Source organism: Sinohyriopsis cumingii, chromosome 1 (assembly GCF_028554795.1).
Source record: "Sinohyriopsis cumingii isolate HCF-2022 chromosome 1, ASM2855479v2, whole genome shotgun sequence".
NCBI classification, from domain to species: domain Eukaryota; kingdom Metazoa; phylum Mollusca; class Bivalvia; order Unionida; family Unionidae; genus Sinohyriopsis; species Sinohyriopsis cumingii.
The window spans coordinates 99,146,543-99,290,721 of NC_142961.1; the positions used below are offsets into that span (position 1 = coordinate 99,146,543).

The 144,179-nt window shown below is 37.1% G+C and overlaps 1 protein-coding gene across 1 annotated transcript; it reads right to left on the reverse strand.

Annotated features, from left to right (window-relative positions):
* Positions 1-2,438: 2,438 nt before the first annotated feature.
* Positions 2,439-100,118, reverse strand: LOC149807432 (uncharacterized). The gene is made up of 17 exons (XM_089955237.1): positions 100,022-100,118; positions 90,962-91,771; positions 88,445-88,539; positions 69,656-69,734; positions 61,881-61,964; positions 52,863-52,951; positions 42,829-42,910; positions 38,989-39,255; positions 29,857-30,444; positions 29,143-29,360; positions 27,557-27,805; positions 25,895-26,016; positions 22,540-22,703; positions 14,806-14,933; positions 10,869-11,438; positions 8,533-8,551; positions 2,439-5,339 (listed from the first exon to the last, which is right to left on the reverse strand). Exons 1-17 carry the CDS (start codon positions 100,116-100,118, stop codon positions 4,681-4,683), a joined length of 4,320 nt encoding a protein of 1,439 aa, XP_089811363.1. The 3' UTR covers positions 2,439-4,680.
* Positions 100,119-144,179: the final 44,061 nt, after the last annotated feature.

A 144,179-nucleotide genomic window follows, 5' to 3' on the forward strand; every position in this document is an offset into this window, starting at 1 on the left:
GCCGAGGGATGGAAGCAATGAGTGGGTAATATCTTTAATGTGACGCCATTCATTTAAAACCCTCCATCTTCCTTCACATGCCCTCAGGGTGGGGGATCTACTAGCTGTTGCCATTCTCTCCACAACTATAGTTTTGAACTTCTTTTAACAACAAGAAAACCCCATACATCACAAGAGCCAATCATGGCGGTGATTTCTGCTTCTGGATGGAATAGTAGTGACCTGGCCTGATTCAGCAGTGTAGCAGACTTTCCTGGGTAGGTCTCTTGCCAGGGCAATCAAATCATTGATCCAGATGTGCCCCATTATATAAGGGTGATTATACTCATCTGACAGTTCAACCCTTCACTTTGTGAACTATCTTTGGCATCAGGACGGATGGAAGGAATGTGTTGGCCCATATTCCCCCCCCCCCCCAGCTGAAAGATAGACCATTGATGGTATACACTTCTGTGGTGTGTTCCAGGAAAGGGGAAACAAAGTCGAACAATCTGGTGTTCCACCACAGTTCACAAATATCAATTATTGGATAGCCCCATAAGGCATAAACTTTACTGAATGTGAAAGAATGGAGACCTTTTTCTATGAAGTTGCCCTCCATTACAATGAACTGAACTATCCTGTTATCAGGTTGACCTGAATATTTATTTTGGAATTGGGTACACCACTGAAGCACTAAAGATAATCCAATACCATGATGCATAGTTATGTGATGTTGTCCCCTTCTGTATGAGGTGGTACGTGTGAAGTCTACATTGAGCTTGAATGTACATTTGCAATGGACACATGTAAAGGTGGCCAAGGAGTAATAAATATGCTGCCACATTGATAGGCTGAAGAGTTGAAGAAACTCTTTTGCTGGGACAAACATTATGTTTGAAATACTCTCTGATGCATGAATGTTTTGATTTTGGATGAAATTTTGACATGTGAGAAGGATCAATTTATCGTTGTTTATTATTCACCACAGACTGCACAGATTTTGAATGATGTCGAAAGTGGAGAAGGCTTGACACATGAGATTCTGAGGCCCTCCAACACAACTTGGATCAATCTTTTTTGAGAATATGTTTACAGCATTTCATCAGAAATGAAAAACTGACTAAGCCCTTAAGCGTAATACCAAATGACCCATTACTGAAAAGAAATATTGCTGATTCTGTCCCCCTTAATTTGTTAAGTGACCCATTTATATGTATACTATTTCACATATGGACATTAATCATATTACCAAAGAGTCCAAAGAAATTAAATGGTTAATGTGGGTGGGGGAAATAACTAGTGGGAAAGAAATAGCTAGCATTGGCAAGAATCAGCTACCCAATTTTTACCCATGGAAACTTTTATGAAGGGAGGGGGACGGAATGGCTGTTACATCAGCAATAACAGCATCCACCTTGCAGGATGAAGTGGGATTTAACCATTTGAGTTGATTCCCTTTGTCCATATACTATTCAGAAAGACTATATTTCCTCCTGGGAAGACTGGATTAGAATGGAGCAAAGAAATTTGTAATGTGATTATGTATTTGACGGTGAAACATTTCTACAGTTTACTCCAAGTACGAACTATCCACGAAGATGGGTAAATACAGAAGCTGGAGAACTCAAGTTGTTGTGCAGAAACCATTTTTTCAGTCACAGTGACCATGTGATTTACGTTTTAGAGTTCAATATTGACAGATGTTTCCTTACTCAAAGTACATGTTATCCACAACTTGTATTAATTGGAAATGAAGGACAACTCAAGTTACCATGTGGAAACAAATCAATATCATGGATACTGTAGAAACTAAATTAATAACATACAGATACTTTGTGGAAACCAAATTAGTAACACGGGTTCTGCTTGGACACCAAAATTAATAGCATATGCATAATGTGTGTAAAACTAAATTATTAACATATAGATATTATATGGAAACCAAATTAATTACAAATACTCTGTGGAAACCGAATTAAAAACCTAGATACTGTGGGGTAAAGATAATAACATACGAATGCTGGATGGAAGCCAATATTAATACAATATGGTTGGGTAGATGGATGATTGTTGTTTTTGTTGTGGGGTTTAACGCCATTTTCAGCACACGACAGGCCATACATGGCGGCCAGTATTAATGGTGGAGGAAGAACCCGGGAAAACCTCGGAAAGAACCACCGACCCACGAGAAGCTACTGGCAAGCTTTCTCACATCCCCACATTGGCTGAATCGGAGACTCGAACCTGCGCAGACAGAGGTGAGATGGCAGTGATCCATAACGGAGAGCGCTTTAGACCACTCGGCCACTCGGGGCCTCCGGTAGATGGATGAACAGACGTAGATTGAAACACTATTGTTACCAAATTAATTTCGGATGGATTGACAGATGAATGGACATGCATCATACAAAAAAGGAGAAAATTATTTAAATTCAAAATAAGACATGTAAACACTGTTGGAATTTTAATTAGAAGCTGATTTATTAAAATGTTGGTCAAGGCATGCCTATTCTAACACAGAATTAGTGTCAGTATAATGCATGAACATGTTTATTTTATTACAACAACAACAACAGAATCAATACACATGGATGTTTATTTATTTACAACTAATAATGTGTTAAGTGATCATTACTGATATAACCACATTTTGTATTTTACATTATTTATAGTTAAAAGAAAAAAAAAAACATTCAATTATGTCCCAACTTTGTGAGAAGAATCAAACAAATTTTCAAGTCGACATTCAAAGAAACAAAATGTTTGGGTCTTGTCATTATTATTCCACTCTCTGCCTGAATCATACTCTAGTTGTTAGTAGTGACAGTTTGCCAGAACATTAATCCCAGCATCCTGGATATTTGATACCAGAGACTGTCAAAAGTTTCAGTTCCGTTGTTTATCTTCCCATTGCTAACTGAGCCTGGACCAGTCCATGCCTGTGGATAAGGCACACACGTTTAATTCAAATCCCTTATCTATAGCTCCTACTAAAGCAAGAGCAGAGTGGGAGAGCAGGTAGTTATGGGCTTGATACAATAAGCAACACTGGTTTATAGTTTTTGTGAAAATTTTAGCTTTATTTTACATAAAGTTGTAGGGCACTTACAAATGAATAAGTTAATCAACTTAATAACTGCAGTACAGATTATATCAGCTTGCTTGCAAATGCATGGAAATGAAGTTTGATAAAATCGTTTACTGGGACGCATAAATCGGTTTGTGTCCTTGGACCCCGAATGCAACATGCGGTCAAATAAGCACATTGTAAGCATTAATGAGCTGTTAGTGTATAAAAAGACTATTCACTTCACAGAAATAAACTATTAGGATCTAAGAAAAAAGAACTGTTTTGTGTCAAGTAATACACTTTTATGACTACAGATATATTCATAAAAGTATATATATAAAATGTAAAACACCTTAAATTCATTCGTTCCAATTCTCATGGATTTTGTGTGTGAGCTAGACAAAGAATTTAAAGTCACAACAAAATATCTACCAAGCCAACATTCACCATCTGACCCCTTCCCCTCCTGTTTCAAATGCAATGGAATAGCATTACCGGCTTCTTTCTTATTTTTAATACGTTATGTATCTAATGTCATGAGAATGTGAATGATACACAAGCAACGGAACAGCAATGCGGAAAAGTTGGAACTAATTGATTGCAAATTATTTCAAATGCAAGATTCCATCGATATGAAAACACTTATAAGATTGTAAAGTAATAAATGCAGATTTAGTCACTGTTCGTGTCCTTCATTTCCCAAAGCACATTTTATTCTAATTTATATATACATTTTGCACATATCAGAAAACTGTTAAATGAAAAATTCAATAGAATAGTCCCATTTTCTCAAAGCTCATTTCAATCAGGTCTTGGTGCTACGTTGTCATGTGTGCAGATAAGCCACTTAGGATGAATTGACTTATGGGTAGATGTTTTCAAGTCCACAAGACTTGACAGTATATTTCTCCACTGACCTCATCTTTGTAGTGTATGTTTTGCGTATTTTGCAACAACTCTTTCAGCACTGACCACCACAATATGTGTATTAATAACATTGGCATTCACTGAAACTTTGCATATCGAATTTCGCCCCATGAAGTCAAGGTCAGCCAGCAACAAAGGGTTCCCACGGGGCAATTTTGGCAGGATTGTTTTGAATCCTTAATTGTAGAGAACTTTATGCCTTTATAATGGTCCTTAAGAGCACATGCAAACATAATTATTCAATATTACAATATTGGTAGACGTGTGGAAAAACGAAGTAGGCAATTTTTGTAAGATCTCCACATTTATCACAGATGTTAGCGATGAATAAGTTAATCAACTTAATAACTGCAGTACAGATTACATCAGTTTGCTTGCTAATGCGTGGAAATGAAGTCTGATATAATCGTTTACTGAGACGCATAAAGCGGTTTGGTTATATGGGAGATCCATGCAATTTGATACCCATTAATATGTACTTTTTACTCAACCACGAACTTTGATAATAAATAGTCTCATAGTATAGTGCTGAAATGCTTGTTTCAATTAAGAGCAATTCCACATTTACATTTCTGAAATGCTCAACACTGTATTATTACAAGAACATGTCTGTTTATGTCTCATTTTCAAATTGTTATTTTGAGTACATATTGTTAACGGCACATGTTCCAACTGTTTCTTCAACTCAAGCATATGTTTCTCTATGCATCACTTTTAGGAGACCTTTCCTTTGATTCTAAAGCTTCAAGTCTTATTTTCATATTCTGCAATTCGTCTTCAAATGTTTCTATTCGGTTGAACCAAGTTTTGAGTATATTGAGATATGTTCCGGCAGGAATAGTCGTAACTTCAATGCGCTGAATCTCCGACAATATTTGATTCTCAAAATTAGGGTCACCACACTGTTTACTTAGGTTCATCAGTGTAGAAGTGACACTGTTCCAACAGGCCTGATACTCACTGATATTCATCTTGCAAGAACTGGCATGTGCATAAATTTCGTTTCTGTCTTCTCTCAAAGATTGTATCATTTTCTTCTCCTTCTTACTCAGTGGACGAACAATATTTTGAAACAGTGCTGACAAAAGAGTAATATCATACTCCTTCAGGTTGGTACTTCCTCCACCTGGTGGAAACATGATGTCCATCTGTGACTGGTTGAGTATGTTCCTATTGTAAAGCCTATCAATAGAGGTTCTGTTACTGGCAAGGTATTGATCCAGAGTACAGGTAGGAGTGACTGTGTGATGGTGAAAAAGTTGTCTCAGGACCTGTGATCCAACATCAACTAAGAGATATGCCATGCGCATGAACATGTCAGTGTCACTGGTTGGTGGGGATGACAGGGGACCAGCAGCAGCTGAAAGACAGGAAAAATTGTATAAAGACCTGAATATATACATGTATAATTTGAAGTTGTTAGCATACACTTTTGAAATTATAATAACTAATTTATCTTATTATGCACAAGTGTATAATGGGTTTTATAATATGCAGGCACTATTAAAATGCTGAAACAAATACTTGAATATACCTTTTAGTATTTGAATAGTCACACACCGTATTCAGTTACTATTAGATTATTCATTGTGATGCCATAAAATATTTACTGTCATCACTACCGACTCGTGATGAATCAGAAAACACAAAGTCAGAATTTCTAAACAATTGTACAAATAATTGCAACCCATCTATCTTGTACATAAACCTGTCTTTTTGAACAAGAAGCTGAATTACTATGCTACATAACCATCCTATAATGCAAAAACAGAGTGGTGAGATTTAAAAGAAATACAAAATCTAAAGAGGTTACTTTGGCTGTAATATGAACTTGTGCATTCCCACGGAAGCCATCACTGTTTCATCTGCACAATTATTGACAGCCATTGAATATGGAAAATGTATAGATAGGACAACTACAGCTATCTGAGATACTTTAACAACTATTTTCTTGCATCAATGAAACAATGACATTGCCTCTCTATGGCCTGGCACTACTTTCATAAAACTTCTCTATTTCAATACTGACTTGTCTACTCAGCTAGCGTTTGTATCTCTATAACATATCATGATCATACAAGTCATGGATAATTGGTTTTAAAATGGGGCTGTTCTAAGTTTTTCTGTTGGAATTCCAAAATAAAGGCTTATAGTTCAAAGAAACACTTTTCTGACACAGACCCTGCGCAAGTCACTTCAAAATAATCACTAGCCCTGACTCAAATTTCAATAAACCTGTCTCCAAATCCCATATGCCCAAAAAAGGCCCAAGTATTATTTGAACACAAAACTGAAATAACAAAACAAAACGAAATAGGAACTCCTATTGTCAAAAGATTGCTCATCTGTTATTGAATTGTGTATCTTCACACATATCTGATAACATTGATATAATATGGTTACAATTTTTAAATGCTTTTAAAACTAGAAAATTTCTGTCAGAACTGGTCCATTTCTACACAGAAATTATTCTGAGGAGTCATTGTAAAATTTTATTATCTTTTCTTTTAGTGACAGCAGGCAAATTGGACTTTAAAAGTGTATTGTTTTGTAAACGAAATTGTACTGACTTTTAAACCAGGATGCATTCTGCCAAATTGAGTCAAATTCTTGTCAGTACTCTTTGCAATGTATTTTCCATGTTTCCATTTTAAATTGGTATATACATCAATATTGGAGGGCATGTGATTACTATTTACATCAACTTGTAAGACATTTATGCTAGCATGCTCTGTAAAATGCAAATTTTGTTGAGGAATGTTTGCATGCAAATCTTTAATACTAATTTTTCTACTATTTTTATGAACAACATAATTTTAACAGCTATGAATGATAATGAATCAGTATGATTGTAATTACAGGAATTCAAGATAAGATCATTTCTTTGTAATAACTAATACGCATTGAAACTGTCTGACATTCTTCAGCAATATCAAATATGATCCTGTCGTGGATACACTGGATGTCAGATTAGCAGGATTGTAATGTAGGATAAAGGATACATCATTATAAATCTTTTGGTGAAAACTCCATGTCATAATATTCATTAATAGGGGGAAGTAGCAAAAACAATATTTTATTATAAATCTACTGGTGTAACACCATGTTATAATGATCATCCATTTACGGAATGAAGAGAACACAAGAGTTTATTATAAATCTATCGATGAAACCCCATGTTATAATGATCATCCATTCGAGCGAAATAGTGAAAACAAAATTTTGTTATAAATATGTCGATGAAACCACATGTCATAATGATCATCCAATCAGGGGAAGTAGTGAAAACAAGATTTTACTGTAAGAAGGCTGTTGGTGAAAACCCAATGTTGAGACAGTCATCCCATGGGAAAGAGCAGAGATAATATCTTCAAGTTAACCACAATGGTGGCCATATTAAGGGATAGTGATTTTTAGTTAGGATAAAGTAGATACCATAGTAACTCTTTTAATGAAAACCCCATATCAAAATGACTTTCATTTTAAAAGGATCCGATCAACATCATTTTAATTTAAGAACAAAATGATATTATACAAGTCTTTTAATGAAACCCCATCATGATATAGCCATTCGTTCAGAAGTAGTGAAAACAAGATTTTCGAGCTGGCCACTGTGGCAGCCACATCAAACCCCAGATCAGCACCATTTTCATTCAGAAGCAAGCAGATGTAAGAAGTCGTTTGGCGAAAACCCCAGATCAGCACGATTTTCATTCAGAAGCAAGTAGATATAAGAAGTCCTTTGGTGAAAACCCCATGTCAGTAGGACTTTCCAATCAGGAGGAGTAGCAAATGCAATATTTGTATATGGTTGTTGTGGTGGTCTTATATGATTTCATAATAGCACCATTTTCATCTTGGACTAAGTAGACATCATAAGTCACTTAGTAAAAACACTAGTAGTAGTGATAAAAAGATTTCAAAATGACCAATGCAGTGACAGCATTAGACCCCATAATAGCATTGTCTTCATTTAGTACTAACTAGACATCACATTAAACCATTAAATGAAAAATCCATGTTGATCTGACCATCCATTCAGAAGGACTAGCAATAACAGGAGGTTCAAAATGGGACAAATTAGACATCAGCTTGACACAGTTTTCATTTAGGACCAACTAGACATCATAGAAAGTCTTTAAGCGAAAACCCCATCTTGATATGACCATCCATTCAGGAGGAATAGTGATACCATAATTTTCATTTTCACTGCTGTCACTGGTAACCATATTGTGTGTGCAAACAGCACCATTTTCATCTAGGAAAAACTAAGCACATGATGAATAAATATGTTGCATCCTAAGACTTATAGTGTAATAGTGATGTGACCATTGAGGACGATGAGTAACATGATTGACAGATGACAGTCAACTCATGAACTAAAGAGAGTTACAGTGCTTGGCCTTATGACAAGATCAACTGGAAGAAATGAAAAGAACAGAATAAACGAACTTTAGAAGAAATTTAATGCAAAAAGTGAATGATGATTCTGAAAGGGAATCTTGTAAATTATTGACTGGTAAAAGTATATAATGAGAAAAGTATATACTTACATCCATCAGCAGACTGTTCCTGAAAAGTAAAGGAAATAACAGTTTAAATTGTATTATTCATTGCTGTTTTCATGCCACCATATCTAAAACTGTCACCCTTACTAATGTAGGAACAGGAATTACCAAACACGGATGATATGATATAAATGCAGAGATTATGGTAAAAGGAATCTGCCATATTCTTTAAACATTGCAGATATCGGACAAATCCAACATACTAAGCAACAGATGTTACAGTATGTAAGGACAACATTGACATGGGGAAATAAACATGCATTTGTTATCCTTCTTGAATTATATTAAACACTGCTATAAAGTGAAGTGAATGGATATATCAATGAGTTTAAAATGCATACATTCTAATCTATCATATATATTAGTGTATAAGGCATACAGTCTAACCTATCCTATAGATTAGTTTATAAGGCATCTATTCTAACCTGTCATATCGATTAGTTTGTCAGGCATATATTCTAACATATCAAATAGATTATAATATAACAAGAGTCCTTTGAATGATCTGATGCTCTAATGGGCAAAGAGAAATTGTAGGAATTCAAGGTACATGTAAGACTATGTCTTAATTTTAACTGTTGAGTGTTGAAACCATCTCTGATATGCTTTAACAAAATGAACATTTTTATATTATCTGTTACACATACATGTCAGCTTGGCACTCTGTCCATTAGAATAAAGTAGACATCATAAGAACTATTCTGGTGAAAACCCCATGTCATCATGATCATCAATACAGGAACACTGACAATACCATATTTAATACAGTCATTATGGCTGCCATACTGGATGTATAACTGGCACAATTTTCATTTAGGGCTTGGTGAAAATCTCATGTTATCATGAATCAGGGAAACTAGTGACAAGAAGATATTTAAGACAGTCATTAAAGCAGCCATATTGGGTGTAGACTGGCACCATTCTCATTTATGACTGATAGAATCCCCATGTTGAAATAATCATCCAGGTTGAAGAAGAGTATATATCACAGTATTTTCTAGACGTGACTCGCCTTTCAGAAGAAATACAAAGATGTATAAGTTGCAGTGCCCAGAGTGAATATCAGATTATCATTAAATGGACATCATGTCAAAAAGACTTCCTGCTCAAGAAGAGGTGTGATAACACGATTTTTAAGATTAATGCCATAGCAACCATATTAGATGTCAGACTGGCATCACTTTTATTTGTAACTAGATAAACACTGCAAGAGATCTTTATTAAATTCTTCCCGCTGATAAGACCATGCATGTATAATGAATAACAATAATACGATTTTAATAATGACCACTGTGGCAGCCATACTGGACATCAGATCGGTATGATTTTCACTAAGGATCAACCAAATACCAGAAGACGACTTTTAGTTAAAACCCCATATTGATATGACCATACATGCAGGAGGAGTAACTATAATAAGAGTTTGAAAATGGCTGCCATAGCATACGTATTCTACATCAAATTGGCACTATTTTTGTTCAGGACCAACAGCACATCACAAGAAGTCTTTGAATGAAATGCCAATTTTAATATGACCATCAATTCAGTAGGAGAGGCAATAATGAGATTGTACAGATGGTTGTCATATCCTGTCAGATCAGCACTATTTACATTTAGAACCAACTAAATATTATAAATAGTATTTTCATGACAGCTTCATGTTGATATAACCATACACTCAGGAAAGTAGTGACAACAGGATTTTCAAGATGGATGTCAGAGCAGAACCATCTTCAATTAGGTTCAACTTAAACCTGGGATGAATGTGTGTGCACAGTTTCATGGCAAACTTTCAAATAATTTAGGAGGAACAGAGATAACAAACTTGTGCTAATAAATAAACAGACAACGGATTACATATGATGAATGAATGATGGATGAAGGACAACAGATCATCCATTGAGCTCTTATTGTCTATGACCAGCTGAGTTAAATATCAGTATATAACAAATTACAGTTTAGCAAAAAGTCCACAATGAGACGTTTCTGCATATCTAACCTGAATGATTTCCAGTCATTATTGACGTAACATTCATACATGTATCTATACGTGTTGTTTTAAACATATAAACTCTCAGTCAGTGCACATCCCGTGAATTTTCAACTTTAGCGTCACAATAAGAAATGTATTGTCTGCAAGCATTAAAAACAATTCAGATATATTAATGGATTTCCTACAATTTAGTGTGTTACAATATCAGAGATTTTAAGGTACATGTTTTCCTCTAATAAAGTATCAGGGTATAAAATCAGATTAAACTTAAATTATACCATGTTCTGTCTGAAATTAGCAAGCAAAAATCCAAAGAACTCTTACTCACCTCTTCCTGAAACCAGAACTTCAGTACATCATGGGAAATAATCACATGGCTCTTGTCATGGAAATGGCAGGGAACATCTGCATTCCCCTGCAGAGTGGCAACAGGGATCTGATAGTCTACACTGTATCTGTCAGACTGAGGACACTGTATAGACAACTCAAATTGCAGACTCTGTCCTAGACATCCAATGATACTGGACAGAGTCCTGGTGAGGAACTCTCGAACCTTGATACACAGTTTGTAAGATGGGGTGTTCTCAATGATCCCTGTTATTGTGACTCGTGCAAATATACCATGTTCCCTGAAAAGCAAGGTCAATCTATGATGAAGGTCAAGGTCAAAGAGACAACAGCCACAGAAGATTAGATTTTCCATCTTCTGTCTGGCAATGGGCCACTGAGCCACACATGCTGCAAGAAGCCTGTGGAAGACAGGCGTGGGTAAAAACTTCCCCGTAAATACAAAGCAAATGACTGATGTATTTCCCTGCTGAGAATTCGGTCCGAGGGAGATGAGATCTTTTGGTGTTGCCTGGCGCAGCATGCATGGAGCAAGGAAGTAACCCTCCACCTGAAAGACAAAATATTTGAACATCTTCTTAACTTAAACTTATACAGAGTTCTCGACTTCATAACAAATACTCAAATGTACTTTGAAGTTGTGAATATTTGTATATATGAGTTAAACTCTGCCTTGCAATATAGGACAATTTGTATGCATGAATGTGTGTATTATGTGTATGAATGTAGGTGTGTATTATTTGTGTGCATGAAGGTGTGATGTGTGTATGCATAAAGGTGTGTATTATGCAGATGCATGGAGTATTATTTGTGTGCATGAAGGAGTATTATGTGTATGCATGAAAGTGTGCATTATGTGTATGCATGAAGGTGTATTATGTGTGTGCATGAAAGTATGTATTATGTGTATACATGAAGGTATGTATTATGTGTAGGTATTAAGGTGTTGTATGTGTATGCATGAATGTTTATTATGTGTATGCATGAAAGTGTGTATTTTCTATATGCACAACGGGTGTATTATCTGTATGCATGAAGATGTGTATTACTTGTATGCATGAAGGTCTGTATTATGTGTAGGTATTAAGGTGTTGTATGTGTATGCATTAAGGTGTATTACGTGAATGCATGAAGGTGTATTATGTGTATGTAGAAAGGTGTGTATTATGTATATGCATGAAGGTGTGTTATGTGTATGTAGGAAGGTGTGTATTATGTATATGCATGAAGGTGTGTATTATGCATATGCATGAAGGTGTTGATATATATATGCAATAAGGTGTTTTATGTGTGCATGGAGGGTTTTTATGTGTACGCATGAAGGTGTGTATTATGTGTATGCATTAAGGTTTCATGTGTATGCATGAAGATGTGTATTATTTGTATGCATGACGGTGTGTATCTTTGTATGCATAAATGTGTATTATTTGCATGCATAAAGGTGTTTATGTGTATGTATGAAGACGTGCTTTACATGTATGCATTAAGGTGTTTTATGTGTATGCATGAAGGTGTATTATGTGTATGCATGAAAGTATATTATGTGTATGCATGATGTGTACTATCTGTATGCATGAAGGTGTGTATTACTTGGATGCATGAAGGTCTGTATTACTTGTATGCATGAAGGTATGTATTATGTGTATGCATGAAGGTGTTTTATGTGTATGCATGAAGGTGTTTATTATTTTTATGCATGAAGGTGTGCATTAGTTGCATGTATGAACATGTGTATTATTTGTATGCATGAAGGTGTGTCTTATGTGGATGTATGAAGGTGTGTATATTTTGTATACATGATTGTGTGTATTATGTGTGTGCATAAAGGACACAGTACTAATGATATGGGAAAATGGGAACCAGCCTGGAAATGGGTGAACTTAAAATAGAGTATTTATGGGTTTGGCTGACCTGGATTGGTTAGTAATATAAGTTATGTTTTTGGAAAAAGAAAATTTTGCAAGTGAAAAAAAGTAGAGACATTGTTTTACTGATGGAATTTCAGTTCTTTAGCTGTCTCGAGCTTGGAACACTCATTATTTAAATTAGCACCCAAATCTTGGTGTGAAATTGAAAGCATGTTTCAAACACAGGCAGGTCCAGGAAAAAAAAAAACGTAGCTCATATTTTTTCCTGTACACAGAAGCTGACATCCAGGTTTCATCTATGCTGATCAATATAGGTTTGATCATAAGCACTCAGAAATTTGAAGTTCTTGAATTTTTAATAATATGGTGTTTGCATAGGTTTACTATGGGAACTGAATTAGTACTGCGAGTCCTATAGACAGCCACAGCAATACACAGTGACTCCACATATGCAAGTGCAGTTAACTTTACTATAAATGCAATCATATGGTTTTATTTGTGGATAACAAGCAAAATTAATACCATTTGTAAACCACAGAGTGACTTTCACTGGGATATTAAACGCATATTCAGAAATATCAACTGTTGCCAAGGGGGGAGGGGGAACAGTGCGTAGATTTGACTATGTTAGGTGGAGTGTTTTGCACTTTGGATTATATCTAAGCTATACATATATAAAATTTAAACAATTTACCATTTATAGAGTAATTATAATAAGCAATATGGTATTTCCTAGCTGTGTTTTGAAACAATGCTTCAGATATGATCACTTAGGTCTCTTCCACAAAGCTTAATGGTGATGACCTCTCGTTATTTTTCATCCCACCAATTTCTTTCAGTGAATGTTTTGAAAGTTCATATTTTGCATTTTAATGGATTTATGTCTACCTTACTTTAGTGTTAAATTGTATGTCTTCTGGAAGGAACTTTAGATAATTTGTGTCATTTAAATCTCCTTTTCTGTAATAATACATGTACACACAAATGGTCATCTTAACCTTTTACTCATTAATTATATAATATGACAAGGCTGTTGAGATATTTCAGTATTAAATTGAAGAGTGATAAATGGTGATATTACAATAGATGATTCTTATTAGACAGCTTTATTTTAATATTTTTTTCTGATTTTCTTAAATAAAGCTCAAATATTTAAATGTTGCCTGAAATGCACCATTGCTCTTTAGGTGAACATGAACTTGCAATATAATTTAATATTCATTAATGTAATGTTTGACAAGCAGAACTATGCACATTATTTACTTATGTACTGAACTACTATTCCTAGGGCTGTCAAGAAAATCAAGGGTGAATATAGGACACACGATACTAATGATATGGAGAAATGGGAACCAGCCTGGAAAGGGGTGAACATAAAATAGAGTATCTATGGGTTTGGCTGACCTGGATTGGTTAATAATATAAGTTATGTTTTAGAAAAAAGAATATTTTGAGAGCTTATCCTGGTTGTAAGTGAATAAAAATTAGATATTGTTTTATTGATGGAATTTTAGTTCTTTTAGAGTCTTGCGTTTGGAACACTCATTACTAAAATTAACACCTGACTCTTTGGGACGGATTTGAAGGCACATGTTTCAAACACAAGCAGGTCCAGAAAATGCTGCAGCTCATATCCTTTCCTCTAATGAGAAGCTGACATCCAGGTTTCATCTATACTGATAAATATAGGTTTGATCATGAGCACTCAGAAATTTTAAGTTATTGAATTTTTTATATCATGGTGTTTGCATTGGTTTACTATAGGAACTGAATTAATACTGCAAGTTCTGAAGGTGTATAACATCTGTATACATGATGGTGTGTATTATAAGTGTGCACAAGCTAAAACCTAGCCTTGCAGGGTCCTTTCCAAGACTATTGCTTGATCAATAACTCTGAAAAGTCCCTAAAGAGTCCTTTCCAAGAATCTGTCAATAACATTATTAAGTCACAAGAAAGTCCTTTCCAAGACCATTGCTTGCTTTATAACTTTAATAAACCAGTGGTGAAAATAGAGCTCATAAAACATACTATTTTATATTAACTGACCTTGACTTCTTCTGCATCCAGGTTGTACAACCTTGGTCTGGCCACAATGTTCAACTTTTCCATAAGTTGTAAAATAATCTCCTTGTTTTGATGGAATTCTGGGTGTTTCTCTTTTGTCCAAATGGCATCTAAAAAGAGATAGTGTTTTATAAAGATATTCAATCAAAAAAAAAAAAAAACACTGTGTTTGTTGGTATATGGTGCATTTTATGCTTCATGTATATTTGTGTATTGTGTATTTTGTTTATGTGTGTGTATTGTTATGATGGAAATCTGGGTTTTTCTCTCTTGTCCCAATGGCCTCTAGCAAGAGATGTTGTATCTTGTAAAGATATTAAGCAAATAAAACTGCATAATGCCTGTATTGGTGTATGGTGTATTCTGTTTATGTGTTTACTAGTGTATTGTGTACTCAGTTTATATGTGTATATCGTTGTGTAATTATGGATGTTTCTCTTTTGTCCAGATGACAACTATAAAGTGAATTGAATCTCATTAAGATATTCAAGCACATAAAACAGCACAGCACTATTGATCCAATATCAAGCAAAATCGCTGCTAAGTAGCAAAATTTAGTACATATAATGTCTATTGAAAATTACTTATATTTGTGAGTTTCAAGTTGTGTTGATTTAGTGACTGCAACAAACCATTCATTACAATATGCAGTAAACAAAACTTTGTTGATAATGGGACTAACCATTCCATCCATAATTTCAGTACTGACAAGAACCTTGCTTACTTTTATTAATATAATCTGCCTGTAAAACCACAAACACTGACATCTAACAAATTCATTGACAGAATTGACAATATTTTGTCTCCTCGTGACTTGGTGGAATTATTGTTAAATGTGGGAATATGTAAGCATACAGATAATCCTACTTTTGACTGAAAGCATTCACCACACATGATCTGGCACTGGAAAGATCTCTAACGCGGAGGTTGTTGTTCTGTCCAATTATGAACAGTAATGGTCTCCTCCACAGTTTAAAAACCACCTTTGCAACGGACTGTTGCTAAGATTATTCTGTGAGGACCTCACAGCCACATATATCGTCCTAATGAAAACGTGACTGAAATTTCAGTGATATTTCATTGAATGTTTTAGTCAAAATATTTGCGAGTTTTCACTGAAACATTTGGTAAGCTCTCACATAAATATCATTCATATTGAGGTCAGAATTTTTTTTTTTAAAAATTGACCAAAACCTTCAATGAAATTTCATTGAATTACCAGCAAAAGTTCAGAGTTGCTACAGAGTATTTTACTGATATTTTAGTAATTTGTCACTATCACTTCAAACTGTTTCACATGAAAAAATGGACAGAAATTATACAGCACTTAATTAACCACTCTAATATTTCAATATAAATTAAGCAAAATGTATACATCTGTTAATGACATACACGATATATGGGAGTTCTACTGTAGACTATATGGGCTTTTGAATATGTACAAATTGCGATGCTGTTGTGATCACTTGAATGAGCCCTTGATCCGTAAGCAACAGTGACAACGGTGTGTGTTTTGGGATTTTAACATAGCTTTAACAATTTGAGTCATATCACTACAATGTCTGCAGTGTGGCAGTTTATAGTGATGTCTAGAACTGACGAATCATGCCGCAGACACATGGCATCATGTCCCACCCAGCCACATCATCCTGACACCAGGCTGACCAGTCCTAACACCAACAATGCTTAGCGCCAAGTGAGGCAGCTGCTATTAACATTTACATAAGAGGGTCCCCAAGTGGCCAAGTGGTCTAAAAGTGCTCACCGTTCCAGATCAGTGCTATCTCACCTCTGTCTGCATGGGTTAGAGTCTCAGGCTTGGTTAACGTGGGTACATGAGAAAGCTTGCCAGTAGCTTCTTGTGGGTCAGTGGTTCTTCACGGGGTTTTCCAAAGTTCTTCCTCCACCAGTTGTACTGACCACAAAGTATAGTCTATCTTGTGTTGAAAAATAGCATTAAACCCCACAACAACAACCATTTACAAAAGTCTCTAGTATGACTTGGGTAGGATCAAACCCAAGACCTCCAATATCTGAGGCAGACGCTCTAACCACTTAAGCCACCAGAGTGTTTATCATGATATAATTACACTGGCTTTACTCACAGTCCAACACAACTAGACTGTTTTGCTAATATAAACAATATCACTCATGATATTGATATGACCATCTTTTACAGACATCTTTTATCTGGCAAAAATATCATCACTTTCCTAAAAGTGATCTATACATCGACTGTTGTTAAATTCTTGAAGGGAATCAGTTTGGAATTATAAAACTTTAAAGTTATTTTCCCAGATATTTTCAAGACCTGGACAAGAAATTTTAAAATTTTAGACCTTTTCCACAAGCCCACACGCACGTGAGAACCATGTCCAGCTCAAGTTTTAAAAAAAGGGAAAAGTAACAAGAAAAATATGGAAAGTTATTGTTCCCAAAATGTACAATCACATTCAGGCTATCAGAAATGTAAAAAATATATTTTGCTGAGAATTGTTTAAAATATAAAAGAGCAAACAAGTATATAACATGGAATAAAGGTACGGATTTTATATCGGTGATAGAGCTTCTCATTTTTACTTTTTCAATGAAATTCCAGTGAAGTTTCAATAAAAAAAAAACTCATTGGAATTTCATGGAAATTTGGTGAAATACCATACTTATGGTGAAATGAGGACATTTCAGTGAATTTCAGTCATATTTTCACTAGCACACATTTTTATTTGATGAATCATATCCTCCAAAAGCCCAAATCCATCAAGATTCACTCCCTTTGGCTCCAGATGAACACCCCATCCTAAATGTGATGCATCTGTGTACAAAAATGAATGAGGTTTGGAAATGTGAATCAGGACTTATGGAACCAATCTCAATGTAACCACCTACTCAGGTGGTGAAATAAATTGGATATTGCTCTGGTGGCCTAATGGTTAGAGTGTCTGCTTTGGATGCAGAATGTCGTGGGTTCAATCCACGGCCGAGTCATACCAAACACTTACAAAAATGGTACTAACAGCTTCCTCGCTTGGCGCTCAGAGTTAAGAGGTTAGTGTTAGGACTGGTCAGCCTGGTGTCAGGATAATGTGACTGGGTGGGACATCATGCTACATGTCTGTGACATGATGCCCCAGTGCTAGACATTACTATAAACTGCCACACTGCAGACATAGTAGCGATATGACTGAATTTTTTTTAAAGCTACGTTAAAAATCCAAATCACACACACACACACACACACAAATTGGATTTCAGAGGAATCCAAGCAGATAGCAGGCCATCATATGGTTACCAGTTTCTTAGAAAAACTGGAAGTGTGCAAATAACATCTATATCAAATCCCCTGATGGGAACTGGTAGTCAACCTGAATGGATGCCAAGGATCTGCCAAAACTGTCTCTTCACCACAACACAAAGGGCCCATTGCTACTAGCATTCCTGTTAGGCAAATGTGATTCCTCAATCTAAGATCAAATCTCCACTTTATCACATAGTAGGTACACTTTGCCTAAAGTGTGTGCAGTTTCATATTTTTCCTATTACCACCTTTTAAAACATCACTTTATGTGATTTTGATTGTTCCAAATAAACCCAAGAAATTATTGTGTAGTATTCTATATATGACTGACTGTGATTGTGGGAAAACTTTTTTAACCCCACCTTCTAGATGTTTTGGGTTTTAATGAACATTTTGGACTGTCATTTTTCAAATCAACTCGTGAAAGAAAATTGGGGGAAAATGGTCCTGACTGTTTCACTATGGTTAATTTACCTACATAGGGATTAATTATGTCATGCATGACATATCATAACATGAAAAATGGCTTAAACCACAATACAAAAACAATAAGAAGTAAAACTACGGGTATTGCTTGTGTGGAGTGGGGCTTGAGGGAGTCGGAATATCTGTAGCATGGAATCCACCCTATATACAAGTTTGGTTTAAATGTTAACTTAAGAAGTAAATCAACTCACCTCTGTTCACAGAAGAATGTGGATATAAACCAATCTCAAAACTGACAGAAGTTTATCCAACCACTGTATATTTATGCGGTAAATATGTGATGCAATTCCAAGTCAAAAATGACATTTGTTTGCATATTCTGTAGTCTAATATTCCAAAACAAAGATTACAAATATTCCGTCACAAATACATTACAGTAAATATGGGAATTTTTGCATCCAGTAAACCCTATTGCCACATGAATATCGCTACAATGTAATGTGTAGTTGTAAAAGTGACACTTGAGGTTACGTAAACATGAATCATCACCTGTAATCTGACAGGTAGTCATCAAACAATGTCCATGCGCATTGGACATTCTATATTGAAAATGATTTTATCTGTGTAAAATGTTCTGGTTAATCGGAAGGACGCTTGTTCTTTGATTTATAGTTTGTAAGAAATGTATAATCTACTTTTGAACGTCAATGCTAGTTCAACTTTGGTTGGGACTATTTTTTTTTTACACACAGCAAATGAAAGGTGCAATGTCTGTCAGAATGAAAGAAATTATTTCTTTTTCTTTCCATCAAAATAATTTCCAATGAAATAACAAATATGTGATAAAAAGAATCTCAAATGGGTAATGTTTTAATATTAAATTTATGAAACTAGTTGAATATTGTCTAGCTTTTGCTCACCAAGCCTGGCAAAAGCTAGACATTATTCAACTCGTTTCATAAATTTAATATTAAATCATTACCTATCTGAGACCCTCTATATCCTATGTGATCTGATAGTAACCACTCAGGAGTCATACTCAGGTTACCTATCTTATTAAATTAATCGCTGATTTTATCAGCCAATCAGATGAAGTTTAAAACTTTTGTGTTTGGGAGTCTTAACATTATGGCTGAAGAACATTGATGTGAACCAACTGATTTGATTTACTATAAAATTACTGAAAGCTGCATTTCCATTGGCTATATCAAAAGTCACCAGAACATGAACCCTAAGCGGTCATTGTCAGATCTTCCTGTAGGACTGTGCTGACCTGATTTTAATTGGACTGACTGATTCCTTTTTGTTCCATTAAAAGTTTAATGTTACTGACATGCCCACTTGCTTCCTGTACTTTGACGTCCAGTGGCTTCCTACTCTCGTAATATGCAGCATTGTCTCGTGAACACATTTTCTTTGGGTTTACCCACTTTAAACATTTCATTGTCTGATACTTCTCATTTTAGAAACTCGACATTTGATTGTTTAATGACTGATATTTCCTTTATACCATTTCCATGTTGGATAAGCTTACAAATGAAGGAATTACATCAATGAAATATACATCATAATGCATTAGAAGTAAAATGCTGAATTTGTGTATAAAATCCTAATCATTCCCCCCACTTATTAGTGATTTATTATATAACTGAAATGATGAATTTGTACATAAAATCCTACACAATAATTTGTCAATTATTAGTGATTTATCATAAAATTGAAATAATGAATTTGTACATAAAATCCTACAAAATAATTAGTCAATTATTAGTGATTTATTATAAAATTGAAATGATGAATTTGTACATACAATCCTACACAATAATTTGTCACTTATTAATGACCCATTACAGTTTACTTAAGTTTAATAACAGATGAAAATAAGTAACTCGTAAGTCACATAGATGTTATTTTCGTAAGGACAGTTAACTAGTGTTAAGTGAGAAAATAGTTTCCTTTAGTGAAATTTCATTTTATCAATGTCATTGGCTGTTAAATGAAGATATGATAAAAGTACACTGTACATCTAACATATAAAAAGGGAAATAACTCTCAAAGGAACATTATGATGGTATAATATGCACATGTTTACTAAAGTTCATTAATTTCTGTCATGTTTCATAATAAAATCATCAAATATGGACCTAATGGTGTACAAAAGAATTATTATACATGTATACACGTGTGAGACCAAAAAGAATTGTGCAGACAGTCATGTCTCACCTGTTCTGCCAAGGCATGTTGTACATACAAATCAAAGTCACTGAATCATGACTACTAGTTCACTGTCACCACTTTGTGATGAGTAAACTATCAAATTTAACGACTACACATGCAGTGAAAAACAGTATCCTCTGCAATAAATACAACCATCAAACCTCATGACTACACCTTTCTGTGATGTGAGGCATCCTCCACGATAAACACAACCATCAAACCTCATGACTACACCTTTCTGTGATGTGAGGCATCCTCCACGATAAATACAACCATCAAACCTCATGACTACACCTTTCTGTGATGTGAGGCATCCTCCACGATAAATACAACCATCAAACCTCATGACTACACCTTTCTGTGATGTGAGGCATCCTCCACGATAAATACAACCATCAAACCTCATGACTACACCTTTCTGTGATGTGAGGCATCCTCCACGATAAATACAATTATCAAATTTCGTGACTGCACATGCAATCATGTGCGAGTCAGAAGTTATGTGCTAAACTTTATATATATATATATATATATATATATATATATATATATATATATATATATATACATATATATGCCAACAACAAAACTACCAGTACAATCGCTAAGTAATATGTCTAGCCTGTGTCCCAGCTGATATAAAAGGGAAATAACTCTGGGGAAACACTGATGCAAGATGATGTTACAATACGCAAATGTTCACTTGATGTCAGTAATGTCTTCCAAGTTTCAATACAGAGCATGAAGAGATACATATATTTGATGGTTTTCACATGACTTTAATACGGTATTTGCTGCACCAAGTTTCAGTACAGAGCAAGAAGAGATGCACAAGTCTGTTGGTTTTCACATGACTTTAATACGGTATTTGCTACACCAAGTTTCAATACAGAGCATGATGAGATACACAGGTTTGTTGGTTTTCACATGACTTTTAATACGGTATTTGCTACACCAAGTTTCAATACTGAGCATGAAGAGATGCACATGTTTGTTGGTTTTCAAATGACTCTTAATACGGTATTTACTACACCAAGTTTCAATAAAAAGCATGATGAGATACACATGTTTGTTAGTTTTCACATGACTTTTAATACCGTATTTGCTACACCAAGTTTCAATACAGAGCATGGAAAGATGCACACATTTGTTGGATTTCACAAGACATTTAATAAGGTATTGGCTACATCATGTCATGTGGATTTATTAAGGTTACATCCGACAACCGATGGTGGCCTTGTATATTGAACTTGCAGCCCTTGGATTTTAAGTATGAATCTACACTAATTGAGTCACCATGGATACTGGACAGACAAATATGACTAATGTGATATGTGTTACCATATTCTGGGTAGAAAAATAAGGCAAAATATAGAATGAATGACTGAAGTGAGAATTAATAATGACTTGACCTAAAATATAACAATCATGCCATTCAACTGTGTCAGTCACACATTTCCAAAGGGCACCTCAATAATGCCATTCACCTGACCAAGTCACACATTTCCATTGGGCACTATAAAAAGAAATACATGAAGTCTGGAAAACTCCACTCCATTTGTGAGGTAGCAATATTTTGACTTTTATTTCCATTGTCAAAAGCCTCAGATTACATCATGTCATGTGATATCACTTGTATTCATCAATTTAGTGACATCAGACTGCAAGTGTAAATAACTAAATACAAATACTGCAAAAAATTTACCAAGACTTAATGTAGGAATTTATTACATTACAAGGGGACCCGATGTTCGCAAGTAAGCTCAAAACATACACACCTATCAGTTGAGAGGTAAGTTTTCCATTCTCCTTGAATTCAAACCACATGCTCCGGACAGCAGGGTTATTGTTAAGAACAAATGTCTCAGCAGTGATGAGGGACTTCAGGGCATCAATCAACCATTTTGGATCAAGCACAATCCACTCCCTCAAACTTTGCACACTGAAAATTACAATACATGTGTTTATTATTAGCCAGAAACTGGATATGAATGTTCCCTTGCTCTATGAAGTAGGCTAAATACTGTCATCAGATCCAAGACAAACTTTCTGTGACTAAGGGAGTTAACTGAACTAATCAGTGTCAAGCTGTCTGTGATGCAGACCTGCTAACCATGACAAGACCATCTCAGTAAGGCAGTTGATTTACTTCCATAAGTTTTATCAGTTTTCAGTAAGGTGTAACGAAATATTATAAACTGCTACTGCAAAGCTGGTACACGTATTTAAAAGTTCGGTATTCGAAACATGCAGCGACGGTAAACATTATGTTCAACTGAAAAGTTTGTAAAGTACCCATAGACCTTATTTACCACTAATTTAGTTGCACAAATATCATTTCCAAACCCTATGCAGCTCAATAGGCTGTTGCTATCTTTGAACCTGATATACTTCTTGGAATTTTTTCCATTTCAAACACATTGCTTGCTGGATGCCATTTTAAAAAAATCTATAATCAACAGTTTGATCCTGCATATGCTTTACATGAAAAAATATAAGCAGTTTAAAGTGTCTGAGGTACTACTGTAAAGTTAATCTGGTTCTCTGACTCAATCTACTGAGTCTTAATATGAAACCTGCATCCAATCCAATGAACCAATTATCTGGATTTTAAGCAACAATGATTTTCGTTCCTGTAGTTTTTGCTTTTATTCTTTAAGTCCGTATTGTAAAGGTCATTTTCGGAAGACTTACTGCAAAATCATAAGGGTTGGCATGTCTGCTGTAAGTGGGACACGCTACAGATATTATGAATTTCTGAGAGAGTAATAGGTATAAGATGAGGTTGTTTACATTTGCAACATGCACAATGGAGAGAATATTGATATGCCTATGTTATTTTCACGCATTGTAGCTAACACATCTTTGGATATTGTACTTGTGAAATTGTGCATGATCTAAGCACAAAGCTAACTAAAATGACTACACCCTCGTGCTAAAAAATCAGCCTGAATTAGTATAAAGAACACTATCTTCAGCAGTTATTAATCTCGGGAAACAAAGTTTGCCTAACTAGACAATACCAAGTTTTGAAGAAAAAAATTGTCAGCTTTTTGTTTTTACAATTTACCTCTGAAGACCAGAAAGTGAAAATGACAAGCAAAGCAAACAGTTTTTTTAAAAATGCACATCTGAAGCAAGGCCAAGCTGTACAATCTAGTCCATATTACACACATCAATCACAAACCAAAATAAAGGGAAATAACAGTTTACAGAGCAATACCTAAGAGGTACAAGTTCTTTTTTAAATATCATTATAAACAGTGATGAATACCTTCAAAATGCTTTATCTTTATAAATATAACCCTATGCAAAATTAAAAACTATCGAGCACCTCCAATAGTTGGTTTTAACCTAATAACAATTAAGAGTTAAGTGAACCCATCAGTATCAAGCCACCTGCAATATTTGTTTGAAATTCAGTAATAATTAAAGGAGTTAATTTGACCCATCAGGATCAAGCTATTTAATTAACTGAACACATCAATGCCATCCTGCTTATAATATCTGGTTAAAATCCAATAATAATTTAAGGAGTTAACTGGACTTATCAGTATAAGAAGTCTGTAATATTTGATCAAAATCCAAATAATAATCAAGGGAGTTAATCTGGCTCATGAGTATTAAGCAGTCTATAATATGTTATCTAAATAGAATAATAATCAGGGGAATTAATGAGATTTTTCAGTGCCAAGCTGTCTGTAACAGTTGGCTGAAATCCATTAATAATCGAGTCTCTTTTGTGCAGAGATGATAGGTGGGTAAGTCTGATGACCAAAGGTAATTGCTCTGCTAAATGATGCAGAATAACAAGTGAAACTTGGACAGGGTCACTGTATGACAATAAAACTGGGAAAGACTTCATCTGTATCCAGTAGCAAACAAAATAAAGTTGAAATAATTCAAGATCTCATCATTATCCTGCATAATACCTAATTCAGCTGATATCTGACACTAATCAGGAGAATTATTATGCAATGAAATCATTCAAGGCCTCATCGATATCCATTAGCTTACCAAAGTCAGTGGAACTCTGACAAGAATTACTGTATAGAAAATAAAGCAGGTGAGTTTGAAAATTATAGGCTATAGTTTTACTTAAATGCTGACAATGAACTTCCATAAGGATCTCGTCACTATCACCATGTATACAAAACTTGGTTTAAAAGTAATTAAGGAATTTTGTTACAACTCTATGGTCTTAAAGTAACAGAAAGAGTGAAAGCCAGACAATCTTAGCAAAATGCAACAAAAAATTTATTTCCCTAGAATATAGTGTGAAAATTTACAAAAGAAATTACTGTAATTAAAATCCCAAACAGTTCTAAAAATTCTATAAAAAGACCAAAAGTATGGATTATTCCAAATTAATTCCAGTGCTGTTCCAAATGAATTCATATCTTGAATGAGCTGATGTACCAATGGCCTTAAATAGTGGCAATGTGCTAACCGTCTTGACCTATCACAGTGATATAATCCAAAATATCTCTAAATAAGTTCACAATAACCCCAAAATAGTAATTTAACTTGAAAGTAATAATGAGCACTTTGTAATTCCAATGAATAATTTAAATAAATAAATCCTGCCAAATATTAACTGAAATACAGATAAGGGACTGATTCCACATGAGATGTTAAGATAGGAATAAATAATTCTTATGCAAACAACCTTCATATAAAACTCTAAGACACAATAAGAGGACAGAGATATTTTAAAATTATGTGTTCAAAACATGATGAAATTTCCACCTTGCAGCCACATTTGTATCCTTTTCCACAAATGTTTAGATTAACACTCGTACATTAGTTGACAATGTTTTGAAAGCAAGCAAATCTAGCATCAACGCAACAATAAATGCTGGGTTTGGTATAAAGAAGGTAACTATAATTTATAAGAAATAATTATGTGTTTTGTACGTTATATAAATTCATCAACTATTAGTATTTAATAAATATAGTATGATGTGCAACTTTATAGCACACCCCTTCACAAAGCATGAAGAGAGGGTTATATAAGTTTAATGTGATACACAAAACTGGTACATTAATCAGTGGCCCAAAAGTCCAAGAAGCCTTTCTTCCTTACACAAGACTGTTAACATAATTATTTACCCAAAAAGACTGTCTTTTTACCTAAAGTGGAGAATGTTGCCAGTCTCATGCTGAAACCTAAGAAACAGATCCAATTGTTCTGTGGTCTTGATAGGAACAGCTCCTGCCTCATTCAGTTTCTCAACTAGACTGTGTGGAATGACCTGACAAGAAAGAAATAATGCAAATAGTTTTGTCATGGCGAACATTTGTCATCAGAGAAACTCCACGTGTGATTTGTTATCTTTTGTGAGAGAGGATCACTTTATTTTTCCTGAGGACTTATTAGCATTGGTTTTAATCACCCAGATTTACATTCAACACATTCTTTCTCTCTCTCTGTGACAATATCATGCATAACATAAGAACTGTAAGGATGACAACACTAAACATTATAACAAGAGGCCAAACATGGTATGAAATCACTCGCGTGCCTGAATCTGCTTAACAGCCAAATACACAAACAGATGTCAAAAAAATTACTAAAATTTTAAGAAATTATTTAGTGAAAACCTCATCTTCATACAACCATCCAAGAGGAGTAGAGATAACAAGATTTTCTAGATGGCTGCTAAAACAGTCATATTGGACATTACTCCAGCACTCCTTTTATTTCGAACCAACATCATATGAAGTTATTAACTGAATTTTTTTTTATTTTTTTTTTAAACGAACCGAGTAATCAGCTTGGATTCCGGTCCTAGATGTCCTTAGCGAACCGTGTAATCGGCTAGGACTCTGGTCTCTTGCTAAATAAAGTATAAATAACATTCAATCTCTAAAAACATCAATTAATAAATAACTTAAAGAGGCAATATCTAAAAACTTATAAATAACATAATGTAGGAAACACACCCTAAACACCTCAACTAGTAATACCATAATAACCTTGAAAATCTCTCTTCATACATGATATCTACTAAGAACCTCTATAAACAGCACAGAACATCCCCTCCTTTTAGAACATTTTGAACAAGAAACAATATTTAAAAAAATCAACAAAAAAAATTATAATCGCAAGAAACACCAGGCACATGCAACAAGAAACCAGCGATGTAAAGCAAGCAGGACCGTTCCCGAGCTCTCCTTCCCACTAATGACAGCCAACCATTCAACTGTTGGAACCTATATGGACCCACAGGACCCCGAGTGGCCGAGTGGTCTAAAGCGCTCTTAGTTACGGATCACTGCCATCTCACCTCTGCCTGCGTCGGTTCGAGTCTAAGATTCAGCCAATGTGGGTATGTGAGAAAGCTTGCCAGTAGCTTCTCGTGGGTTGGTAGTTCTTTCTGGGGATTTCCCGGGTTCTTCCTCCACCATTAATACTGGCCGCCATATATAGCCTATCATGTGCTGAAAAATGCGTTAAACACCACAACAACAACAATAACAACACGGACCCGCAGACTGAGGTCAAACTATCAGGGTTCCTTGAATCGATAAAAGCCTGGGGGAGGTGGCACCATCCCCTTCCCCAGGAACAACTAGCAGGCTGCAGTGCAGTCAGAAAAAAGTGGCACATGCACAATTGTGTGCACGCCACTATAATTAAACTCAACAACAACTGAGAATTACATGTTGATAGGACTCTACATGTAGGATATCTTGCTTGCTTATCATGCAAACAAACAGTACACATCATACACTTAAATTTGGTAGAAAGATTACAGTGTTTGGTAGAATATAATTTTTCTTTTCTTGTACCTTGATGCCAGAGGTTTTAAGCTTCATGAGTGCTTCTTCCAAGGGAAGCCAATTAGCAGGTAATTCCTCTCCCCAATATGGTTGCCGTGAAGCCAGTTGGAAAATCTGTTTTTTCAAGGTTTCTAACTGGGGGTCAAGCTGGGTATTGTCAATAGCAAGAAAACCCACAAGGTGTTGTAAGCTTGGCTTATCCTTCAAAATGCGACAAATCTGTTGAAAATACTTGTTGACAACTTCCTGACGCTTATCCTAAAAAGAGAAAGAATGTATGATATGGAAAAAAACACCTGATGATATAGCAAATGACATGTCAAGATTGCAAAATACATGAAATGAATTGGATTTGAGCACAGGATATGAACAGACAACTGGTATTGACAATATCGTGCTCTGAGGTTTAACAAACAAGTCCTTGGAAGAGAATACTCTTCCAACTTAAAGTTGAAAACCCCTCTGTGTGTAGAAAGCATGCTACTTGGCATGTGGATTACAATACCCATCTGTGTGTAGAATGCATGCTACTTGGCATGATCAGAAGCAGTAACATCAATATTCAAGGGAGTTGGCACCAATCCCTGTATTATAGAGAGATCAATAAGTAACAGCCACCTAGTTGAGCAGGTAAATTGGCTTTCTAAGCTAAAACATTTTAGACCGGGAGTGCAAGATGATTTGCGAAGTAGTAGTTGTTCTCCTAAGGTATTTAAGGAAACATTCTCAAAACAGGTCTAAAGAAAGGTTTAATTAACCAAGTTACCTTGATTGTTGCAAATAACTTTTATAATTTTTGCTAACCAAATGTCCAGTTCTAAATCTATCTATAATCACATACAAAAAAGTCTGAAGGTCTTTATCATTTTGTATCCCTTTTCCGAGTTCAGATTAATGAATTTTGACAGTGCAATCTGATCTTGGAGACTCTGTCAATGTCGTTTCAATATTTACTCATTGTAAGGTTTGGCTCAGTAGTTTCAGAGAACGTTTGACAGGCAGACGGATAGTCACACAGTGGATAGTTACATGGAGACCACAAAAGTAATATACCAACCCCTTGGGATCGAGAAAACATGACTACATAATTGCAAACACCTGTAATTTCAAATTTCTTTTATATCCACTTTAGGTGCTGTTGCTGCTGTTAACATGGATTCAATACCATGTCTCGAAGCAAGAGAGGCTATGCATGGAAGTCAGTATAACTGGTGGTGGAAAAACAGTCCAACCCAGGGTTCAGTTACTGGCAGCTTTCTCACATACTGAACCCAAGACAAGAGCTGACTTCCAAAGTTACAGGAAAGGAGAAAACTGTGACACAGTCATTCATTTGGCGATTTGTGGATGTTAATGGTGCATTTATTTGTGCCTTTTACAGACACCATGTCAAGCAATGTTGACAAAGGATCCAAAAACTAAGTACGCTATTTCATACTGACCTCTACAGGCAACACATCAAGCCATGGTGACAAAGTATGTAAACTAAGAATAATGTTGCCTATTGAATTCTACTACAGAAAACACATCAAGGCAATATGCTGACAAGGTATGCAAACTAAGGATAATGCTGATTGTTAAATAACTGAATCTACCTGTTGTATTTTATCCATATGTGTACCGACAAGAATCACAGGTGGAGTCACTGGGATGCCAACATCTAAGGATGACACTGGGGTACTAGCTCCATGGGATGTCAGTAGAGTGTCAGCAGCAGGGGATGTCACTGCATTTTCAGATTTAGAATCTGTACCAGTTGCCGAGGATTGTACGGCACAGCAATGTACTGAATTGAGCCAAACTTCAACCAGGTCTGCAAATGAGCAAAGACAAGTTTAAGCAAATTTTACATTCCTCTACTCTACAAGTATGACTCCAAGCCACAGAGTAAAATTTGGAAGGATTAGGGATTTTTCTTTCTTTAGTAACATTTCAGTTAAAAGTGGATTCACATCAAAGGCTTTGTTGTCTGAATGCATTATATTAAACTTAATCTGACTTAAATACTTCCTTGATATTTAATGATACACTCTGCTTGTCAATTATTTAAGCTTGAATTATATACAATGAAGTGGATAACTAATTTGAAACCAAATCTTTCTCAGGTTATGTTCCTTTGATAATCTCTGGTTTTGAAGCAATTAACAAGTTTTCATTACATGTAATAATCATTAAATTTATGTTATACTGAATAATGTAAGCTACAATCTTTCTATTAGTTTAACTGGACTGGATTAACATTATCTTGAACTTGACACAGACTTATTTTTCTGTTTCCTATAAATGGATTACCATGAAAATGACATTACCTTGGACTTGACAGAGTTTCACTCCCTCTGCATCAAAGTAGCATTCGTCATCTTTCACAAAATCTGTGATTTGTGAACTAAGATCTGTGACCAAGAGGTATATAGCACGACATGTCAGAAAGGTCTGGTGTGTAGTGTAGAATGCATACTGGCCTGCAAAGTCCCACATTGCCAATGATGCATATTCTACTAAACTCTTCTCCAGCTTGTCTGCCTTCTCAACAACCAACTGAAGGAATTCCATTGTTGCATCAACTTTACTTGCTACATGTGTTTCACCCTCCTGAATGTTAACACCACTTGAATCCTTTGCTGGAGGTCTCTGATCCGCCTTGAAAGAAGAGGATTCTCCTGGTTGATGGTTGGTATTATCAGCTTCCTGCTCCAAAATTGACTCAGAAATGCTGGATGATGTATCATCATCATCATCACTGTCACTATAATGGACTGGACTATACAAATCTTCAATAGTCTCACTTTGATAGATGACCTCTGTCTGACTACTCTGCTCATTGCTGACTTCAGACCTTTCAGTCTGATGAGTCAGAAGCTTCACGAGACGTTGAACTCGAAACAACTGTTCTGAATCTTTCAGAAAAATAGATAGATAATTGTTCTAAATCCAAATATAAAGATTTATAGCGAGCCTAAATAGTGTTTGTTTACCTTGTCTCTGCATATCATACTGTGCCCAGAAAACATTAACTATGAACACCTGAACAAAGTACTTCCCAATGCTGCACAACACAGCCTCTTATACACTAAGGTTGTTTAAAAGTTTAAATACATCTTTTAACTTACAAACTTTCATCGATTTTTTAAATTAAAAATTATGATTTATTTTCAAATGCTGAAAAATTTATTGTAAATTAATGGATATCTTGAGATGTTAATTTATGTAAGGTATACAAACTAGAGTATGGTATGATAATAACAATATCTTTATTAGGTAAGAGAGGCAGCTGCAGCTAAAATCTTCAATAGATGCATTTATAATATGCACTTTTACCGATTGTATTCTTAAATGCTATTTACATATTGCTGTTTCAAGTTTTGAAACACCAGTTGGGTCAATCCCTGGCCAAGTCATACCATAGACTTTATGTTACTGATGCCTTTCCTCGCTTGGTGCTCAGCATTATGAGGTTAGAGTTAGGACTGGTTGGCCTGGTGTCAGGATAATGTGACTGGGTGGGACATCATGCTACATGTCTGTGACATGATGCTCCAGTGCTAGACATCATTATAAACTGACACACTGCAGACATGGTAGCTATCAGACTGAATATTTTAAAAAGCCAAGTAAAAAATCCAATACACATACAAAAGTTGGTATGTTTCCATTACCAAATTATAACTTGCACAGGAACGGGCCAATTGTCAATCAGCTATAAAATCCAGTTTCCACAAAGACACCAGATACCAGGTATACCATATGTTTACTAGGCTTGTGTTGCACAGCATATACCAGATACCAGGTATACCATAAGTTTAATGGGCTTGTGTTGCACAGCATATACCAGATACCAGGTATACCATAAGTTTAATGGGCTTGTGTTGCACATCATATACCAGATACCAGGTATACCATAAGTTTAATGGACTTGTGTTGCACAGCATATACCAGATACAGGGTATGCCATAAGTTTAATGGGCTTGTGTTGCACATCATATACCAGATACCAGGTATGCCATAAGTTTAATGGACTTGTGTTGCACAGCATATACCAGATACCAGGTATACCATAAGTTTAATGGGCTTGTGTTGCACATCAAATACCAGATACCAGGTATACCATAAGTTTAATGGCCTTGTGTTGCACAGCATATACCAGATACCAGGTATACCATAAGTTTAATGGGCTTGTGTTGCACAGCATATACCAGATACCAGGTATACCATAAGTTTAATGGGCTTGTGTTGCACATCATATACCAGATACAGGGTATGCCATAAGTTTAATGGGCTTGTGTTGCACATCATATACCAGATACCAGGTATACCATAAGCTTAATGGATTTGTGTTGCACAGCATATACCAGATACCAGGTATACCATAAGTTTAATGGGCTTGTGTTGCATAGCATATACCAGATACCAGGTATACCATAAGTTTAATGGACTTGTGTTGCACAGCATATACCAGATACCAGGTATACCATAAGTTTAATGGGCTTGTGTTGCACAGCATATACCAGATACCAGGTATACCTTAAGTTTACTGGACTTGTGTTGCACATCATATACCAGATACCAGGTATACCATACGTTTACTGGACTTGTGTTGCACATCATATACCAGATACAGGGTATGCCATAAGTTTACTGGACTTATGTTGCACATCATATACCAGATACCAGGTATACCATACGTTTACTGGAATTGTGTGCACAGCATGTACCAGATACAGGGTATGCATACGTTTACTGGACTTGTGTTGCACATCATATACCAGATACAGGGTATGCCATAAGTTTACTGGACTTGTGTTGCACAGCATATACCAGATACCAGGTATACCATAAGTTTAATGGGCTTGTGTTGCACAGCATATACCAGATACCAGGTATACCTTAAGTTTACTGGACTTGTGTTGCACATCATATACCAGATACCAGGTATACCATACGTTTACTGGACTTGTGTTGCACATCATATACCAGATACAGGGTATGCCATAAGTTTACTGGACTTATGTTGCACATCATATACCAGATACCAGGTATACCATACGTTTACTGGAATTGTGTGCACAGCATGTACCAGATACAGGGTATGCATACGTTTACTGGACTTGTGTTGCACATCATATACCAGATACAGGGTATGCCATAAGTTTACTGGACTTGTGTTGCACAGCATATACCAGATACCAGGTATACCATAAGTTTAATGGGCTTGTGTTGCACAGCATATACCAGATACCAGGTATACCATAAGTTTACTGGACTTGTGTTGCACATCATATACCAGATACCAGGTATACCATAAGTTTACTGGACTTGTGTTGCACAGCATATACCAGATACAGGGTATGCCATAAGTTTACTGGACTTATGTTGCACATCATATACCAGATACCAGGTATACCATACGTTTACTGGACTTGTGTGCACAGCATATACCAGATACCAGGTATGCCATAAGTTTATTGGGCTTATCCAGTTACCTAGGATACACAATACACAGACCTGCCAATCCTATGAAGACCTTGTCAGCAAGGCATTAAGTTTTTTTTTTCCAAAAGTTTAACCTTAAAAACATCCAGTAGAGTTTCACAAACTGCAGTTCCAAACCCAATGGGGCTCATTGGATTCTTGAGAACTCTCAACTTGATGTAATCCTTAAAAAGAAGTTGTTGCAATTGCAATCATCCTTACCACCTTATGGTGTACTCAAGTCAACACATGATTTCCACTAAATGTAACTGTTGTCCTTCCCACCATGTGGCATACTCAAATCAACACTTCAAGTTCATGTCCACTAAATGAAACTGTTGTCCTTCCCACCATGTGGCATACTCAAATCAACACTTCATGTCCACTAAATGTAACTGTTGTCCTTCCCACCATGTGGCATACTCAAATCAACACTTGATGTCCACTAAATTAATTGTTGTCCTTCCCACTATGTGGCATACTCAAATCAACACTTGATGTCCACTAAATTAACTGTTGTCCTTCCCACTATGTGGCATACTCAAATCAACACTTCAAGTTCATGTCCACTAAATGAAACTGTTGTCCTTCCCACCATGTGGCATACTCAAATCAACACTTCATGTCCACTAAATGTAACTGTTGTCCTTCCCACCATGTGGCATACTCAAATCAACACTTGATGTCCACTAAATTAACTGTTGTCCTTCCCACCATGTGGCATACTCAAATCAACACTTCATGTCCACTAAATGTAACTGTTGCCCTTCCCAACATGTGGCATACTCAAATCAACACTTGAAGTCCACTAAATGTAATTGTTGTCCTTCCCACCATGTGGCATACTCAAATCAACACACGATGTCCACTAAATGTAATTGTTGTCCTTCTCACCATGTGGCATACTCAAATCAACACTTGAAGTCCACTAAATGTAATTGTTGTCCTTCCCACCATGTGGCATACTCAAATCAACACACGATGTCCACTAAATGTAATTGTTGTCCTTCCCACCATGTGGCTTACTCAAATCAACACACGATGTCCACTAAATGTAATTGTTGTCCTTCCCACCATGTGGCTTACTCAAATCAACACACGATGTCCACTAAATGTAATTGTTGTCCTTTCTGCCATGTGGCATACTCAAATCAACACATGATGTCCACTAAATGTAACTGTTGTCCTTTCTGCCATGTGGCACACTCAAATCGACAAATGATGTCCACTAAATGTAAGTTTTGTCCTCCTGGCTATTTCCCCCATGAATCTGAATATTCTCTTGTATTCTTCTGTACTACAAAATCTTTTAAGATATTTATTGTCTCTTTCATCCTGACTGCTCTCTTGATGGATGCCATTTAAAAAACAGACAATGGCTTGATCATGCAGATGTACTGCATCACAACATATCTGCTGTTTAAGGTGTCCGAGGTACTACGGAACAGTTAGTCTGGTTAGATGTCCAATTTCACTGAATATAATACAAAACCCAGATCCAAATAAAAATGACCATTTTTGTATTTATTCTACAAATCTGTTTCACAAGACTTCAGGTCAAATCATAAGCATTAGCAGATCAGTCTTCTGTTGAAAACCCAATGCTGACATAACTTTCAATCAAGTTAGAATAGCATAATGATTTTCTAATTGCCTGACACAGTGGCTATATTGAATAACAGATCAGCACAAATTTTACTGTAGTACAACTTGACACCATAATACATCTTCAGGCAAAAGCCCCATGCTGACATGACTTTCTCTTCAGCAACAGAAGCAATAATGAGTGTGTGATTTGGATTTTTAACATAGCTTTGACAATGTTTTAGTCACACTGCTTTTGTTGTTGTTGTTCCACGGTTTAACGCCATTTTCCAGCTCAAGATAGGCTATACATGACGGCCAGTACAACTGATGGAGGAAGAACCCTGGAAAACCCAGTGAAGAACCACCGATCCATGAGAAGCTACTGGCAGGCTTTCCCATATACCCATGCTGGCCGAGCCTTGGACTCGAACCCACGCAGACAAAGGTGAGTTGGTAGTGATCTGGAACGGTGAGCGCTTTAGACCACTCTACCACTCAGGGCCCCCAGTCATATTGCTATGATGTCTGCAGTGTGACAGTTTATAGTGATGTCTAGCATTGGAGCATCATGTCACATACATGTAGCATGATGTTCCACCCAGTCACATTACCCTGATACCAGTCCAACCAGTCCTAACACTATCCTCTTAATGCTGAGTGCCAAGCAAGGCAGCTGTTAGTACCATCAAAGTCTATGGTATGACTTGGCAATAATGAAATTTTATTTATTGAGGATGGCTGCAGTGGTGTCCGCATTGGATATCAGATAGCACCATTTTTATGTGTGATTATAATAAGTCATTCAGTGAAAATCCCCCACTGATGTGACCATCCATTCTTAAGAATTAGTAATAATAGATTTTCAACATTGCTGCTGTGTGACTATGCCCAAAGTCTGAGCAGCAACATTTTTATTTAGGATCAAGTAGACGTTGAGATGAACGTGTTTATAAAGCTTCATGACAATCTTCCAAATGGGTAAGGAGGTGTAAGCGATAACAAACTTGTACTGATAACAGATGGACCTCAGAAGACAGTTGCTCTACAGGACATCCCATATGTTCTCTGGTCTATGACCAGCATAGTTAAAAATTATTTGTTTTACAGTATTATAAATTTCTAGGGGTGAAACGTATAAGCAGTATACCAGTTTACCATGTTAATTTGTTCCAGTGGTACATACTGGGTACTTTTTCACTGTACTTCCTAAGTACATCAGTTGTTTCCATCAATAGGGAATCTTGGTAGGAATTTATTTATACTGATAGCATGTTTTTATTTTCATGAACAAATAATTTAAAACATTATTTTTGTTACAAAAGAGTTGAGTTTTACAAATTAATTTTAAATATTAAAAATATATTTATATCTCAAATTTTTAATCACATGTTTGCCACAAGTCACGTATGGAAACATGGTGGTCAAATTGGATGTCATAGAAAATATTATGAATAAGTACAATTTACGGAAAAAATCTGGATTTTCTAAATTAAGAAAAAAGATATCACTTTTAGTGATTTATTAGCAGATGTTAATGTCTTAAGTACATTAGACCCTTTGCAAGGCTGTGAATCATCTTAGCAGATGTTCCCTTTGCAAGGCTGTGAATCATCCTAGAGGATGTTAATGTGTGAGGTACATTAGCCCTTTGAAAGGCTGTGAATCATCTTAGCAAAGGTTAATGTGTGATGTATGTTACTCCCTTTGCAAAGCTGTGAATCATCCTAGCAGATGTTAATGTGTGAAGTATATTAGTCACTTTGCAAGGTTGTGAATCATCTCAGTGGAGGTCTGTCAATCATCCTAGCTGAGGTTAATGTGTGAAGTACATTAGCCCCTTTGCAAGGCAATGAATCATCCTAGCAGAGGTTAATAGAGGTTAATGTGTGAAGTACATTAGTCCCTTTACAAGGTTATGAATCATCCTAGCATATGTTAATGTGTGAAGTACATTAGCCCCTTTGCAAGGCTGTGAATCATCCTAGGACTTTCAGGAGAGCACTTGTTTTCTGTTTGTATATTAAACAATTTCAAAAGTCCACTAAATATTTCCTTGTTTGCTAATTAAGTGTTTTATGTTTACTGGATGTTTGCTTTACTAATTCTGATAAATATTTTGCCTGGGTACTGGCATCAAGTCAATGTTTCTTTGTCTATTATATCAATAGTATAGCTAGTACCTTGTAGGCTTAAGCATCAACACTTCCTATTTTTATCGATACGTTCTCTAATGTCAACATCAAGACTTTCACAAGGTGTTATCAATAGTGTAGTGTTTATCATCCCAATGTAGCTACAGTGTCTAGATTACAATTTCTACCCCTGTTAACATACACATAGCAAATGAATTTGCTATTAGACACTTTTTGGTCATGTTAGTGGGTGCTACGATTTTCATTTGAACTGGGATATTTTATTTTCTTTTATCTCAAGATTATTTTTCTCAGTGTAATATGTAAATAATGCTGCTACTTTGATATAAATCAGCGCAAGATATTATTCAAGCTATTGACAGAAATAATTGTGTTTTTTAAATGTATCAGGCCCCGGTACAAGGACAATAAAATGTTGGTCAATAATATAATTGCACAATAAGGTGATGTGCATCACAGTACATACAGAAATACCAACTTATACAACTGTTGTTGCATCCCACAATATACATTCACTGCCACAATAGGGATGAATCAAAGTTCTAAGCTAATGCAGGTCATGAAATGACCTCAGTCAAAACCCAAGGTTTATTTGCATACTATAGGAGATCTGTGCAACATTTCTCATGTCCTTTTGGACAGGTAGATTAACACTTATCCTGTCTTTTTTGTAAACATTGAGATTGGTACATTAAGAGGAATTATGCATTAGTACTCATGTACCTCTAGACAGGCAGAATCATACAACTTGTATTTTCTTTATAAAGCTTTGAGATTTGTACACTACAGAAGGATTTATGTATCATAACCCATAGACTTTCAAACAGGCAGAATCCTATAACTCCTGTCTTTTCTTTGTACAACTTGGCAACTGGTAAACCAGAGGAGGAATTATGCATCAGTACTTGTGCTCTTTGGACAGCAGAAACATAGATCCTGTCATTTCTTTGTAAAATGTGTTGATTTGTACCGTTGTGTATATTAATGTGTTTGTCTGTTAGTTTTAAAATTTTATTTTATTCCATTACATGCTGCTGCAATGTAACATTGTTTACTGGACTAGACCTTGTCCAGAATTGAGTAAATGAAATACTGTATCTAACTGCTGACCTCTTTCCAAAATCAGTGAGTTTTAGTAAACAACGTTTAAATTATTTTCTTTTTATCTTTCTCAGAGTAAGAATCATTAAAGTTTAGTCAAGGTCATACCTGGATGATGTGATTTTAAGCGTAAGTAACAAACTTCTATTTTTCCATAAGAATGAGCTTTTGACCCTCATCCAGGTATCTGTTTTGTGTCTTAATTAGTCATATAACATATAACTTTTGCTTTGATAAAGGTTTAGTTAGTCACGCTTTAACACCTAGCACTTTAAGACATGTTATGCTGTGACCAGTTTTGGCTGAATTTTTATTTTCTTCAAATTATTGAATTCAAGTGATTATTTTCCCTGGAAATACAAAAGTGCTCTGATATAAAACTTGGACAAAGACATTCACTGGAATTTATATGAAATTTAAAACTGGAAAAATATTTTCTGCGATTCTACAAGAAACCGTTGACACCTCTACACTTCGTAGGTTATTACAAACGTCATCCCCTTCCATCTTGAATTTCATTGGGATTTGAACTGATATTCACTTAGAACGTTTCACTGACAGGATTTGTTTTTTTAATTCTTGGATTACAATTTGGATTTAATTTGCAATACCATATATTCTTTTTGTTTTTAATTTTTCACTTTGTATTCTAGGGAAATAGACTATTTGTTAAATTTTACAAAACTTGTTGTATTCACTCTTTTCAGTTGCTTATTTTCAGAGCATAGACTCGTAACAGTACATTATAGGAATATCTATCATCATTACTTGTGCACTTCTGGACAGGCAGAGTCAGAAAACTCCTGTCTTATCTTTGTAAAACAATGTGATTTGTACACTAGAAGGGGATTTGTGCATCATTATGCATGCACCTCTCAAAAGGCAGAATTATCAAACTTCCGTTGGTGCTTTATAAACCTTATGGATTTGAACATTATAGGAGGAATTATGCATCATTACACATGCATTCTGGACATGCAGAGTTACATAAAACTTCTGTCTTTCTGTACAGAGCTTATGTTTTGTACACTAGAGGAGGAATTATGCATTATTACTCATACACTTATGCACAGGCGGAATCATAAAACTCCAGTTTTTTGTTTGCAAATCTCAGGGATAATGATGGCCTACCTTCATGCTGTACTATCCATTCCCCAGTGTCCAGAGCGATTTTGCAACAATGTTTATATACATCAATTCCGTCCGTACTTGTCCGCTCAGATATATCAACATGCTGTCCAAGGAGGCGCTTTGTTAATGTTGTCTTTCCAACCCCAAACTGACCGACCACCATGACTCTAATGCTATAAACCTTCTCCTTTCCATCTTGCAGAGCTTCTTTGTATAGCTGAAGAGATTTATCATCCATTCGGAGGATCTCCACAGGAATGGCAGAGCCTGAAATCAAATAATTTCAAAAACATATGGAAGACAAATTTTACACACACACATACAATTTAACAAAGATACAAACTGATATTTGAAAAGGAAATTGTCACTTATGTGCAGGTTTATCTTTTGGCAACCTTTCAAACATTAAAACACTTGAAAATGAAAGCTTCAAATTTATTAAAATAAAGTTTGCAATCATTATTTTATAATGCTGTTATGTATATTTAGATTGCATTGTGTGTTTACTCTATTCCATGATTATATGTTACATATATTTAGACTGTATTGTGTGTTGACCTTTTTCCATGATTATGTTACGTATATTTAGAATGTATTGTGTTTTGACTTTTCTCCAAGATTATATGTTATGTATATCTCTATCATGTGACTGACCGTATTCAGTAATTGACCTCATGTCCTTCCTGACTGATAGTATGTCATTTTGTTATCAACAATTATATAGATAATATGTCTTTATGATCTTAAATATTGAGATCATTAATAAAGAAGGAAAGCAAATCTACATGTATCTGTGTTTTAGACGCGAGTTTTTCACTTGAGCTTGTTGACAACTTAAGAATGTTCTAGAAATAAATGGTTGATCCTCTTCCTTGTACTTGTATTGTGTTAGGTTTTCTATAAGATTATTATAGAAGCAAAGACACTAAATCATTCCTATTTTAACATCAATATTTAGAGGACGAGTCAGATTTAGCTGAGCTTCATTTAATATTTGAGAGAATTTATTTATTTACATTATTCATTAGAATTGCAAAGTGCTCAACAGTTTTGAACTAAATCACTATTTTGGGAAAAATTAATTCATTCAAGGACATTTAGAATGATGTCAGTGTGATACACCAAACTTGTTGGCACATAAGTACATTCAAAGTTATTGGCACATAGCACATTCAGATCTGGAAATCATTTGGAACGCCACTGGAATCCATTCAAAACTCTATGCATTTGGATTTGTGATAGAACTTCCTGGATTACATGGGTGCCCATTTAGAAGGTGCAAGTGTGCAATGCACACTCAGGCTGTTTATAGGAGCCTTTTCCACATATTGTTTCTTTTTCTTCCATCATTATTCATTCCAATGTACCAACTTTCATTGACTATCTGAATTTTGTGTGATTTTCTTACTGAACTGTTTTCTAGCACACGTGTAATCCTTTGTGATTTTACTGCCTGGAAAATCTTTGCAAAATAAATTGCCAGCAACACTAGTAACTGAAAGAGGAAGGCTCATTTCAAATTATATCGTGATTCTCTCTGGTATTTATATACGTCATAGGTTCAGGCTGATTTGTTGATGAATAAGCAGCAAGCTGATGTTTATTAGTTTTTTCATGCTCTTGTATGTCATGGCCACCTCCATGCACAATAGCGAAATCTCATTACACAATTTGCAAAACATCAATTTGTCTCCTTTACAGAATAGTTTCATAATGCTAAATACGATGGCACAATTGTCCTTCCACTTTTGCTTTCTTGTCTAACCTGGAGAAAATTCTGAATATTCTTCTTTCCTTTTTCAACATGATTAGAAGTTGAATATCATGAAGATGACATAGTGATTAGGGCAACTATTTGTGCAAGCCAATATGGCGGTTACAGACATGGTAGCTTGGATTTCAAATGAACTAATCACACTGAATGTGATGTTGTCTGACTGCAGACAGCTGAGATGAAGCAGTTGGACTGCTTTGATGCAGGAATCAGACTTCAGACTGATGTGATACAGGAGCCAGACTGCTGTGATACAGGAGTCAGACTGCAGACTGATGTGATACAGAAGTCATTCTGACTGATATGCAAGTCAGACTGCAGACTGATGTTATACACGAGTCAGACTGCTTTGATACATGCATCCTACTGCAGACTGATGTGATACAGGAGTCATTCTGACTGATATGCAAGTCAGACAGCAGACTAATGTTATACAGGAGTCAGACTGCTTTGATACACATGTCAGACTCGAGACTGATGTGATATATGCATCAGACTGCTTTGATACATGCATCAGACTGCAGGCTGATGTAATACACGAGTCAGACTGATGTGATATATGCATCAGACTGCTTTGATACATGCGTCAGATTGCAGGCTCATGTGATGCACGAGTCAGACTCAGATATTAGTTTATTAGTTTTTCGAATCTAAATGTCATGCAGGAGTCGTACTGATTGATGCACAAAAGTCAGACTGATTGATGCATTACCAGAGTCAGACTGATGCAATACTTAAGTCAGACTAAAGGTATTATCATTTCCAGTTCTAGAGCTTTCCAATCCAAATGAAAGTAATAAACTAAGGACTTTCAAGTCCCAGAAAAGCAAAGCAATGCAAGAGTAGCAGGTAATTTATTACTGCTATTAAAGTGAACATATACTGCAAGAAAAGACCCCAAAAATGACATCGGCACCCGTGTCTCCCCTGCCTCTAGCATACTTACTTTGATGAATATCAGCCTCCCCTGTGCCAAGCCAACATACTGGGATAGGGTCAGAAAATTTAACTTCTGACCCACTAGGTCAAGTAGGACCCTACAATGCCCAGGTCCACATAAGCCAAGGACCTATCCAACAGCTCATTTTGACATGTGAATATTTACTACAGTGTATTAACTAAAAAATAACAAAATTAACAGAAACTCAAAATTCAGACAATCGCCTTATTCCTTTTGCAATCATGTATATAATTTACTAGCATTAATGTTTTAAAATTTCACAAGGATCAAACCTAGATTGGTAGTCAGCATATTGCCTACTAAATTTGCAGATTTCCAGGGATATTTTACAACACTAGCCGCTCTATATGGCTCAACTTCCACTTGTATACATGCTCTTTTATGAATCATTTCAGATGTTTTAAGGATTAAAAGCCACATTATCTTCAATTTATAGGAACAAATAAGAAGTTCAAAGGTCCAATTAGCTAGTGATGCTTAGATATTACCAGTCACATCTAAATAAAATCAGTTCAGGACCTAAGACCAGAGTAATATTTAGGTCCTGTGGGTGTTGAAATCCTCCTACTCTGGCTATGATTCCCCTTAAGATTTTGGACATTTACGTCAGACTCTACATTTTTTCTCTCTGTATGGTACTCCAGAAATAACTGCAGCAGTGATTTTGCTTTAGATTTCATGTTTTATTCCTTAAATTTGCTATAAATAATCATCAACCATTTGCTTTCCTCTGGTGCACAAGCTAATCAAAGCAGATTTCTCTCAGCCAATCAAACTTAAAAAAACTGCATATCTTGAAATATGAACAAGCCAAATGTGTAAATGCCTAAATGATTGATGTTTTTATGAATGGTTGCATTCCCACTTTAATGTTATCTACTGTACTACAAGGCAGCTACAGCTGTAGGGTGGTTAGCATGTTATACACACAACCAACGTATGTAGCTGTGCCGTAAAGCACCAAACAAAATGAAATTTAATAGTCTATTATCTGCTGGTCTTATGGAAGAACCAGAATATTTGTACATCGGTATATATTGCCTAATGTACCTACTATAGGAAAACCATGCAATACTCAATTTATTACTACACTTGTTACCATTACCTTGGTTGTCAACATCAGAATCCACTGGGACCTGTATAGCTGGAGGCACCTCTCTCTCTACGCTTGACTGCCCTTGATCTACCTGGATGACAAAAGAGAAGTAAACTTTATTTAAACTCAAGTAAAACTTCATATACAAAAGAAAAATGCATTATGATATGATCACGGAGTCATCATCAACATTTTGTTTTCTCATATAAATTAATTAGCTAATAACGAACTATAAATAACATTGCTATGCTACAGTGTATAGTCCTACCTTGGCCAATCTCTCCATTTGCGATATGCCCTAATCCAATGGGTGGTAACAAGGGCCAAGCTGGTAGATGACACGTTAGCTTGAGACAGAAACCAGCAGCCAGAGAATACAAGTGAGGACAGCTGACCAACCCTAATGCTGCCTGCTGAACTCTTGTCTCTAAGAAAACTGCAAGCTCCCATCCCATTGCCGAATGCAGAAGGAACATAAAAAATGGACAAGATTATGCCGAGAGAACCTCCCCAGACTGGAGAGACTTTCTCATCTGCAGTGTCAAAAAGGTTTAGGACAACTCTGGGTGAACATGGCATCAAGTTTGTCCAAGCCTCATTGGGGTCATGAGACTAACCTAACTAGTGGGCCTAGTCCTATGCTAATAGTATGACCGATTCCTTAATTGTTCATCTATGCAGCAACTTGTTCCTCGTTCCTTCTTGCCGACTCCAGCCAGAGCTAATAGAACAGATATGTAGCCTGCCACATCAACCCTGAAACTAATTGTTATGTCTGGGTCTTAAAAAAAACAAGTATTCAAGTTTTCCAAAATAAAAATTTAAATAAAATACAAACTCAAACAAAGTTCAAGAATGAAAATAACATACAGTGCATGAATTCTTCGAATATAATCTTAATTATACATGAAGTATCAACTTTTCACTAATCTGAAATCTGTTCCAAGGCATTCCGATAGAAGCTGAAATAATGCTTATGTGTTGCTGTGAAAACTCGACTAATTTAACACGCTTTTTAATCCAAATGCTTTTACTTCAATGAAATCTTGTGAATGAAGAATATCACTTAATATTGGACAGTTTCACTTAGTCTGATGTAATTTGCTAAATATTCAGCTCCTTGAATATAATCACATAATCCCACAGGACTGTTTAAATCAATGATTATCCACAAGCTATATTCAATAAACATGTACTTACAAATCAATATTTTCCTATCATTAGCTCCTTAGAATTCCACAATAATGAAATAAATGGTGCACATGGTTATTTGCTTTTCAGATCAACAAGCTCTGGTTCACAATAATTTGAAGAATAATCTGAATCATATTATTCTCTTTCACAACAGCTTGGTTGTCAACATACTCAAACAGTCCTATGCTGACTTTCAAATCTCACTGAACCAATCAAATGCTAGAGCATGCACATTGGTTTACATGACCCACATTGATTCTCGCATGTCATTCTTGATCCAGCCTTGTCATGAATGGAACTCTTGTGTTGAAGTAAACATGTACTTTCACTATAGTACTAACCATTGCATTAAGGATCTAAAATATAACTTCATATAGTCTCTAAAGACTTAAACAAGAATTAACAATTCAAATTATGATACATAATCTCGTAACACCAAAGAAGTGATATCAAGCATAATATGTGATAATCCATCAGGATATGAAATTTGAAGGTATCAGAAATCATAGATCAATATACCTTAATTGTCACGGTGGTCTAACTTCTTCTCATCAAAGAGAAAGAGAAAGAAGCTGGCCAATTGTGGAATGTCAGCTGACAGGGTTGCATCATCATATCAGTGACACCAGGCCGTGAAACCTCGTCACTTTTCCTTAAATGCATTTAGAGTGTACGGCTGTCTGACAAGATCATCTCCATGATTGCACTGTCAACTTCATTCTATTCAATGCATACAGGATAAGAGCCATGCATGAAAGCATAGTTTTTATGGATATGGATGGAAGATTTGTGAATTCATCTGTCTGGGCAGCATCAACAAGATCACTACAATTTGTTTGTATATATCAATCACTAGATCGAGAAATCAGTTACCCACAATTGATCCCATCAAAATGTGGCAATCATAAACATCTCGCATTCTGTGTCCTTCAATTTTTTAATTAATTTCAGAATTAGAACTGATGAAGGTAAGGCATAGGCCTAAAGTCACTCCTAGTTCAGTACAAGAGTGTTGATGGCCCATGCAATCATGTCTGCGAACAGCGAGACACAGATGAACAGTTTCTTGTTCCACCTTGTTGCAAATAAATCCACCATCAGTCATCCCAGACCACACAGTATAATGCAGTTAGCCTCTCCTTTAAATAAATTAACGTTCTACCGACTGTATAACATGTTTTAAGTCTAAAAGGTTAACCATCTCAACATTAAAGTCTGTAAGAAGCTGACTTATTTTTTCATACCGTTATAGTCCCATATCCCTGCCAACTTTGATCTGTGATTGTCAGCAACACACTACTACATAAGGAGACTCATCGTATCTCTTTGATGGTTTGCAAAGGAGAGTCATCTTATCTCTTTGATGGTTTGCAAAAGAGAGTAGGCTTATCTCTTTGATGGTTTGCAAAAAGAGTCGGCTTATCTATCTGATGGTTTGCAAAGGAGGGTCAACTTATCTCTTTGAGGGTTTGCAAAGGAGAGTCGGCTTATCTCTTTTGATGGTTTGCAAAGGAAAGTCGGCTTATCTCTTTGATGGTTTGCAAAGGAGAGTCAGCTTATCTCTTTGATGGTTCACAAAGGAGAGTCAGCTTATCTCCTTGATGGTCTGCAAAGGAGAGTCGGCTTATCTCTTTGATGGTTTGCAAAGGAGAGTCGGCTTATCTCTTTGATGGTTCGCAAAGGAGAGTCAGCTTATCTCTTTGATGGTTTGCAAAAGAGAGTCAGCTTATCTCTGTGATGGTTTGCAAAGGAGAGTCGGCATATCTCTTTGATGGTTTGCAAAGGAGAGTCGGCATAGCTCTTTGATGGTTTGCAAAGGAGAGTCGACCTGTCTATTTGATGGTTTGCAAAGGAGAGTCAGCTCATCTCTTTGATGGTCTGCAAAAGAGAGTCAGCTTATCTCTTTGATGGTTTGCAAAGGAGAGTCAGCTTATCTCTCTGATGGTTTGTAAAGGTTTGATATTTGATTCAAGATGAAACAATACAAATTAAAGAACTCCTCATTTTGTTACATAGACATTAATACAAGCAGTCACATTCTGTTTGATAGCCATTAATCCAAGTAGTCACTTTCTGTTTCATAGCCATTAATCCAAGTAGTCACTTTCTGTTTGATAGCCATTAATACAAGCAGTCACAAGCAGTCAATTTCTGTTTGATAGCCATTTAAATATACAAGCTATCTCAATCAGTCACATTCTGTTTGATAGCTATTAATACAAGCAGTCACAAGCAGTCACATTCTGTTTGATAGCTATTAATACAAGCAGTCATAAGCAATCTCATTCTCTTTGATAGCCATTAATACAAGCAGTCACATGCAGTCAATTTCTGTTTGATAGCCATTAAAATATACAAGCAGTCACATTCTGTTTGATAGCCATTAATACAAGCAGTCTCATTCTGTTTGATAGTCATTAATACAAGCAGTCACATTATGTTTGATAGCCATTAAAATATACAAGCAGTCACAAGCAGTCACATTTTGATAGCCATTAATACAAGCAGTCATATGCAGTCAATTTCTGTTTGATTCCATGGCATGTAACAATCTTGAAATCTGAGATGTTTCTTTGTAACACTGGTCAAACTTCACTGAGAACAAAAATGATACTTAAAATTGTTAATTGGTTCTAGTTTTAGAAGTATGATACTGGGTCAATATATACGACCCTTGATTTGGGACTGGCAGAAGATAAGTGAGTTATAAAGGGAAGGGATAACAATTCAAACAAGAAATGACTAAAATACATCTTTGACTGAACCTATCTATGACTGGGTTCAGACAGTACTTGCTTTTTAAGCAAAACTGTGAATGATGTAATCTGATGCCGGTATTGCATCATACATGATATATGAATTGCATCATGTTATTTCTAGAAGTCATGGATGATGCAATCGTAACTAAGCTTACATCACTCTGCTGAAAAAATTGCCCTATATCATCTCTAGAAATCATACGGTGCCGTGCTCTCTTATTTGTCAGTGTTTGATTTTGAAAAGGGACACAATCCTGTTTAGCCAAAGTGAGCAGAGATGCATCGTACTTGTGTGAACAATGCAGATATCCTCTGCTGTTTGTGGTGAAGTGACTTTTGCATTACAAAAGTGCAGTATAACCACTATGGTTAAGAAAATCCTATCACCATTATTTTGGCTGCAAAACTGGAGATAAGGTCAGGAGGAGGGACCCACATATATGCTGCATATCTTGTGTAACAAATCTTGCCAGTGGTTGAACAGGAAAAGGAAATATATGCCTTTTGCAGTGCCATAAATGATTTGGAGACAGCCAACAAATCAAATCAGCAACTGTTACTTTTGCATGGTGCCACCAGTTGGGAAAGGTGTTTCAAAGAAGAAAAAGTAAACATTCCATCAACTATATGCCCAGTTTTCCACGGAGAATATCTGCCAGTTCCTGATGCACCATAATCATTCTCACTTGAGTCAGAAGAGAAAGAGGAAGATGATGATACTTCTAGTCCTGAACCATCAATGTCACATGACCCATATTTTCTCCCATCCTCCTCCTCTGAATCACACCTCACAATACAAGGTGAACTGCATGACCTCGTCAGGGATTTGGAACTATCCAAAAGTAAGATAGAGCTGTTGGGCTCCAGACTACAGCAGTGGAATCTCCTGGTAGGTGATTTAGGGTTTCCATGTTCTGTGACAATCAAAAGGATCTTGTCCCATTCTTCTTTATGTAAGGTGATCTTATAGCATGCAACAACATTGGTGGTGTGATGGCAGCCCTCAACATTGTTCACGATCCACATGTATGGAGACTGTTCATTAATTCATCGACAATGAGTTTCAAATCTGTTTAGCTGCATAATGGCAATGTTTTGCCATCAATTACAGTTGGTCATGCAGTCCATATGAAGGAATCCTATGAAAACATGAAACAACTTTTGAGGTGCATAAACTATGACCAACATCAGTGACAGCTTTGTGGCGATTTGAAGGTTCTTGCTCTCTTGCTTGGTTTGCAGACTGGATACACAAGGTTCTGTTGTTTTCTCTGTGAATATGATAATTGTGCGAGAGATTTCCACTAAATCAAGAGAGACATGCCCACTTTGACAGTCATTAGAGCCTTGGAAGAAAATTGTTCAGCATCCACCACTTCTTGAATCAAGGAACATTTTGCTACCACCCTTGCACATCAAGCTGGGTCTGATGAAGAACTTTGTCAAGGCCATGGACAAAGCAACAAGCAGCTTTCAAGTACTTCCATGAAATAATTCCAAGGTTAAGTGAAGCTAAAATAAAGGAAGGTGTCTTTGTTGGTCCTCAGATTCGTGAACTTCTTCAAGATGATACATTTGACAATGCACTGTGTGGCAAGGAAAAGACAGCATGGAAAGTCTTTCAGTTAGTGGCAACACCTTCTCTCGGAAAAACAACAAAGCAGACAACAACAGGGAGTTGGTGGAAAACCTCAAGGCATACAAAAACCTGGTTACAACTGTCACTAAAGGTACTTTTTGCCTTCTTATCTCGACTTTTTCCCACCGAACTGCAGAGCAGTGAGCAACGAGAATGGCTGGTGATTTCACCATGAAATTGCAACAATGAAGAAATGCTATCAGGGCAAATGGAGCCCACCAGTGCTAGCAGACTATTGCTGGACAGTGACAAGAGATGCTCCATTTAATGATTAAAAGAGACAAGCCAAGAAGCGCAGAGTAGTCACTGAATAAGGACTGCAATTTAACTATGTACTTATATATATAGAATAGTTTTCTGCCTTTTGTTTCATAATAAATTTTATTTATATAAACTCTTTTACTGTTTTTTAAAGTATTACATAAATAGGTCAGGTGAAATATTATCATGTAAAACAACCATAAACACACGAACAGACCCAGGCTTACAATATATGATTAAAATTCTACTATCTACACAATATACACAGAATTTTTTTTAAAAACTTAAACATCTTTGAAGCATTAGCCAATCAGTTGTTTTAATAGTCATATTTGAATTCAGCACATTAAAACTGATAATAAATAGCACATTTTATCTCAGAAGCTGATGACTTCTAAAATATTGTAGACTAATGTAACCAGAATGTATTTTTTGTATACCACCGGTGCTTTAGGCTTGATCAAAACAAATTAATAACCACATGATTGAGTATTTGCTGGGGGACCAGCTTGGTTTGGATTTTGCCAGTTTCTATTTATAGATGATTGCAAGTCATAGAGATGCTCCCAGAATTTTATCATATGGAAGAATATTTCCCCTTGTCACAAAAAATAAGGGGAGGAAGAAACAGTTATAATAGTTCAATGTTTACACAACACTTTGAAAATTGTCCCTCTTTCTTCCTGATTCAATCTGTAAGACCTCTATTAAAATAAAAAAATTGTTAAAGCTGTGGCCTCTAGTTTTATAAGCATGGGTTGATGCCATCTGTTTGGTCAGCCCAGCAGGTACATTGATTTGTTTTTAATGCCATTTATTGGTTCAAAATCACTCACTGACATCCCCATTAACATTTTCCCAGCTCCTATTATCTGATATACTTCCTAACTTAAAATAAAAATAAATTGCCTTCATTACCGTGAACAGCCAGTATCTACCAAACCTAAAAGTCACCTAAAAGTGAACAACACTTGGAATCAGTCATTTTGTTTTTTTCTATATAGCCCACATCAAAAATGTGTATTTGTAAAACTGCCTTGGGTCCAAACATCAACAAAATGCTTGTTACAGGGCCCAATGTACCAATCACATCCTACTTTAAAAATAGTTCAGAATGATCTGATTCACAATATCACATACTATGCTAATTCCCCACATCTTACAACAAAAACAATGAAACTTGAGCAGTGTATCCCGCAGGGGTGTAAAACTGAGGGTATAAAAAAAGCAACCTTGGTGTCAGAACTGGGGGTCAAATAATAACTATGGGGGTCAAAAATGTACTGACAAATTTTCATCTGACCCGAACATTTTGAGCTTGAAACAGGATATTGCAACTTGCACAACATATTCTCCCTCTCTCTCTCTCTCTCTCTCTCTAAAAATACAAACAAACCAACACACACAATTAACAAACAAATGCATTGTCCATTCAAAGAATAATTTTATTAGTTCATTTTCCTTTTAGTTTAAAGTCATACTTTTAAAGTCTCCTTATCTTTTTGTAGCAGTATTAAAGACCAACACATTACATACAAGCCACCACAAAAGCCAAATAAATCTTTTAAACCAAATGGCAGTTAATTTAATGCCCATCATAAAATGTGTACCATCATCGGTTTCATTGTACTTCGTCCTAGAACACATTTAACCAACATACTAAGAGGCTTCTTTTTAATAAGTTACACTTGAACTTTTAGATCTTTCTTTTATTGCAGCAAAGTTATAAAACAACAAAATCTGCAAAGACCCCCTGATTTTGTAATAAAAAATAATGCATTTGCCTCTGCAAGTTTACTGATTTCTTTCCTGTGAAAGGATGTTTTGGGTGATAACGTGTTCTCCAGATATCTTGTGGTGAATAAGGGCAATTTTTTAAAAATTCTTAAACTCCTTTCATGAAAAGAGTATTCACTTTTGCAGTCTTCGCAATCACATGATCAGAAGTCACACAGGTAATCTAGTTCTACATGTAAGACCTGAATGCTGGTATTTATGTTTCAGGCATCTATGTCATACTGCCCATTTAACGGCACTGTATAGTGTGTTCCAATGTCGTTTAACATCAGAACTACAAGTTAAAATTTCAGGAATATCTCGCACACTTGGCAGCACATATCGGCACTTTTCTACAAATTCATGTTATAATGTTTAGTCAGACTAATTACTCTGATGTCTTTTTCCTACTAAATTTAAATTCCCACACAAGCAAATGGACATGTTTTCAAGTTCCTTTGGCCTACGTTTCAGCTGGCTGGAATACATTGAAGCCGATAATACCGAAATCGGTAAAAAAAAGATCATAAGAATCTTAAACAAAACGAAGCTATCAAAACACTTTCTTCAATATAAATTTATTTGTATTCATTTTGTTAAAGAAGTATACTTCAACTTAACCCAATTCAGCATTCCTGGTTTCCATTACATTCCAGCCAACTGAAATGTAGGCCAACAAAACTTGAAAACATGTCCATTTCTTTTGTGAGAATTTGAATTTATTAGAGAAAAGACATCAGAGTTAGTAAAGCCTGACTAAAACATTGTCACTTTACTTTATAGAAAAGCATCATTATTGGCTGCCAGTTGTGTGAGATATTCCTGAAAATTTGACTTTCGTTACGATGTTAGTTGACATCAAAACACAGCATACAGTGCCGTTATTTAGGCAGCAAGACCTAGACGCCCAAAACTTATTACCGCGCCAAGGTCTTACATGTAGGACTAACCAGTAATCCCAATGGATGTGCCATATTCCAGGCAAGGGAATTATTGTCATTCTTTTCATTAAAGTTAGATCCATGGTTACACTTTTTGTATTCTGCTTATTTCACTTTCTTGGCTAATGATTCACAATGCATGCCATTTTAATCTGGAGATCACTTTCTAGTGCAACAAGCATTGAGGTTAAATATCTGGACGACATCTTGCCGAGCTCGATGGGAATCGTGTGAGAGCTCGAGATTAGGGGAAGCTGCTCTGTCATAGCATTGCCTATGCAAGTCTGCTTCCCTGTTTCGTATGCTCCCTGCGTTGCACTCCACTATACGAACAGTGGAGTGCAATACAGGGAGCATAAGAAACAGGGAACCAGCATATGCCTATGCTCAAAGTATACACGATGACATCCCTCAACCAAAGCACTGGATATTAAATAAATCCTAATCGCATTTTGCGAATCCTTTGCATCAAAAAAACACATGGCTACAAAACATGTGCATCAGTTTTCAATAGCATGCATCCCTGATTCAAAAATGTGCGTAAATGGAGGAAAACACTGCTTAAGTCCACATCTCTGTGATGTATCTGTATCTAATCCATCTACTGTAAAGTCAGAGAATTCATCCTCATTGTCTAATAACGTTCTGGAATCCTTCATCATTTAAAATTGTCATCTAAGCATCATAAATATTGTGTGATTTAATTTCATCAGATTTAACATCATATGCAGGTGTTTATGTCAAGACTTAGCTTGCGACCTGTAAGTAACATTTTGATCATAGTCTGTGAAACATATTGAAGTCTGCAACTGAACAATAATACATTGCGCAGCAAAATCAGATAGTTCAAATAACCAGTCCCCTGTTACTTGACACTGCAGAGCAAGGATAAAACTCATGGCTCAATCAAAATGTTGTCACATGGGAAAGAAGGAGGGTGCTACCTTTACAAGTCAAAAGATTAAAGTCAAACATTCTCAGGAAGTTGTGAAACTCTACATGGCACTAAACAAGTTCATGTTTTGAATTTGTGGTTCAATCAAAAGTACTGTGAACTTGAAAATAGAGTGCTACCTTTACAGGTCATGAGCTTATCAAGCCACGTTCTCTGGCAGAAAACTTGGGAAATATAACTTGGAAATAAAATTTAACATACGGAGAAAAAAAAATACAAAACTTTTATTGTATCAAACTGAGTGTTTATAAAGCAAACCACAAATATTCACATAAATGTTGTTAGGATTATGAAAATGGAAGCACTATCTGGTTGCTGATTTTTGTCTGTAGTCAAAATTGTTTGTTCAAGAAAAATAACCCAAGAGAATTTTTTTATTTTCATGTAAATCTGCAACACTATGATCTATCCAGAAATCCTGTTAGATATCTTAATGCTTAACATTGTTACTGTGACAACATTACAAATATTGAGTGGGTGAAAACCTGTATATGGTCCATGATAATATATATACTTACAACTCCCTGTTCTTCAACAGTTGAGGTCTTCTCAGTAACAGACAGTTTTCTTTCATCACTCACCAGAACATCAGGAACTGTGTGTGCTCCTACACCAAAAAGCAAATGTCAGCTTTACTGATAGGACCCATTTGAAAGGATATATTAAAATATGTGCAAACCAAAGTCTGCAGTCAAATTAATCTGTGATAGCCTGAGAATGGAATATTTCTTTCTACAACCATCCTTTAATTCGAAGGACCTCCAAGATGATTATTGTATATGCACATAAAGAATATTTCAATTATGTTCCTTTCTCAGAGTGTGAATTCGAAATTGACTGATACGCATCATTTAGAACATATTGAAAACAATAAAGTTTTGAAATTTTCCCAATCTGTATCATTAAAATGAAACATCCAGGTTAGTTTGTCTATCCTTACATATGTCATACATGATTTATTATTAGACTTGTCGACTAAGGAAAGTAATATCACCAATTCTCAAACCTGAAAAGGTATACATGGGTGGGTGATCTCGAATTAAAAACAAAGTCAATACAAAAAGATACTGACCGCTCTAATGGCCGGAAAGAATACTGAAATAGTTAAAGATAAGACCATTTAAACCATTTCTTCCCTTTCTCTGCACAGTATTGAAACCATATTTGATAAATTTCAGCGATAACAAGATTTTCAATTTAACTGCTGTAGTGGACATACGAGATGTTAGTTTGGCATCAATCTCATTTGTGACCAACAAATCATAAGAAGTCTTATGGTGGAACCCCATGTTTAAGAATTCTTTGACCAGTGACCATTGTTAGATTACCAGTTAACTGTGTTTAATGACTGGTGATTGGTACTCTACAACTGGCATCAGAGTGATGCCGATCTGATTGCAGAGGTCTCATCACAACCATAGTGATGAGATTACACTTTTCTTTATCAGAAAGACATGATGCAACTGCTACCCACACTGGGAAGTCTTCGCTAGGTGCTGCTCACCCATAATAGGAAGGTGTCAATCAACTCCATGATTATGAAGCTATGGTTCCTTCAGGAATGATCTACTCTTACGGGCATATACCAATCTTGGCCCAGAGGGAATTACTTCTCCTACATGTCAAAAACCAATATCCTTCTAGGATTGAAAAGTGAATGATCTTGTACCTCCTGGGTTCAAAGAGTCATAGTCCAAGTATAGTAGGATTCAGAACAGTTTGACTCCACGGACACATTATGATCTCTAACAATGAGAAAGATCACACACTCTCCTGGGATGGGACAGAAGATGCCACACCCTCCTGCATCTGATGGGATAACCAGAAACAAAAGCTTTTCATCCTTCAAGTACACCTATTTTTCGTTAGGTTCATAACTTGAAACAGATACAAAGGAAAAATAAATAATTGGCCATGGACAAACTAAGTATATGATAAACAGGTAAAGTGATTGCATCCCCCGATGACATCTAACCAGAAAAGGTAGTTGTTATTTTCCAGTATCAGAATGAAGTGGCACTGGAAATTGCAGAAATATCACCATATCACACAGAACGACAATTATACATCCCTATACAATGTATGTTACGGTAATTATTATATTTAATTTTCACAAAGAAGTGTAACTTGTAAAACTAAACTTCTAGGCATCACCAAAAACGGAAGCTTAATTTGCTTGCCCAATCACTGAGAAGGGAACTCGATTTAAACTAAAAAGTAATGCTTACTTGATATGGTGAAATACAGCATGGCACAAGAGTCTCCTCAGTTATATCAAGACAGCATGGCATGACATACTCCACAATTCTAATAACACAGAATGACACAACAAAACTTCACAATTCATTCACGAAGCACAACAAACTCCTCAATTCCATCGACAGCATAGCCCAATAAACTCCAAAAATCTATCAGGACAGAATGGCACAACAAACTCCCCATTCTATCAATACAGACTGGCACAACAAATGCCCCAATTCTATTGAGACAGCATGGCACAACAAACTCCACAAATCTATCAGGACAGCATCGCCCTAGAAACTCCACAAATCTATCAATACAGAATGGCACAAAAATTCCCCAATTCTATCAATACAGAATGGCACAACAAACTCCGCAATTCTTTTAAGATATTGCTTGGTTAGCATAGATTTGGGGTGTGTGCGAGGCCTGGGCCTGACGTCCCGCTTGCCAAAGGAAAGTGAAGCATCTCTCATAGCCTCTCCTTCCCAGGTGTAATGATCGCCGCAGGACCACTGTCTCGCTCTGCGGGGCAGGAGGTTACTTACATATGGTCTCTCCTACACTATTGTGTCCACAGCAGCACCTTCACGCAGGTCCCCTGTTTTAACAGAGCCTGCTGTGTGGTGCGACCGAGTGCCCAGCGGTATAACTGGGTGGGCAGACTAGGCTCGTTAGCCTTGGCAGGCAACCATTTCTAAGAGAAGGGAAACTCTGACTCCAAACCCGGGCAGATGAAGCTCTTTAGCCTTGTCAGGCAGTTCATCTAGGAGAAGGAAACTCTGATTCAAAACCCACCAAGTCTCATCCATTGGATTATGGCTCCACGGCCTTGTGGATATCTTTGGGAGAAGGAAAGGCTACGGGAGTAAACCCAGACAGAAAATCCGGAGTGGAGCCCGTAAGGCGGCTGGGGGTCGATTATGACTTCCTTCTGGCAGCTCCTACATCCAGACTGGTGCCAAATGTCATGCTCAGCATTCCTTTGGACTTCACCAGCAAGGACGAGAGGGGATCCTGACGTATGGGCAGCCCACGATCTCCATACTCCACGCCCAGGCTTGCGCCCTGGAGAAGACACTCCAGTCTCGCTACTGAGTTTACGGGTTATAAGTCCCACCCGATTCGTGTAGGGAAGGGGCGCCACGGGTCAGCTTTGACGGTGGGAGGGATCATCGTGTCCCACTGGCCAACTATCGCCCGCCTCAATCTGGGCAGCCCCTGGTCAATAAGGTGTTGACCCGCCATCGTATGCCTGCTCCATTTGGTGTCTGGAGTTCAGAGTGTTGTTTAGCATGACAAGCAGATAGTAATTCCACACCAGACAAAAGAAACAAGAAACCAATAAAGAAGACTCCAGCTCTTCGATTTGCAAGCTGGAATGTGCGCACCATGTATACAGGCATCTCTGACGACCTCAGAGAAGTGGACGACACCAGAAAGACAGCAATCATTGATAGAGAACTCACCAGACTAAATATCAGCATAGTTGCCCTCCAGGAAACCAGGCTCGCCTCTAGTGTCTCCCTCAGAAAGGAAAACTACACCTTCTTCTGGAAGGGTCGAGAACCTGAGGAGCCCCGCCAGCACGGTGTGGTCTTCACCATCAAAAACAATATCCTGGCCTCGGTTGAATCTCCCATAGGGGCACTGAGCATCTCTTGTCCATCCGCCTCACCACTGTTTCAGGTCCTGTCAACATCATCAGTGCCTATGCCCCAACCCTCATTTCGTCAGAAGACGCAAAGGATAGTTCTATGGGCAACTGGACGAACAGATCAAAGGAAGCCCCAAAAACGAACCACTATTCCTCCTCGGCGACTTTAATGCCAGAGTAGGTGCGGACCACGAGTCATGGCCTACCTGTCTCAGATATCATGGCAGTGGAAAGACCAATGAAAACGGTCAGAGACTGCTGTAGCTATACACCTACCATGGCCTGTGCATCACAAACACCTTCTTCAAGTGTAAGCCACAACACAAAGTGTCATGGAAACACCCCAGATCTCATCACTGGCACCAACTCGACTTGGTCATCACTAGGCGCTCTGCTCTTAACAGCGTCCTCTCCCCAGGACCTACCACAGTGCAGACTGTGACTCCGACCATGCCCTAGTGAACAGCAGAGTGCAACTGCAGCCACACACACTACACCGCTCAAAACCAAAAGGACGTCCTCGCATAAACACTGCGCCGATGTCAGTCCCCGCCAAGGTGGCGGAGTATGTGTCCGCCCTGGACAAGGCTCTCCAGGACCTGCCTGAGCACAACGCTACAGCAAAGTGGAACGCCATGAAGGGTGTCATCTACAGTACAGCTATGTCAACATTTGGCAAGAAGGAACGACCCAGCCAGGGCTGGTTCAACCCACACCTATCAAGGATGGAACCAAAAATCGAGGAGAAACGAAAAGCCTTCATATCTTACAAAAAATGCCCCAATGAACGGACACTTGCTGCTCTCAGAAGTGCCAGAATATGCACCCAACGCATCGCTAGACAGTGTGCAAACGAGTACTGGCAACAACTGTGTGAAGGGATCCAGCGCAGTGCCGAGTCCGGACACATCCAAGGTATGTACACTGGCATCAAGAAGACTCTAGGCCTTACAGTGAAAGGTGTCACTCCCCTGAAATCTCTGATGGGAGAGAAGATCACAGACCGTGGGCAAAAGATGGCCAGATGGGTGGAGCACTACTCAGAGCTATACTCCCTAGAAATGTCAGTCACTGATGCAGCCCTCAGCAGCATAAAGAATCTTTCCATAATGGAAGAGCTCGACAAAGTGCCAACTTTAAATGAGCTCAGCAAAGCAATCGACTCCCTTCCAAACGACAAAAATAAGGTAGTGACAGCATTCCCCCCAAAGCTATCAAACGTGGGAAACCAACATTGAATAAACCACTGCATGAGCTACTTTGCCTCTGCTGGGAGGAAGGAGTAGTCCCCGAAGACATGCGGGATGCCACAATTGTGACCCTTTACAAAAACAAGGGCGACTGCGGTGACTGTATTAGTTACGTTCTTGAGTATCGTTGGTAAAGTGTACGCCCGCATCATACTCAACAGGCTGCAGTTGGCTGACGGACCGTGTGTACCCAGAATCCCAGTGCGGCTTCAGAGCTGGCAGGTCGACGACGGACATTATCTTCTTCCTATGACAACTCCAAGAGAAGAGGAGAGAGCAAGGTCAACCACTCTACATGATGTTCATCGACCTCACCAAGGCCTTTGACTTGGTCAACAGGAAGGGCCTTTTTGAACTTCTGAGTAAGATCGGTTGCCCCCCAAAACTCCTCAGCATGCTAATCTCTTTCCATGCAGATATGAAGGGAACAGTCCTGTATGATGGATCCTCCTCAACCTCCTTCCCAATTAACAGAGCCCTGAAGCAGGGCTGCGTGCTGCCACCAACACTTTTTGGGATCTTCTTCTCCCTGCTCCTGTCCTATGCCTTTGACACGTCCATGGATGGCATATATCTACACACCAGATCCGACGGAATTCTGTTCAACCTGGCACGACTGCGCTCAAAGACCAAAGTGAGAGCTGTGCTCATCAGGGAGATGCTTTTTGCAGATGACGCAGCTCTTGTGACCCACACCGAGGAAGCATTCCAGAGACTGGGAGACCGTTTTGCTTATGCCTGCAGCATGCAAGTACCCCCAGCATGTACTCCCTGGTGAGCAAACGCCGCCTTTGATGGCTGGGACACGTCCGACTCATGGAGGATGGAAGGCTGCCAAAGGATATTCTATATGGGCAGCTGGCCACTGGCATGAGAAGAGTCGGCCGTCCCTCATTCCGTTTCAAGGATGTATGCAAGAGGGACATGAAGGCATGCAACTTTTCACCCGATGGCTGGGAAGAGCTGGCCGAAGAACAAGGCACCTGGAGACTGATGGCAAACAATGGCATATCAGTCGCTGATGCGATGAGAGGCCAGTTGGCGGCAGAGAAACGAAAAAGAAAGAAGAACACAGCAGCAACCACAGTAACGCAGATTTTCCCAGTATGTCTGCACCAACTGCAATAGGGACTGTCACTCACGTATAGGCCTGCACAGCCACAGCAGACAATGCCAACAGAGACAGACAACACCTCAAGGGCGTATTCGCATTGTCTTTTGAGACTAAATCGCCAATGATGGCACAATAAACTCAACAATTCTATCAAGACATTATAGCATAATAAACCCCATTAACACATTGAGACAGCATAGTACCACAAACTCCACAATTATATCAAGACAGCATAGTACAACAACTCCACAATTTTATCAATACAGAGTGGCACAATAAATTCTACAGTCCTATCAAGACAGCATGATACAACAAACTCCTCAGTTCTGTTAAGACGGCGTACTACAACAAATTCCACAATTATATCAGACAATCTACACAGCTCTATTATGACTGAACAGTCAAGAAATGCACAAGTACTGATGGGATTATAACCTATTCAATTTGGAAAATAAGATTAAATTGTCAAAATAAGCATTTCTAAACACATAATAAAGGCAATTTTCCAAAGAAACAAATGCATACATCTCCCAAATAAAATAAATGTAAAATAATAAATACTTAATTTATCTGATGAGGGTATAACAGTATAATATACTATTCTCCTGAGACCTTCAGAATGAACAACAATTGTAAATACAAGAAAAATGGAAAATATTAAACATAAAGCTTAATTAAATACATTTTTAATTATAAAATGGAATGTATTAACAACATAAATTGTAATGCATGTATTTACAATGAAAACTGGTCATATTTTATTCTGAATACATTTAAATTTGTTTTTGATCTGATTGCATTGGAAAGTTTATTCCATAGAATAACACCATTATCAGCAAATGATTGCTTAAAAGTATTGGCTTTTCGTGCAATGATCATTTAAAAATGTCAGTTTAAGTCACTTAGTACCGTTCGTCCTTTACCTTGAACATTAATATGGACTTTTTGTAGGCTGGTCTGTATTAAATGTTTTCCAATTTAATTTGTAAAAGTAGATTTCTGGATGATGTATCAAATGTTCAATTTAGGATAATTCTTGCTGCCCTTTTAAAAGTTGGTCAATTATTTTAATATAACTATCAGTTGTGCTTATCCAAATGGATCTGTGCAGCAGTAATCCAAAAGAGGAAGAATAAATGCACTGTAATATAATGTCCTATGGTTGAGTTGTAAATGACATTTTATTCACAGTAAAAGGTAAAGTCTTGAGATTACTACATAACAAATGTGCTTCAATTGCTTACACCAATATAGATTCTTATCAATATTAGTTTTCTGGGCCAATATTTTTAATCCCACATCGACCTATACAGTATAACATCAGAATGGACTGTGTTCCTGTTTCGTCTAGAACTTGTCATACCAATGGGCAGAAATAATTATGATCTTGGGTGAGGGGACACATTTGCTAGAAGGGTATGCAATGCAATAGTAATTTAAAATGTATTACTGATATCAAAACAAATTGTTGGTGATGCACATCATTATGTCAGATCATCACCACTTTAATCTAGGACCAACTAAACACCACAAGACAAAACATATTTTGTCAGAACCCCATATTAATATTTTACCATTCAGGATGACAATAACAAGATTTTCAGGCTCTTCTAATATAGGGTCAGTTTCAATTTTTTTAAAACAATGATTAGGCTCCACTAGTAATTAATATGATCACTAACATAGTATGATCATTAACACCTACTGATACCAACAATTTAAAATATACACCATTCACAATATACATATGTTTTAAAGAAAAGTATTGGATTCACCATTATAATATAATATATCCAATAGGTCTAAATTCAAACATTTTATATAACATTCATTAATATATAAATTTGAATATATATCACATTATCTATTCATGTGTTCTTGTTTATAATGATAATACTATATTTTGCCCTGTAACAAAAATTATATAATTTTTATTTTTATTTGCATAATATTGATAGTAATAATAAGTATTTTACAAAATAAATAATTATGTTATAAGTTCATCATGTGTAATTATTTATAACCATGTTATTAAAAATAGTCTTACAATAATGATTTATCACTTTTTCAATCTTTAAGTTTATTCTATAAATTAGATAAATCCTTCAAGGATTTTGCACAAGAACCATACTCACAAAACATAGCTCAAAGATATTGTGCTACCCAATCCCCACCTGACTTACATCCAAATTGATATCGCACAGTAATATGAACAACACCTCCACTGAAATTCAAGTGGACATCACAAGATAGTATGGTAGGTACTGGCAGCCTCCCTTAAGATGTGTAGCACTTTCAACAGAGCTCCATAACACTGTCAACACTCCTCGAACTTAAATTAAAGTGGGCATCACACTATAATATGGACAACACTCCTGCTTAAATTCAAATGGCCATTACAATATAATATGGACAAGACTCCCACTTAAATTCAAATGGCCATTACAATATACTATGGCCAAGACTCCCACTTAAATTCAAATGGCCATTACAATATACTATGGACAAGACTCCCACTTAAATTAAAATGGCCATTATAATATACTATGGACAAGACTCCCATTTAGATTCAAATGGCCATTACAATATACTATGGACAAGACTCCCACTTAAATTCAAATGGACATGACAATTTACTATGGACAAGACTCCAGCTTGATGAATTACAATATACTATGGCCAAGACTCCCACTTAAATTCAAATGACCATTACAATATACTATGGACAAGACTCCCACTTAAATTCAAATGGCCATTACAATATACTATGGACAAGACTCCCACTTAAATTAAAATGGCCAATTATAATATACTATGGACAAGACTCCCACTTAAATTCAAATGTTTATTACAATATACTATGGACAAGACTCCCACTTAAATTAAAATGGCCATTACAATATTCTTACGACAATGTGGGTACACATGCTTGATTCGTGTAATTTTGCCAGAAACTGTGTACAGTGTATTCAAACCAGAAATCTATGAAACAAGTACACTAATGTGCTTCCAACCCTTAGTTCGACAATCTGTTACAAAATGGAGCCCTTAGAATGTTCACTAACAAATACTGATGGATGGAAGACAGGCACGGTACAATGTACAAAAGATACAGGCCTTCATCAAAGTGATATATGTTCAAATATATATATATATATATATATATATATATATATATATATATATATATATATATATATATATATATATATATATATATATATATATATATATATAAATTATAAATGAAACTATTTTTTTGTCCAAACCCTACCTTGACTGTGTTTTTTGGCAAGTTTCTTTTGGGAGCGACCAAGACCCAAAGAATGCATCAACCTACTTATCAAACCACGATGTTCTGAAACACAAAATAAAAACAATTAGATTGGACTGTCTCGTAAAACTTCATTCTATATGTGTAGTAGATTGCTGCTAAAAACCTGATACCAAACCAATGTAGCATCCATAACAAAAGCATGAACAGCATTAACATCTCCCATACCCAGTCAAAGAAAATAAACACTCACATAACAAAGCTAACTTTCAATGTCCACACACACACACACACACACACACACACACAATTTGTATGGGAAACAGAAACAACTAAAGTCTGTCACAAACAGGACAGACTTTACCATGGACATGAGTTATCTACATGATTGAGGACTTTTTTGAAGAGCTGTAAAATTCCCAACTTTCCAGAGTGAACATCTATAGTATTTTACATAATATGATGCCACTCTTTAATACGAGTGAATGTGTTTGATTGCTATCTAGATGCACATTAAATTGCATCCCCGAGGGATATGTAGTTTATTTGGAACTTTCTCAGAAAGCTTATGTACTAACTTTGCTATTTCATAACTTGCACGTTTTCACTCCTAAAATAAATTCATCTAGTTCATCCTGCTATAGATATAATACTTTTCTAATACACGGAGTGTGTAAAGTACAATTTCCTGACAATTTTGATGTAAAAATAGCAGTGTAAACCATGAAACCTATTTGCTTCATAGAAAAGCTTACCTGCTGATGCATGTATCAATACACAACAACGATCAGCTGGAAGTTAGATGTTAACATGTTTAATGCAAGCCTAATTTGTTTCATAATAAAAACAGCAATTCTTAAAATAAAGTGTATACATAAACTCTGTGAACTATACTGGTTTTTATATATTTCCCAGCATCTGTCTGTGACAGCATATTGTAAAAGTCACACTTCTTGTAGGCAATTTCGACATCAACTATTTCAGTAATCGGATGTCATTTTTTAGAATTTGATTCTACATACCTTTAAATGGCACATATTGACTTCATTTGGATTCTTATACATCCACATTCCTTTGTAAGGTCATTATTAAGACGCCCCAAGAAGTGCATATGGCAAAAATCAATGTACATAGACAGTTTATCAAACTGAATGAAATGAACCTAAAGGTGTGATCCAGCACAATCCAGATTTAATATCACATGCTGTGATGTCACAATGAAAGCTATGCATACTGATTAACAAATTCATACTACCCTATATTGTGATGATTCCACCAGACGTGCGTTTTTATTGACTCAAGTTCAGTATATGGCCACCATTGTAAAGAACTATAGAGTTCGATAAAAAAAAATTGATGACAGTTAAGGTGCAGAGCATTCAATAATCAGGATTGAATAGATTTAGTGTTAAATGTTTTTAAAAAAAACAATTTATATTTAATTTAAAATGAGTAGATGCGCATACATTACCCTTGTTTCTTTTACAGACCTGCCAACCCTGACGAGACAGTTTGACCAGTTTTCAGTAAGGTGTAACAAAATATAATAAACTGCTATTGTAAAACTGGAAAACGTATTTAAGTTCTGTATTCGAAACGTGCAGTGATGGTAAACATTAAGTTCAACTGAAAAGTTTGTAAAGTACACATAGATCTTATTTACCGCTAGTACAGTTTGATCATGCAGTCGCATTGCATGAAAAATATGAGCAAGTTAAAGCATCTGAGGTACTGCTGTAAAGTTAGTCTGGTTATCGGACTAATTCCACAAACTCTATTATGAAACATGGATCCAAATCAAACAGGGATGAATCAATTATCCAGATTTTTCAGGACGAATCATTTTCCATAGTTTTCCTTTTATGGCGTACGTCTGTATTTTAAGGGTCATTTCCGCAAGACTTGCGGCAAAATTGTAAGGGTTGGCAGGTCCGCTTTTACTAACGCTGAATTGGTTCAAAGGTCGATCTAATAGTGTGAAGGTTATAGGTTCGATTCCACCCATATTCATTACTTTTTTCTTCTCCTTTTATTTTATTATATTGAACAAATTTATAATTTCCATATTGTAACAGTATAAAGATTTCATATACAGTTGGAAAGGTGAGCTATTTGCTATTTTGTAAGAACAGATGCTAATCCTATAAATATATATATTGAATGTGTTATTAAAATTTTAACCGTGAATAAACACGTTACTGACTGTTTTTGTTGCATCATCTCCTGAAAGGTGTTTTTGTGCTCTGTGTGTGCCATTTTTGGCAAGAGCATCCTTTTTTTTGATGGCCTTAATACCGAATGCACTACACATTAATACATACACACACTGATGAATTCTTGCACAGTACCATCATAGCCCGGCTGTAGATTTTCCATAGAAATACAGGAAATAGAATCCATTTGGCTACAGATCACTCCAGAAAAAGCTAAGCCCTATTTAATAGGTTTTGTGTGACCCCCATCATCACATACTGATTGGTGTGAATATTTTGAACTTCAAGTAGATCAAATTTCAAAAGAAGATAAAGAATTTTACATTCTAGGCGATATAGAGACCTTTTCAATGATCAAATTAAAGTGAACTGGATGAATTTTATTGCTTCATTAGGTATGGAGCAACTAGTAAATGAACCCACCAGTGTAGCATCTACCTCTAAAACACTTATAGATCATATTTATACCAATACAAAAGAAAATGTTTTGGAAGTAATGGTTCCAAAGATTGGTATAAGTGACCACTTTGCAATTTTTCTAACACGTAAAGTCAATGGCAAAACAACAAAAAATAATACCCATAAATCCATTACTTAGATCCTTTCAAAACTTTGATACTGTTAAATTCCTAGAAGATCTGAAACAGATTCCATGGAATACAGTCCAAATCTTTGAAGATATTGATGATGTTTTAGATACTTGGACAGATCTGTTCATCAGTATAGTGAACAAGCATGCCCCTTTAAAAACACACAGGATAAAGAAAGACCACCAGCCAGGCTGGATCTCACCAGAAATGTTAGATGCAGTAAAGCAAAGAGACCAACTAAAATCAGTAGAAATCAAACTGAATATAGAGTTTGGAGGAATAAAGTTAATAAAATGATACATAAAGCCAAACAAGCGCACTATAAAAAAGTGCTTGATGAAAACCAAAATAATCCCAAAGCTATCTGGAAACTGTTTACAGGGTCTGGTGCAGGCAAATGTAAGAGTAAAGCTGAAATTTTATCCCTCAATCATGAGGGCATTTACACTGATAATCCAGCTGACATCTCAAATATGTTTAACAATTTTTTTGTTCGAATTGCTGAAAGACTTAAAGAACCCAGAACTTCATCTGATCATCTGGAACTCAAACATTTTTTGTGCTAAAAAACTACCAAACAACGTAAAGTTTGAAATTCCTGAAATAAGTCCCAAATTTGTGTTGAAATATATTTTAAAAATGGATGATTGTAAAGCTACAGGACTTGATATGATTGGACCAAGGCTACTAAAGGTAACTGCACATGCAATTGTTGAGGGCATAGCTTTCATTTGCAATGAAATTATTAGGTCTAATAAATTTCCACAAACATGGAAAACTGCCAAGGTTATACCATTGCATAAAGCATGAACAAAAGATGATGTAAATAACTATAGACCAATCTCTATCCTTCCTTGTCTTTCCAAATTATTAGAAAAACATGCACATGATTCTTTTCTCAACTGTTTAAACACTTATGATCTTATTCATGATAATCAGTCTGGTTTTCACCAGAATCACTCCTGTGAAACTGCACTTGTATCTTTGATTGATAAATGGCTGAAAGCATTAGATCATGGAGAAATGGTAGGCACTATTATGGTTGATTTTTGTAAAGCTTTTGATCTCGTAGACCATGAAATTTTGCTTGAAAAACAAAAAATCTATCAATGCAGTGAAAATTCCCTAAACTAGTTTACTTCTTACTTAACCGATACAGTGCAAAAAGTATCTTTAAATGGTCAACTTTCTAAATGTAAAAATATTAATTGTGGAGTACCACAAGGCTCTATCCTTGGGAAACTGTTATTCATACTATTTATCAACGATTTTACCTCTTATGATTGGAACTTCAATTTCTTCCACTAACCTTTATGCAGATAATACTATACTGTCTGAGATTGGTAAAACCAAAACAGTACTTGAAAATAACTTACAAGATGCTCTCAACAGACTTCAAGTATGGTGCAAGGAAAACAGTATGATCATAAATACAGAAAAAAATGAAAGCCCTACTAGTTACAACACAACAAAAACGAGCAAGGCTAGATAGCGACAAACTCCAGGTTCTATTTGTCAATGTCAGCCTCAATATGACCTCTCAAGATAGAATTATTGGTGTATTCATGGATAACAATCTTACTTGGTCTATTCACATTAAACATATTTCAAAAAAGGTTAACTCTTATCTTTGGCTACTGAGGAAAATCAAAACAAACATTCCTCTTCAGCATAGGGTCATCTTTTATAAAAGTTATACTCAGCCATATCTGGACTACTGTAATGTAATTTGGGGTAATACCTCTAATTCAAACATAACAACACTTTTAAGACTCCAAAAGAGGGCTTGCCATTTAATTCTAGATCAAAGTATAGACAATTTTCAGGATGCAATGAATAATATAAAGGTTTTAACAATACATGAAAGAATATTTCTTAGAAAGGCCAAATTGATGTATAAAGCATCCAGAAAAGGCATTCCTGTCTATCTAAGCAATATCTTTCACCAAAGAGATGCTCAGATGGCACTCCAAATTTAAGGTCTATAAGAAGAAAAAATTACATTATACCGAGGCCAAAGAAGGAATTGTTTAAAAAAAGTTTTAAATATTCTGGCCAACTGGAATGGAACAACATTCACAGTGACATATAAGGCAGGCTCCTAGGATTTCATCTTTTCACAATCAATGTCATTTTCATAGCTGAAGTTTTCAGTGCAGGATTATATTTTATGTTTTATATATGTTTATGTTTTCACTGATACCTGTGAATGTGTCCCAGGCTTGATACTTTGAATTTTAAAATTACTTCATGTTGTATATACTGTATATATTGTACATAACAGATAGAAGGCCTCATGGTAGATTAGTTCTGTAGCTAACTGAGTTACCTTCTCTAAATAAAGTCTTTATTATTATTATTATTATTATTATTATTATCATTATTATTATTATTATCATATTCCATGAAAAACGCTGGAAAATTCTAGCATGGAAAATGCCGGAGTATTTGGATTAATATTCCAGCCTCTGTCCAGGGTAGGCTGGAAAACCCTGGATAATTCTAGCATGGAAAATGCTGGACAATTCTAGCATGGAAAATGCTGGAGTATTTGGACCATTATTCCAGGCTATGTCCAGGGTAGGCTGGAAAACCCTGGACAATTCTAGCATGGAAAACATATACAATATTACATGTATGACTGGTAATTCAATTGTAAACAAGTATAGGAGCCCACGTGATACAATGATAGTCACTGGTTAGCACCGGCTTTTGGCACTAATTATTTAATCCTGGTATTGGTATAAACTGACAAATGTGTTAGAAGCTGCACAGTTGAAATTCATTATATAATTGTAATACAAAATAGTTGTTACAAGAATTGACCGATTTAATTTCTATAAATGTGAGAAGGTATATAAGGCCAAAAACAATGTTTCCTCTTGCACCAGTTTTAAAATTAGAGTAGGTATTTTTGTTTTTCAGAAACACACATACACACACACACACATATATAACTTTCAAAGCAACCAAATTTGTGCAATTTTATTTTAACAGCCATAACCTTGTAAGTGTCAGTCTTCGAAATGTTAACTCCAGTGATACATGTAAGCCCAAACACTAATCAAGGCCTGATTTCAGATTGCAATATACACTGATCAAGGCCTGATTTCAGATAGCAATCTACACTAATCAAGGCCTGATTTCAGATAGCAATCTACACTGATCAAGGTCTGATTTCAGATAGCAATCTATACTGATCAAAGCCTGATTTCAGATAACAATCTACACTGATCAAGGCCTGATTTCAGATAGCAATCTACACTGATCAACTTATCAAGGCCTGATTTCAGATCACAATCTACACTAATGAAGGCCTGATTTCAGATTGCAATCTACACTGATCAAGGCCTGATTTCAGATAGCAATATACACTGATCAGCTGATCAAGGCCTGATTTCAGATTGCAATCTACATTAATAAAGGTCTGATTTCAGATAACAATCTACACTGATCAAGGCCTGATCTCAGATAGCAATCTACACTGATCAGCTTATCAAAGCCTGATTTCAGATTGCAATCTACACTAATCAAGGCCTGATTTCAGATTGCAATCTACGCTAATTAAAAACTGATTTCAGAATGCAATCTACACTAATCAAGGCATGATTTCAGATTGCAATCTACACTGATCAAGGCCTGATTTCAGATAGCAATCTACACTGATCAAGGCCTGATTTCAGATAGCAATCTACACTGATCAGCTGATCAAGGCCTGATTTCAGATTGTAATCTACACTGATCAAGACCTGATTTGAGATAGCAATCTACACTGATCAGCTGATCAATGCCTGAGTTCAGATTGCAATCTAATCAATGCCTGATTTCAGATTGCAATCTAAACTAATCAAAGCCAAATTTCAGAAAAATGTGTTCCAGATGTCATCCAGTGTAATAGGTTAATGATTCTATATATCTGATAATACTGAATAGCAACAGGTCATGTCAGCTCAATATTGACAGAATACTGAATAGCAACAGGTCATGTCAGCTCATTACTGACAGAATACTGAATAGCAACAGGTCATATCAGCTCATTACTGACAGAATACTGAATAGCAACAGGTCATGTCAGCTCAATACTGACTGAATAGTGAATAGCAACAGGTCATGTCAGCTCAATACTGACAGAATACTGAATAGCAACAGGTCATGTCAGCTCAATACTAACAGAATAGTGAATAGCAACAGGTCATGTCAGCTCAATACTGACAGAATACTGAAAAGCAATAGGTCATATTGGCTCAATACTGGCAGAATACTGAACAGCAACAGGTCATGTCAGCTCAATAATGACAATCTGCCTGATTCATGTGGAAAAACTAAATATTAAAAAAAGTTAAAACTTTTAGCTTGCTTTTTATTCTTTAGGATTCTTTTTATGTATTCATGTCAGTGCCCTGTCATTGATTACATAAATGTATATTAGACCAACAGTACTGACACATTTAAAGATTCATTCTTTCCGATAGAGAGAAAGATGGAGACAGAGAAAGAAAAATATTCAAATGGGCCTAAATATGAAAATACAGGACCTGAATGAAAAAAAACAAGGGCAAATACTTCTTCCTAAATGTCACATGAAAGTATGTGCAGTTCCAATAGTGATTTTACCATTGGGTCAATGTAAGTTTTATCAACACTGTGATGACATCATTTTTCTCCCAGTGACATGTCTTGTCATCAAATACATAATAAAATTACAGTGTGTACTTTCCAATATAAACCAGAATACCAAACATGCAATACTGAAATAATGAATGTCTAAATGTTTTACAAACTACTGAATAACACTTTACTTTTCATATATTGGCCATATGCAACAAACTGGGGGTTTTGTACACCAATATGTCACATAAATGTACCTAATATGGGGAAACCATTCCAAATTTCAATTTGTTAGACAATAATGGTGGAAAACCTAAATTAATGGAGTCCTAAAGATGTAACAATATCGTGTAATTACACTTACTCTGTCTGTCTTCAGTATCCTCATGGAACGGTACATCTGAAGGCATTATTGTCTCTCTGTGTGACTGCCCTTTATCTACCTAGATGACAAACAAAAATAATTATTTCTGTCCGTACACTTGAATGCCCTTTATCTACCTAAATGACAAACACAATAAATCATTAATAAACTATGGCAAAGCTTCTCATGTAAATTTGAACAATTATTTCTGACATGGTCCTGGAGTCAACATCAACAATTTTAGTTTTGCACAAATAACTGATTTGTGGCACAAGCATTAGGAAACACAATTAATATTAATCCACTATAATTGACAAATTCTTTCCATGGAAGTTACAGCAGTACATTTCAAGACTGTGTTAAATTATACACATTTGCATATGAAAATTTACATTGCAATTAAGCAGTACCATAATATATATATATATATATATATATATATATATATATATATATATATATATATATATATATATAATGTTCAATGCATGTTATCTACATATAATGGGAAATTCTTTTTCTTTAGAAACCTACTCTAATTCAAAATAATAAACTGTAGAGTGACAACCTTTTGCTTGATATCTGGAACCATCTCTTTAAAAGTACAGACTGGTCTGCTGACTAATTTGGTTATCAATGCAATAAATTGGCAAAGTTTCAAAATAAAGAAACTGATCTGCTTTCTCTGAAATGGGTCATATACAGTTACATATAAACCTTGGTGCAAGCTTATGTGTGGAGAACACCATATGAGCCGCGGCATTTCGTTTATCTGCATGTGCATGAAACACATATTATTGATTCTGCACCAAATGAAATCAGGTGCTACTTTCATTATTGAGTACTCCTAAGTCAAGCCTGTAAAAATACTAAAATTGCATCAATAGAATTTTGTCTATTTTTATTTTTAAATTATATTTAGGATAAGCTCTCAAAAGATATTTTTACTAAAATTTTAATTTTCATTATTAACCAATTATGGACCACCCAAGCCATAAATACTCTATTATTTGTTCACCCATTTTTAGACTGGTGTGTCCTATTACTACAGGCATGCCTACTATGTCAAGACAAGCAGTTTAACAGTGAACAGCTGAAAGCATAGGATGTGCAGAATACATTTTCATACGCACGACTTTAAACCACTTTGGAGGAGTTATCAGACATCACTGGTCTTGAAAGGTGCAAATGCGTACAAATGATCACTTGCCCTGGCGGCATCTCTGCTCACAGGGGCTCGTTACAAAGAAAATCAAGGGATGGGGGTTCTAACCTGGAATAATATAACACAAGGGAAGACACCGGTCTGCACCCCTCAGTAGTTCCAACACTGCTAATTTATCCTAATTGCATCTGCTAATTTCCAACTTAGGCCAGTCGTAATCAAGAATAGTTAAATTTTCAAAACAGCTCAAAACGCTTCGTTCAATTTGTGATATAATGAAAAAAATGCAATAATTGTTCACTGATCTTGACGTCTGGACAACAGCCCGACTAGAAGTGCCAACAACTGTCCCCATAATGGCCATATGAATATAACATTTTATTGTAGTGACACTAAAGGGGCATATCTCTAAACAGCACTTGTGTTCCCCAAGGAAGAAAAAACACGTTCCTATTGCAATGATTTTAAAATTAGGGCAGGCAACTTCGTGTCTTTTACAAAAAATAAATAAAACAATGTGACTGGGGGGTACTTTATTTTATACCAACGGGGAGGGGGTACTAGGGCGGCAATAAGAAACATGGACGGTCGGCATACTGGAAACATTTGTTTGCCTCAGAAATAAGAACGCCATGTACAAGTGATTTCAGAAACTACTGAATCGGGGTGAGGGAAGACAACAGCACAGATATTTTTATCACATGATCAACTTAAAATTAAATATGTTCACGAGGAAATTATTCTCTTAAAAACCCAGGTTATAATATGTACAGAGTAGGCAGTCGCCATCTTAAATATTAAAATATATGATCTCCATTTTACTGTTAATGCACAGCATATACTGCTATGCCACAACCTTGCGTAGTTTCTCGATCAGCTGATTCTAGTCGCACGCGTTGTTATTGGAGAAGTGCGTGAACATTTTGAGATGACTCCTGGTAAAACGAAATGATCGTTACCTTTTGCATATCTTGTACAACAATGCAAGAGTGTCAAATATAATTAGCTCCTCAAGCAGTCAAAGGTTACATCCAAGTATTCGAGTAAAGTTGTCATCAATGATGATATCTCCGATAATTGTGTGACTTTTGATGATTTCAATCACAGTTTGCAAGTCAACGTGCTAGGTTCCAGTCACACAACAAGGCAACAAGGTCGTTTCAGATTGGCTGAATGATTGTAATGCCCGCCAATCCATGCTTTGTTTACCATAATACTTGCACGTGATTTCTACATAAAAGCAGTATGTGACAATATGTTTCTAACACTTCCGCAATGTACATGGCTATGGTACAAGTCACATGTAAACGTCTGCACACACTGTGTATTTAGGTAAAGGGGCTGTAGTCTTAAATTTTGGACTTGATAAGATTGGGTCAGTAGAGTAAAGGTTTAGAACAAAATCCAAAATTTCATTAGAAATGAAATAAATAGCATAGATGTGTGCTGTCCATGTTAATATACGTGACAGTCACAGATACTCTAAGCCTTAGAATAAGAAATAATGAAAAGTGCAATTAAAATCCCCATTAATGGCACAAGAAGAAAAAAAAAAAGGCTCCAACGTATGACTTTACCAATTTTATACAAGGTACACCATCATAATTAGAATTTATGAATTACATAAAAATAGTTACATTGTTAAATTTAAAAAAAAAATGAATTGCATATAATGGTTCCAATCTAAGGCAGAAATATTATTAACAGAAAAATGAATAGGGAATCACAATGGACTCCCACCAGAACATAAAAAAGCAACAGGTAAAAGCATTAAGAGTAACAATATGGTTACAACCACATATGAATATATTTGTAATTATCAAAATATACTAATTCAAAACCAGAGACACTTGGAAAAGAATATACTTATAAACTTCTTGGGATACAAATATCAAAATCATATTCATATCGCTCAGCATGGTATATATCTCATAAATTTTGATAATTAAAAATCATTTGACATAGGAAGGAAAAAAACAATAAAAATGTGTATGGGAGAGTGTGCTTGAAATGGATTTTTAATGCAGCTTTAAAAATTTTTCAGTCATATCACTATGATGTCTGCAGTGTGTCAGTTTATAAAGATGTCTAGCACTGTAGCATCATGCAGATATGTAGCATGATGTTCCACCCAGTCACATGATCATGAGACCAGGCCAACCAGTCCCAACAGTAACCTCTTAATACTGAGCACCTAGGCAAGGCAGCTGTTAGTACCATTTTTAAAAGTTGCTGGCATGACTCATCAAGGTTTTGAATCTGCGACCTCCTGCATCTGATGTGGACATTAACCACCAGGCATTAAGACACCAGAGCGGTTTTTATATGGGAGAGAGGAATCCAATTGTCTAAACGAACCTTATATTACAAATGAACATGTGATCAGTCCATATAAATTAATAGGTTAAGGAATCTGTGAAAAAAATGAATTATGCATGGACAGCCTTATGTAAAGATTGATTTGGGATAAAACTCAAAAACTTCCATCAATTTTACAAAACTAATAAAATAATTAAAATCCCAAACCCACTGTAACATAAACAAATATTAAAAAGACTAATAAAATATAATTTTGGATCCTAAAATAAGGAAAATATAACAAAATGAAAATAGACACAATTAGATACAGATAAAAGATTTTGAAGAAACTAAATCATGAGGTAGAATCTTAGCATTTAAATATCAAAATAGAAACTAGTACAGTATAGAAAATTCTCTGACAAAAAACAGCCACTAAAAATTCAAGCAAGATTACTAAGATGACTACATGATACGTCATTTTACTGCCAACCCTAGCATCTTTTCTCCCTGGGGTATAAAAAATACCCTACCTGACTACAAAAATTTTAAAATCAGTGCAATAGGAAACACACCCATTTCTTGGAGGGGGGGGGGGCCTAAGGAGGTTACAGAGCTAAAAATCTGAAAAGGAAATTTCATCTTAAAAATTTTTATGTACAAATATTCATAACTTTAACTCAAATCAGCTAGGTAGCATTCTACCTAGTTGCCAGGAAAACTAACAGAACAACCTCCTAAGAAATATTTATATAAAGTCTGATCAAAATTCATGAGCACTTTGGAATAAAATATAAAAGAAAATGATGCACACATGATCATCAATACACTACGTAAGTATGCAAATTTCTGTCGATCTATGAAGAGCACATTAATTTGGGCCAGAGAATAATTAGATTTATGGGGACAGGTGCTTGTTAAATCGCTATACTGCAATGATTTCTAATGTCTGTGTTGGAAGAGGAAGTGATTCTTAATTAAGCCTTTGTTTACTTAACCGTTAGATGACTAGAAAAGGGAAGGTTACCTTTGATTTTATATATGAACTGTCAGATTTGAAATTTTCCAGATCTGTTCTTTGGAATACTATAAGTCATGCTGACCGCAATTTTGGTGCCTAGTTATAAAAGGTGGTAAATATATTTAATCCTGAATGGTTATGCTAAATAAGGGGCATGGTTCCCACATTTAAATTCTTGGGGTTATATTGCCCTCATTGAAAAAATCTAGTCAGTCTGCAATTTTCCTGCAAGAGTGAAAACATAAGGGACTCCAATAGTAAATTTGGAAGAAATTCTCTCATAAAACATTGGTCAAAGGGACAGGATGTCTGGAAAGTCAAGAAACACAATTTTGGCAGTAGAAGCGAACAAAGCTTGAAAGCACAATGTATCTGCGTCAATTTCATATAGTTCATTGATACCAATATAATGATTTGTTTGAATTTAATTGTTATATTTGCATGAATTTATTTGTTTAAATCCATAGATCAATTCTTTTGAAATGTGTGTAACTGTATTTGAGTTAATCTATCTGAATTCGCACAATGATCTTCTTTAAACGAGTTTGACGAATTGTTTGAATTTGTCGTCTTGATTGCTATAGGAATCTAAGACTTTCATGCATTACTTTAGGTGATATGAGTTACGATAATCTATTTGAATTCACCGATCTTAGATGATTCCACGTATGATAAAGATTTGAATGTGTGTATTTGCTGAAAATAATGTAGTTAAGCCATATAATGAATTTCATTCATTCGTGTAATTTAGATGAGAACAGAACTGTTATGTCTCATGTAATGTTAATGGGAATCAGTGATGAAACAGCCATTAGGAAGTACATCAATCTTGTGGAACTAGATTTGTTTATGGTCTGCCATGTTTAGCTTGACCAGATAGCCTTTGGTCTGTTTGAATTCCGATAGAACGATATCTGACATAACAATAGGGGAGAAATGATCTATTCCCAGTAGGACAACTAACATAAGATTTAGGTTGCTTCTCTGTTTATGTGAATGGGGAAATAGCTCCATGGACGTATCCACTGAAGTATCCACATACCTACTTATCCAAGTATCTACATATCTAAATAGTACTTACACATCCACCTACCCATACAAAGTTTGAGGGCCGAAAAGAGGCGAGACAGTAGGGAGGTTGGAAAAAGGGAAAAAGCGAAAGGACCTAGAGGAACCACCAGAGTGAAGTTGGAGTGGACTGGAATAAGCAGGTTTTGAAGTTGTACAAGGCAATGACTTTGATCGATCACTCGATTATATGATGAACTAATTCTATAATTTAAAACAGATCAGTTATTTTTATAAATATGTTTGTGTTTGAAATTTGGTGAAAGATTTATTTAAATGAAGTGTATCTTCCGAATGTAATGTATTATCACAGTTGTATGTGTAATTGATTAAATTGTTTTTTCATGTACTGATCCTCATGTCATTATGTTCTATATATCTGCTAGACTTATTTATTCGATCTATAATTTCACATTTTATTTTAAAATTTACTTGATCCAGGCAACAATACCGAGGGCGATCACCCTCTAGATAACAATGGCCAAATAAAGTGGGCACCTTGTAAGAAGGTACAACCTCACAACACCACCATCAGTAGCAAACCGCTACACACTACAATACAGATGCAGGATCATATTATATTATCACACAACGTTTGGCCAGGTAATCTAAAATTGTACATATTCCTCTTGTCAAGTCTAGCACTCCTTCCATAGAGCATTTCTCTCTTTCTACTCTTAAATACTTTGTTTTTATGCATGTGTGTTTTGTATATTCTCACATCAAACTCTTAAGCATCTGAACTGCTTGTATATATATTGTCACTTCATATTGACCACTCCAGTGGTCTAAGTGGCTAGAGCGTACACTTCAGATGCAGGAAGTTGCTCAGGTTCGAACCCTAGCCGACTCATAAAAGGACATAAAAATGGTACTAGCAACTGCCTACCTTGGTGCTCAGCATTAAGAAATTGGTGTTAGGACTGAACTGCCTGGTTTCAGGACAATATGACTGGGTTGGATATGATGCAACATGTATCCGACATGATGCCCCAGTGCAAGACATCTCAATAAACTGCCACACTGCAGACATCATATATGACTGAAAAATTGTTAAAGCTACATCAAAAATCTAAATCACACACACACACACACTCACTTCATACTCTTAAACACCTGAACTGTTTGTATGCGTTTTTGTATATTTTCTCCTTACACTCTTAAACACCTAAACTGTTTGTATGCATTTTTTTTGTATATTGTCTCTTTACACTCTTAAACACCTGAACTGTTTCTATGCATGTGTGTTTGTATATTGTCTCTTTACTCCTAAACACCCAAAATGTTTGTATGCATGTGTTTTTGTATTGTCTATGCATACACTTTTAAACACCTGAACTGTTTGTATTATGTGTGTTTGTATATTGTCTCCTTACACTCTTAAACACCTGAACTGTTTGTATGAATGTGTGTTTGTATATTGTCTCTTGACACTCTTAAACACCTGAACTGTTTGTATGCATGTGTTTTTGTATATTGTCTCTTCATACTCTTAAACATTAGAACTGTTGTTATAAACTGGTGGTCATTGGTGGCCAGTATAAATGGTGGAGGAAGAGCCTGGGAAAACTCAAGAAAGAACCACCAACCCACAAGAAGCTACTGGCAAGCTTTCTCACATGCCCACAATGGCCGAACCTGAGACTTGAACTCACACAGACACAGGTGAGATGGCAGTGATTCATAACAGTGAGCACTTTAAACCACTCGGGGCCCCGTCATTAAGTGTTAGTTCCTTATCAGTATTGCTGTTCTTGTTCCCATCATTCTTGTTATTGTTCTTCATGTTGTTATTGGTTTTCAGTGTTCTTTGTCAGTATAGCTGTTGTTCTTATTGTTCTGCATGTTATTAGGTGATAGATCCTTATCACAATCGCTGTTGTTGTTGATCTTGTTATTGTTTTAAAGTGTTAGTTCCTTATCAGTATCACTGTAACTTTGTAGTTCCTATTATTAGTTTTAGTATTACTTCCTTACCAGTATTATTATTGTTGTTATTAAGCATTACTTGTTTGCCTACTATTTCAGAATATACACAGGAAATGAAAGTTGTGGTAATATAAAATGCCAAACTTAAACAGTGGTGCTCCACTTATGTCTTTTCAATTAAGTGTCAAAGATATGTGTGGTGGTAATTGTAGTTGAAAATAATGACCACAGATAGAACTTGAGTTTGTCCCTAGTTGATAAACTCTCATAATGTAAGACGTCTGTCAGGGCTTTCCTTATCAGCCAGGAGCCAACTAATTTACCCCTAGATGATATACTCTCATAATGTAAGACATCTGTCAGGGCTTTCCTTATCAGCCAGGGGCCAGCTAATTTACCCAGATGATAAACTCTCATAATGTGAGACATCTGTCAGGGCTTTCCTTATCAGCCAGGAGCCAACTAATTTACCCCTAGATGATATACTCTCATAATGTAAGACATCTGTCAGGGCTTTCCTTATCAGCCAGGAGCCAGCTAATTTACCCAGATGATAAACTCTCATAATGTGAGACATCTGTCAGGGCTTTCCTTATCAGCCAGGAGCCAACTAATTTATCCCTAGATGATAAACTCTCATAATGTGAGACATCTGTCAGGCCGTTCCTTATCAGTCAGGAGCCAGCTAATTTACCCAGCTACATTTACTTTACATCAGAATACTTAACAAAAAGAAATGTATGTACATTATGGGATTTTCTCCATCTACTTTGGCAACTCACACTTCAACTTTAATCAATGGAAGGCCTTGCCCGGTAGCTATTAAGGATACCAATGGTAGTTACCCCAATGGGACATTACTCCTGCCTACTCCTGATAAATAATAGTATACATCTCCATTTATATTTAAGCAAATGTATATTGAATACTAACACCTTTCTTTTATCTTTGAGAATTATAGGAACGAAACACGGACAGAGACCTACACTCACATGGAACTAGGAAGGAAGGAACAGACATGCAACATGGTCCGGAAAAGTAGACATACAACACAATAGAAACCAATCTATACTAACACCTATACTGTCACTCAACTGTATAGGAAATAAAAATGTTGCCAACCCTTTTCGGAAACATAATAAATAAATAAAGGTAGCCAAGTTCGAGAGAGTGAAGTAAAAAAATAAAGTAAATATGGAGCTCTCTTGAACACAGCTGACCTCAGCAGAACATAGATTTGCGAAGAACGACGCACACGTAGCACACCCTAAAACAGTTTTTTTTCCCCCTAAAAATATTATTACACTGTTACTACGCCCAAAATTCAAAATTCTTATTCTAAAAACTTCGAAATATAAATATGTACAAAATCTAGAAGATCCACGTTAAAAGGATTGCATGACAACTGGGGAAGAATTTGAAACAGACGGCTGTCCCAACACGAACACAACTATAGCACGAACAAACATATAGCACAATCACACATAGCAAACACGGGACGTAGGCGACCTTTAGCCAAGGTAACAAAGATACTAGGAGAGGGACTTCGAGTCAGGTGTTCGAAACCGACTCGGAAGAACAATCCTATAGAATACAATAGGTAATAAATACCCAGTCAAAAATTCGTTTAAAATTTTTGATCGAAATTCTGTTTAAATTAAAAAACAAAGTAACATATCTAGGGGACTCAGTGAAACATGAAACACTTTTTTTGGCTAGGTGGGGGGGGGGCATCTGTGTGGTGCCCCCCCCCCCCCAAAAAAAAAATTAAGGATGGCTTCGTTGGTCAAGAGACAGTCCATGTTGTAAACGAAAATGGCCTCAGTGGTGATCAAATTAAGCAATTGTCCAATGAACAAACATTAATATACCTGTCAATATACCTGTTTGTAGAGGTATACCAGTGTCAAATGGCATATATATCAAGGGTTTTGTACAGGGAATCCCAGTTACATTTGTAGTAGACTTGGTGCCAAGAAAACTGTTCTAGCTGAACATGTATACAAGAAAATAGAGGAGTCTGAAAGACCAGAATTAAGGAGAAAAGATTGTCTAGTACATGAAACAGGAAAAACACTTTTGGATTATGGGAATTGTAAAGTCACCTTAGAACTAGACACTGTCAAGATGGATAAAGTAGCAATTGTTGCTAAAATCGAAGTTGAAGTTTCCCTTGGTATTGATGCATTAAAAGGATCTCATCAGAAGCTGGCAGACATTATTCTGAGTGAGAATAAAATATTTATTGATGGCAAAGAGATAAAGTGTCAACAGATTGTTAACAATCAAATCAAAAGTGTTTAAGATGATAATTGCATCATGCCTGGTTTGAGTGGACAGACTGTAAATACGTTTGTTGATCGCCATATAACTGATGATCAGAAAGGTGAATGTGATGTTTTTATTGAACCAACACTGCATTATGAAAAAAGTTATCCCTTTGTGATGGCTTCTAGCCTTGTTAATCTAAATGCTACAACTACCATAAAGGTTGGGGTTGTGACCCCAGGCAGGCTTCCAGATTATATAAAATATACTTGTAAAGAAGGGAAAACTCTAACCAGGATTGCAAAACAAGCTCAAAGAAGTACACAGAAGAAAATCTGAGAAAAAGATTTACCTGAATATTTGAAAGCCATTTTTAGAGAATCATCAGATGGGAAGAAGTTTCTGCAACAGAAAGAATTAGCAAAACTACTCTCTGATTTCCAAGTTGTTTTCTCTCAAGATGAGAATGACTTAGGACTTACTATTCTTGCAGAACACATGATCAACACTGTAGGGAACACAAAACCCATAAAGCACTGCCCTTCATAAGAGTACCACTGGCATTTGCTAATGAAGAGAAAGAAGTTATAGATAAATTGAACGCCAAAGGTGCAATTAGAGAATCCTGCTCTCCATGGGCATCTAAAATAGTGTTGGTCAGAAAGAAAAATGGTACTGTCCATCCATGGGCAGATTACAGGAAACTGAATTGACAAAAGTGGATGATTTTTCTATACCAAGAGTGAATGAATGCCTTGATGCAGTTACGGTGCAAGATTTTTTGGCATGTTAGATCTTAGATCAGGATACTTTCAAGTGCCAGTTTAGGGACAAAGATATCTCTAAGACTGCATTTGTGATTAAGCATGGTTTATTTGAACTTACAGTTATGTCTCTGGGTTTGATTAACAGTCCTGCAACCTTTCAATGAGTGGTAGAGCTTGCATTGAAAGGATTGCAGTATTTTTTCCTGTATCATCTATTTAGATGACATCATAGTGTATGGAACTACTTTCTGCGAACACATGCAAAGACTCGAGCTGTATTGCAATGCATGATGTCCAATTTGAAGCCGAGACATATAGCTGATGCAAAAATACTCCAATGGAAGGATCCAGAAAATGTGACTGCAACTCCATCTGTTCTTGGGTACCCGCTCCTACTACAGACGCTTTATTGGAGATTTTTCAAAGATAGGCAAGCCACTGTTTGCCTTATCCAAGAATGACAGCTGACTGGAATGGACAAAACAGTGCCAAATAACTTTCAATCAATTGAAAAGGGTTTTATCAGGTCTGGAACTCTTGGCTTTTCCAGGAGATGAAGGAACTTTTATCCTTGACACAGATGCATGTGATGCTGGAATGTGCAATCCTGTCCCAGATTTAGAATGGCCAAGAAAGTGTCATCGCTTATGCAAGTCGGTCACTGAACAAAGTCTGAATGAAACTTCTGTGGTACAGGTAAGGAGTTGCTGGCCTTGCAGTATTAGAGTTAATCATGGTCCAGTTCCAGCTCAGGGACAGCAATAGCATCATGTTCAAATCAAATGATGGAGAAGGTGGGAAATGTCATCACTGGCCTTATCTGGGCCATGCATGTGGCCTTAGATGCATTAAGAGATGGGCTACAAGATTCAGCCAAGTCATCGTGAAAAGTGGCAGAAACTCTAAGGAAGCGAACGAAAATGTTTAATGAAATGAAGGCAACCATGGAAGAGTTGTTAAAGGAAAAATTATGTGAGACTGATGGATTGATAGAATGGAAGAACCTGGTGGAGAATGGATCAAAAAGCGAAGAAGACAGGAGCAGAGGAGATATAGTAGATGAGAGAGATTCAAAGAAGGATAGATGAAGGGCAAACATCATACACATTAAATTAAAATCACAATATTACATATACAAAGAGTGAGACAGTGATTTTTTTTTTGGTTGTTGTATCATATCTGACTGGGTCATATGCTAAAATTAATTTAATTCTGGCCTGTGTTGAAAATCACTACCCTAACGATTTTGACATAGAGTGATACTGAAATTTACATTTAAACAAACTTTATGGAATATTTATTTAGGGTCTTTGCAATGTAACTGAATTAAGTATTCCCATGTAATATATCCTATGTCAATGATTAAAAAAATTATTTGAAATGTCTTAATTAATGTGCAAAAGTTATTTTCCATAAACTTGAAATTTAAATTCTCTATGCATTTTGGATAATGATATTCAATGTCAAGTTCAAATTTAATTGATCAATGGAATAGTAAATAGGGTTCATACTGTACACACAGGATCAATGGAAAAGTTAATAGGGTTCATATTGTACACACAGGTTCAGTTTATGTTAGGAGTTATATGCTCAGTTTCTTGTCATATGGTTACAGTTGTCACACTTATAATTATTTCATCTGATATGTCGATGGGTTATACTGAATGTTTCATTTAACTGCTGTATTAGCATATTGACAGTCTGTATTAGTGTTCTTGTGGTTTATGGATATAGCAGTAAAGAATTACATTTGTTATATAAAGTGATCAGCATACTTTTACATGGCTAGTTATATTTATGCATGATTTGAGTTCTCAGGACACAGTCAATATCATGGATAACTTTCTCTTATTGTTGATATTTTGCAGATACTGATTTATTTCTTGCACACTCATAATTTTTCTGTTTGTGTTGTTATGATTATTGTATAGACCAGAATCAATTATATTTGTTTAAAATGTTTATTTTTCAACAAGGGCATAAATATTGTATTGTAACTTGTTTATGTTTGTGAGGACACTTCACATTAAGAATAAGGTAATGTGAGGATTTAGCTAGTTTACAGCAGTGTTACATGGGGGTGGGGGTGGGCATCGATATGTGATATGCCTGTTTTAGAGTGATCAGCAATGAAATTCGTTGGTAGTGAATGCAACCAACTGTAATATGATAAATACCTGTATCTGTTATATATTTTCTTACTGTTGTTTTGAGCCTACAGTTGGCAATTGTTTTCCTGCTGTTACTTCTTGGTCTAATGCAGTGTGTGACCTCAGGCAGTGACCTCACTAGGGTTCACTTCTGGGTCATCCCTAGTTTTTTATTCATTTTTCCAAAAATTTCTTAAGTTTTGTAGAAGGCTTTGTTTTTATATTTCTCCACAAAGAAATTATGTTCCATGTGAGATGATTATTGTTTAATGAATATTCTTTAAGTTACTGTAAAAATTATGTTGTTCTTCATTATAAGCATACAGCTTTAATTTTCATATAGCAAAGATTACATGTCCATTTGAATGTTTAGTGATTTGAAATTTTCATTATTTATTTTTTCAACTGGTGTAATTGAGATTTTAGTTGTCAACCTAAATTTTATTTTGTCTGTTTTACTGTGATATTCAACCTTGTGCCAGTAGAAACAAATAAGATGATAGTTTAAATTATTTTTAATTCTTAAACATATTGTATAATTACATATTTACATCTATTATTGTTGAGTTTGATGAAATTCTTTTTGCAATAAAACTGAGGAACCAAAAATCAGAGTTTGGTTATTCAATTAATTTTAAGATATGTATGCACACAGGCATTCATCTGATTGTACTACAATTACAAATGACCACATACATCCACAATGCTGATGTCACTTGTACACATGCTACCGAGGGACATCATAATATTGGAGATTTTCAATTACAGTTGCAAATACATGTACACTGTAATTGTAATTAATTACTCGATTGCACCAATTACATTGTAATTTAACCCAAGTCTGCTACACATATGTATGACTGGTTCCTCTATTCTTGGGAATATCTGTGACCTGCATGTATACCTGGTGTAAAAGTGTGACATAGAGACTGGTCTAATGGATATCTGTATAATAAACATGATGATAAACAAAAGATGCACAGTGATAGTAAGATAACTGTGGCTATCATTCTTGATTTCATTTTTAGTATAGCACAATTTACCCCTCTCCTGGAGCCATGGGTAGCTGAGTCAGTGTAATGCTCTCACCTTTACAGCTCATTCGCACATTTCACCTCTGCATGAGTTGGTCTCGGCTCAGCCAATTTAGGTATGTGAAAAAGCTTGCTGGTAGTTTCGCAGGTTATTCCTCCACCAAATATACTGGCCAGCATGTATATGCTGTATGCGCTTTCATTGCTGATAGTGTTAAAACCCACAAACCAAACCAATCATGTCTTCCTCTAACCCGAACCCCCAGGTCCTGTACTAGGTTTCCTGGCTAATGGCTTATATGGAAAATGGAAGAGATACCACTCACCATGCAGCTATGTTACAAAGCAGGTTAGCATGAAACAGGGGGTGATTGAAAGCCAAAGGGTGCATAAGAATGCAAAAAGCAAGCATGCTGTAAAGAGCATATAATTAGCATGGTTTTTATTTTGATGCATAAATGGTTCAAAGATGAATCCGTTGCAAACAAAACCCAATCTACAGTATACATTATGTAATTCCCTAACTACAAACAATGATATATTCAACATAAAACATGCACTTATTTTCCAATAAAGCAAAAAGAATACATTTTTTTATGTATCAACAAGTGAATCATAATGGCAGGCAAAAGTCGTCACATTCTTTAGAAAAGTATATACAAAAATATTTTGCAGTATTTCTTTCCAAAATGTTTGTCCCAACCATGCCAGTCTTCAATTTGTTGAGCACTTTTTATGAAATTTATATTTCTTTAGCAATCAGACTCTGCTTCATGCAATTAGACTGAGTAAAGATTATAATGTCTTTATGATATTTATGTTCATTACAGCATTTAAACAGCTTCAAGAAATAACAAACAAGGAGTTATGAATTTCAAGTCCAATGAAATTTGTCCGCAAATGGATATGCAATATAAAATCCTTGTGATAATGGTCAAATTGCAATGGAATGAATATATTTCAAGTCATATATCATGAAGTCAATTCCTGTACGTGGTTACTAAATAAGAAAAGGCCATATCTATAAACCAAACATAGGTTAATATATCACAAAAGTTATAGGTATACCCATACAGTATGTATGTATTCATCTACTCAACTCAGATTTTTCTATCTCTAGACTTTTTTTTAATTACTTTTATGACCACCAAATTCATGGACAATTGCTTTCAAAACTTGATAATTCATAGTATTTTTGTTGTAATTTCAAAATTAGAGATGATCAAAATTTGAGTAGAATACATACTAATTGTTAAGAATTTTGGCAAAACAAATGTCTGTCTGTTGCAATATTTCCAAGCCTGCATTGCTCTTAAAATTCAAAAGACAAATTTAGTTGTTAAAGTCATTATGCTGAGAACTAATAATCATGTAATAATTTCAAATAACCATTTATAGCTTTAAAAAAGACATTTTTGAATAACGACAGTATTATTAGTAATTCTAACAAACATTAGCACCTCAGCAGCACACTTCAAGTCTCAACATGAATATACTTCGTTCATATTTCAAAACCAAGTAAAATACAGCATAGAGCACTTCAATTTATATGATCAATAAAAATATATAAATGAAATAAAATTATAACATTACATTGTTTGCTAACTGATGCTACTCAACAGCTTTAAACTTCAAACAAATTTTACCAAAATATTCTCATGCTTATATTGAATGTCCATTTATATGGGACATACAAAACATTAAAAAAATCTTCTAAAACACTTATGTTGACATACCTTTCAATGGCAACAGATTTCAAATGTCAGCCATGGTGGCCATATTGGATGTCATATTGACCTAGTTTTCATGTTGCACTAACTATAGATGATAAGAAGTCTTTTCTTGAGAACCCTACATCGATACAACTTTATGTTAGGATGAGTAGCAAGAACAACATTTCATAATAGCTTTATCTGGGCCATACTGGATGACAGAAGAACACAAGTCTTATTTTGGACCAACTACACATCACAAGTCTTCTTTTGAAAACCCTATATAAATATAACTTTCTATTTAGTATCAGCAGCAAGAACAATATTTCACAGTAGCTGCAATGAGGCCATAATGGATGATAGATTAGCACCATTTTCATTAGGACCAACAATATATCAAAGTATTTTGTGGAAAACCTCATTTTGATTTACTTTCTATTAGAGAATGACAATTTTCAAGATGACCAACATATTCAGGGTCATATCAGCACCATTTTATTTAGGACCAACTAGAGATCACAATGAGTTTTCCGGTATAAAACCATAATGTATCTGTCAGTTATCACATAGAACAAGTAACAAGAAGACTGGATGATAAATTAAAACCATTTTCAACAGGACCAACAATACATGGCCATGCTGGATATCTTTTCTAGTTAGTATTACGTTGACTACATGTTGGAATGTTCTCTCTGTGTGCTGAATCTAGCTTTTCTACCTTGATATAACAGCAGCAGGTTTGTGGTTGTTCTTGGAATAAATATTGAAAATTACAGGTCATCTTATTGTTTTTCACAAACATGACTTTTACTGAATATTTCTGATATTTTGTACAACACCATTGGGAAGGAAGCTTCTCTTGGTGTCGCATGAAAATTAGACCTCTGATTGTCATGGAAGTATAAGCTGCTAGATTCAAGTGACCAACAATGAAAACTAGAGAGCACTAGGTCAAATTTTGTCAACACATGTTTCATCTTTTTCTGTCAATAAATTAAAGACATAATAAATGTTTGATTTGCAATTTTTGAGAAGATGAATTCTTACTAATAATGATGAATGTCATGCCATTTAATTTTGCCAGACTTATTAGTAACCAGCTACCCCCAATGTGGTTTATGTTAATTCCAACTTTTTGATGGGCAATGCATTCTGACCCATACCCAAACATATAGTTTTAAAAAACAATTAAGATGTGGTGGGAATGATCAGAGGAAAACTCTGACCAGTTGATTTAACTTTCTGTTTAGAAGGAGTATCAAAAAGATTTAGATAGTGGCTGCCAAAATGGCTACATGTTTATTGGATGTCATTTTGATCTCTGACCAAATTGACACTGCAAGTGTTTTAGTGAAAATCCCATGCCGATATGATCTTCCATTCCGAATTTTAAGATGGCAATTGTGGTGGCAACGTTGGATATCCAAGTGGCAACATTTTTGTTAAGATCAACTAGTGTTGTTCCGATTATCGATTATAATCAATCATCCGTTGGTTCAGAAAACCAATAAGATAATCGTGACATTCCATAATCGATTGTGTGTGAAGAGAGGCTACTTTTAAGTTGTATGCAATGCACAAAGGCTAGTAAAACTCCCAGCCAGTAAAATTTATCTGAATTATTAATTCCCTTTACAACTACAAATATAATAATAATAATCATAATCATAATGGGGACTTTGTATAGCGCCTAATCTTTAGAAGCTCTAAGCGCTTTACAACACTGGACAATACATATAAGATACAAAAAACATATAATGCTATGATTACAAAAACAAACACCATGAAATTAGAAAACATTAAAAAACATGCTGAGAATATATAAGATAGGAAACATAACCATAGGATATTCCCTCCATAGGTGCAAAATTTCATAATTAGGAACATAAAGTCATGATTACATGATCAAGCTGTTAAATTGTTGAGCTATTAAATTTACACACATTTTGATGATTTGTTTCAGTTTAAATGTAGAATCCCTTGTATTATTTGTAAACAATGACAAACATGAAACCCATATCCTTCTATACTTTAAATTATAGACCCATCTCATACGAATGAAAGGATTTTTGGGGGTTGCTACAGTATTTCAGTTACACATAAATGGACAGCCATAAAAGGTTGCGTTCATTTAACAAAGTTGTAGAACAAAAACAACACACAACACAATAGAAAAAAAATGTAATATTCTTATCAGGTTAAAGTATACATGTCATTAAAAGAGATTACTCCTGTACATTTATTAACATCTAGAACCCTTGATCAAAGATATAACTGTATAACAAACAAAAATTAAAATTTGCTTTTAGTAACCAATTATAATCAATTACCAGCTGGTTAAGTGGAACCGATTATTGATTATGAAGTTCTGACTGATTCCTATCACTAAGATCGAACTATATCTTGGCATATATATGTGTGTGTGTGTGTGTGTGGTGACTAGGATTTTAATGTCACTGTAACAATTTTTCAGTCATATCGCTTCGATGTCTGCAGTGTGGCAGTGTATAGTGATGCCTAGCACTGGGTCATCATGCCGCAGACATGTAGCATGATGACCCACCCAGTCACACCAGGCCAACCAGTCCTAACACTAACCTCTTAATGCCGAGTGCCTAGGGAGGCAGCTGTTAGTACCATTTTTGTAATTCTTTGGAATGACTCAGCCAGGGTTCGAACCCACAACCTCCCATTTCTGAGGCAGATGCTCTAGCCACTAGGCCATCAGAGCATTATGATATATGAATGTGTCAGTAAACATGCATGGCAATTCTCTATGAAGTTTAGGAGTAGCATCAACTGATGGAAAATGGGCCATCCCATATTATCTGGTTTATAAATAGACCATAGACCAGCAGAATGCTATAAAAGTCATGCCAACAAATCGACCAAATAAAAAACAAGCAAGACCAACAAGGGGGGGGGCACCTGGGGATATATCCCCGGGGCCCTTAAGGGGGACCATGTCCAAACAACACTTTTTAATTTTATAAAAGAAAAATTTTGTTTGAACAAGAACTATGAGAGGCCCAGATGTTTCTCACCCCAGGGTCTGTGATCGCTCTCTATTTGGCCCTGAATACAAGCAAGCTCCTTATTTTCCAGCTCCACCTTTATGTCTTTATTTACAACCTGTGATATTTTTTAAATGTTTCCCTGACTTTCAAATATTGAGGGAAATTACATCTCCCCCTAACTTTTCATTCTCCTGTAGAATAGACCCTGATTCAAAAGTAAAAATGCTTGAATAGTATTAAAGTTGTATCATCAATGCATATCACACTTCAGAAATTCTGTATTGTGATACGAGTCATACTGGAAGTGATCCACCAGTACAGTGTGGTAAACTATATAAAATGAATGTATGAGGTACTTACCACTACATTTCCCTGTCCTATCTGTATGGCTGTCTCCTCAGTGACAGGTTGTTTTCTTTCATCACTCACTAGGACTTCTGAAGTTTTATGACTTCCTACAGTAAAAAAAAAATTGTCCCAACTAATTAGCAATACAACAAGAATGAGGTATTTATTAAAATCTGTACAAGCTAAAGATTACAGTAAAATATGTCTGGGAACAATTCAATTTTCATAAGACATCAGGGGCTCTACTGTCTTAAAGTATTTCGATAAACTCCAGATAAGACTGTTCTTTCTTGTTCAACCTGCCAAGTACTGAGAACATCTCAGAATGACTGTGGGGGTGTTTTGAAATAGCTTGAATGTCTTGCTCAACAAGATTTGAGGCTACTGGGCTCAACCCCAATTACATGTAATAAAAATCAACTTAATAGCAGTCAGACTTAACTTTACAATATTTCATTTAATTATGTTTGTTTTATTTTCATAAAATTAGTTTTCACGTTTTCAAACTTAATAAATCTGTAAATAAAATCTATACAAGTGGGTGGGGTGGATATTCTTTTCTTTCTTCCTTTTCCTTCGTAACTGTTTTCGCCACCCCACTGCAAAATTATATGATGGTTCTCTCGTTTACGTGGTGGGAGAGGGAGAGTACAAAAATGACACTTGTATCTAGGTTGATAAAGTTTTAAAAATTATGATTTCTCTATCTATCCCTATATGCCCGGCTACAGATTTAATTAAAACGAACACAAATAAAACCAGAAAAACTTCATAAAAAAAACTGCAAAAAAATTGCTAATTTCATGCATCAATTTCAAATTTCGAACCTGACTGACATAGTTGGCTCTAGCACTGTTAGCCTGTGCATATTCAAAATATGTGTGATTTTCATTAATAATATGGCATATATTCAACCTAATGAAAGTGTGTGTGTGTGTGTGTCGGCGTGTGTGTTTTCAAATTGCTCCAGTGTCTTCCTCAACATGATTTGAGATTACAGGGCTCAATCCCAATTAATTCACAAAAATCACTTTAACGAGAATCAGACTTGATTTTGCAGTATTTCGTTTAGGTTTGTTTTATCTACATAAAGTTATTCCCCCATCTTTAAACATTTTTTTTTGTGCCACTACACTGCAATATTATGATAATTGTCCATTGGGGGGGGGATGCTGTCATCTAGCTTCAAAACAATTATTCTTGTTCTTTTTGAAAATTAAACAATATATGTTTTGCATCATAAAGCTAAATTGCCTCATAAACCAATATTGCATTATTTTTTGGTAAATTAGAAGCTTACATTATCCTTATGAAATGTGACAAATGTACAGTGTCAATTATTATTTCACAATTTCCAATGCACACAGAAACAGATTATTTTATACAAAAATGTAACAAGATGAAAAAGTTTAAAAAATATTAATGATTTTCCTCTATATCCAACTACACTTTTAACTGATTAAAAACGAGGAGGGGGGGCAGAATAAACGTCATAGTCTTAGAAACAAATGTACAAAATTTGCTCATTTAATTCATTAATTTCAAATATATAACCACACTGACATCACCATAGCACTAAATAGGATTTTCCTTACTAATAAGGCCTAATATGTATGTGGTTGAGTCCAAGGTTTATCAGACAAATGAGATATTGTTCGCCATCTTAGACAAATAATTTCTTTTATTTTCGTAACTTTGGCAACTTTATTGTTTTAGTACACGCTTATACAAATACACTTTATTCCTTTTTTGCTCAATTCTTGTTACAAATGATGTTAGAAATATTAAAATTAAGCATTCGTAATATTGGAAGATTTTCGTGCAAACGGAAACCCGGAAAGGACAGTGAGTACCTGTCTGATTGTTGGCAACATCTTCCGCTGGGTTTTAAAAACATTTTTTTTCAATGACAGTTGTTGTGCTATAAATTTCCAATTACAAAAATTTGATAAATAGAAAATATAAATAAATATAAATTCATTTTTAAAATAAGGAAGCATTTGTAGACATTGTTAGACATGTAGACAAGGTTAAACAATATATGAATATTCTTGCTAAATAATTCTAAAAGCGTGTCAAAAAATACGGTGTACATTACAGGTGAAGACATCCAACGGCCATCTTTGTATCTGAATGGCACGCGCTGGAAATGAAAGCGACACCTGGTGGATAAACTCGGTACAAAATGTCGTCGTCCTTCAGCAGTTGATAAATTTTGTCTATCAAAATTGTGTTATTTTTATTTACATATAAATGAATATATTATAAATAAATAGTATAAATAAATGTATATCACTTAAGAGTATTAAAGTGAACTTAATATAAATTTTATAACAACAAATACTATTTATTTATACTTAACTTCATGTCAGCATGACAACTCTGCATGAAGAAACTGTCGTGTTTACATTTTGTTTTCTACATTTAAAATGAAATCTTTGAGAATTGTCAATAAATAAAGTTTGTAATTTTATTTATGACGTCATTAAAAGTTTTTTATGTCAATAAAATATAAGAAATATGAATTACCTTGATACACGGGACGGAATACAGTAATGTCACTACTCTCATAGCATGTGGTATACAGACGTCCATTGTCCCAGAATATGGCTTCTAGACGACGTGGAATTCCCTTTGTGAAAATGGCGACAAGTTTACATGAAGCTGTAAGTTGATGAATACAGTATTCACCGAAGCGTCCATCAAGGAATCCACCGTTACATACGAAAATATTCCCGTCTTCATTTATAACGATTGATGTCGGGTTTTGTAGACGTTGATGTTTGTATGTATATTTACATTGACTGGGATTCAAAATGTCGAATCCATATACACCAGTATTATCAGGGGATTTATAACCAGCATCACACGAGACATAAACCATGTTGTCTTTTGTTGTCACACTAATCGAACAACTCCATTCGTCCCCTTTACAAATCTGGTGAATCGTCTCAACATGGCCGTCATCAAGTGACACGATACACCAGTACAACCTGCCATGTTTCCAACCAGTGACAACAAGATTATCATGGAATCTGACAACACCATGATATACATCCATTACTCCCTGTAGACGTAAACTCCTGGTCGTTTTAATATCACGTGACATGTCTGTAGAATGAATGGGCACCATATTTATCAGACCGTCGCCATGAAGGACACAAATTGTCATGGCGTTCATCAGACACATGTCACGTGGTATTGACTCCCGTCTGCCTGACGATGCCAGGAATTTTCCGTCTTGCAGTCGATAGATCTTGACTTTATTCGTCTTGTAGTCTAGGACGACTATCTTGTCTTGGCAGACGACAATAGAGTTGTAGTCGGGGTACTTGTCGGCTGTGGAAATAAAGTGATATAAACATTAATACACATCTACACAAAAATATTAAACATATATAATTATATTAAAATATGAAATAACTTGTACGTTTGCAGTGTATGAAGGTATTAATACATTAATAATGATTTAATTAATTATATTTATGACTTTAGCAATTAATTCCTGTGAAATTTATTATACTTATTATATTGTTCTAAATTTAACTGTCAAAAACTTGCAATGGTCGTAGCGGTTGTCGTCATGTATATTACTAAATTTGCACATATATATTCTTAATAAAATACTAAAATAACTTGTTCATTTGCAGTGTGTAAGTATTAATACATTAATAATAATTTAAATAATTATATTTATGACTTTAAAAATTCATTACTGTTAAATTTATTATACTTATTCTATTGTTCTAAATTTAACTGTCACAAACTTGCAATGGTCGTAGCTGTTGTCGTCATGTATATTACTAAATTTGCACATATATATTCTTAATAAAATACTAAAATAACTTGTTCATTTGCAGTGTGTAAGTATTAATACATTAATAATAATTTAAATAATTATATTTATGACTTTAAAAATTCATTACTGTTAAATGTATTATACTTATTCTATTGTTCTAAATTTAACTGTCAAAAAATTGCAATGGTCGTAGCGGTTGTCGTCGTGTATATTACTAAATTTACATAGATATATTCTTATTAAAATACTAAAATAACTTGTACATTTACGTGATGTAAACATTTAAATAATGCATAATATAAACGTAGACACACATCTACACAAAAAATACTATACACGTATAATTTAAATACTAAATAACTGACCATTACAACCTTCGTAATGGCGTCATCATTTTATTATTATTACAAGAGAGATTTACAGCAGACATCACATAGATCCAGTAATCACACTATTATAGTTCTGTACAGTATTTTAGTAAACTGAAGATAACAACAATAGTGTGTTAACAGGCTCTATGTGGAAACTGATATTGTCCCTCATTTTTAATCAAGTTACGTAGGTGTAATCGTGCGTGTGTATTACTTGTATACTCCTCCAAAATGGACAAGACAAATTAAGACATGGGGTCCATCCTTACATTAAGTAACTCAGTCTCTGGGTCATTTCTTGAAAGCTATAGAGTAAATGTCTCCATCCCAATACCACGTAACAACTGTACATAAAACGGGACTGCACAAAAATGAGGGGGAAAATATTGTATTTTTTATATAAAAAACCGGGATTTGAGTCGAAACTAGTAAATGGTGAATAGAATACCGGCTTTGCAAACAAAATAATGGCTGTCGATTTTAACGAGAACAACTATAAATAAAGTATGATCGCACACTAAATCAAACACAATATACTTTACTTCCATTTCTTAACAAAACCATAACAAAATTAGAAAAACACTTCGCTAATTTACAATTATAACAGTATCACTTAAAAATTTCAATTTTTGTTCAAATTCCAATAAAGGCCGGGAAAAAATTCTCGAAAATATAAACCATTTATCCAGATGAATGCAATTTCTCTCATTCTTTGAAAAGTTGTTTAACCATATTATTAGTGTTGGTCATGCAAACGGGGAGTAGGGGCAGGTGAACTAAATTTAAAAAGCAATAATAATAATAACAGATCATTCATCTAACATTTCCCTGTCATACCCGACATTTAGTAGTTACCCTATATGTATGTGCTACCCTGAGTATTTCAATGAAAGTCCGTGTAAATGTCTTCATTCATTTACTTGTCTGCTGCATTTTCTCACATTGGGATGCCTGCCTTGGATTATGACGTCTGCACTGACAAGAACGCTGGCGGAAACATGCAACATGGAGAAACGTACTTATTTACAAATCCGCGAAGCCCGATGTACTAAAGTTTACATGACACAGGGGTCAAAACAGCGGTAGCGATTTATTCTGACAGAATTTGTTTCGAGTTTGAAGGAGCGCGCGTCTTCAACTGTATAACACAAACTCTCTGGGAATATAAAACATGAATGCATCGTCAGCTTTTAACCAAATTTTATCATTGTTGTTATGTGCAAACTCCTGATAAACATTTGAAACGATCGAAGTAATAATTTGCAAAGACATTTAAACCATGACACCTTGAATGTCTCTGGGGTTATCACTTTTTATGTAGTGGGTTTTATGTTAATTTAAATCCGTTTCCATGAAAACTATTTCCCAAGCTTGAAGATCAGAGCTCTAGATATATTATTATCGATATGTGTCGAGTTTTACTTATCTATAAAGGAAAGTCTTGCACCATTTTATCATGTCAGTGAAAAGTAAAGAGTCAGCTAAGCAAACGACGTGCATGTTATTGCCGTAGTGTGTCTTCACGAATACAACTTTTCGCGAAGAAAGTGACTATCTTAGGAGGAAAGTAATCGCCCTTTATTCACTTTAAACGTGTGCATCCTGGCCGTACATATACAAAATAAAAGATTTTTATGAATAACTTGTTATGATGAGTCCGCCATATTCACGAAAAAAAATCACAGGTCTTAAAGAAGATTAATACTTTTTCGTGCAGAAATTACATTGTATGAAAATTCCCCATTTTCAAGCAGATTAAAATTTTTCTTCCGCGTTTAGGGGCTCTTTTTCGTGAAATAAGGTAATTCCACACGAAAACTGCACTTTTCTCCTGAAAAGAGACTTTCTCTTAAAAAAGATTGTATCAACGTGTATTGCATCGACACGATCCAATCGCTTTTCAAAAAAGAAACTGAAAATTACTAACGCTGATGAAATTAGCGATGTCGATTAAGCAAAAAATAACAAAAATAACAAAAATACTTTGCCAAGAATTTACCAAACACAGTTATCCTAATAAGCGATTTGAAACTCAACAGTGATAAACAAATGTCCGTTACATGTCAAATGTGTAGCAATGTGATCATTATTACATTTAGTCCAGTCATGCGACATCACCTAATTGTCCATGTGAGAGATTGCCGCCAGAGAAAGTAAATGAACTATCAGTAAAAAAAAATTAAATTTAAAAATCGCGACAAATTTTCAGGAAGTTATTTTTTTTTTTCACAAAACAACGTTCGTATTTGATGACGGGTACTTTATTACCAACAATTATATTCTTTTTCTTCATTTTCTTCATATTTTTCCGTAGCTCTTTGACAAGTAAAATTAAAAGTGTCTGCAAGTTTCTTGAGAGAGAGAGAGAGAGAGAGAGAATTTTGAGATGCCCCCTGATTATTGCAAAATACCCTTTCTCAGTGGATCGTTCTCCAGTAACGCTACATTGTATACATTTTTAAACGTCCTCTTAAAAAAGCGTCAACATTTATATCCGTAATTAAGATGCGAGAACCATAAATATAAATTCGTAGGTATTATCAACGGCATTTATAAAGGTTTTGAAATTCCAGTTGGATATTACCCAGTATTTCATGTGCACATAATCATCCGATTGAGACGCTATTACACTCATCTCAAGGGTTATGGCCCTGTTTCAAGTTAAATCACAACGTTTGACAATTCCATAAAACTACATACACTGTGATTAAGAAACTTTATGCTGGAATTGTTCATTCTAGGTAAGCTTTTTAAATGAGCAAACTATCGATACAGCAAATTACAATCAGTCTTGGTATAAATGTAAAGTTTTGCCATATATTGCAGGGTACATAATACAAAAATTCAATTTAAACAAGTTAAATTGCAAATTAAAATAATGTCCAAATTTAGGCAAAAGACTCTTCCAGACACTTCAAACAGCGAAGGAAATTTACAGCCAAGCAAACACATTTTGTCATTGTTGTCATTTTGTCATTGTTTTCGTGACCTAAGCGTGGATGTGGATGTCTAGTCCCATAGCTCAGGAACACTGGTAATGATAAAAGCTGATTCGATTGAGACTAGGACGTCCTATTACCGCGTCAAGCTACCACCCCGTCCCATAACTCAGAAATTACAGGTAATGATGAATACGATTGATAATACGACGCCCTATTACCGCGTCGTGCCTATCACTGCGGTATTTGACCGTATACTACAACCGCTGTCATCATGCATCACATCTTGTTACTGAATCATATCTTTAAAATCATTGACCGATGTGGTGGCCTAGTGGTTAGAGTGACCACATCTGATGCTGGAGGTCGCGGGTTCGAACCCCGGCCGAGTCATAACAGAGACTTGCCAAAAGTATGGTACTAACAGCTGCTTCGCTAGGCACTCAGCAATATGAGGCTAGTGTTAACTGGTGTCAGGATAATGTAACTGGGTGGGACATCATGCTACATGTCTGCGACATTATGCCCTAGCGCTAGACATCACTAAAAACTACCTCACTGCAGACATCGTAGCGATATGACTGAAAAATTGTTTTAAGCTACGTTAAAAATCTAAATCAAACATACAAACATACATACATTATTTCCAGTTATACATTAACGATAGTGCAAGCAAAGATTTGACTCGTCAAACAAATCCCGTATAGTCTACATCCCTTATACATTTTAAACTTGTCTTTTAAAATAAAGTTCAAATGACCCTTCTATTTCAAATTCATTTTAGCCAGGCATGAAATCACATTTTGTTACGGGGCTCCGAGTGGCCGAGTGGTCTAAAGCGCTCTCCGTTAGGGATCACTGCCATCTCACCTCTGTCTGCGTGGGTTCGAGTCTAGGATTCGGCCAATGTGGGTATGTGAGAAACCTTGCCAGTAGCTTCTCGTGGGTCGGTGGTTCTTCCCGGGGTTTTCCCGGGTTCTTCCTCCACCATTAATACTGTCCGCCATGCATAGCCTATCGTGTGCTAAAAAATGGCGTTAAACCCAACAACAACATTTTGTTACGTTTTTTCTCTTGATTCGTGATAGGTCATATCACCGTAATAAAAGAAGCAAATAAAATAAAATAAAATAAAAAAATAAGTCTTTGAATCAACAGATTTCCAGCTGAAGAAGTTTAGGACATAATGGATGATACTTATTCGTCTGCCTGCCATATTTGCTGACCATTCTGCAAATATCACTACATAATTATGTTTCTTATTTCGTTTCTTTTTCAGTCTCAGTAAAGAGCTACTCCATATATCAGTCAATATTAATCCCCCGATTCCATCAATATAGAAGATGGTCAAACCGAGCAGCAAAAGGGGAAGCTACGATTTCGGGTAGAGCGACCCGTGAGAAATGAGCACATGTAAACGTCATCTGTTTACAACTGTTCGCTGAAACATTTACGGATTTACATTGCGGTAAATACGGGAATACGCTGTCAAACAGATGCAGCCACTGTTCGGAATCCTCTCGACAAAGGGTAACTGACGCGACACTGTTCTTCTGCATACGAAATCTTTCTTACCTATATGTTTGTAAAACTACGGTGCCCGTTACGTGATATATATTATAAAAGAAGTACTAAATCGAAATAGCGACATATCTTGTTTAATGGAATTATTATTATGTGTGAAACCAGACAATATCGTTATTACAAAAATAATGTGTCGATAAATTGAAATATTACTTCCTTGTTTCATCATTTTGAACCCATTGCTTCTTTGAATAAATGCGATATTTTTCTATATATAATGCAAGGGTTCTGAATAATTAGGTACAGAAGTCAACAGAGTTTCTTCCTTTTGAGAAAGATCAATCTATTGCCTGAGAGATTCAACGCTTATAATTGCTACTCGCACCGTTGATATTTGAGTTTTGCCTATTACTTGTCATTAAGTTCCTTTTTGTGGTCTATTTTTGCCGCGGGAATATTAATGGAGGAATCTTTTATAACCCAAATATGGCCCGAAAAATTACAATTTATTTCCAAACAATGACCACGTGAGTTTGATTCTTTCAAGATAACGAAGGCTATAAGCCGGGATAGATAGATACATATATATATATATATCACATATATTAAAATTAACCTTACTTTTAAAGTGTTGGTGTGAAGCAATATCATATACCAATACTGCTAGTGTGTCTACGCATATAATTATTGTTTCCACGGTTGATTATTTCTCTTGATAAGTTATTAATTTCCATTTATGAAATCATTTATAAAATAATAAAACAGAAAGAAAAGTAATTAATATTTACCGATTTAAAAATGAACTTGATCAGAATTTCCTCATATTTACTGATTTAGAAATGAATTTGATCGGAATTTCCTCTGATTTCCCCCGCATCCGAGGCAGACGCTCTAACCACTAGGCCACCGGAGCGGTCTTTGAATAATGCAGCAGTAAGCATGCACGAACAACAAAGAGAAGAACCAAATTCAAAATAAAATTAATATGCATACATTTTTTCTTCATTGTTTTGTATTGTGTTATTTTGCCCTGAATTAGGAAGGAGAATTAGATTTCTACTGATATGTCCTGTATACATATGCAGAAAACTCAGTAGAATTTAAACTCTAAACCGCTGAGGTTGTTGCCATGGATACAGTACGATATATGCTATGAGTCTGTTATACATATTTTTAACTAATACATTTGAGCATATACGAAGACGGAAATTTGTTGAAGCGAGTGAGTAACGGATATATTTTATCTGGTGGTTTAATCCAGAGTTTTTCTTCCACTCGACGACACAGGTGCTCGACGCGAGCTTGATGTTCAGGAAAAAAAAAACACAATAATCTGAAGGAAAAAATCGTACGGAGTGACACAAATACCTTAGATTACCCCCATGACCCTCCCTATCATAATACATAACAGAGAAGGTACAGAACTTCCAAATACTTCGTTTCGCCCATGACCTTCGATTTCCTTTTGCTATTTCCTTCTTCCTTCTCTTATATATTGTGATAGGGATTGTCATATGTCAGAACGGGTCATGGGGGTAATCTAAGGTATTTGTGTCACTCTGTATGATTTTTTTTCCCTCTAGATTATTGTTTTCTTTCTCAACATCAAGCTCGCGTCGAGCACCTGTGCTCGACGAAATATATCCTGTATTCACTCATTTCAGGCAAACACAATCTCTTAAATTAGTCTATCGCTCTGTGACACACATACTACTGTACTCTTCTCTCTCTCTCTCTCTCTCTCTCTCTCTGGTGGTAAAAATAAATATTCCACCAATAAAGAAACCGAAATGGACAACGAACCAATCTTACAGTCAGTTCCCAACCACCCCACCACCCTTGGTTTCTCTACACGCACATTCGTTTACATTCAATAGTTCTCTCTCTCTCGATCGATCGAGAACAGTTGCAAAATCAGAAACAAAAATCCATAAAATGGAACGTAGCAGATTTTTTTTCCCGTGCCATGCTACGATGTATGTGGACCTCTGATGATGAAACTGACCAACAAACAGACCAGCAGAGAGAGAGAGAGAGAGAGAGAGAGAGAGAGAGAGAGAGAGAGAGGATAAAAGCAGTCTGAAAGTGATTAACAATAGTAAGTAAAGCAAGCCTCGTTTCCATTCATTGATCAATGTATACATCACTTTGTACATCAAAGATAACAGCCTGATAACATACATACATACATACATACATACATAGACAAACAGACAGACAGACAGACCGAGACAGAGATAGATTGTGTGTGTGTACGCTTTATTACTAACATACCACGAGATGTATAAATTTTCCATTAAAAGACTCACGGTACTAATTCAGTTCCCATAGTAAACCTATGCAAAAACAATGATATTAAAAGTTCAATAACTTATACATTTTGACTGCTCAAGATCAGACCTATATTTATCAGTATAGATGAAACCTGGATGTCAGCTTCTGTATAAAGGAACGGGTATGAGCCGCGGCATTTTCTGGACCTGCATTTGTTTGAAACATGTGCTTTCAATTCCGCACCAAGGAGTCAGGTGCTAATTTTAATAATGAGTGTTCCAAACTCAAGACTGTTAAAGGACTGAAATTCCATCAATAAAACAATGTCTCTAAAAAAAATCACTCAAAACTAGGATAAGCTCTCAAAAGATTCTTTTTCCTATAACAAAACATACATTATTAACCAATCCTGGTCAGCCAAACCTATATATACTCTATTTTCACCGATTTCCAGGCTGGTTCCCATTTTTCCATACCATTAGTACCGTGTGTCCTATAGGGAAAAGAGGCTTATCCTACATCAATAGTTCTTTTTACCCTTTCTGTTGGTCGGATTGATTGAACTTTTGCCGTCATTCATAGGACGAGACATGGTCCCATGGGTCAATCTATAAAAAAGCGTGCTACGGTGGGCCACAGAGAGAGAGAGAGAGAGAGAGAGAGAGAGGTTCAGGATAATTACCAAAGGGCATTTTTGTTTTTGACAGTCTATATGTTTCTCTGTAGGTCGATTTGTCTGCTGTCTGACCAACCAACACAGAGACAGTGGGGAGGGGCATCTTTCGGATATTTTGATATTTAAAAGTAATCTTGTTTTACAACCTAATTATTGTTTTAAGAAATAAAAGAAAAAACAGCAACAAAAACAAGTATTAAATAGATTACAGTGTGTGTGCCTCATGAACAAGAAAATTACCTTATACTTTCTATAAACTATTGCAAATTTGTATTACTGATATTATGAACACTGTAGATAAATCCCATGGGAAGTGTACACATACCGTTACAACGATCCGGGTTATAGTAGGCTACTTGGTTTAAGTTTCAGTTTCAAGGGTTTCATTAAGCCCAAATAAGTTTTTTCTCTCACTCCAGATTCCTGCGTACTCTCTCCTTTGGGTCGAGCGGGAATGCTTAATATTTGTATCGTTATTTTCTTACGTCGCTAGCGATTAATCAATGGACATTAATGACTGATCTATAGAAATCATGACATAGAGTCGAAACAATGTTTATAAATGCAATGGGGACGGCAAAGGGTGGGGGAGGTAACCAAAGTAAACATACCAAAATATGTACGGAACTTTTCGGTATGGAAATGTGTGAAAATCCGAATGGGTGGATACACGCTACGGCAATTTTACTAACGGCTACATATTGTCATGATTCCGAAAGGTGCCGAATATTTTCTAAAGTCTCTGGAGCATGCGTAATGAAACTTTTTACCTAAAAAGCGCGCAGTGCGGATAATACAAATGACCTTAGAAGAGAAGAAATATTAATGAAAATAATTTATGGGCCGATTACGCAGTTCTATTCAAGATATTAATGAATAGTATTCGTTTCTTATACTGAACAGAGACAAAACTGCTACAATCGTCCACGTAATGAAGTGTAATTATTAATTTTTGTATGACCCTGTTCGATGTAATTGTTCAGCCTCGTTTTCATTTCACCATGTATATGGATCGATGTAAAGATGCAAATATTAGCTGAAAATTACTGTACACAAAATATGATAGTCAGTTATTTAATCAATAATAATGAATAAAGTATTGATTTAGAACAATTTCATTTTTGTTTATCTTCTGTTGAACTGTTTTATTCGGCCTGCTATAAATATATAAGAAGGTCACTCACACGTCAATTCTTGAAATTTAGTAGTATTAATTTGTCTTGTTCAATTTTAATCCGGGATAAATGAACTTTTTTAGTCAAATCGAGGGTCATGGGTGGAGCGAAGTATTTGGATGTTCCGTACCATCTCTCTTATATATTATGATACAGAGGGTCCTATGTCAGAACGGATCATCGGGGCTAATCTAATGCATTTTTGTCACTCTGTATGATTTTTTTTTTCCTTTAGATGATTGGTTTTTTTTCCTTCTTAACATCAAGCTCGCGTCGAGCACCTGTGAGTCAGTTTAGGTGTTTCACAACATATAGAAAGTTTAATTATAGTAAATTTAATAATATCAGAGAGAGAGAGAAAGAGAGAGAGAGAGAGAGAGAGAGAGAGAGGGAAAGAGAGAGAGAGAGAAATGATTGAAACAGCGTAAGTATTCGCGGATTTCATTCTGCCAATCGTTTTGACATGTTCCAACACAATGAAATATACACAGTTGTATCCAATATGCAGCTACCGCTTGGCCAACCTGTTTAGTACATGCAACCCATATATACTCGTCCATGCGACACATTTTCTCAGGAACTAGACACGTGTTTACCTTTAAAATTTACCTATTGTTTTTAAGCAGGCTCAACGAGCCACGTGATGCTGCATTCTATAACCAAGATCTGAAGGAATTTACTTAGAATTGCTGGTTGGGTCATCTAAGGAGTTCACATGTACTATTATGTAAACCACTGTTTGTTAGTGCTACTGTTTGTGTGCGTTTAGTATTTTGGTGCAGGGCCGTAGAGAGTGATCACGGGCCCTGGGGTAAGAAACACCCGGGCCCTCTTAGTTCATATTCAAACAATTTATTTCTTCTATAAAACTAAAAAGTCTTGTCCGGTCCTTGTCCCCTTACGGGCCCCGACCCCGGGGATATATCCCCGATTCCCCCCCCCCCCCCCCTTGTCGGCCTTGGTTTGGTATCACAGATTCAGTAAAGTGATGTCAAATGTCGTATTAATGTTCCTTAGTACGTATGGTGAGTGAGTAGTCTGGGAGTTGCATTGCACGTGTCTAACAGGCAACCGCCGATTATATTAACAAGTTCCCTGTGCCATTGTTCACTCCTCCAACGACTCTCCGGGAGTCAACTTCACTATTTCTGGGTGCAGTATGTTACTCAATATATTGTAAATGATATCGAAGAAAATAAATATTGTACATCAGAATACAACACGGCGCTGGTAAGTTTTTAGTAATTACATTGCGATAGTTTTATATTAATTCCGCCCTTTATCATTTTGTTTATTATCCGTGTGTGATAGATTAGTTTACTTTTAATTATTTATATATGTCATGTGTACATGTTGTAGGTCTTCTTCTTTAGGTGATTCATTTAGTCCTCATCAAGGCTGATTAAAATACAACAACCCACAGAGACGTAATTTTGTTATTTCTCCCATATATCGGCTACAGGTATTACAATATTGACGTGGGACAGGTGTAAAAAAGTGAAATGGCTTTAGTATATTCATTAGGAAATAACTTTGTATGCATTATTTTCAGTTATTGCAGATGAAAATTGTGGTACATTACATTCTTTCAATTTGCATGACAATTACTGCAGTAGCAGTAAGTTTCTTCACTGCATACATGTACATCATATCTTTTGAATTCAACGAAAATGCATACCATAATGCAAACTTGGTTGTGAAATGGATATCTACGTTAGATATGATTTTGGACTGGTACAACTACAAACCAATAATAAACGAAGATAAAATGGGTATATACGTTAGATATGATTTTGGACTGGTACAACTACAAACCAATAGTAAACGAAGATAAAATGGGTATCTACGTTAGATATGATTTTGGACTGGTACAACTACAAACCAATAATAAACGAAGATAAAATGGGTATCTACGTTAGATATGATTTTGGACTGGTACAACTACAAACCAATAATAAACGAAGATAAAATGGGTATCTACGTTAGATATGATTTTGGACTGGTACAACTACAAACCAATAATAAACGAAGATAAAATGGGTTGGGTCAGTTAATATGTGCTTGTGTGAAAAAAGCTTGTGTCCCCATGTTACAGCATTTAATTTCTCCAAGCATCCTTCATACCATCTTTTGCAATTCAGCAGAAATAACTGCTATTATGCAAATTTAGTTGCGAAATGTGTGTCTGCAGTACATTACCCCCAATTATGTACTTCGGTTTGGTTAGGTGGAATTTCTTGTTTTCCTTCATAATTCTTGTATACACCCCCTCCATCCCGTTTAACTTGTTTGGTATTGGACACAAGTGACCGCTCCAATACCTTGTGGTTAGAACGTCCTCCTCGGATGCGGGAGGTCGCGGGTTCGAACCCCGGCTGAGTCGTACCAAAGAGATACAAATGGTACTAATTCTGAAGCACAATGCTATGTGTCTAACTACTCAAAGTGTGCATAATGCACAATAAACTTGCACAAAAATAGAGGATGATGAAACTTCAAGTGGCTAGTGACTACGTTTGTGTGTGTGTACTTCTCACCATCCCCGATATCTAGTTTTTTTTTATATAATGCTAGATAGCAGTTTTATGCGATATGATTAATTTTAACATCAGATGCGTTTCTCAGTCCATTTTGTATTAACATTTAGTTTCAAGGTGTGTGGTGTTGTGATATTTTCTGTCATTGTACATTTTGAAACTTCAAGAGCGACATTGAATAGTAGCTTATACATATGCGAACTGTCCTGACTGACTGCTGTAGACTGGATGCCGGAAGCTACAGTAACAGGCGTAGCGGCTGACTTCAAAGTAAGACACTCCTTAAACGAGTGCAAGGTAATGCATGCAGATTTCATAGAACAAGCCAGGACAGAAATAACCTGGTATTCTTTATTGTAATCACTTTTTTCATGACATGAATGGTCAATGATAGAGTGAAACAAGCAATACAGAGTACACAATTCCGTGCCTTTAAAACAAATTCCGTACTTTCATAATCAAATTGTCACAGTTTAAGAGTAACAATGTAGAAAACTTTTCTTAGTTTAGTTCGTGTTTCAATAGACAACATGTTATTCTTGTACGGAAATAGTATGTAAATACAAGGAAAAATATGACAAATTATTAACCAGTACACCAAACACATTTATGAAATATTATTTATTGAGAAAGAACATCGAAGTTAGCACTCGATGCAGTACATTATTTAAATGTCAACTGTAGGTAGGCAATTTCTTAACATGACAGGGTTGGAAGATGTCCATGAAATTTAGAACCTCGTTTTGTTCTACGTTACGCGAGTTCGTCTAAGTTTCCCTAGCTAGGCCACGGATTTTTTGTTGTAAAGAACATATTACATAGCTAATTCTTGATAACGACTTTCGTTTATATTTCAGGATCATTACTACCTAGAGATACAATAATGTAAAGATGATAAATTCAATGGCAAATCTGTTTAGAAATTGAGAATATTTTGAAAGCAACTTGCTAATGAATTAACTAGAAAATTCTATGAAGATGACGGAGTATTTCCAGAAAATGGTTGTTGTGACATAGGTCATGTTGGGAGGTATATCAAGTTGTTGACTTCAAAATTAACCATCCCGAATCTTAATATGTCTCGAGGAAACAATATTTTAGTTGCATTCAGTTGAGAGGGTTTAATTAATGTATTTATATCATTAATTGCAATTACAAAGTGACCATAAAGGTCTAAAATAACTATTTTGGAATCATTGCGAATTCATTCGCATATATTCTTGATTATGGTATTTCGAGACATCAAAACTATTGGCACATTATCACATTCCAGGCTATTCACATAAACCCTTTACAAATGGAAATTCGTTCGGAAGTAGTGAAGGGGGACACTTTACGTACAATGGGAATTAGCATTAAAAACACCCTTGGGACACTTTACGTACAATGGAAATTTAACATGGAGAAAAATCGTGGGACACTTTACGTACAAGGGGAATTAACATGGGAATAAATCGTGGGACACTTTACGTACAAGGGAATTTAACATGGGAATAAATTGTGGGATACTATACGTACAAGGGGAATTTAACATGGGATTTTTTTTTTAAAAAAAAGTTTTTTTAAAATTTAAATTTAAATTTAAATTTAAAAAAGGGGTAGGCAATTCAAAAGACTATCTCTTTTCGAGAAATATGGCTGGCCCTGAAAAGGGCCTTTGGGTTTTATGTTAATGTATTCATTAACATAAATGGCACCGCATTGGTCTTCTTCTTGTCCTTAGGCTGCGTCTTACTGTTGGTCCGTACATCAGCACTCTTTTCAGGCATCCTTGTCTTTCGACGTAGATCCTACGTATCCACAGGCTGGTGTTTGTCCTGTGGACAACGGTCCACTTCGATCGGACATACATGAGCAAGTCTGTCCGAAACATCATGGAAGACACAAGGGTGGATGACTCAACTGTAGTCCACATCTTGAAGCGACGAGAACAGGTGAATCAATGCATTGAACGGCGCTTATTTACAGGCGGAGGAAGGATTGAAACGGATTGAGTTCATTTACCAATCCGAACACGCGTTACAGAATTCAGTCAGCTCGCATCCAATCCGAAGAGAGCAGTCTGTGACGTCACGTAGTCAATATAGATTCGCTAGCGCTTGTGTGCAGTCAGTCTATGCGACAGTGATTCAACATGACGGAAACTCAGAAAACGGTCCATTGGGGTGCACCAGCAGGGGAGACTGCCCAAGGGAACTCGGACTTACTTTCAGAAGAGGTGAATTGGGATTTTGTGGATTTTCTCTCCTCGCAAGAATTTGTTCCGGAACCTTCGTTACTTTCTTCATTACCGCAAGTGGAGAATTTTAGACAGAGACAGAAAGAAGAATTGGAGAAATTTATACAACGACAAAAGGAAGCGGAACAGGCTTTTCTCCTACAGCAACAGCAACAAGAAGAAGAAGAGGTAAGAAAAAAACAACAGCAAGAAGAAGTAGCAGCAAAGAAACAAGAGGGTGAAAATCAAACGGTCACGGTACTGTTGGACATTTTAGCGGAGTTAAGAAGTCTGAAACAAATGTATCAGACTTCTTTATCACGACCGAAGAGAATACGACCTTCCCGAGCCAAACATGTCAACCCTGTGACTAAGCCTACCGTACCACCCTTAGTGATTTCAACCCAATCATCATCATCATCAACATTACGCAGTCCAGAAGTAGGCCTTGGCCGTGGCAAAGGCTTAAGGCAGTTACAATTGATTGCTTAAACTCACCCCTACACCATGAAGAAAAAAGGCCCTTTTCAGGGCCACCCACATTTCTCGAAAAGAAATACAATTTCAATTTGCCAATAACTCAAAAAAACTCACCCATGTTACCCTTATAGTACGTGTCTGTGTATGAGTGCGTGAGTGTAGCTTCTTATTTTAAAATCACAACTCAAAGACACTTACCTTATATCATTCATTTATTCTTTTCTCCATTTTTTTACAATCCAATTCACAATTTATAACACAACACTTTAATAATAAGTTCATTGATTTCTTCTTTTCTCCTTGTTTAGTCTCTCTGTTTTTTGAATTTCTTCACCGTCACACTCTTTTCCTCTTCTTCCTCCTCGCTTTCTTCCCTTCTTCTTTTTTTCTCCTGTTTCTTTTTCTTCACCTGTCTTCTTTCTTCCTCAGAAGAATCCCTCTCTTCCTCTGAAGAATCCTTCTCTTCTTCTGAAGAATTCCTCTTTTCTTCTGACTCCTCTTGTTTCTTTTTTGGGCAATCTGGAGACCAATGTCCTTTTTCTTGACAATAATAACAGGTATCTTCACTTTTGTCTCTTTTAGTCCCTGTTTTTTTTCTTTTTTGACGGTCTGGACACTCTGAAGACCAATGCCCTTTCTTCTGACAGATATAGCAAGTATCTTGACTTTTATCTCTAAAGGAAGGAGAGTAGTCCGTAGGCTGGTCTGAAGAGAATTTTCTAATGACCCCTCGCAAAGCTCTGACGAAACGTTCCATCTGGTCAGTCTCTTCCATCGTTGTGCTCGGCTTGAGAGTGAAATGAATAGTGAAAGGACAAGACACACACCCTTTTATATACGCTGGTCTGCCAGGACTATAAAGTAGTTTATGGTGTTTGAACTTGAGTCATTTGACTTTTTGCTTTCAAGATGAAACGATCCCATTCATTCGAGAAGAAAGAAGAAGAAGAAAGTAAGAGGCAGAAACGTGATCTATCGCCTCGTACCAGGGCTGAAATCTTGGCACAAATTCATGCCAGTGATTTTGAAGAGGACATGAGTGAACCAGAATCCAAACCCTCTAAACCAAGTTCACCACCCTTTGTCAACCCTGAAAGTACTATTCCATTCGAGAGACGGAAAAGCGCTCCTCTAGAAAATTTAGAACCACGGCTTACAAATACACGGTGAAGTTTAAAGATTTCAAGTCCGAAGTACCGTTAGAGAAAGCAGAAGTGTTCATCACTGAGGTGTGGGATTCTTTGCTCACTGCACTCAAGCGACAATGTCAACCCAAAGAAGACGATCGTTTGAGACTTTCCATACAACACGACGGTTTGAAATCCCCTGTTTGGATCGAGTTTAGCACCCCTGCAGAATTAACTGCTTCCAAAGTCATGGACAAGATTCAACACGTACAACAATCTAATGATCAGTTTGACATCACCGATGGTAAAGCCACACTGGACATGACCCACGTCTCTCCTCCTCAAGGGACAGGACGCAAAAAGATGTTATTGGTGGACGACCTTCGCAACACCAAAAAGAGTCTCGTCCGAATTAACAACTCTCATGACCAGATGTGTTTAGCCCGTGCCATCGTGGTGGGACGAACCTATGCCGACAAGAACGACACGGTAGAATGGAAAAGAACCTGGAACACTATTCAACGTTCCCATCGAGCCAAGCAACTAAACGAAGCAGAACTCCTGTTGCAACAAGCTGGCCTGTCCAAAGACACACCCTGTGGCATTCCTGAGATGCAAAAATTGCAAGATGCCCTAGCTCCACGCTACACCTTGAAAGTGCACCCTCAAGAAGTGCGCGGACCTCTGTTGTTTCGAGGCCAAGACTTTAAGGACGGAAAATACATTCATCTTTATCATCACGATGAACATTTCGATACCATTACCAGTATCACCGGATTCCTGAAATACGGTTATTACTGTGAGAAATGTGACCATGGTTATAACAATCGAGAGCAACACAAGCATTGTGGATCGAAATGCACAGGATGTTTGGCCTCTTCACCCTGTCTGAGCGAAGAACCAGTGCCTTGTTCCACTTGTCTGCGCACGTTTGTCAGCCCTACCTGTTACCAACAACATCTGAAAACGCAAGGTTCACAGAAGAAATGCGCTTGTCAACTGCTGAGATTGTGCTCTACGTGTGAACAAGTCATACGTACCAATAATACCAAGGCACACGTATGTCGAGGAAAGAAAAAATGTCACATTTGTCACCACATCGTGGACTTGGAACACCAATGTTACGTGCAAAAATACCAACCCCCACCAGAGAAAGAGGACGGTCACAAGAAGAAAGGCAATTTCATCTTTTTCGATTTCGAATGCATGCAAGAAACTGGCATTCACATTCCTAATTTCTGCGTGGCTCATCGAGCGTGCGAGAAGTGCATTCAAGAACCTATCTTCAGTCATTGCCCTCACTGCAGCAAGATACCAGGAGGGCGTGAAAAAATCTTTCGGGGACCGAACACGTTAGCCGATTTTGCCCAATGGGCCTTAGACCCCGTCGACAAGACGTGGAGCCAAGAGGACATCGAACGTTACGGAGATTGTCATCGTCATGCCACGGTGATGGCTCACAATTTCTCCGGATACGATGGACAGTTTCTTCTCAGATATTATACGGAACAAGGCACCGAACGTCCTAAAGTGACTTTGAACGGAGCCAAAATCATTTTCATGCAAGTGGGACAAGTGCAGTTTAAAGATTCGATGAGCTATTTGGCCATGCCTTTGAGTCGAATGCCTAAAACGTTTGGAATGACAGAAATGGCTAAAGGGTACTTTCCACACTTTTTCAATACGGAAGCCAATCAACACGCCGTTCTACCCCATTTACCCGAGGCTCACTATTACGACCCCGACAACATGCGTACCGAACAACGAGAAGCTTTCTACGCTTGGTACCAGATTCACGCCTCGGACCCCTTTGACTTTCAGGAAGAAATGCTAAAGTATTGTCGTTCCGACGTGGACATTTTACGGCGTTGCTGTGGAAAATTTCGAGAACTGTTCATGGAACACGGAGGGGTCGATCCTTTGAAAGAAGCTTGCACCATTGCCAAAGCGTGTTCCTTAGTGTATCGACAACGATTCATGCCTGAAAAGACCGTGGCTGTCATCAGTCCTCAAACAACCCACTTTGTCAAACGTCAATACTCGGTCAAAGCCCTACGTTGGTTACATTACTTGTGCGACAAGGAAGACAAGTGGATTCAGCATGCCCGCAACGGAGGGGGCGAAAAGACCATCGGAACGTATTCGGTCGATGGCTGGGACTTAGAAAACCCCAAGATCGTGTACGAGTTTAACGGTTGCTTATTTCACGGATGTCCCGTCTGTTACCCTGACCGTGGCACTAAAAATCAGTTTTTGCAACGAACCATGGAAGACTTGTACCAGGACACTTGTCAGCGGCGCCGAAAGTTGGAACAGCAAGGATACCAAGTGGTGGAAATGTGGGAACACGAGTACGATCACCGTATGAAAACCGATCCCGAGTTTAAACGCCTCGTGGAAAGTTACCAGTTCGTGGACCCGCTGAACCCGAGGGATAGTTTGTACGGAGGAAGGACCAATGCCACCTGTTTGCTGTACCAAGCCGACGAAGAGAAAGGAGAAGAAATCAAATACTTGGACGTGTGTTCGCTGTATCCCTACGTGTGCAAATATTGTCGTTTTCCCGTAGGGCACCCACAATTGCTGACGGAACACATCGACCTGGTCAACATTCGACAATACGAAGGCTTGATCAAGTGTAAAGTTTTGCCTCCCACGAACCTCTACCATCCCGTCTTACCTCACCATTGTCAAGGCAAACTGATGTTTCCCTTGTGCCGTACTTGTGCCGAAACGTGCAACCAAGATCAGCCTTGTCAGCACACCCAGGAAGAACGGGCCTTGACGGGAACCTGGGTCAGCGTAGAATTGTTCAAAGCTTTGGACATGGGATACCAACTGTTAGAAGTGTACGAAATTTGCCACTTTCCCAAGACACAACAATACCACAAGGGTGATCCCAGTCAGAAAGGCATTTTCGCTGACTACGTGGATGCCTTTTTGAAACTGAAGCAAGAAGCCAGCGGCTATCCTTCCTGGTGTCACACTCCCGAAGACCAAATAAAATTCAAAGAGAAATACTACGAACAAGAAGGCATCACTTTAGACCACATCGAGAAAAACGAAGGCAGGCGATCGTTTGCCAAAGTGATGTTAAATTGCTTGTGGGGTAAAATGGCACAACGACCGTGTTTACCCAAGACGGAATATTTGACAGAACCTTCCCGCTACTTCCAGATGATTCACGACAAAACCAAATACATGAAACACGTGGACGTCGTTCGAGAGAATTTGATCTTGGTCAATTACGAAGAAGATCTGGACTTTGTGCAAGACGACCCTTTTGGAAATGTCATCATTGCGGCTTACGTGACAGCCCATGCCCGCTTAAAATTGTACGAAGCTTTAGAACTGTTAGAAGAACGCGTCCTGTACTTTGACACGGACAGTTGCATTTACATCCATCACCCGATTCAACATCACCCTAACATCGAAGGAGACCGTTTAGGAGCCTGGACAGACGAGCATCCCGACGACAAGATTCTAAGTTTTGTCAGTGGCGGTCCCAAAAATTACGGCTACGAATACCGGGACAAACAAGGAGAAGTGCACACCACGTGCAAAGTGAAAGGACTGACTCTGAATTATCGTACCAGTCGAGTGGTCAACTTTGGGGTATTGAAAGAAGCCTTGCAATCGGGAGAGGATGGAAACTTTAAAGTGACCACTCACCAACCGAACAAGATTGTACGTTTACCCACTCACCACATCGTCAGTCGACCTTTGGAAAAAGTTTATCAAATCGTGTACCAGAAGCGAGTTCGACTTCCCAATCATTTCACCTTACCGTATGGACACGTTGGTATAAAACATTGGTTGTAAGAGGATAGTTACCCCACCAGAAAGATGACTTCGCCACAGCAAGAATCGAGTGAGAAACCCGATGAGAACTCCAAGTTCAAACCCTACCATTTTCCAGTCTTCTTACCTAACTATTGTGATTGTGCCCGTCGATTGGACACGTTTCAGAAATGGCCTACGGATAGGGAAGGATTACCTTCTTCGCATGTTTTAGCTAGAACAGGATTTGTCTACTTGGGACCTGAGTCAGGATTGGGATACGAGGTACAGTGTTTCGCTTGCGGACTGAAGTTACGAATGGATCTATGTATCTATAAAGATTCAGCTATTCTGGAACATACTCGATGGTCTCCTCACTGCCCTTACCTTTCTATGGCCTTTCCACCCATTACACTACGGTACAATGTTGACGGTACCTTAGAGACGGTACCTTCCGAAACAAGACATAAAAAACGTAAAAAAGGAAAGATCTACAAGCTGGAGACTGCATTGCGACTAGTATAAAAAGGGGGCTATGGTCAAGATCGATAGTTCATTGTGACTACCAAGACCGAGCGAACAAGATGAATACTTTGAAAAAGACATCGTTCCAGTTTGGGGATTGTAAAAAAGTTGTATCTTCCTCTAGTGTGACTAATACTGGATGGATAAGACCCATGCATTGCGATGGAAAATGTCCGGAAGGAAACTGCGATTGTCCATGTGGTTACCATTGTAATTGCGTAACGGAGTTTGCAGACGAGTGCGATTGTGAGCCTTGCGATGGGACCGATGCTGTACGTTGTGACCTGAGCGATGCCGTAAAGCATCATGGGAACTTTAGTACCCCTACCCCTGTCATGGAAAGTGATGCTGTGCGTGTCAAACCTGAGGGATGCGAAAGCGATGCCGCTCGTCCTCTTGGACATTTTACTGGGTTTCGTTTTAAAGGGGAATGTCGACCTTCACGTTTACCTCCCTACGGATGTCATCCAGCCCTGAGCAAACTCCTACCCATTTCACTCAACCCTCATCGAAACGAACCTGTGAAAAACGAATATTCGTTTCCTGTGCGTTTGTCGGAATACTGCGACTTTGAAAATCGTCTTCAATCGTTCAAAGGAAAATGGCCAAAGTATCTGGGAGGACCGACCCCCGAAGAATTAGCCAGAGCCGGATTTTTCTACTTGGGCGAAGGAGATAAAGTCAAGTGCTTCAGTTGCGGTGTGTCACTTCACCACTGGGAACCGCAAGATTCGGCCTTCGTTGAACATGCTCGATGGTCACCGAATTGTCATTACTTACCCTTAGTGGGACCGAGACATTGAAGTAACTTTTTACCATAATCATCTATTCATGGATACTTTACAAGAGAACATTCGTGCTTTGCCTGTGGAGTTGAGAGAACGTATTTACCGAGAGCTGGTCAAAATACAAGTGAAACGTAAAGAACAATTGCATCCGATACGTCACCGGTGTTTGAACCACTGGTATCTGAAGGCTATACAAGGACTGATTCAATTGAAAGTGTTCCATTGGACAGACATTGATCAACGACCTTCTGGTTATAAAAAGGAATGGTTTGGTATGGACGATTGTAGTTACTACATTGTAAACGTATTGCATCGAATTCCAGAGGAAGAGTTAACGAATTACAAACTTTTTGAACACAATGTCAACTTGGTGAAAGAGGAAACTTCTGAACGAATTGTAATGTGTAGATTAGTGACTCAACGATTTAAATTCGACACTGAAGTGAAACCATGTTTGTGCAAAGAGTACATTTCTTGTGTCAGACCAAAGAGGATTTAGTATGACCTATTCATGGATACTTTACAAGAGAACATTCGTGCTTTGCCTGTGGAGTTGAGAGAACGCATTTACCGAGAGCTGGTCAAAATACAAGTGAAACGTAAAGAACAATTGCATCCGATACGTCACCAGATCTTTAACCACTGGTACTTGAATGGTATAAGAGAACTGATTCGTCAGAAATTCTTTCAATGGTCAGACATTGTTCAACACTTTGAGGTCGCTAATGATCGACATGTTCATAATTATGGTTACTTCGAGATTCACCTACAGCAATACATTGAGGAAGACAAGTTAAAGGATTACCAACATTTGTTACGTGGAATCTACTTAGCGGAAGAGGAAACACCTAAACGAACTCTGACGTTTCGGTTACAGTATGCAAGATTTAGATTCCCTACTGGAGAACGAAGATCTCTGGCTAGAAAGTACGTCTATTGCATCCGAAAAAAAGAGAATATAAAAACAGGCTGCCATGCCACGGTTTATGTCACATGTCATCCAACAGATTCCGTGGAAGGAACTCAATGACCATATTCAAACCGTGGATCATTACCATCAATTATTACAAGAACTGTATCCATTCAATTTTGGACGACAAGTGGTGTGTGTCTTAGTGACTTGTTTTCTGGGATTTCGTTTACCAGCCGATTCTTTGTGGACTCTTTACGATCAGTACTTACCACCTCCATGGCCTTAAATGGTCACGAAAAACTCCTTTTGCTCAAAGCCTTGCGTTTTCATCTGGATACTTCTCGACCTCAACAGGAAAAAAAGATTCGTCAACTTTTAGCGACCCAAGACGTGTATGACGATGTGTGTGTAGCTTGTGACTTACGCCCTCATTGGACAGATGTTCGTGATTGGAAAAAGGGGGGTTTTGAGGCTTGGACCCAAGAAGTGGCCCAGTATGCACAAGAGTTGTTCAAGGAAAAAAGTTACTTTTCAACCCGTGTTAGTGACGGTGCCAGAAGAACCCGTCACCGAGAACAACCACTCGCTTCAGGACAGGACTGTCATGGACATGCCTGAAAGGTCATTCCGGGAGGACACTTGTGTGACAATACCTCATGTAGAGACTGTAAGAACATTACACACTGTCCCTAGGACATCTTGGTTAACCAAAACATGTTGTACAGACACTTGTTTATATTCCACTTTGATCGCTTTGCTGTGTTTTATATTCCTGTACATCACTATTTGGGTTGTATGTATTTTTGTCTTTCGTGTTCATATTTGAAACATTCAATAAACGTGTTCTGAAAAAGTATATAAACTCTTGTCTTGTTTGTTTTTTCGTGTCACAAGTGACATTTCTCATACCATGGCTACCTCTGCTGTCTCTGCTCCCTCTTCCTCTACTGTCAAAGTCATCGACGAACACTTAGATCGTGCCAGTTGGGAGGCTTTGTATCTTCGCCATCCCTTTAACATGCTCATTGCTGGACCTAGCGGTTCAGGCAAAACCGAATTCGTCAAACGTTTGATCGAACATAAACATCATTTGATCGATCGGCCCCCTCAACGGATCGTGTGGTGTTACAAAGAGTGGCAATCGGCGTACAGCCTCTTGCGAGAAAGTCAAGGCGATTCCATCGTGTTTGTGGAAGGCATTCCTAAAGAAGACGATGGCATCGTCTCTGACTCCCGTCAAACCCATTTGGTCATTTTCGACGACATGTTAGGAGAAGACGAAGAAGAAATTAAATTGTGGTTCACGCGCAAAGGGCATCACCGTAATGCCAGTGTCGTTTACATCACCCAAAATTTGTTTCAACAAAGTAAAGCCCATCGCACCATCAGTCTCAATGCGCATTACGTGGTCTTGTTTAAAAGCCCTCGAGATAAATCGCAAGTGCAAGTCTTAGCCAAACAGTTAGGAACGCCTTGGCTGACTCAGGCGTACGACGATGCCACTCAAACTCCACACGCCTATTTACTCGTCGATTTGAAACCTACGACCCCCGAGGATTTGCGATTTCGTACCCACTTGTTTCACCACTGGTGCCAAGACGGAGGGCCTGTCCTGTACACGTCTCCGTCCTCGACTTCATTTCACTCCCCATGAAAAAATCTATAAAAACCTCAGACCCTTTTTCGTCTGTCTCACACAGTGTGAACATGACGTCCCTTCAGTCTCATCTTCCCGTCAAATTGATTCGTGCCTTGTATGGCATCAGCCGAGAAAAAGATCCACAAACACGAGCCCGTGTCTTAGAAGCTAGTCTCAAAGAAGTCTTACGATGGTTCACGGTGACGGCACGTCAATTACTCCAAGGAATCATTCAGATTCCTCATCAAACCCAACGCTTTTTCGATCGAAACAAAGTCGCTTTGGTCCAACTGGCCGATCCCCGCATCGACACTCAAACCAAAAAACAAATCATTTTGAAACCTGGAGGGAGCGGTACTCTAGGAGGGGTCATCATTCGCTCACTCTTAAGATGGGATCCTAATGCCCCCAAAGTTATCCCCAAGACAAAAGTTCAACGAAGCCCCAAGAAGAAAAAGAAAAAGACCAAGTCCCCAAGAAGAATAACTTCTCCAGTGGCAGGACCCTCCTCTTACCAGACACCACCACCATCACCCCGGAAAAAGAAAAGAAGCCCCAAGAAAAAGAAACAGAGAAAAAGTCCTCAAAAAAAGAAAAGTCCACAGAAGAAAACTAGTCGCAAGAGAGGCACTTCAGCCAGGACGCAACCTTACACTCGCAAGCCACGACCTGCCACAACGTCTCCGGCAGCCTCACGTTTGTCCACTTCTCCGTTGATGTCACCAGGAACTGAAGAGTACTTGGAGACGTTGATCACACCAAGAACTTCTCCGTTGATGACCCCCAAAAGAGCTTCCCCAGTGGCAGGACCTTCCAATTTAGCAGCAGTGGCTGCTGCTCACAAAGTACCTTCTCCCAAAATCAAAGTTCAAGAAAGATCGGGCATGTTACAAAGTTTACTGGATTTGTCCAAGCAAGAACTGGCTCGATTTAGTCCGTTACGTACCCCTGCACGACGTGTCATGCCTGTCCTCAAACTGATAAAACGTAAAGACAATCAGTGGCGACGCGTTCCAGTATAAAAAAGGCCTGTGACCGAGTAGGGTATCAGTGTTTTTAGGTGCTCCTAAAGACTCAAAGATGTCACCCTCCAGAAAACCCCAAGGAAAGAAAAGGAAAGGACTACCACCACGTTTAGCCAAACATGGGGACCTGTTATCTGTCCTGTCCAAAGCTTCTCCACCCCTACGAAAAAAACTCATTCAAACGGCCTCCAAAGAGGTCATCGATACCGTGTGCGAATGTTGTTTGAACGTTTTGAAAGGCACTATCCCTTTGTCCAAACACCAGAAACAATGCTTAGGCAAACATCGTCACGTTCTTCGGAAAATGGTTCAAAAGAAAGTTCCCATTCGTCAGAAAAAGAAGATGTTGGTCCAACGTGGAGGTATTTTACCTCTCTTGTTAGGCCCAATACTGAAAGGAGTCTTGGGAACCATGTTGGGAGGACTGATGGGAGCAAGATAAAAAGGCCTTCGGAAGTCCCAAGATCTCAGAATTCACCCCTGACAACCCCATGGAAGGACGAAAACTAGCTTTAGTGCCTTACAAACGATGGATGGAATACCATCGGTGGCAAGAACAACGCACCCCGCATTTACCTCCCAATCCCAATTTGAGCGAGATGTCCCAGTTACAACACGAATTGCAATCCTTGCTGGATCGCCAAGATTTGTCCGAAACAGAAAAATCGCAAAAGTACGGTCAACTCTTACAAAGACTGCAACTCTTTCACCAGAAAGCTTTAGACGAAACAGCTCTACCCACTTTGAAAGATTTTAAGACCTTGATGAAAAGTCCAGCACCATCACCAGTACCAGTACCAGTACCAGTACCAGTGGTCAAGACAGAAAAAGGAAAAGAAGAAGAAGAAGAAGAAGGGTTTCAAACTCCACCAGAAAAAGTACGCAAGTTAACAACACCACCTACCTCCAGAATTGGATGGATTAAAAAGATGATGGCCACCCCTTCTTCCTCACAAGAGAAAAAGAAAGTGAAGACAGAAGTGAAGACAGAAGTGAAACAAGAACCGATATCCCCCGCTCAGACATCCTCCTCCTCCTCTTCGACACCTATTGCTGGCCGCACACGCAAAGCCTTGCAATCCAAGAAAATACCCCAAGAGAAAAAGAGTAGCCTCTTCCAAGAGTGGGTGCCTTATTAAGACACCAATCAACACAAAAAAATGGAAAAAGTCTTAGCTAGCATTTACTACGATCCCTCGCATCCTGCAGGTTACGCAGGAGTTCAAAAATTGTATCGTGCTGCCAAAACGCGACTGAAAAGTCTCCGTTTACCTCAAGTGCAACGATGGTTACAAGAACAAACTACCTACACTTTACACAAACCCATTCGACGCAAGTTTGCCAGAAGTCGCACCCGAGTGGAAGGCATCGATCATCAATGGCAAGCCGATTTAGCCGATGTCTCTCATTTGGCCAGCTACAATCGTGGTTACAAATATTTGTTTTGTGTCATCGACGTCTTTTCCAAATTTGCCTGGGTCGTGCCTTTGACTTCCAAATCGAGCAGCGAGTTAGTGCGAGCCCTGCAACGGGTGTTGAAACAAAGCGGTCGTCACCCTCTTCGATGGCAAACGGACAAAGGCACCGAATTTCTGAACCAAGCTTTCCAAAAAGAATTAAAGAAACGTGACATTCATTTTTTTACCACCGAGAATCCCGAAACCAAAGCCAGCATCGTGGAGCGTTTTCAACGCACTTTGAAAGAACGCATGTGGAAATATTTTACGCATCACCACACTCTGAAGTACATCGACATCTTACCGCACCTGGTGCAAGCGTACAACCAATCTTACCATCGAAGCATCGGACGTGCCCCGCAAGACGTGACTCCCGACAACGAAGTGCTGGTGTTCGAGCGCCTGTTCGGTACGTCCCCGACGAGGGCTGTCCCCAAGAAAAGTGGAGAGTTGACCGTAGGAGATTGGGTGCGCATTGGCAAAACCAAACGCACTTTCGACAAAGGTTACTTACCTAACTGGACGACCGAATTGTTTCGCGTCACTGGACGAGTGCATGGCCGTCATCCTGCCGTCTATAAATTGGAAGACATGAACGGAGAAGTACTCAAAGGAACGTTTTATTTGCCCGAGTTACAACGTGTCACCAAAAAAGAAGACGACGTGTACGACATCGAAAGCATTCTCGAACGCAGAACCCGTAAAGTGGGCAAACGACGTGTCAAAGAAGTCAAAGTACGTTGGAAAGGATATCCACCCAGTTTCGATTCTTGGATCGACGCTTCGCAAGTCATCGACTATAAAAAGAAGAAGTGACCATCATGCCCTTTCACACATCAGACGCAGCTACGTCGACCAGTCCTTCTTCCCCTAGTTCTTCTGTGCAAGATTTACAAAAACAACCCTTGTGGGTGTGGTGTGGAGAACGTGTGCCTAAAACGCAAATCGTCTTTTTCTGCCAAATCTTCGTGGTGTATTGTGTCATCGGGGCAGCCATCGCCAATTTGAGTTTGCAACAAGGAGACAAACAATTGTGGACCATTTTATTGAGCAGTTGCATCGGTTACCTGCTTCCCAATCCCTCCCTGAAATTCTCCTCGAACGGGAACGTTGTGTCCAGTGCCAGTGTCAGTCACCACTCCAATAACAACCACAACCAGAACCCCATTTTGGGCGGAGACACGCCTCTGACATCCACTAACCCCTCGGACAGTCACAGAACTCTGGAATTATGAGTCACCAAAACCAATTTTACTTAACCTTACCCAGTGACAGTTCCATGGAGGTGTTTCCCAACAACACGTTGTGCTGTTACACGGCCAAATTACCTCAAGCCATCCCCTTAGATCACGAAGCCCATTGGGAAGTGGCTTTAGTAGAAATGATTCACCCGACCCAAGTTCACAATGTCATTCCCAATCAAAATAAATTAGATGTGGAAGTTCATGACGAGCCATTGCAAGAGTACTTGGATAAGAATGTCAAATATGACAATAAAACCTATAATGAGAAAACTAAAACGTGGACCTACCACTTTGTGATTCTCCCAGGCTATTATTTCAGTGGTCATCATTTGGTCAGCGCCATAGCCTCCAGGTTTAATGGCGTGTTTGGGAAAGCTTTTGACATTGTCAAGAACAAAAGTGTCACCCTGGAGTACCACAAAGTAGCTCGTCGCTTCTTGATGAAATTTGAGCGAAGTAAAATCGTGTCCATTGAATTTTGTCCTGAATTGTTTGACATGTTGGGCGGTAACATGGAGCTGAGGAAGAAATTAGAACAAAAAACACCACCCGAATTACCCATCATTTACGACAACGTGACTTTTGGCCAGTATTTTAATAGCCCGGTAGAACTGAACCAAGGACTGAATTTGATCTTTGTGTATTCCGATGTGGTGGAATACAACGTGGTGGGACACACCTCCGTGCCGTTACTGCGTGTCATTCCTTTCAAAGTGGATTCTGCCACGAACGCTGACGAGGAAGGTGGAAACACTTACCACGTCCACCGCGAATTTGTCCATCCTCACTATTTGCCTGTCAGCAAGTCGTATTTGGACACGGTCAACATTACTATAAAAGGAGATTTGGGACAAAATATTCCATTCACCAAAGGAAAAGTCACGGTGAAACTCCATTTTCGAAAACGGTTCTCTCACGACTCGTAAGTAAGTAAGTCATGTATCCAGTGTACCAAGGGGTGGCTCGACAGCGAGGACACGGTTTAGGAGACATGTTAAAATCGGCCTTTCGTTCGGTGGCTCCAGTCTTGAAACCGATGGTGACACGAGGATTGCACGCCTTGAAAGATGCGGCACTGACACAAGGCAAAGAATTTCTCCAAAATGTCATCATCGACAAACAAAACCCTAAAGAAGCCTTGATGAGGGCAGGCAAAAATGTCTTGCTGCAAACAGGCAAAGACATTTTGGGTCGACGAGAGACACCTATAAATGACCTGCACGCTACCGAATCAGGCATTCAGCAAGGACAAGGCAGAAAGAGACGACGAAGAAAACACCCTTTCACCAGACTTCAAGCGAGAAAGGCCAAAAAAAGAAGAACCGTTCGAGACTTAGACGTTTTCGATTATTGAAACACAGCAACAACAAAAAATGATGCACCGAGAGTCTTGCGCTTGTTCCAAGACGGAACTGGATCTGTTTGCCATGCCCCCCACCATGATGACGATGCAAGAATCCCAGTGGGTGGAATTTCATCCCGTCTCCTCATTGACCGATTCCACTCCCATCGAGTTTGAAATCAAAGGACAGCCCGAAGATTACATCGATCTGAATAGCAGTTACTTGTACCTGAAAGTCAAAGTTGTAGATAAGACAGGAGGTGATATAGACACTGAAGCAGTAGCTCCCGTCAACAATTTCATGCATTCCTTGTTCAGTGGAGTGGACTTGTACTTGAACAACAAACTGGTCAGCAGCAGCATGGATACTTACCCTTATCGGGCCTACCTGGAAAATCTCTTGACGTACGGAATAGATGCCAAGAACACTCATCTCAATGCCTGTGTGGTATGGGAAGCTGACGATGAAGGCCAGTTTGAAGAATTGGTAACTGATACAACCAAAGAACACAATGGGGGATTTGTAGAACGAAGAGACAGAATCAAAGATGGAAAGAGTTTAGAACTGATGGATCGTTTGCATTTGGACATGTGGTTGCAAGAGAAATATTTGCTGAACGGGGTGAATGTTCGCCTGAGACTGAATCGGAGCAGTACCGCTTTCCATTTATTGGCTAGTGCTGACGATTACAAAACCAAAATCCAAGAAGCCAGACTCTACGTGCGACGTGTGGAAGTGCTACCTAAAGTAGGTAACGACATCAGTCAGACGTTGAGCAGAACGACCGCCAAGTATCCCATCCGACGCGTGGAAGTGAAAACGTTCACCATTTCTGCTGGACTGCAATCCATAACCGAAGATCATCTGTTTCAAGGACAGTTACCCAAACGTTTGATCGTTGGTATCGTCGAGAATACAGCCTTCAACGGAGATGCCGAAAAAAATCCTTTCAACTTTCAACACTTTTTAGTGAAGAAAATCGAAGTCAGTCGTGATGGCAAGACCTTGTGTACCCGACCTTTTGAACCTGACTTTGCCAAGAACAATTACTTGAGATCGTACTTGTCCCTGTACGAAGCCACCGGCCAGTTAGGAACCAACACCACTCACGGCATTACGTATGACGATTATGCAGGAGGCTATGCTTTGTGGGCTTTCGATTTTACTCCAGACCAAGGCAGCGACGAGGGACATTTCCACCCTATAAAATCCGGCCAGATTCGTGTGGAACTTCAGTTTGCAAAGCCACTGGACAAGACAGTGAACGTCATCCTGTATGCAGAATTCGATAATACCATAGAAATCAACAGTTTAAGAGAAGTCATTCTAGATTATTAGAAAGCCATGGAAGACTGTTGTCCCTCTTTACCTAGTGGAGAAACTTTGGAGATGGAATGTAAGGAGACCGTGGAAGGAGAAGAATCTCAAGACAAAGACGAAGAAGATATCATGATGAAGTCGAGATGGCCAGAACAAGAAGCCCATTTAGTCTGCTGTTTTGCCAAACACTTGGTCGACAAAATGACGGAATTGATCAAGAAAAATTGCTATGGATGTCAAAACGATCATCCCAGTCAAATTCAACACGATAAATGCCTGATGTTGAGTCAAGAAGAAAAATTGGACGAGTATCTGGACGAAGCTTGGAGCCTCATCTCGAACAAAGACGTGTTGCACCAGTGGTATAAAGACTTGCGTGAACATTCTTGTCCAGCATTAACCACTCAAGAGATCCATCGTATCGAAGCTCTCCTGAATCAGAGTGAGGAAACAGAACGAATAACCGTTTATTCATCAGACATTTTCAAGCAAAAAGTCAGGATCGAATTGACAACGTATTATTACCTGTGAAGAAGAAGAAAACAAACACAAAACAATGGATACCTGGGAACTTTATTACCTTTTGAACCACAGTTCGTATACGTCTTCTTGGAATCCCGTCGTCTGTGCTAAAGATGAACTCCCTCATCGCAAACCTAAAGACCATCAAGCTTACGTGATCAACACGGACGATAGTCATCTCCCAGGAACCCACTGGGTAGCCGTCTACTTTCCTCAAGAAGGCTGTGTGGAATATTTCGATTCGTACGGATTGCCCCCTTTGGAAGACGATATCATCGACTTTATGAGAAGAAATGCTCAAACCACCCGATTCAATAACGTGAAATTACAAGGCACAGATTCCTTGGTGTGTGGACAGTACTGTGTGTATTTTCTGCATCATCGCAGCCTGGGCTATTCCTTAGAACATTTAGTGACTCATTTCGATCCTCGTTCTTCTGCTAGAAACGATGTGAAAGTAGATCGATGGTTTTGTGACCATTATGCTTATCTTTTGTCTCAAGCTAGGAAACGTAGTGTCCATCAATGGCCTAATGATTTCCAACAGTGGAAATCACAATTTCATTCACAACGTTGTCAGCCTTGTTTAAAGTAGATTGTATTTGAAGAAAAAAATGTTTGTAATTTGAAAAAAATTGTTTGATGTTATAATGTTGGATTATTGTTAGAGTTGTTGTTAGTTAGTGTTAAGTGATTTTTGAATAAAAAATGTTGTGTTTTGAAAAAAATGCCTTTGTGGTTTGTTTAGCTATAAGAATGTTGGATTGATGCTCTTTCATTTCTTACTATCCCTCTCATGAACGTTGCGGCTCGAAAACCGTGTGGGGGATGTTTTCCTTCACGTCCGCGCTTTAACTTTAAGAACCGAGTTGTTCCCAGTCTAGCCATCCATTGTCGACTCATCCTCCTAAGAAGATGTGCTCCAAACTAGCTAAGCTCAACGAAGCCTACGTGAATTTGCATAGGGTCAGACACAGTCTGATACCGAAGCCAGAAGAAATAGAGAATGTGAGAATGTTAAAAATCACTGAAGACCTGATAGAAGAGCTCTTCCGAGAAGAAATGAACAGGGAGAAAGAAGAATGGACAGAGAAGTACAGACTTCAGAGACAGCAGCAACAGCAGCAACAGCAGCAACAACAGCAGCAGCAACCTGAAGCTGACAGAGGCTTTGTCGATTGCCGTATCGACACCAAAGAGTTCTTCTTCTCTTTCCGAAGAAGCAGACCTATCGCCAGAAAGTCTATCCTCAGAGGACATCGCATTCTTAGAAACTAAAAAAGAATGCCATAGCAAAAAACAAAAAAACAGCCCTTTTCAGGGCTACCCAATACTCTAGAAAAGAAATAACGATCGATTTGCCAGTGTGTAGGTAGAGTAGTGTGAAAATAAACACTAACTCTTTCTTAAAAAATGTGAGGGTATGTGTTTGTGTGATTGTGTTTGTAAGTGATAAAGTAGGTTGGTGTGGATAGTAGATTAAAATGATGTTTGTTTTTTGTTTTTTTTGGGGGGGGGTTGCTTGAGGTGTATATTTGGGGTTAGATTGGATTGCTTTGCGTATGTGGATAGTCTATTGAAGTGATGGGTAGCATAAAAAAGTGAGCGAGTGTTTCTTTTAGGTCCGCGCGTTGTTGTTGTTTTTTGGTCATGATCTAGGTAAGATGAATTTTATGTTTTTAGGGGGATGTTTTCCTTCACGTTCGCGCTTTCAGTATAAATTGAAACTCGTTGGGCAGTCCAGCTACCCTTGTTGATTGATCAACACCAAAAATGAACACGAGACTGGAGAAACTGTTGGAACTTCATGTGCATCTGGAATATGCCAGGCGCATATTAAATGAACTGGCCGCTGAAGCCATTGTCGAGGAGGGAAGGATAAGAGAGGAGGAAAGAAGAAAAAAAGAAGAGGAGGAAAGAAGATATAAAGAAGAGGAGGAGGAAAAGGAGAGAAGAAAAAATTTCAGAATCCCAGAGAGTGAAAATTGGGATTCTGAAGCGACATATCCTGCCTCTGCTCTCTCCCCCCAAAAGGTAAAAAGTAACTGGGGGATAAGATGCGTATGTGGCGCCAGGCCTGGAAGGTGCCACCATTAACCAGGTGCCCATGAAGTTCCAAACAAAACAGCCCTTTTCAGGGCTACCCAATACTCTAGAAAAGAAATAACGATCGATTTGCCAATGTGTGTAGGTAGAGTAGTGTGAATATAAACACTAACTCTTTATTAATAGTGGAAGTGTAAGTGTTTGTGTGTTTGTGTTTGTAAATGATGAAGTAAGTTTGTGTGAATAGTAGATTATGGGTTTCTTTATTGTTTCTTAGAGTATGTGGAGAGTATAGTTTGGGCTTGATTATATGAAATGAGAAAAGTGGGGATGTTTTCCTTCACGTTCGCACGTTGTTGGTCATGATCTAGGTAAGATCAATTTTATGTTTTTAGGGGATGTTTTCCATCACGTCCGCGCTTTTTGTATAAGAACCCACAGTATTCGTGGTTCAAACCATTCTGCAAAGAATAAAAAAAGAAGATGGCTTCAAACCACCTTAACAAAATGGAAAAATTGCAAAACGTCATGGACAATTTAGGAATGTTTGAGCAAATGTTGGTTAACCTAAACGAGGATCACTACTCATATAGTCCCCATAGAGTGAAGATGGAGATAAACAATTTACGAAAAATGAAGGTAATCATTAGTGATCTGTTGAAAGAAATAAAGGAGGAAAAGGAGGATGAAGAGGAAAGGATAAGGATGAGAGAATGGAATGAAAAAATTGAAAAAGAAGAAGAAAATGAAAAGAGGAAGAAAGAAGAGGAGGAAGAGAAGAAGAAAGAAGAGGAGAAGAAAAAAAAGAAAGAGAAGAAGAGTGTAGGAGATAAAATAAGAAATTGGTGGAGGAAAAGAAGAAATTAGAAGAAGAAGAAGAAAACCCAAAGGCCCTTTTCAGGGCCAGCCATATTTCTCGAAAAGAGATAGTCTTTTGAATTGCCTATCCCTTTTTTAAATTTAAATTTAAATTTAAATTTTAAAAAAACTTTTTTTTAAAAAAAAAATCCCATGTTAAATTCCCCTTGTACGTATAGTATCCCACAATTTATTCCCATGTTAAATTCCCTTGTACGTAAAGTGTCCCACGATTTATTCCCATGTTAATTCCCCTTGTACGTAAAGTGTCCCACGATTTTTCTCCATGTTAAATTTCCATTGTACGTAAAGTGTCCCAAGGGTGTTTTTAATGCTAATTCCCATTGTACGTAAAGTGTCCCCCTTCACTACTTTCGGAGCACCATTGGAATTTATTTGGAATATTCTTTACTTTTGGAATTGTGATAGATCACTTAGGGTTATCTGCGATTTAATTCACAATGATATAGGTTCCTTATAAAATTTTCATTTTGCATTCAACAGAAAAAATTATATGTTGAATTTTACGAAACTTGTTGGTTTTCGTTCTTTACCCTTACATAATTAGAGGCCTTGGAGTTGTGACAATACCCCTAGAGTAAAAGGCCTTTTTATGTATTTCTTAATCCCTAAATGTTTTTGGCCGTTTCCCTAATTAGACAAGACTTCTCAGCTCTGTTATAAAATGATCAAGGCGTTATAAATTATGTCATGTCACTAAAGTGTGCAATCCGTTTTTGTTGACAAAGCGATCCGGAAAGAAAACGTATTGAGACGATATAAAATATAACAGAGAAATGCAATTTAATGGAACCCTTGTACATGTCGACTTGCACTAGAAAACTGTAACATTTGAGCAATATTAGTGAAAATTTACATTTTGGTTGCATTTTGACAGACGTGGTACAGTAGGGACCGTTTCACGAATCAAAGTATACGCAAATAATTTTAGCAAGTTTTAAGTTTAACAAAATTTGTATTATGTTTATAAAGTGTGTTCTACCTTTTTATGAGAGGCAGATAATAACTCGGTGAAATGTAATATGGCACATGCAAGACACTTTCAAAGGACAGCGACGAAGATGAAATCATGAACAATAATAACACTGTCCAAAGATGTCGAGTAAAAATGTTTTACTTTTTATCATATTGAATAAAATATAGGTCTTATTTCTCATTAAAGAAGGTGTGTGCGTGCGTGTTTGTGTAGTGAAGAATTTATTATTTGGTGTCGATAGGTACTGTCAGTGTCCACACCTCCCCCACCCTGCCCAAAACCAATCCTTTAAAGACCTTTAGCATATGAATAAAAAAAATTGATTAAAGCTTTCAAAAAAAGATATATTTTTTACAAATCAAGATGTTTTTACATTAAATGTGCAGCCTTATGAATTCTTCCGGCCTAGGCAACTACCTTGTCTGACTAATAGGAACATTGTAACTGTGTGTGTGTGTTTGTGTGTGTGTGTGTGTGTGTGAGAGAGAGAGAGAGAGAGAGAGAATATTCCGTTTCATGTCAGTTGATATACACAATGTAGAAAATGGCTAAGCCTAACTTTAGATGACTGTCTAATCACTTTACCATATTTATCGACTTCTATTTCCTTCTAATACATGATGGTACTTGAAGGTCCTCGTGCCTTCAATTCCAAAGTAAATATAAAAAACGTCCACCATTATATATATATATATATATATATATATATATATATATATATATATATATATATATATATATATATGAGAAGGTACATTTGACATTGGGTGCAATCTTTGCGTGCGCTACAACCATCCCAACTTATCTGGTATTTATTGCAAAACTAAGAGTAGGGTTTTTAATAGGGGGTTTTAATTGGGGTTTACCTTAATTTTTGTTACAAGTATTTGTATTGCTAGAGCAAAATGATGAAGAAAATGAAAACATGTGCTTCCTCACCCTTCCATTTTCATAGCCTCATCAAGCCTTTGAATAAAATCACATTGATTACAGGAGGGGGGTGGCGTGTTAGAAATACATCTCTTTAGATCGGGAATCGTCTCAAAATGACTCTCTCTCATCTCTCTCTCTCATACACACACACAGACACACACACTTCATAAATTCTCTCGACACTGGGTTAAGTCAATCACTACGTCTGATTATTTTTAATATATAACAAAAATACATTTTAACAATTATAGTTACTTCATAATACTTTAATGCAAATAATTAAAATTCGATTATTATCGTCATGTCTCCAAATATTAGATTCAGGTCCATATAACAATGATTATCGTTATATTCCTATCTATTGTATTCACTATGCCATACATGTTTCATTTTCCAATCTACTTTATCCTCTATGCCATATAGGTTGCATCTTCCTGTCTACTGTATCCACCACACCATACAAGTTTCGTATTCCTATATACTGTATCTATCACTCTATGCAAGTTATATTGTCCTATCTACTGTAACCACTATGCCATACAAGTTACATCTTCCTATATATTGTATTCACTATGTCATACAAGTTACATCTTCCTATCTATTGTATTCACTATGTCATACAAGTTACATCTTCCTATCTAATTTATCCACTATGCCATACATGATGCATTTTCCTATATACAGTATCCATTATGCTATATAAGTTACATCTTCATGTCTCATGTATCCTCTATGCCATACAAATTACATTTTCCTATATACTGTACCAACTATACATACAAGTTACATCTGTATGTCTATTGTATCCACTATACATCTTCCTGTCTACTGTATCCACAATGCCATATTACGTTTTTTCCACTCTATTCGATCCACTATGCCATACAAGTCACATCTTTCTATATATTGTGTCCACTATGTCATACGACTTACATCGTCCTATCTACTGTATCCACTATGCCGTACAAATTACATCTTCATGCATATTGTATCCACTATCTTCTTATCTACTGTATCCACTGTGCCACCATACAAGTTGCATCTTCCTGTCTACTGTATCCACTATGATATACAAGGTTCATCTTCCTGTCTACTGTATCCACTGTGACCTATCACGTTTTTTTTTTCCTTTCTACTCTATCCACTATGCCATACAAGTCACATCTTCCTATCTATTGTATCCACGTTGTCATACCACTTACATCGTCCTATCTTCTGTATCCAACACGCCATAAGAGTTACATCTTCTTACCTATTGTATCTACTGTGCCACCATGCAAGTTGCATTTTTCTGTCTACTGTATTCACTGTGTCATTGAAGTTGCATCATCCTGTCTACTGTATCCACCGTGCCAAGCATGTTGCATCTTATAATCTACTGTATTCATCGTGCCATGCAAGTTACATTTTCTTGTCTATGGTATCCGCTATGTAATACAAGGTCTAACAAATATACTACATGACTTAAACTTTACAAGCTATATTTGTTTTCAAGCACGTGTGTTCATCACTGCTGAAAGTTATCAATATAATAATATAAAGTACTTATGTGGATCTGACTGTCTTAAGAAGAGTTTTAGCAGCAGTGGGTAATAGCCATTCAACGTACACACAACAGTGGGCAATAGTCATTCAACGTACACACAACTGTGGGCAATAGCCATTCAACGTACACACAACATTGGGTAATAGATATTCAACGTACATATAAATTATTTTCTTTTGCTAGCACTTTTGCATGTGTACCAAGATACAGTGGGCAATAGTCATTCAGCATACACACACATTATTTTCTTTTGCTAGCACTTTTCTATGTATACCAACATAACCTGATTTGACTTGAAGGTCATTATAGTCATTTTTTTATTTGTACACCTTTCAAAACTGTTCGGTATTGGACATTTTTAAAATTTAACAGATTGTTACGGAAGGGTAAGTTCGAGTCGCTCTAAGCAGAACAATTATATTTAATAGTCATATTTCTATAAACGAAGATGACATGAATAATGTTTCTGAAATTCCACGAATTTTTTTATTGATTTAACTATTTTTTATAACTCTTTGGATTTCTTCTATTTGAATGTAAACCTTCTCAGAACTATTCAGCAATATTCACTCGAATTAGACAATGGAATGTAAATGTCTCGCTTTGTAGCATGGGCTCCAGCAGGATTTTTTGAAGTGGGTTTCATCAGTATATATATATATATATATATATATATATATATATATATATATATATATATATATATATATATATATATACACATACATACATACACCACATGCATAAAAATAACATGGCATTTAAAGTGTTGGTATAAAGCAAATTGATATACCAATACTACTGGTATATCAAATTGTGATCCGTCCATGGCGCAAAAATACGAATATATAAAGATTCTTACAACTGCAACCCTATACATCAATGATGAATTTCTACTCATTCATTAGTCATCAATGACATGTGGAAATACAGATAAAAAGTATTAATAACGCCTGTTTTCTAAATGAAATTTAAAAAATACACAATTTCATCAGAATCCTATCTTTTTTCCCCATTCCCCTCCATTCTCGTGTGTAAGGGACAAAAGAAGGCAAAAGTCTGAAGTGAGAGAGAAAAACATGTTGCGCTGGACAAAATCATTAAAACTGAATTTGCACCAAGTAAGTTACAGTAATCGGGTTCGTCGTAACGGTTTGATTAGGCCTTCCTTAGGATCTATCTACAGTGTTCATAATATTAATGATACATAGCTGCAATAGCTAATCGACACTAGGCCTATATGCTAAATTCTTCGATTACGAGGCACACATACTGTAGCGTATTTACTGCTTTGTTTTCTTTGTTTCTTAAACCTATTATAATGTTCTAAAACGCGATTATTAATTATTAAATATAAAATATACAAATGGTCGCCCCCTCCCTCCCCTTCCCGATTACTGCTGCAAGATACGGGCAAAAATTCATGAAAATACGAGCGTTGGGGTTTTTCGCTTGTGTCATACGACAATGTTTCTGGACCTGTGAATAATGGTAAAGTTCAGTCAAACCGTCCAAAGGGGAGAGAGAGAGAGAGAGAGAGCGTCACTAGCAGGATGCGGACCGCACCTGGTGACGCCATCAGAGGGTGACACCAAAATGACTGTCTATAAAATTTTGAATTGGTGTGCAGGAAGGAGGTCCATGGGGGTGACACTGGGTGACACCAACCCTAGTGATGCCAGAGAGAGAGAGAATGTTATAATCTTTAGAAATGTTAATTAAAGCAGAATAATGACTTAGATGAACTGTCAGTATATTAAAATATTTTAATTAACTCTTGTTGGTTCGTCATTTTGGTTAGTTTCTATTCCTCGCTCATTTCCATACGCCAGTACGTGAATGCCTGACAGTTCAGGTTCAGTGTACAAGTGGTTAACCGTGTTTGCAGTGCACTACTTTCTTCATAAAAACCATATTTCATGTTTAAATCATGAGTGTGTCTTATATTGATTTAATAAATCTGAATAAAAATAGAAGCTCAAAAAGAAAACAATCAGCATACCAATTTGCGTATGTGATTATGAAGAACAAGAAAAATCGTAGAACTGGATTTTGTAGCGGACACATTCGCAGGGATGTGAGGAGTTCATTCACTCGGTCAATACACAGATACCCATAGAATTTCGTGACTCCATTCAAAGTGTAAATATGTGTATTTGTATGTGATAAAATAAAATATATGTATAGTATATACGGTGTATAAATGATATACAACTCGGACAGATTTTTTATTGAATGAAAACTCGGCAAGCCTCGTTTCTTTAATGAAACATTTATACATCTCGTGGTATATCATTGATACAGCGTACGTGCAAGACTCCAGGTCGACATCACCTCACTACAGGAGACAAGACTACCAGATTCCGGGTCCCTCAGAGAAAAGAACTACACATTCTTCTGGCAAGGAAAGAGCGCCGACGAAGCCAGAGAGTTTGGTGTTGGATTCGCTGTCAGGAACACTCTGCTGGGGATGAAAGAACCCTGCCAACAAGGAAATGGAAGACTGCTATCCCTCCGCCTTCACAACACTAAAGGGGCTGTCAACCTGATCAGCGTTTATGCTCCCACACTAAGCTCCTCCACAGATACCAAGGATGAGTTTTACGATGAGTTAAACTAAACATCGACAAAATTCCCAAGGAAGAGAACTTGAGTTCACTGGGCGACTTCAATGCTAAGGTGGGTACCGACCATGACTCTTGGCCCTCCAGTCTTGGCAAGTTTGGCGTTGGCAAGATGAATGAGAATGGGCAGCACCTTCTAGAGATGTGCTCGTACCACGAGCTCAGCATCACCAATTCATTCTTTCAGGCAAAGCCATAGCAACAAGTGTCTTGGAGGCATCCCCGGTCTAAACACTGACACCAGCTGGACTTGATCATTACAAGACGGTCATCCATGAAGGGTGTACTTCTTACCCGTACCTTCCACAGTGCTGACTGCGGCACCGATCATTCGCTGGTGTGCTGCAAAATGAAGCTTCAGCCGAAGAAAATCCACCGCTCTAAGCAAAAGGGTAAACCACGCATTGATGTGAGCAAAACACCATATCCAGACCAGGCTGAGGAATTCACCTATGCTCTTTCCAAGACGGTATGTTTAGGCCTTCCTTAGGATCTATCTACAACGCAACGGCAGTGCCAAATAAAGATGGGATCACATCAGAGAGACTGTGTACAGCACAGCCACATGGATCTTTGGTAAGAAGCAATCGAAGAACAATGACTGGTTTGAAGCTAACTCTGCCACACTCATGCCAGCCATAGAAGAGCGTCGCAGTGCTCACCTGCAATACAAGCGATCCCCCTACAAGAAGACACTATAGGCATACAGGTCTACCAGAAGCAAAGTGCAGATATTAGCACGGCATTGTGCCAATGAATACTGGCTTCAGCTCTGTCAGAGCATCCAGTCAGCAGCAGATATTGGAAACATCAGAGGCATGTACGATGGCATAAAAAAAGCAATGGGTCCCACGAAGAAAGTGACAGCACCACTGAAGCCTACCACAGGCGATACCATCCACAACAAGGGCAAGCAGATGGAGCGTTGGGTGGAATACTACTCCGAACTGTACTCCAAAGAGAACCACGTGACCAATGATGCCCTCAACGCCATTGAAAACCTCCCTTTCATGGCCGAACTGGACGAGAAACCTACTGTAGACGAACTAAAGAAGGCCTTAGAGAAACTGTCCCTAGGTAAAGCCCCAGGGAAGGATGACATTACAGCAGAACTTATCAAGTGCGGTGTAGCGTGCTGCTCGCACACCTGCACGACCTCCTCTGCCAGTGCTGGGACGAGGGTGCAGTGCATCAGGACATGAGAGACGCTAACATCATAACCCTGTACAAGAACAAGGGCGACAGAATCGGCTGCAACAACTACAGGGGCATATCACTTTTCAGCATCGTGGATAAAGTGTTCGCTCGCGTCATCTTGAACAGACTGCAGACGCTTGCTGAAAGAGTGTACCCAGAATCGCAGTGCGGGTTCCGTGCAGAGAGGTCCACAATCGACATGATCTTCTCTGTCAGGCAACTGCAGGAAAAATGCAGAGAACATTACAGACCCCTCTTCCCGGCCTTTATAGACCTCACCAAGGCATTCGATCTGGTCAGCAGAGACGGACTCTTCACAATCCTGGCGAAAAGTTGTTGCCCTCCAAAGCTGCTAAGCATGACCCAGTCCTTCCACGATGACACGAAAGGCACAGTGCAGTACGGTGGCTCAACATCCGACCCCTTTGACATCCGCAGTGGAGTTAAACAGGGCTGCGTCCTTGCCCCCGCTCTCTTCAGCATCTTCTTCGCAGTCCTGCTCAAGAACGCCTTTGGGACGTCTACAGATGGGATTTACGTGCACAGGCGATCAGACGACAGACTGTTCAACCTGGCACGACTGAAGGCAAAGAGCAAAGTGCGTGAGGTAACCATCAGGGACATGCTCTTTGCAGACGATGCTGCTCTAGCCACCAACACAGAAGCTGAGCTTCAGCGCCGGATGGCCCGCTTTGCGATGAGTTTGGGTTAACCATAAGCCTAAAGAAAGCAAGCGTGATGGTTCAGGACGCGGACCCTCCAAGCATCATCATCAACAACTACCAACTTGAGGTGGTGAGTCAGTTCACGTACCTCGGTTCTACCATCACCAACCTCTCTCTGGATGCTGAGCTCAACAAGCGGATCGGAAAGGCATCAACAACTCTCTCCAGGTTGTCGCAGAGAATGTGGAACAACAGCATGTTGACCCTGAACACTAAGATCACCGTGTACCGTGCCTGCGTGCTAAGCACTCTCATGTACGCCAGTGAAACATGGACTCTCTACGCCTCACAAGAGAAAAGACTGAGCGCCTTTCACATGCGATGCCTCCAACGCATACTCGGGATCACCTGGAGCGATCGAGTAACAAATAACGGGGTGCTCGAGCGTGCCAAGATTCCCAGCATGGTCACACTCCTCCCCCAACGTCGCATCAGATGGCTGGGTCATGAATGTCGGATGGATGACGGACGGATCCCCAAAGACATTCTTTATTCGGAGCTCGCCTCTGGCAAAAGGTCGATCGGACGGCCACATCTCCGCTTCAGATATGTCTGCAAGCACAACTTGAAAACTTGATATCGATGTCAACACCTGGAAAGAGCTCGCTCTAGACAGATCAAGCTACCGACATGTTCTGATCACTGGTCTGAAAGCCGGAGAAGACAAGCTACGCTTGCTAGCTGATGAAAGACAATCGCAGAGGAAGAAGAAGCAGCTCCAACCAACACCAGACGCAACCTTCAAGTCCAGCAAGTGCACCAGGGACTGCCACTCCCGCATTGGACTACATAACCACAGCAGACGCTGCACTACCACCAACCGGGACATCTCTCATGGGCGCAGTTCCATCGTCTCTCGAGACTAACGGATGCCAACACACACACATACACACACACACACTCATATATATATATATATATATATATATATATATATATATATATATATATATATATATATATATATATATATATATTTGCAGTACGAGTTCCAGGGGGGTCACGTGACCCCCCTTGACCTATGCTGCGGGCGCCCATGCTTTTTAGTATTATTATATGAATAAAGTCGAGGTAAAATATACAGACATAAATGTATAACTAAACTTTTAATCAGGAGTTTTAAAGTTTGAGAAATCATTGTACAAATTTGTTTCCATGGAAATAGGAACATAAGTAAGCGTGAATATTGTTTATTAATCTAACGATGGAGTCATAATATATCAATGAGTATAGTATCGTATCATAGCGTTGAAATGAAATTTTATGTAATATTCAACTGATAATTCAGTGAGAATAGTATCGTATCATTGCGTCGAAATGATACTGTGTGTAATATTCAATTGATAACTCTGTAAGAATAGTGTCGTATCATTGCGTCGTAATGAAATTGTGTAATATTCAACGGATAACTTTGTGAGAATAATATCGTATCACTGCGTCGAAGTGAAATTTTGTGTAATATTCAGCTGACATTTTCGTGAGAATAATATCGTATCATTGCGTCGAAATGAATGTTTGTGTAATATTCAATTGATAACTCCGTGAGCATAGTATCGTATCATACCATCGAAATAAAATTTTGTGTAATATTCAATAATAATATCCTATCATTGCGTCGAAATGAATGCTTGTGTAATATTCAACTGATAACTCCGTGAGAATATCTTATCATTGCATCGAAATGAAATGCTGTGTAATATTCAATTTATAACTCGGTCAGTATCGTATTATTGCGTCGAAATGAATCTTTTTGTGATATTTAATTGATAACTCGTTGAGAATTGTATCGTATCACTGCGTCGAAGTGAAATGTTGTGTAATATTCGACTGATAACTCCGTGAGAATAGTATCATATCAATGCGTCGAAACGAAACTTTGTAATTTTCAATCGATAACTCTGTGAGAATAGTATCGTATCATTGCGTCGAAATGAAATTTTGTGTGACATTCAGTTGGAAATGAATGCTGTACAGATGTTGTGAATAAAGCCAACCAAATTTCATTTATTTCTATGCCATATATAAAATGTCCATATATGAATATTATTTGATTTTACAGTTCAATAGTATTCCTGAGGTTTTACAGACTTTTACAGATGTCGAATGAGAATGCATTGTAGGGCAAAATTACCCAGTGGGGGCGTATTGCCCCACCATAGGGGCAAAATGCCCCTTTATACATTTTTACCATTTTCATTTTTCTCGTTAATATTGTCTTCATTGTAACCAAACATCATTCCGTTATGTTAGACGTAACACATACTTTAAATAAATTATCTAATTGCGAACACAATCGTGTAAATCATGCCATAAATTGCCAAAAGTTGTTAAATGCTGCGTCCCACCCCCCTCCCCAAATATTCTTCAATTACTCAGATATTCATTTTATATAACTACCTTATTCTACCCGACACGTGCTACTACCCTATTCTACCTGACACGTGCTCTTCATTTTATTTAAGGACCACAGAGGCAGCATGACAGAATGATTATTCTCAGCCATTATTAAAACATTTATTAATTCCAATTTCTTGAGGATAGGACTATCTGATTATGGTGATAATGATTATGATAATGTTGATCGTATACAGTAAGAAGTGTTGTTTTCTTCGTTTCATTCATTAAATACAGCTGATATTGCCAGAAGGAGTGGAACTGTTGTGATTGTCACATGTAAACAAACAGCTGATATTGCCAGGAGTGGAAATGTTGACATCGTCACATGTAAACAAACAGAAAATATTGCTATATTTAATGAATAGAAGCTATGAAAAAGAACCTCGTCAACTGGTTTGGATTTTTCTGCAAGTTGATCTCTCTTTACCAACATAAATGTATTCTGTATCAAATTGGATGGGATACATATCTAAATATCAGTACTTTCTCACATTGACATACCGCATGTAAAATGGTAAATTTTTCGGCTGCTTTTTGATATACTGAATTTCATTCAAATCGATCAATAATGCCTCACTTATTATTTCTAGGCCTAATCAACAAAGAAAAATGTATCATACGTATATTGATGTTAACATATTTATTACAGAACTTTTATCAATATCTTTTAAAATAGCTTTGAGAAAGAGCCACTCACCATACGGTATATATTAGAATGTCAGGGAGGATCTTAAAATAAACCTCCATCTTTGATCCTCCTTCCACAAACTTACTTACTACGCATCTCTGGGGCATGCCGTAAAGTTAGGTAAAATTAGGTAAAATTGTAAGGGGAACATGCGAGGAAAAAAAACGTATTTAATTCCAGTTAGTGAAACATCTGTAATCAAGGAAAAAGCTAAACGGAAACCTTGAACTTACAACAGGTGACCTACACGGAAACCTTGAACTTACAGCAGGTGATCTACACGGAAACCTTGAACTTACAGCAGGTGATCTACACGGAAACCTTGAACTTACAACAGGTGATCTACACGGAAACCTTGAACTTACAGCAGGTGATCTACACGGAAACCTTGAACTTACAACAGGTGATCTACACGGAAACCTTGAACTTACAGCAGGTGACCTACATGGAAACCTTGAACTTACAACAGGTGATCTACACGGAAACCTTGAACTTACAACAGGTGATCTACACGAACAAAAATGAGAGGGTTTTTTGATAATTATCTAATCTATTTTTGTAATGACCATTTAGTTATCGGAATTTATGAAATGTTATTTCGACTTGTCATGAAAGTTTGCATGTTGGACTCTATCATCTTAGCCTTATCTGTCTGTCTGTCTGTCTCTTTCTCTGTTTATCTCATGTAACAGGGTACATTTGTAAAACATTCTATCTGTCTTTGCAGTTAGTTAATGCAGCTAGACTTGAGATCTCATTCAGCGTGATTTCGTTCTTTTTTTTGAATTGTTATCTCCATTAAAATAGCTTAGTCTAATCTCGTTAATCCGTTAGTCTTAAGATCTCATAACAAATATAGGATTGAATTTTTTTTAAATACTTTAATTAAATTATTCCTATAATGCATCTCAAGGCCATATCACAAAATTGATAAATCTGCGTTAGATCCAACACTGTATTTAAAAAACGTCATTGCACAAAATTGAGCTATCCTTATTAGAACTCTGAGGTAGTTTTCCAAATAGTTACAAGGCTTTCCAAGGCATACAAGACCAGACATTGAACTCGGAGTGCTAGGGTTGACATCGGCGCAGTCCGAAATTTATAGAAGGAAAGTAATATTTTTGTTTTCTTTCATAAAGTGTGTGTCGTACTCGTTATCTGTCAGCGAACGTCACAATTTATAGAAAAATATTTTATTTAAAGATTACTAAAATAATTTTGGATTAAAATGTTACCAAATATAAACAGAACATTAACACCAGGAAGTTTCATATTATAAATCTTTTGCAAAGAAGCAAGTTATTTAGTGAAATATGTAGACAAATGATTTTAATTTGGATGCGGCATAGCATCGTAATCTTACATTGTCTTAAAAAAGGAAATATACTAAAATCTCTGTACCTTTTATTTTAATTATAAATTTTCCAAAGATGTCAACTGTATAAATAAAGAATGTTAGATGTTTTCTTGTCAAAGCTGTCAAGTGATTAATAAACACGTGTAAACGTAATCTGTTTACAACTGTGCAAAACACTTACGGCTTTACAATGCAATAACTTCGGTAATTACCTGTCAGACGGGCATACCCACTGTACCGTATCCTCTCGACAAAAGAGTAGCTGTCACAGTTATACCCATGTTACCCTATCCCTGTGATAAAAGAGTGGCTGTCACAAACTTATAACCACGTTACCCTATCCCTGGGACAAAAGAGTAGCTGTCACACTTATACCCATGTTACCCTATCCCTAGGACAAAATAGCAGCTGTAGCAGTTATACCCATGTTACCCTATCCTTGGGATAAGAGTAGATGTCACACAGCTATACCCATGTGACCATATCCCTGGGATAAAAAAGTAGCTGTCACGCAGTTATACCCACGTTACCCTATCCCTGGGACAAAATAGCAGCTGTCACAGTTACACCCATGATGCCCTAGCCTTGGGATAAAGAGTAGCTGTCACACAGCTGTAACCATGTTACCCTATCCTTAGGACAAAAGAGTAGCTGTCACACAGTTACACACATGTTAACCTATCCCTGGGACAAAAGAGTAGCTGTCACACAGTTTACCCATGTTACCCTATCACTGGGACAAAAGAGTAGCTGTCACATAGTTCTACCCATGTTACCCTATCCCTGGGATAAAGAGTAGCTGTCACAGTTATACCAGTGTTAGCCTACCCATGGGATGAAAGAGTAGCTGTCACACAGCTATACCCATGTTACCCTATTCCTGGGACAAAACATTCGCTGTCACAGTTACACCCATGTTACCCTATCCCTGGGATAAAAGTGTAGCTGTCACACAGTTACACCCATGTTACCCTATCCCTGGGATAAAAGAGTCGCTGTCACAGTTACACCCATGTTACCCTATCCCTGGGACAAAAGAGTAGCTGTCACACAGTTTACCCCTGTTAACCTATCACTGGCATAAATTAGTAGCTGTCACAAATTTCTATCCATGTTAGCCTATTCCTGGGACAAAAGAGTAACCGTCGCACAGCTATACCCATGTTACCCTATCCCTGGGACAGAAGAGTAACCGTCAGACAGCTATACCCATGTTACCCTATCCCTGGGACAAAAGAGTAGCCGTCGCACAGCTATACCCATGTTACCCTACCCCTGGGACAAGATAGTAGCCGTCGCACTGCTATACCCATGTTACCCTATCCCTGGGAGAAAACAGTAGCCGTCGCACAGCTATACCCTTGTTACCCTATCCGTGGGGCAAAGGAGTAGCTGTCACACAGATATACCTATGTTACCCTATCCGTGGGACAAACGAGTAGCGTCGCACAGCTATATCCTTGTTACCCTATCCCTGGGACAAAAGAGTAGCCGTCGCACAGCTATACCCATGTTACCCTATCCATGGGAAAAAAGAGTAGCCGTCGCACAGGTATATCCATGTTACCGTATCCCTGGGACAGAAGATTAGCTGTCGCACAGTTACACCCACGGTAATCTATCCCGTCTGTTACGAGCCTATGCTCTTAAAAAGTAACAGAAAAGAGTGAAAGACAACATGCTTTGTACCATTTAACAAATAAGTTATTTCCCTAAAATAAAAACTGAAAATGAGAACTTACGGTTTTGCCAATTAAAATCCAAAATAATCCAAGAATTACAGACATAAGTCCTAGTAATTTGAAGTCCTGAATAAAACTGTACAAGTCCCAAAGAATCCGAAAATTGAAGGCGATGCCGTGACTGTTATAGCTTACAGACAGTTGATGTGTCAACAGTCTTTTGTTGAATCACATTAATATAATTCCAGGTTTGAATTCAGTATAAATTCCAGCGAATGTCTTTGTCCAAGACTTTTATCAGAGTACTTTTGTATATCCAGAGAAAATAATCACTTGAATTCAATAATTTGAAGAATAAGATTCATCTCAGCAGGACACGACATAATACAACTTGAAAGTGCTAGATGTTAAAGCACGAATGACCCAAGTCCTCATAATTACAAGATTATATAGTTCTCTACTTGACCTCCGATCAAAATTAGTACTTTCTATGGAAACTAAAACATTACCTAATGTAAAGTAATCTTCAATAATGATCCTGATGTTTATAAAATCAAAACTATTACCTGGAGTACACTCAGGAAATTCCATAACTTAGACTCAAATTAACATATTTACTTTTGTATTAATAATTATCCTGATATGAAGGCCATACACAGAGAGAATAATTTAGCTATGTATTAGTTATTTACACAAAATTAAATAAAGTCAATCAGGTCAAGCAGAAACGAGCTCGGTTTTGGACAAGGTCACGTCCAGCATACAATGTTTCATTACAACAGCATATAATGCAATACAAAAATTAAAACTGACAAACAATCAATTAAATTAAATATACATAACACTTGGACAAAATAGTAGCTGAGTCAAAGTATTTTTGTATTAACACGAAATGTTTCCTATCGATATGTTTGTAAATTTACGGAGTCTCTTATGCATACGAAATGTTTCCTATCGATATGTTTGTAAATCTATGGAGTCACTTAAGTGATATACTGGCATATATTTATTTTTCAAATTTTAGAAAGGAAATACTATTTTGAAATAACGAAATATTTTGTTTAATCGAAGTATCAATTTGCATTAAACAAGCAAATGTTATTTGAAATTATTATTTCATTTGAACTAAATATTATTTTGATACGACGAAATAATATTTCGTTATTTCATTATTTTGAAACCATTGATTTTGAATGAATAAAGTGCTTGTTGTTGTTTTTATAATATAATGCTCGGGAGCTCCATAATTTTGTACGGGTGTCAATACAGTTTCATCTTTTTTCCCAAAAATACCGGGGGAGTCTGATTACTGAGAGGTCGAATGCGCACACCATTACTTATCACTGCCTCAGGCTCGGCAAATGTGGGTATGTGAAAAAGCTTGCCAGTTGATTCCCGTGACCAGGTGGCTCTTCAAGGGGTTTTCCCGGGATCTTTCTTCAGCAGTTATACTGACATTCATGTATAGCCTATATTGTGCTGAAAATTATGTTAGGCCCAACAGCAACAAAAAGAAAAAAATATTAACCCATTGTCTGTAAGTTTATAATTGCTAAGTTTGTATCAAAGGTAATAATTGACTCCTGTCCATGAAGTGTCAGGAAATTTTACTTTTTGTTGCCACAAAAATCTTAACTCTGTATTCCTTAATAGCTAAAATACGTCCCGATAATGAATTTTCTGTTTTCACAATGGGCATTAACAAATAGTAGGTTTAAGTTATTCGAAGACCAAAATGGCTATAAACTTACATAGACTACTGTTTTTCTTGATAAGTTGTTCATTTCTACTTATTAATCATTTATAAAATAACAAAACAAAAAGACAAATATTAATAATCACCGATTCTGAAATGAGTTTAATCGTAATCCCCTTCTGTTTTCCAATATTCCATTGTGAAGAAGAAAAAAGCGCGAAAATTATGTAAAGTGCGAGAAAAGGGAATTTTAGTTGGATGAAAACCTTCAAGCTGAACTTAGGCCAAGTGACTTGGAGTAACCCGGTCGGTACGTTCGTTATAATGATATCCGTAGATTTACCATGAATTTTGTATACTGTGTTAAACGATGCTACTTATACAAGGAAGCAATATCTTTACGAGATAAGACCCAACTGGAAATTCCCTGACTATGTGGCATACACATTACTGTAATCTATTGTTCTAAAGGTCTGTCTGTCACATACATTCTGTAATCTATTGTTCTATTGCTCTGGTTTTTTTTACACATACTGCCTCCGCAACCTCTCTCTCTCTCTCTCTCTCTCTCTCTGGTGGTAGAACTAACATATTGTAGGCCAGCAGGCAAGGAGAGAAGGACAATTAATTGATCTTTCAACCAGTCAACAGCCCATCATAACCTCATTGAACTTTCTTTTTATATGGACCACATTATCAAAGTGCAGAAACAAATATCCATGAAAAAGGAACGTAGCTGATTTTCTCCAGAGAGAGAGAGAGAGAGAGAGAGAGAGACAGACAGACAAATAGACAGAGAACATATCTTAATATGAGTAACAGTAGGTAAAGTAAGCTTCATTTCCTTTTATTGAAACATGTATACAAAAGACACACATCACATCCTATCTACATGTCTGAAATGTAAGATAGTGTGTGTGTATGTGTGTGTGGACCTTCAAAGAATGTGATTTGCTCAAAAGGAGATCTCACTGCTGGAGGTAAATATGTTAAATGCGTTTGAATCTTGGGTTGTACGACTCAAAATTATTTCTGACCAGTCCAATGTGGCGGTTACTAGCCATGGATGACGGTCGGTCGGGAAGGAGCGATTATTCAATCTCTAACTTCTGCAAATGTACAAACAATAGTATGTATAAAATGTATGTGTATATAAATCCACGGGCAACTTTCTAAAGAAGACGAAGAAGAACAAGAACAAGAATGCATATATATATTGATGGGTTATTAAAAAGCAAATGAACTATATGAAACTTCTACATTACTTACTTTTTTCTAATCTCAAATTCCCAACTTTCACCAGACTCCACGCATTTTCTTTCTGTCCTCCTGTTGCCATGTCCTCGGTGTAATGAACTTTCAAGGTTATTGACTCCAAGTGAATGAGTTCTCAACCTAACGCAATGCTGACACGAAGACTGGACTGTAAAATATAGATAACAAAATTCCAGCCGTATCCACGTCATATACACAACATCTATTTAATTTATGAATCATTGTAGAAATATCAAGTTGCTTCTAAAACCAAATGTATCGATGTATCTGTGTCATGTACATAATTATTATTTACTTTATAACATATTGTAGATATTTAATGTTCTTTGTAAAATAATATTTCGAAATGGTTGCATGTACAATCTGTTCCGTAATGAGTTTATGGAAAATCAGTCCTCACATTGTGAAGCTGCAAACAGAGACATTGTATTATTCTTTCAAAAGCAAAATGAGCAATAGTATTCAACGAATATAAGTACTGTAATAGTTTTGTCAATTTCGTCTGTAATTCATCCAATGTACCACGATTTAATGTGAAGTAATTGCAGATAGAAAGTGAGATATATACGGGAATCATGAGAGATAGAGAGAGAAAGAGAGAGAGAGAAAGAGAGAGAGAGAGAGAGAGAAAGAGAGGGGATATGCTTTGTCCACAGTGATGTGTATGCATGCAATCATCTTTAATTTATATAGCCATTTTAGAGGTTCATCTTGCTGGTTGTATATCACATTAGAGGAGATAATTATCACAATGATTGGACTGTGAGCTTGAAGATGCTGAGTTGGAGGTTGGCGTCAATAGTGTATTTAGGGAGCATGTGGTGGGTATAAATATTATATATTTGGAGTTAATTAGTGTGTTTAATGTTGATAGATGGTGAGCTATGGTGGCTATAAATGCTGCAGATAGTCGGTTAGTGGTGAGTATAAATACAGTAGATAGGGAGGTAGTGGTATGTATAAATGCTGTAGATAGGGAGTTAGTGGTGAGTATAAATAATGTATATAGGGAGTTACTGGTGGGTATAAATGCTGTAGACAGGGAGCGAGTGGTGACTATAAATGCTTTAGACAGGGAGTTAGTGGTGAGTATAAATAGTGTATATAGGGAGTTACCGGTGGGTATAAATGATGTAGACCAGAGCTAGTGGTGGGTATGAATACTATCTATAGGGCGTTGTTAGTGTGTAAGAAATACTCTAGATAGGGAGTTCGTACTGGGTATAAAGTCTGTAGATAGGGAGCTAGCGGTGGGCATAAATGCTGTATATAGGGAGTTAGTGGTGCATATAATACTGTAGACAGGGAGTTAGTGGTGCTTATGGATACTGTTTATAGGGAGTTTGTGATTTGTACAAAATACTCTAAATAGGGCGGTGGTGGGTATAAATAATGTCGATAAAGAGTTAGTGGTTGGGTATAAATTCTATACATTGCGAGTTAATTCGTGTAAATAATGTAGATATATGGTGAGTTAGTGGTGGGTGTAAATACTGTTGAAGGGGAGCTAGTAATGTGTATATATATATATATATATATATATATATATATATATATATATATATATATATATATATATATATATATATATATATATGTGTGTGGATAGTTCGTGGTGGGAGTAAATACTGTAGCCGGGAGGTTTGTAATGGGTGTAATTACTTCGAATGATTGCTGTTAAAAACCTTTAGTTTAACCTTATTGACCACACATTCACATAAATACAAGTTAACTGTAATTTAATACGTGAACATCTGACACTGTCATTGTACAACTCCTGTGCATACAATAACCTAGGTTTGAAAATCTTTAAAACTGTGAATTGAATTACCGATTTATCATTGCTGCAGAACTCTCCAAGCCTTATGTGATCTTGATATGCGTAAACCTACGATTCTGCACGCTCAGACACAACATATTTCCATTACAATGATACCGGCAGATCATATATAACTCCTCTAATATGCAACTTTTCCAAGTTAACTAGACTGTATTATCTGTAAAGATTCTATTTTGTATCTAAGCAAAGTCCTGTTATCAAGCACGA

Bases quoted from the DNA above. Each gene is read 5' to 3' on its own strand.
- LOC149807432 (XM_089955237.1), bottom strand. From the start codon at position 100,118: ATGCCCCTCCCCACTGTCTCTGTGTTGGTTGGTCAGACAGCAGACAAA. The intron at 88,540-90,961 runs GTAATTCATATT...TTTTTACTGTAG, and splicing joins ATTCCGTCCCGTGTATCAAG to GAAGTCATAAAACTTCAGAA. The intron at 29,361-29,856 runs GTAATGTCATTT...GCTCATTTGCAG, and splicing joins GAAACTCTGTCAAGTCCAAG to ACCTGGTTGAAGTTTGGCTC.